The sequence below is a fragment of the Phoxinus phoxinus genome, assembly GCF_949152265.1.
Source record: "Phoxinus phoxinus genome assembly, chromosome: 1".
Lineage (NCBI taxonomy): Eukaryota > Metazoa > Chordata > Actinopteri > Cypriniformes > Leuciscidae > Phoxinus > Phoxinus phoxinus.
The window spans coordinates 21,998,234-22,116,318 of record NC_136876.1 but is presented as its reverse complement, the minus strand read 5'-3'; the positions used below and the strand labels follow the sequence as shown (position 1 = coordinate 22,116,318).

General features: G+C 38.6%; 5 protein-coding genes across 7 annotated transcripts; all 5 read right to left on the bottom strand.

The window, feature by feature from the left end:
- Positions 1-792: 792 nt before the first annotated feature.
- On the bottom strand, positions 793-5,087 carry tcap (titin-cap (telethonin)). Its single transcript, XM_079608457.1, has 2 exons — positions 3,870-5,087; positions 793-2,537 (listed from the first exon to the last, which is right to left on the bottom strand). Exons 1-2 carry the CDS (start codon positions 4,013-4,015, stop codon positions 2,147-2,149), a joined length of 537 nt encoding a protein of 178 aa, XP_079464583.1. The 5' UTR covers positions 4,016-5,087; the 3' UTR covers positions 793-2,146.
- A 772-nt stretch (positions 5,088-5,859) lies between these two features.
- On the bottom strand, positions 5,860-24,842 carry syngr1a (synaptogyrin 1a). Of its 3 annotated transcripts, XR_013800229.1 has the most exons (5): positions 24,446-24,842; positions 13,608-13,845; positions 11,585-11,730; positions 8,363-9,200; positions 5,860-6,491 (listed from the first exon to the last, which is right to left on the bottom strand). XR_013800229.1 is itself a non-coding variant. In XM_079635472.1 (4 exons), exons 1-4 carry the CDS (start codon positions 24,539-24,541, stop codon positions 9,009-9,011), a joined length of 672 nt encoding a protein of 223 aa, XP_079491598.1. In that variant the 5' UTR covers positions 24,542-24,842; the 3' UTR covers positions 5,861-9,008. The 3 variants fall into 3 exon arrangements, 2 of the variants coding, with proteins under 2 accessions (XP_079491598.1, XP_079491599.1); XM_079635472.1 differs by having other exon boundaries at positions 5,861-9,200; XM_079635473.1 differs by lacking the exons at positions 5,860-6,491; positions 8,363-9,200 and adding an exon at positions 9,559-10,671 and having other exon boundaries at positions 24,446-24,766.
- Positions 24,843-25,663: 821 nt separating this feature from the next.
- Positions 25,664-62,304, bottom strand: fam171a2a (family with sequence similarity 171 member A2a). Its single transcript, XM_079635441.1, has 8 exons — positions 61,986-62,304; positions 49,656-49,883; positions 43,152-43,244; positions 36,013-36,171; positions 35,595-35,774; positions 31,758-31,871; positions 29,553-29,679; positions 25,664-28,408 (listed from the first exon to the last, which is right to left on the bottom strand). The coding sequence occupies exons 1-8, from the start codon at positions 62,083-62,085 to the stop codon at positions 26,881-26,883; spliced, it is 2,529 nt and encodes an 842-aa protein (XP_079491567.1). The 5' UTR covers positions 62,086-62,304; the 3' UTR covers positions 25,664-26,880.
- A 620-nt stretch (positions 62,305-62,924) lies between these two features.
- Positions 62,925-97,910, bottom strand: itga2b (integrin, alpha 2b). The gene is made up of 30 exons (XM_079635440.1): positions 97,626-97,910; positions 96,920-97,050; positions 96,466-96,563; positions 96,012-96,171; positions 95,823-95,872; positions 95,662-95,707; positions 95,349-95,471; positions 95,063-95,107; positions 94,860-94,903; positions 94,679-94,741; positions 93,979-94,031; positions 93,666-93,877; positions 71,466-71,651; positions 70,520-70,565; positions 70,051-70,158; positions 69,679-69,734; positions 69,209-69,360; positions 68,771-68,875; positions 68,620-68,687; positions 68,393-68,540; positions 66,940-67,032; positions 66,756-66,835; positions 66,503-66,583; positions 66,260-66,365; positions 66,012-66,164; positions 65,233-65,346; positions 64,327-64,443; positions 64,126-64,227; positions 63,927-64,049; positions 62,925-63,780 (listed from the first exon to the last, which is right to left on the bottom strand). The coding sequence occupies exons 1-30, from the start codon at positions 97,799-97,801 to the stop codon at positions 63,679-63,681; spliced, it is 3,141 nt and encodes a 1,046-aa protein (XP_079491566.1). The 5' UTR covers positions 97,802-97,910; the 3' UTR covers positions 62,925-63,678.
- A 1,485-nt stretch (positions 97,911-99,395) lies between these two features.
- On the bottom strand, positions 99,396-104,308 carry LOC307010021 (aquaporin-5-like; the record flags this gene model as incomplete). The annotated part of the gene is made up of 5 exons (XM_079634345.1): positions 99,396-99,584; positions 99,731-99,811; positions 102,507-102,668; positions 103,488-103,559; positions 103,862-104,308. 5 exons carry the CDS (start codon positions 104,306-104,308, stop codon positions 99,396-99,398), a joined length of 951 nt encoding a protein of 316 aa, XP_079490471.1.
- Positions 104,309-118,085: the final 13,777 nt, after the last annotated feature.

The following is a 118,085-nucleotide window of genomic DNA, read 5'->3' as shown; positions in this document are numbered from 1 at the left end:
ATTCTCTTTTTTTGTTTTGTTTTTCTAAAACAGAAAATACCTTTTAAAACACACCAGGATTTGAAAATGTAACGATTTCACTGTGAAATAAATGAAGACTATGTCATTTTCCGTCATGACATGTAAAAACAAAAACAAGCAGATTTATGATGCTGGAATACCTGTAGCCTAACCCGTAGCTGACCCTTGCCTCTTGCCTGACTGCACTCTTTACATTCCATTCCATCCCTCTTTGCATTTCCCATCCCACAACACGTCCTAGTGAGAACTGCTAATATTAATAATAATTTCAAAGCATATATGATTATAAACAGGCACGTGCACAGATAGGCCTACACTCACACGCGCTACACACAGCCTATGACGTAACTACATACGGCGGGAGTTCGACGCAGAAGAATAAATTTGGCTTTAGTTTGTTGTCATGGTTTTTAATTGATTTGTCATTTAGTTCAGCTTTTTACACATCGTTATCACTAGCATTTAAGTTCTCTCTGTTTCTTTTTAGTTTGTCATCATTCACTACCCTACTCATTCATTTCTTAAAGTTAGACATCAACCTTCTTAGTATTCCTCGATCAATTCTTTATAAACAATAACAAGAATAAAATAATAAAATGATAAAAGACTGCCTGTTTTCCCATTAATTTTTTGTAAACATAAGTATACTAAATAAGTGCAATTCACCTTTATTCCAAAAGGTGGCAATGTCTGATACATAATGATGACGTGACGTTTCACTCTTAATTACAGCAGGCAGAAAACAAAAGAATATCATCAGATAAACATGAAATGGCTCAGAGATTTACTGCAGAACTACTGAAAGCAATCACATATTATCGTTATTGTCCCTTGATGGTGGATCTGGCGAGGAAGCTGTCAGTGATCAATATATTGATTTTGAAGATGTTGAAAATTATAGTTTTGAGAATTGAGATCGTGAATATGAGCCAGATGCTAAATGTACTGGGAAATGAGCTCCGACGAGGACTGTAGCCGCGTTTCCATTACCCTTCAAATTGCGCAAATTGAAATTGCAAATTGAAAATATGCTCAATGGAAACACGTCAATTTCGCAAAAAACTCCCATTTATCGCAAAAAAGTTTTTACGCTCGCATGAGGTGGTTTTTCAGGCAATTCGAAAAAGAAATATTTCGCAAACCTACAATGGAAATTGTTTTTGCTGATTTACAGGTCACATGACGTAGATGACGCGGTGTGTTCGGACAGAATACGAGACAGAGTTGTTTATTAAATTCATAAAAGACAAAAGAATATTACAGGAATACTGGATTCTAAACCTCAAAGAAACGCCACAATCAAGAACTCGAAGCAGAAATGAGTGAGAAACACCCAGAAACTCCTCATATGTGCCGCTCACAGTATAAGGGTCTTTCCTTGCCATTAATGATTGGATAACACCCCTACGTCTCCTTCCTTAATAATAATGTCTAGTGCGGTGGCTGTGATATATAAACCTACCAACGTCCGTTGCCATGATTTTTTAAATGACTTATCGCGAGAGGAAAAAAATAAGTTTTAGTCGCATAACATCGGTTAATGGAAACGCCGTCATTTAGCAATAGTTTTGTATCGATATTTAGAAATAATCGCGAAAGTTTTGCGCAAATCTGTAATGGAAACTTTGTATTTATAAATAAAACTTTGTATTTTATCCCAATACAATTTTATTGAAGTGATAATCAATAATTACCACAAATACCATCTGTCAATAAAGTGCAATTCTTTTTTATCAAATAACTGAGTTTTAACAAAAATAAAATAAAATTATCTTTTACTAAACATTACATTTTTGCATGACTAACCCTGACGGCATGCAGCAAACATCATCAACATGAGCTCAAAAATGAACCTGTGTCCATTTAATTAACGGCAACCCAAAAAAGCTGTTTTGATTGTATTCTTAATACAAAACAAGCAAATACTATTTACAACTCAAATGTCCATACGAAACCATTAGGCTTCATTTTTCTTTATCCCATCCTGAACATCATTTCATCATTTGAGGTTTCACTCACTCAACATTCTGTTTGACTATCCCTAAAAACATGCTCAATCCTTCTGTCTCATCCTGCATTTAATAAAGTCCATAAAGTCTTCGACTCCTATTTATCTTTCTGCTTTTCAGCCCCTCTGGGCCTCCTGGGACATGGATCGGCCCAGGGTTCTGGGGGCTTTGGCAAACTCCATTCGCATGGGTTTGACGGGCGGCAGGTCCCTGGTGATCTGTTCCACTGGTCTCTTGTCTGGACAGGCTCCGTCGGGAACCCGGGCAGGAGGGAGATCTTCCAGGGTGTGTGGGGCTCCCCGGCTCAGGCGGATGCCCAGTTCTGCAGGCTTGAAGATGGGCAAGGGCAGAGTGTTCCTGTAGGGTAAGAGCTGGTGCTCCCTTACACCTGTGTCCACAGTGCCCACTCTGAGCACACCCGACGGACAGGCTTGATTGAGAGGACGGACCTGCCAATAACGGGACAGAGTCTCCCGGCGAGAGTCGTCCGACATCAGCATTGACTGGCTGTAGAGAGAGAGAAAAATGGAGAATTATGAATGAAAGGGGAGATTTGATTTTTGATGTGTGTTCACAATTATTTTATGAAAGCTGCACTGGAAATAATAGTTTTGTTAATGTGTATTTTCAAAAAATATATATAAAGAGGCATACAATATTAAGGGTTGTTTTTAGAGAATGTTTCTTGATTTGAGTTTATTTATTTTTCTACATATTATAATACGATTTTTGACATGTATGCTTTAAACAGCAAAAACATATTTGCCAAGTCTTAATATTTTATTTGTAATCATAATTTAGCTGCTCACGTAATATCATTATAATATATATATATATATATATATATATATATATATATATATATATATATATATATATATATATTTTTTTTTTACATTTTCCATAGTTTTTAAAGGAAAACAACACTGATAAAATGTATTCTGTGGTTGAAGTAAATACTACAGAAAAACCCCAAAGTAAATTCTATATTAGTACTCAATTTAAGCTTGAAGAAATTAAAGTGTAAATATCAACATTGGGCATGAATAATTTAATAATTGAGGAGGTTGCATTTTTTTCCACTGTTTCCTGTTGTATTTACACTGTTTTATTATTGCTTTTCTTGTTATGTTTAGTAACGTGCTGTTTTGTGACATCTGGAGTTCATTTTCTACTCAAAATGACACATTCATACACAAAACATTATCCAACGAATGTTACCGTTATTATGTATTGAGCACAAATTATTGAGGTCTCATTATTTCTGTTATGAAGATGTTGCCTACACAATATTTTCTATATTTTCTTAGATGTTCTAAGTAAATCATACACTTTAAAAAGTATGGGTTAATTCAGTGTTACATTATTTGAGTAAAATGTACTTGAAACAGATTGCAAAGTAAACTTCAAAGTAGAAATGAGTCAACAAACTTTAACTTTAACTTTATTTGTTAATTACTTACTATTTACTTAACTTAAGTCAATTTGACTTAATTCCCATATGTGAACTGTACTTAAAAAAATCTGCATGCAAAAACTTACGAAGGAAAAATTAAGTCAATTTTACTTATTGTCTTTTTTCATTGAAGATAAAATAGGCTAGGCCTACTAATTAAGAAAATACATATTTTTTAAGCATACGGAATGATTTGATGGAAATCTTTGACTTTCACTATCAGAAAAAAGAGACAAATGCTGTCACTGTTGCGGAACCTTTTCAAAACGTACCTTATTTACCCCTAAATTGTGCATATTAGTTACTAAATGGTACAGATTGTTCAAGAAAAAAAAAAGAAAAAACTGCCATCTTGCTGCAGATATGAATATTCACTCACTCACCGATCCTCGGGTTGTGTCTTCATATTGATGCTGCGCCAGTCAGCAGTGTAACTCTCTCTCTTATTCTGATTTTCCTCCTTCACACTGCAACTGAGCTCGGCTCCAACCACACAGCCTCCTTTCTTCTCCAGGACTGTGCACAGCATCTTCAGCTTCTGTTTGTAAGTGGCTTGAAAACTTAAACTATAGTCAGTGATCTGTTTTGCAGTGAGATGGTTTAGTCAATACTGCTTTGAAGATTTACAGTTTTCTTTTTCTCTCTCTTTTCTTGTCCTGGTTGAGTTTGAGGGATGACTATCTGTGTATCTGTCTCTATCGGCTTGGTCGTCTGTCTGCTGGAGTGTGTGTCAGACTTTTATACAGCTCTGCTGCTATTTCTGTCCGATGGAGTCACTCTGCACTTTGTCCACACGGACATCTGACACACACACACACACACAGACACAGACAGAGACACACACACACACACACACCACACACACACGCACGCATTTCAAAACATTCACACACAAAGTACAGCGCTGGAACATGAAGACTTATGAAATCCCCAGCAACTCACATTTCCATGACACATCTATCTATCTATCTATCTATCTATCTATCTATCTATCTATCTATCTATCTATCTATCTATCTATCTATCTATCTATCTATCTATCTATCTATCTATCTATCTATCTATCTATCTATCTATCTATCCATCCATCTATATATCTATCTATCTATCTATCTATCTATCTATCTATCTATCTATCTATCTATCTATCCATCCATCTATATATCTATCTATCTATCTATCTATCTATCTATCTATCTATCTATCCATCCATCTATATATCTATCTATCCATCCATCTATCTATCTGTTGTTCAGTCTATCCATCCATATCTATCTATCTATCTATCTATCTATCTATCTATCTATCTATCTATCTATCTATCTATCTATCTATCTATCTATCTATCTATCTATCTATCTGTCGTTCAGTCTATCCATCCATCCATCTCTAAATCTATCTATCTATCTATCTATCTATCTCCATCCATCCATCCATCCATCCATCCATCCATCTCTAAATGTTGTAAAGTAATCAAAGTCAAAGTATAATCAAATTAGTCTTATCTAATATAAAAATGTCCAGTTATTATCTGAATGGATTCTTTTGCGGATGCTCATATGCTTGATCATGTTGTATCAGCATGACAGTTGTTCCTCCATGATCCTATTAACAGACATGGAAAGTCTCTCAATGGAAACTAAACAGTGTTCTGGATCTGGAACCAGACAGGAGATTATAAACATGTTGCAGCAACTGTTCTTTACGGGTAATCTTCTTTTGCACACATAATCTCTTTCAAAAGAAAACATTTTTTAAATATGAATTATCACAGCAAGACTACTATGCTGCTATATTTATTTTTAGGAGATGAAACATATCACATTTAGCTGGAAGGTTTTGGAAAACTACCAGTGGTTACAGATCAATATTTAAAAATATTTCATTCACTTTTTCACCCAAACAACCAAAATATGGTTAATATGGAAAAGTGTGGTCATAGCATGTGTTCAGTGAGTGCAAGCGCTGTATTCACTCATCAGATGAATATAGTGCTCTGTGGATAGAGTTTGGGACAGTTGTATTCTCATGTTACACACATTCTGTCCCCTGTCTGTCATTGACTGCTCTCTCAGTGACGCAGTGGGCGATTACAGGAACTGATCTCACTTTTGTGATGCCCCTCTCCTGCAATGTGGCTACTCAGCACACTATGGTATATGGATATGTAATGCCAGTCATGAGAACCAGGAAATGTCACATCAGACCAGCAATGAAGCTGCTACTGTTTATGATATACACACTAAATGAGTTTCCCGTCCTGCATGTTCAGACCTAAATATGAATGAATGTCATTGCTGCAAGCATGATTTAAGTGTGTAGGGACTCAATACATTTAAAGTACAAAAGTATTCAAAAGAATTGGCAACTATTTCCATCAGTCAATGTCTTTTATTGTCATCTATATCAGACATTTTACCAGACAAGCAACATACAAGACAGGACAAAATACACCGAGCCATTTTAACCTAGTGATTCAGTAAATGGACAGTCACCACATCAAATTAATTTACACTATTTTGTATCCCAGCTCCATAACTGCACATATACATTATATACTAACACATCTGATACATCACCTATAACTGATTGTATTGTAGCGTTCCTTTTTAAGATGTTAAAATAAACAAGAAATAAAATTAAAAGTTTGCTGATTTAGAAAACAACGTCACTAGAGAAAGGATAAGCATTATTCTATGACAACGTTAAATGCGAAATACATACTGTTATTATTTTTGATAATTATTTTGGTAATAAATTTATAAAGATATGTTTGTGTACTGGATTATATTACATCTTTGTCATTAAATAAAAAATATGCTGGTTTTATATATTCAGGTACATAATTATGAACATTGTTTCAGAACTCAATTTAAAATAAAATAAAAATATTTATCTGTAATGCATGACCTGCTGCTCTAGTGCAAAAGTTATTACAGTAACTATGATCAAAAATACAAGTATTAAAAGATGGCCAGATAACACCATGTTAAAGGAACACTCCACTGTTTTTTTAAATAGGGCTTATTCAGTCTTTTCTACATTTAGATAGGTAAGCAAATGCATTTTGGTCTCAGTGCATGCATTGTTTTAGTTTGGCAGGGCCGTCGCTAGCTTAGCTTAATGAATGGAATCCTTTGTTGCCAGCTAGCATGTCCTGAGTAAACCGTGTCAGGCTCAACGTGTCAGATCAAGATGAGCGTGTCCGCAGTTGTGTCACAGCTACTGAGGATTTCTCGGCGTTGATTCATCCTGCAGTCCTCGACTTTTTTTTCCGGTGCGTTAAACTGGAAAAAACTCCCCACGCCGAATGGACCAAATGGACAGCTGTCCACAGAGTAAGTGATTATTTTCAATTACCATGTTTGCTGTAACTTCTCAAAATAAACATAATCCAAAAGCAAAGATACTCGGTGCAGGTCACGCCGGTATGTTGACGGATTTCAGGTGTTGCATGATATCTCAGCGCCCAAGTAGCAGTACTTCGCCTGTGCTTCACCCTAATATAGTCCCAAGTCAATATCTGCCTAGGAAATCGCCTAGTCTTAATCTGCATCGCTATTTGTACTCGTTGTGAATACGCAGGCCACAAGAAGTAATTGGGTGTTTTTTTAACACTTTTACTCAGGACATGCTAGCTGGCAACAAAGGATTCCATTCATTATGCTAAGCTAAGCTAGCAGCGACCCTGCCAAACTAAAACAATGCATGCACTGAGACAAAAATGCATTTGCCCACCTATCTAAATGTAGGAAAGACGATGAATAAGCCCTATTTCAAAAAACGGTGGAGTGTTCCTTTAAGGGTGCCACAAAGAAACTTGTTAGCATACACAATGATGAATAATATTTTTCACAAGTGTCAGACCATTATAATGACATGAACATTCGCCCTAAAGATTTATACTAGTCTATTCATCTGTTCTTCCTTTAGCTTCACTGTGAGGTATTGGCTGGATTTGTGTTATTAGTCATTAGCACAAATGTTTCATGCTTAGGGGCTCTACATCTTTTTGTTCACATTTTTGAGTGAAGCATACTTTAAATTCATTGCTTTTGAAGCTGAGCTCTAGTCTGGCCATTTCCTCACTCAAAAATGTGTTTCAAAGTCTCATGAATTTTAGTGTTGCACCACATGTTTACATTCGCGATTAAAAGACATCAATAACATCAAAAGTCATCAAGTCTAAATCACAGTCATAAAAATGTAAACGTGCACCATGTAGACAATGACATGTACAGCGGCCCTAAACATATGTGTACTCTTAAATCACACTTTTTTTTGTGCATGAAAATGCATGAACTGACCCCACTGTGATTTGTAGTGGTATTTTCACCTCAAGTTTGCACGGGTATCCTAGAAGAGTAACCACAGGTGTTCGTCAGATGTTCGGCGCTTTTCAGTGGGCGAAATCCAGTCATTTCAATAGGAATTCGCATCTGAAATTTTGTGAGAGGGGGCGAAAGTTTTACCCCTTAGATTTCGCATCAGATTCTAAGTTGGTCACGCTAATGTGCCTTGTTACCTAAAAAGAAAGCTGCTTATTTTGAAAGTGCCTCCAGTGTAAGGTGTGCTTCATCCATCGCTACACTGTTGACAATGTTATATTTACTGGACCTTTTTTTGCCCGCAAAATGTGACCACACCTTAGAGTAGCCTATATTTAAAAATGTAATTAAAAATTACAAATTAAAAATGTTTTTGTGCAATGTGACAGCCATATATTTAAGTGTTGCTTAAGTGTCCAAACACTGTTTAGGGCCACTGTGCACATGGAAAGAAACATAGGCTACCTTAAATAATGTAATCACAGCCGTTTGCAGTTCAGCAGGTTTCATAGAATTCACTTGCCATATATTCACTCTTTTACCGTCACTCTCTGTATTACATCATATACTATTCTTTTTTCCTCTTCTTTATACGTTCTATGTGAACAATGCAGAGAATGTTTTATTCCTAGACCTGATATTGTTAAAAAAAAAGATCATTTAAGACCACGTTGACAAAATGGCAGCAGAGAGCTATCAATGGAGAATGTGTTCTAGTGACAGGTTAAGGGTTAATGTAATGTCCTATTGTATCACCTACACTTTACCAACAAAAAGACACTGTGGTCTTTAGAAACATTTTGTATGGTCAGATTTTGTCACATGACCAAAACTAGTTAGCTTCTTTGCCTATTAGAGACAAACGTCTATAAGTTTAGTTTAGATTTGTTATAATGGACACTTTGTAGAGTTTGCTCAGGAGGACACTGTTGACCAATCAATTGACCCCAAACCCATAACCCCAAAGGCAAAATGTCCTGTTAAAAACAAAAACATTTAGAAAGATCTTGTGCCACAGTCCCCAATCGGCAAAATATCATATTTTATTATATATTCCTATCAGATCTGCTTTTGTCCCCATATTCTACCCCAAGTGCCCAAAGTTCATGTTTGTCCTTTTCACCCCATATTTTGTTTCCCCAACCCCACCAGCCTAGCTTGTTAGGGCTGTTGTGTACATCCTTATACTTGACCTTAGTAGTCTTGGTTCTGGTATCCACCAGAGCCGTCATAATTAGCCTCCATGTCGGGGGTGTATCCAGTGTACTCCGTGCCAGCAGTGGGCGCTCCTGCGGGATCCTGGCTGGGATCAGTGTAGTCCTGAGAGAAGAGAGATGAGCTTGCACCTAATTTGTACTTCTGGAATCCAAGGAAAGCTTGACCAGCCTTTAGGAAAATGAAGATGCCGGAAGGAGAGGGTTAGAGGGTGGGATCAGAGGGATTACCAATGGAAATGACAGGATTATGGCAGCAGGAATGGAGCATTTTTTTTTTCCAGTTTGGATGGTGAATAGTCAATGAGATGGCATCAGTAAAGGAAGCCATGTAAGGTTTGAAGAATTACAGGATAGGACAGAGAGGGAGAGGGGGGGAAAGAGAAAGAAAAGCAACATTAGTTTGATTAAGATACAAGATTAAGATGGTTAGTCAGCTTGAAGCTTAATAGAGTCAAGAATAAATTTAGGAAATGCTCAAGTGAGTGGCTAACATAGAACACACACGTCCAAAACAAAATGTAGGACTTGAGTCAAACGTAATAGAGTTTAATCGAACAGCATCTGTCAGTACATTATACGATCTATCACAAAGGATAAATATACATCATAGATAGCAACAACAGCAGCTCAATTGTAAACAAAAATAAGATCATGAAATGCAATGGCAACAAATAGTGTATTTCAGACAATGTATCAGAATGCGATATCTTGTAGACAATCATACACAACGTTACAAAACAATGCTGTAAAGAGCTCAGCTGAACGTTTCATGTGGAACTGCCGCCCCCTAGTCAATTAAAAGTGTAACCACAATTTAAAAAACAATCAAATAATATTTTTTTGGAGAAAACAGATTATCTACCCTTCAAAAGTTTGGGGTCGGTAAAATTAATCATTGTTTTTGAAAGAAGTCTCTTATGCTCACTAAGGCTTCAACTATTTACTCAAAAATACAGCAGAAAGAGTAATATTGTGAAATATTATTGCAATTTTCTATTTTAATTTATTTTAAAATGTAATTCATTCCTGTGATGGCATAGCTGAATTTTCAGTATCATTATTCAGTGTCACATGATCCTTCAGATATAGTTCTAATATGATGATTTGATGCTCATGAAACATTTATTATTATTATCAATGTTGAAAACAGTTGTGATGCTTAACAGTTTTGTGGAAAACATGATACATTTTTACGTGATAAAAAGTATTTTTCTAAAAAAAAATAATAATAATAATAATCTCACTGACCCCAAACCTCTGAACGGAAGTGTACCTTTAACCCCAAGAGATAATCAGCATTTAAGGACAAGGTTTTTAGTATAATTAAAAAATAGATGTATGTTTTTCATAACTTCATAATTCCAGGCAGATATGTTTTGAAATGTTATTTGAAGCTCTTCCCAGTTCATACAAGGGATGATCAACAGATAACATGTAATATCTTCATTGGTATTCATTGGTGACTGTAGGATTTGAAGGGTGATTTTGTAGTTGATGTCTATGGCATAGTAAACAAATAAGTATGTGTGTGGTAAATGTTAGACAAATGGAGGTGGCGTATGAGGGGTGAACAGTTTGTCGTATTCCTCTTCAAAAGAGACTTTCTTTAGGCGCTCCAGGGCCAGCAGTGTAAGAACTCCCTAGAGAAAAACAGAGCGGCCAGAGCCAGCGATCAACAGAAAGAATGACTGGAAAAACATTTCAACAACACTGGGTTAATCTTATGGATGCAGCTGGGTGGTTTCTGTAAGAGAAGTGCTTTGAGAGATTAGAGGTTAAAAGGATATATGCAAACAGTGAAGCAAAGATTACTGGGGTAAATAATTCTCTGGAAAAGTACAGAAAGTAGATTAGAGAATGAAGCTGTGTTGATGTTCACAGGTCATTCATTGAGTAGAAAGACAGGCATGCAATCTAACACATTTTCAGCTGAAAGAGAAAATATGCTGAAAAGCTTTGCTGAAAACATGAACAGAAATTAGACTGGATGACACAAATAAATCATTTTCAAAGGAAATGTTGTCTCTGGATATTTAGATGGAAAGAGATAGCATTTTCAGTTGATGAGAATGTATTTGAGAAATATTTTTACCTTTATTGGAAGTTATTCAAGGAAGTTAGTGTAATCACTTTAAAACAAATATATGTATGTTTTAAATATCTAATATAATTTGAATGAATGAATGAGGCATTTATATAGCGCTTTTCATATGTACTACTGTACCCCCAAAGCGCTTTACAGTCATGTCGGGGTCTCTCCTCAACCACCACCAGTGGTAGTATACACTTTATAATATATTAAAAGTATACAATTAGCATTTTGGTCAAGTGAGTCCTGAATGCTTTTGGTTTTGGTGTGTCACAGTGTTGTTATTGTTAACTAAAATGATAAAAATATATATTTTCAGTGATTGAAATAAAAGTTTTAAAGAAATAATTTGATTTATTGAAATTATTAGATTAAATTATTTTTTTTTAGATGAAAATACTCAAACTTAAAAACTTACTGAAAGAAATGAGCAAAACTAAAATGGAAATATTCTCAGTACAGACCCATGTAAATATGGAGAAGAAGGCGAAGGTGATGGCTGCTCTGGCTGCGTCTCCACCCTCTTTGAGGGGGTTGTCCTCTGGTTTAGCCACCTGCCACTGATTGGCCAGGAAACAGAATCCCACAAACCACACGAAAGACCAGAAGGCTGAGAGAAAAAAGGTTCAGAATTTCAGATCAATAAACAGCAAGATAAATGCCTTTGATTGAAAAAACAAACAAGAAAACCACAAACAAACCTAAAACAGAGTGAGAGCCTATATAGTATTCACAATTTAAAGAAGGTCTGATCAAAACAGTCAATTTATATTTACAGGCATAGATGGAGCCATTGCACCACAAATCCAGCATAGCACTGCAGCAAGGTTAGAAGCAGTTACATTTTACCAACAGAGGGCAGTGTCTTAAAGTAATGCTGCGGTACAGGAAGTTCGGATCACTGCTGCATCCGAAAGCTAGAGGTAGAAGGCAACAAGATACCTTCATCTGATTGATTTTTGAAGGCAGCATGGATGTATCCTTCGCTGCCTATGAAATCCCACAATCCTGTGCTTTTGATTCTGTGACAGTTGAGCTAAAAAATAAAGATGGCATCTGAAAGTTGCGGTTAGTTTTTGTGTATATGTACGTTTTTGATCACAATTCCATATTTGATGTAATTTCTGGTGTGAGATTACTATTGTAGTAATTCAATTTGCTTTGTTATCACCAAAGCTCCCACTACTTTGTTGTAGATCCTTAAACCATTATGCTGCATCAGAAGTCTGTCCTATATCAGTTTTGTGAGGGAACTTCGTGCGCAAACACTGCCTGCTAAGTCATTGCTGACAAGGCAGCAACGCAACAAGTCAGCTTCCTAAGCTTTAGGGACGCATCCTTAGACTCTAAGGGCCCTATCTTGCACCCAGCGCAATTGACTTTGAACACCGACGCATGTATCATTCCTATTTTGCACCCGCGCACAGCGGACTTTTCCCTCCACAGACGCACGTCGGTAAATTAGGGAATGAACTTGCGCTCGCGGGGGCGGTTCAGCGCAAAGAGAAGGCGTGTTCCGGCGCAAAACTTCAATGGTGCTATTTTCCAGTTTTAGAAAGCAATTGCGCCATTGACCAAGAAAAAAACAGTCTAAAGACAGTGGCGCGTTGCGCGTTAGTGATGTGGTATTTTAAGGGCGCGTGCTTGGCCATAATGTTAACGCGCATCCACTTTGATTCTCTAATATAAACAGATGCAGCAGTTTTCATTTTTGCAAATCATACATTATTACAAGGAAAAATATTAACACACGAGGGAAATCATTGGTATGTCCGTGAAGATGTGAAAAAGATCTATCTAGATAAAAAAAATAAAAAAATCTAGATTAGGCTACACATTTATTACCCAAATTATACGCCTGTTTAACCTAATTTGTGTGGGTTTCTCCCATCATCCCCAATGTCACTTCTCTGTGTTTTACGGCCCTGACGAGAACGTCGGTTTCCTCGGCTGTGAACCGCTCCTGCGTGCGCAGGCAAATCCGCCGTTATAATAGCGATCCGCCATGGAACAAGCGCGCCTGCTCTTAAAGGGAATGTGAGAGGACGCTCTGATTGGTTTATTTCACGTTACGCCCAAACCACACCTATGAATAATGAAGCTACTTCAGACCAACCCCTTTTAGATTTGCGTCGGGCGCAAGAGTCATTTATCCCGCCGGGAAAATAGCAACAGCGCCGGGATCCGCCCACAAAGTTACTTGCGCTTTGCACTTTGACACTTGCGTTTCAGATCGTTAAAATAGGGCCCTAAGTGTGTTTTTGAGCCAAGAAGACCTTAGAAACAAATGTATATGGGAAACATTATTAAAACCTTCCTAGAGCCACATAAAATAATTTATAAGTGTTCAAATGAATAAAATATAATGTGTGGTTTGTAAAAAAAAGAAAAAGTGAGGCAGATTAAGCAGGAGCCTTGCAGTAAATGTATCTTATTAGTGATATAAAATATTGATATGCAATACTTCCATTCATATCAGCAGTTTACCTGAAACTCCAATATCAGCTAACACAGCCTTCTTGCGGTCTTTGACGCTGCTTATCTGAGGAAAGTAGATGTCCAGTGCCATAAATGCAGCACAGCAGAGGAAGGCCAGGGATCCCATCCCGACGGCATAGTTACAGGCGTTCTGGTTGCGGTTAAAGATGCAAAATTCCTGTACCTCATTTGGACGGTTCACATAGCCCTCGTTAGCAATGCATCCAAAGATCACGATGGAAAAGATCTGAGGAGGAGAATTAAAAGAAGGAGACCATGAAGGGAAAATGTGGACAGAAAATATGAGAATTTGGACTTCACACATGCATTTAGCCAAGTTTAAAGTCTAAGCTAGATTAGTACACAGGCTAGAGAAGATGTGAAATGCAATGTACCAGTTTAATACAAGAAGCGGTTTTGAGGAGGAACAAATGACTGGATATATGAGGATAATATGAGGGCACAATAATTTTAAATCAATAGCGATGTGCATGGATCAGACAATTATAGTAAATACGGCTATAGTCCATAAAAAAATAAGTATTGTCAATTTTGCCCAATTGGCACTTAGAAGAAAGTAAACTAGACACCCACAAACAGACCTTTATAATTTGCTTTGTTTTCTGAGTTGTGTTATGCTAAAATAATCAGTGATTTAATAATTATAATAAAAAACGTTGGGGCAGATTTGATATACTATTGTACACTGCAAAGGCATTTTTACCCTACTCTGTAGCCGGGGTTCATAACTTATGTCTTAGTCCAGCGTTAAAAAGAAACATTGACCCAGAGTGAAACTCAGTGTCAAAAGACCTAGAGCCAATTAAAGTTGTTGAAATGTTATTTATGTTCACTGTAGTTCTGATTTCAGCTTTTCTAGTATACACACAGGAAATTAAACTGTTTCTTGCAGCCAACCACAACTTCTGGCTGAAAACATTGTGTGGAGATGCCATCTATCACCACAAACATCACTGATTGATTCATGTGTACATCTGTTTTTAATCTCAATTTGTCTCTACTGGGTTTGTTTTCTACAGGGAAGCTAGGGTATATTTGGCACTTCTAATAAGTGCCTATTTAGATTCCGATGAGCCTATGTTCTCATTTTGGCTCCAGGAATAGTCAACTATCTTCAAAAGGATGAAGGCAAGTTTTGACACAGGCCAGGGTTTTAACAGCTGGCCTGCGCATCTGTACTATATGTCTGAATGTGTGAGAGAGGCACTTCATTACTCCACTCATGCAATTAAGTTTAAATGCTCTTGGCTGACAGCAAACTCTCCCATAGTTGTTCCATAATTATCAGCTACAAACCCATGATTTAACTCCGAGAATCAGCTTTATCATTAAACTAATGTTAAGGGGTTTGGCAACATCAAATCAAATAAACCCTGAATCTGCTAAGATAAAGGTTCAATGGCTCATTCAAACCTTAATCTTTATCAAGCACATATAATCAAGAAGATTAAAACATCATCAGCATGAGCTAATGAGCAAGTAGTAAACAAAGAGCAAGATGAATCACACTTTGGCAACTAGTTTTTATGTGCACTGAGGAGGAAGCGGAAGAGGAGAATATGGACGTGGTCATGGCTAGAGAAAAAGATGGCATACCAATTTTGCAAATGGAACTTGAGGTAAGTAGTTTTAAGTTTTAGCTCAATGTTGTGTTGATCAATTTGCATTTCATGTTGCATTTTTATTGGCTAGTCAGTTTACGTAGGTCGTAGCAACAAAACACAATGTGAGACCTTTCGTCTGGGACAGCCCAAAATGGTAGAATGTGTACCGGGCATAAAGGTGAGTTCAGACTGCAAAATATCAGCCCGATTTTGGAATGACCCGCTTGATATTGGGTGTCGTGGTGATTCATAAACGACAATGGTCGTTGGGACGCAAGAAACGATCGTTTCATCACGTATAGTGTGTCATAGTTGACGACAACCGACGCCGCATCTATGATAATGATATTGGCACTGCTAGGTGGAATTATGTAATAGAGAAAAGTTTCATGGAGCTATGTCAACAATACTCCTACCTTTATGATGTTTCCTCAAGGGACTACCACAACAGTGTGAAATAAAGAAAATGTTTGGCGAATGATAGTAGAGGCTCTTCAGCAAACCGGTAAGTACTGGAATCAGCATTAAAATGCCCGTATTATAGTTTTTCAAATATTCCCTTTCATGCTATGTGTAATACAGCTATTTGTGAATGTAAACGTTCTGCAAAGTTGTAAAGCCGAAACTGCACGATGAATAGTTATTGCCTCCCAAAAGAAAGAATCAACTCTGAACTGCCTATACGAGTCGTTTGTATTTTAAATCCTACTGAGTGACGGTTCTACGTCACTCGAAAATACATTCACATATTGCCCGCCTATGTTGTATGTTGTCCAGCCCTCAAATCTCTCAAAAACACGGGATTCACATAACGCTTGCTCTTGAAAAATGGGTCAGTACCCAGTTTATTTGGACCAGCTTTCTCCTCAGAATCACAACCTGTAAGTATAAATAATTATTGATGCATTATTTTCTACCGTGTGTTCAAAATACGTAGTTTTGTGTTTATATTGACTAAACTAGACTAAAGACGCATCTCTTTAGCCAAGCATTCACATAATGCATCGTACCTTTTATACTATAGTTAAATCAGATCAAATGCATTCATATTATGAACAGCAGCTACGCTAATTATTTCCCATCTGCCTTTTTTGTTAACTCAAATAGAGTTCGTCAGCTCCAGTTATGTATCCAGCCTCTCATGGAGACTTCAGATGCCCCAACGCCTGTGATGAGACGACTCGACGCCTGTGAAGAGACGACCCAACGCCGGCGATATGTTATGCCCTAAATTTATGATTAACTAACTGTATTTTTGTTTGTACATTTTTGAAATGCATTTTCTGTAAAGCTGCTTTGAAACAATATGTATTGTGAAAAGCGCTATACAAATAAACTTGAATTGAATATTGTGTACGTTTTCGCTTATTGATGGTGAGGAATAACTCACGTTATTACTGTCTTACTGAAATACTTCTAAGCAGCTGTGGGCCACTATTACCTAAACTGTGTCTATTAATGCAGATTGTCTGTCGTTCTTACTACTTTGAGTAAAAATAAAGAGTTGTTTTAAAATGTTTTGTTACATCCGTCATTCACGTTAGTGCTAGGTGAACATATGCATCGTTATTGATACAGTTCCCGCATGTGCACCACAATGAATTATAAATATACACATCGGTTTGTTGATGGACATCCACTTGTTAATGCTGATGGTGAGGAATTACAGTTGCACCATCTCATAATGTAACTCAAACTAAGTAGAGTATCGCTGAGAAGCGTCCTGCTCAAGTCGTCCTTACGATGGAGGTTTGGGTTAAATAGCTAGTTCTTGCAATGTTTCATCTTCGGACTCGCGTTCAGATAGATATGGTAATCGACCTCGACCTCATCGTTAATGTCTTTACAGTGTGTACAATCGCTGAGCTTTAGGAAGCATCAGGACAGACCTTAAGTTCAGTTATGGTAATGGACGTTTAGCTTCCGAAACACACGCTGTAAGAGGTAGACCAATCAGAACAGACTGGGCTATCCGGCCAATAAGAGAAGAACAGGCTCAGGGAAAGGAGGGATTTAGAGAGACTGATTCATCCTTCGAGTTGTTTGAGAATCGTTGAAAAATGTGGTGATGTGCAATGTATCTTATGAGAAAATTAGTTTTTTTTTTACTTTTGATGCATGTAAGCCTGTTGTATGAGACCTCCAAAACAAAATTAGGAACCTTTCAAATAGCATAATAGGGGCACTTTAAGCTAGTACAATCAACGCTTGTTTCGGGAAGTCAGTTGCTATTTCCGGTTTCTGACATTACGCACATCGTTAAAGACGGCAAGCGATGATTGGTCGGTAAGCAACGTGTAGTCTGACATGTTAGTTATGCACGACACAGCAAGATTTTAGAAGTCGAAATCACATAATCTGACACAGTGACTATTGTAAAATATTGTGTAGTCTGTGTACCCGGCATAACAGTCCTGCATCGCATTTTAGAAAGTGAGCGTCTTTAGAACACAAGACATTTCTGGAGTTGTGAAAGTAGATTTGCAGTCTGTGAATCACAACCATACAGCACGACCACGTTCGCGACAAGATCGTGAACATGGATGTGATTGTAAGGTCATGACAAAGCTGACTGATTGTCCATATGACAACGTGTTATTCTTGTAGACAAGTTTTTTAAAAATAATACATTTCTCTCTCTGAGTCTGTGACTTTAAGGAGCTACTGGTCAAGTATTTTGGATGCTTTTAATTAGCTGTCTGGATCACAAGGCTCCAATGAGTGCATGAAAGCAAGCATTGTAACAGGCAGCACACGGGATCCTGATCTTGTGATCATCAGGAGCAGAGCTTTGCATGTTCTCTTTTTCAACCTGATTGGAATGTTTTAGGCACATGTGTGAATGCGAAACAAGCCATTTGAATGTTTACATTTTTTAAGAAGTGAAATTTGTAAACTTATTACTTTTTGTTGTTGTTGAAAAACATGTTTTGTTTCTAGTCTTAGTTGTCTTTTTGTTTATATTGTGACAATGAGGTTGTCTCTTTAAATAAAAGCATAAGCTGTCCATATTCTATACATATACATTATTTTCACAAGCTTGCATATTGATATTAAAATAATATATTAAGCATTTTAGAATACATTTAATTTATATTCTGTTTTTGTTTTGAATTATATCATTGTTTTGTATTGTTATTTGCTATTTTGTGCAGTAATGCCTCAATTTCCTACAGTGGATTAAGAAAGTGCTACCCTAAATATTATATACATGTCACATTTTGTAGAGTTTAGCACCTCCCACAAGTTTAGTGTGTCATATTTTATTGGTTTTCATTGGTCCTCAATGTAATTTATGGTTCTTCAATCATCCAGACATATCAGCTGGGGCTGGTTTGTGCTCGCACCATTTTAGAGCCAGCAACCATGGCTCATCCACCAATAAATCAATCAACACTTTGAGAGGAGGAGAAATACAGTCAAATAGAGCTGTCTAGTTATTCATCAGGGCTCTTTATACAAAGCACAGTGGTGTTCCTGTAGCCGGTTGTGTAATGTTAGATAGTGGCCAAGACAATGACAGGTTATAGGAAACCTACAATAAAGTAAAACTAATCTACAGCTCATCAGTGATGCTCTAACATCAATTAAAACTGACTAGGAAAAATTACAATTCTGTTATGAACAATTTAAATTTTTTTAATGAATCATTTTACCCAGTTCAGTCTGAATCATTGAATTCAGACTAATCAAATTCAAAATATAAGTCCAATAGGCTTATATTTTTGTATTTTTATTACACAAGCTTCAGACTACCTTAGCAAACTTGCAAAAGTCATATAGACCACTTTTATGATGGTTTTATAGTGCATTTGCATTCATTTTGAAGCTTGCTTCCATTTATTGTAATTAATTGCATGAAAAAGAGCAACCATTCTGTGTTTGATGGTCTGGATGGTGTGAGGATGTCTTCATGACCACTAAAAAAGATTTTTAGAGAGAGAATTTTCTCTCTTTTTCTTAGTCTGTTACATACCTGCCGAGCTTTGCCTCTCACGCTCCCCTCCCCCTCCAATCCCTCGCTTTTAATCTCCCTGACCTTGTGTTCACTATGCGGGGAAAGAGAGATCACGAGAGAGACTGAGTCATAAGACTACAGATGAAGACCACCTATACATCTATAGCGCTTCCCCACACAATCAACCTGACCATCGCTTCACAGTATTCAGAAATCATGCGTCCATGCAGCAACAGTGACCGAAAAAACAAGATTAGGATATTTATAAACATCAGTCATATGCAGTAGAGCAATAGGTCTGCAGTGCTATAAACAGGAAAATTAAATCATACTGCATTGGAAAATGCTCTGGTACATTTGCAAAATAGCTTACTTCATGTTAAAGATATTGTAATTAGTGCTTCTGATAAAAACTACAATAGCAAACATGCTGATGTATATTATATATTATATCAACTTTGATCAGGGGCGCCCCCCTGTTACGGCGCCCCTGAATCTGACATATTCTTAAAAGAGTTATAAGATGTTTCTAAAAAGAACATTATTCTTATTCCCCACCTCTCTGAAACGCGTTGATTTGTACAAAACTGATCGTTCTGAAAATCACGGTGTGCTCTGATTGGCCAGCGATCCAGTGCATTGTGATCGGCCCAAAAACCTAAAGCATGTGACGGAAATGTCTTTAACCATATGGAACATCAGCTCCCAAAGCAATACTGACAGGTGATCATTTCGGTACCTTATCAATTCGAGCCGAATCTGAAATGGAAAAATGCAGATGACCAAGCTGATCGATCAACTTTGCCAGCGCGACTGGACCAGATTTTATCCCGGATTGTTAAGGGTGTATTTCATTGGGGACATAATTACTGATTATAATGACTTTTACTGTCTTTTTACGCGTGCGTAAAACGTCATTGCATGCGTAAAACATAATTTTACGCATGCAATCTATGGGTGTGAGAACACTATGTAAACATAAAACTATGTCATTTGTGATCGTAGAAACGACAAGCAAGCGACTCTATACTGCTCAAAACTTGCGTTTGAATAGTTAGTAGCAAATTCTTAAAATATGTACAGTATACATAATCCTTATGAAAATACCCAAGATGGCGTGAAGAACACAAGTGGACTATGGATGTCTTTGTCCATATTAAGGTTTTCCCGGAATGTCATAGGGTTTATTCCTCTTATGAATCTCACTTGTGGACATTCTGCACGAGGGCACCGCCCGGCGTAGAGTATGAATGAAACAAACACTTACATGTGAGAGTTTAGCACTCCATAATGCTCACATCACCCTATTTTGGGTAAAAAATATAAAATAAATAAATACTGCTCTCTAAAGATATTTGAAGTAAACATATAATAATTTATACACTTCTATCTGAATGACCACACTTTTAATAGTAAACTTTTTTACACTTTTTAGTAAATATAATAAAACACAGAAAGGTGTCAGCAGTTAATAGGTTAATGTGACATTTTCCGTTTCAGGACTACCAAAGTAATTGCAACAATCTGTACAGTGGCCAAATCTGAAATTTTTCACAATCATGACATTCACAATCAAAGTCAATCATTTTTTAAATATCACGATTATTGTCAATACCAGTATATGGTGACACTCCTACTGTATATCCAGTATTTCTATGTATTTTTAATATTATATTGGTGCATGTCAATTAAAATTATTCTTTTTTTCCCTTGTGTTCCTGTTTCTCTTTGTTATTAATTAAACACATAGCTACTTAGCTTTTTTTGTTTTAAATACTGACTTGAATCCAGAATAAGAGTGCAAGATTGTATAAATGTGGATTAGATATGAGATAATGCATGAGTTAATAGTAATCCATAGCCAGAATATCACAACAACCAGACAAGAAAAAATCCGGCCAGGAAATAAATGAATCACAAACTAGGATAATAATGTTAGAGGGATAAAAAGGCTCTGTAAACTATATTTTCCCCATTGACGTAACTGTGCAGGAAAAAAGGTGGACATATGGAGAGAAATGGAGAGTGTGTCACCCTGCAGCAGTATTCAACTGTGCCATTAGTCCCATAACGGACAACAGTAAAATGACTGTGCTATATTTAAAACATCACATGCGCACTGTAAAGGACTGGGCAGGCAGGAAGGGTTTTGCTTATAATATATATCCTTAAAAAAAAGAGCATTTGCAACAGACGAGCTGGACAATTATGTGTTAATTCTGTTTCACAGAAACACACGCTGGTTGAATGCAGTGTGGCAGCTTGGGAAAATAAATGAATGAACTGCTGCTTATTCTTGCCAAGAGGTTTTTCATCACCCATGTTTTCAAACTCTTTCTGTGAAACATTTGTCAGTGGAGTTTTCTGTGTGAAAGAGACTGCTCACATAAGTCAAAGATCCAAAAGATCATCAATTTTAAAGCGAGACTGTTTACAAACAAGCAATGAGGAAAGACTCCGAGTCCAAGCCTGTCCATCATCATATTTTCTGCAGGATCTGAATCATGACTACTGCATGCTATGTTACCGTTTACAGAAGGAGTGAAAGTGGAAAGAGACACTGTTATCAGACATAGGATAAATGAAAGGTTTCTAATAAATATTCTAGAGGCAATCCAATTAATGCAATACTGTTCATCTATTTTCATTTTCCTCATAGCGAGCCAGTTAGTATCCAGCCTGAGGTCTCTCTGATTGTTGTCATGCCAACGCAGCAGCATTCACTCAGCCAATCAGAGAATGAATCAGACGAATACATCTCCAGCCATCCTGAAGATTCCATACAGCACTGCACACACACACACACACACACACACACACACACACACACACACACACACACACACACACACACACACACACACACACACACACACACACACACACACACACACACACACACACACACACACACACACACACACACACACACATCCACACATCCACGCCACTTAAAGGTGAAGGGTGTAATTTCTGTGCATACATGTATGCAGGTTGCCCGAACACTCTCTCTATCCTCCATTGGTTGGAAAAACAGGAAATCCCGACTCACAGTAGTTGATATCATCTTGGGATACTCAAACAAACAGAGGAACAATAACTAAAGCAACTTAAGTAATTCTTACCTATACAAGAACATTCAGGATACATAAAAAGCTCCAACATAGTCACACTGATCAACAATATAGCACACAGATGTATCCAAAACAGACAAAACCTTCCCACTTTTTTTTATCAATACATTTGCTATCACCAGACCAAGCCAAATCTTTTAAGATTGAACATTAGCCTGGGGAGTCTGCTCTGTATTTTCTACAGCACAAGAGGCGTGATCAACGGGAATAGTTCAAATGACTGTACGCAATTGAATAGTCCTTCAACCAATCAGATCAACGATCCAGGTGACATACTTTGCAGCGAAAACTCCAGGCAGGAAACGTGTCAACAAACGTGTTGGTTCGGAGCATTGATCAGCGGTTTGCAGAAGCAGCAATGGCATCGAGCGATTTCTGCAGGTTGTGCAAAAAACAACAACATGAAAGTGAGTGGTATTTACATCCACTTGAGCGATTTGTTTGCTAAACTAAAGAAGCCACTGAGCATCATCGAGAGGTTAAAAGGAATTGGATTGGATTAAACCCACCAATAGCGCGCCAGGTGGATAAGCCAGTTTGTGATTGGTACCCGCAAATTTGTAACGGAAACAGGATAGAAGAATGTAGCCTACATGTTTCCAGCCTGAGCAGATCGGGCAAGGTTTACCCAGTATACACATTTCCATTGACTTTTCTAGACATTCATGATTGCTGAAAAAACATACATCTCAAAGTTTCTCAGGGGAACGCAAGACCATTGACGAATAATTTTTCCTCCCATCTCATATTTTTTTACTTCACCATGTGCCTTTAGGGGTTTCTTACTATTTATGTGTTGTTATCATTAACTAAAAATAAACATTATTTTAGTTAATTGAATTAAAGGTGCTTTTTTTATATTAGATAAAAAAAACCGTAAACGTTAAAATTAAAAAGTTAAAAAGTTGCCATGGCAACGAACTGAAATATGAGTTAGAATTACTAATAAATTGAGTAACTAAAATAACTAAAACCGAAATAAAACAACGAATTAAAGCTAAAAACAAATATTTTTTAATTAACAAAAGTAATTAAAAATACAAAAGCACATAACAAAATCACTAAAACTAAAATGGAAAATAATTGTTTTTATTAAACTAAAAATATTAAGAGACTACACCAGTATAAAACACTAATACTAAAATATTAAAAATAAAATAAACTACAATAATTTTTATTTATTTAAATAAATTACAACAATTTATTTGTCAGATTCAGATAACTATTCTCATTTGCGTAAAAAAAAAAAAGGCCTAAGATTTGAATGTGGCTCAGTGGAGCTTTCTAAGCCATGTAGAATATAACCACTGGATTGTTTTATGGACATTACTATTATTATTATTATTATTTTTTGTATTTTTATAAATGAGCAATGAATGAGTCATATTACAAACTCCTTATAAAGGCAAATGTATCGATTCTCACAGGTAAATATTTTCAAATCTTGTATAGGCCTACCACCTATAGTTGTGGCTTAATAATCACCACTTCAGACACCAGGCCACCCCTCCCCCAAATCAGACACCCTCTTATAATCTCCCACCACCCCCCTCACCATGTGTCTCTCTCTCTCCACAAAACGTTTTTATCAGCATGCAAACAGTGCACACATGCTCATTCATGCAAGAGCCACCTGATTGCGTTCAAATATGATTAAGGAAATAAATGATAAAATAAGCAGTGTTAAAATTGTTTAGTTAGGTAACATGGCAGTAAGAAATCTCTCTTGTAAAGGTAAGCAGGCGTTAGGTAGAGTAATCCACTTTTCCTTTTGAATACTGAGCTTCTTGAGCTAGTGTCAGACTGTTATTCTCTACAGTTGAGGTCTGAGTCATGATCAAACTCTCTTTTTACAAATAAATTCATAAAATTGAGCTACAGTGCCTAAGTATAGTTAGGTACAAGATGATCTGGTCCATTGGTTATGTGTTGCCCTAAACAAAGCTCGTTTACAGCAATATTTATATTTATAATTGTGTAGAGCTGTGTAATTAAAATAATAATTTGCGAGCGCGTAGATTAGCGCGCGATATGTGCATTTAGGCGGCAAAGCTTTACAAGCCGTTAAAGCGTCATCACATGACACTCGGGTTCGCGCTTAAATTATGCAATTAGTAGAATCACTCTCACCCATGACACTATTCGAAGAATAGTCTGCGGTTGCTGAAAGAACGTAATTGGATCGAAGGTGCCGCCAGCCTTGCCAGCCCCGTATGCCTGCTCCATCCTCAGAGGTTCGTGATTTCTCCGTGTCGGAAGTTTTTGTTATAGAGAGATAATTGACCTTGATTTCGAATCAATTTATCCTCGCGCTACACCTTGAATCTTCGAGCTTCACCCTCGTCTATCGTGCGGTCTCGATCTCGGCTGCCTGTACGTGGAGGTTTTCTTGTAAAACGATGTCTCTTCCACTCCGTACCTCTCTCATTTCAAGGGTGGAGAGAGGAGACTGAGTAAACACGCATCCGGGGGAACGCGAGAGCGCGCATTATGCTGTCAAGCTTGATCGAGGATACTTAGGCGCGCCGCCGACCTCGTGCCCCTCAGACGCGTAATACCTATCTCTGTTTATGTGACATAAATATATTTGAATCAGATTACTTTATAAAAACGTAAAATGTGTAAATATTAATATTCCCCAAAATGATGAGAACCCAAGACCATTATGGCATTTTATAATTACAAATCCTTGTAACATTGTGCCACCTAGTGACTGTCCATAGCCCACACACAGAGGACAAATGCTTAGTCATATGTAGACACTATTTAATTAAACATATTTATTTAGTTTATGTTAAGTAAAAACAAAAACAAGTATAGGGGTGCACCGCAAACTGCTCCAAATTCAGTTGCCAATGCTTTTATGTGAAAATCTTTACAGGTGATGTACAGATCCAAATGATAAGATTATAATGCAAAATGTATTTAACCATTAATATATCATTTTTTATATAATATAATGTAATAAATTCTTAACATCACTTCTGTAATGATGTAGGAACATCTCTAAAACAATCTATACACTTTCCAGGAAGTTGAGGGCACTTGTGAAAATTCAGCAGTTCATTTGAAGAAGAATGGTGAGCGACTTCTGTCGGTACATGGTAGGTTCTCGTTGAGTACAATAATGTACGGTATTCAATGGTAATTGGCTAATGCTTCACATGTTATGAGGGCAAGGCTTAAAGTCAGTATTACAATAAAATGTCAACTACTTAATGAAAATAACAGGTACAAGTGTGATATGAATAGTTTGGCCAGGCCGAAGGTGATTGGTAATAATCAGACAAACATAAAATGCATAAAACAAAAGTGAGGGTGTACATTTCAAAGTTATTTACAAATAAGTGGTTCACAGAGTTTAATAAGAGCGCTTAAGCAATACTTGTTTAAAAAAAATAATTGACAATTGTTTTGTGTAAATTCATCCATGCACATCCATATAGCACAATCTTTATCTTCAGTCACACACAAAAAAAATCCATTAAAAAGGTTAATTTTTTTAACTTCCACAGTTGCAGTGGTTCTGATTTATGGCAAAAAGTCTGATGCACTGCAGCAAAGATTAGTCTGAAAACATTTTCACAGGTGTCCAAGGTAAGTCCCTCAAAACACAATTCCTATTGCTGCACCGATCCAACAGGAAGGCTTATTCAGAGTACAAAAGTTCAGTGTTCTATATAAGCAGAACCTTTTATTTTTATCTAAAAGTAGTTTCCAACCCAAAACCGTCTCCTTAAATAAAAAAAAAAAAAAATGGCAACACTGGTTTTAGATGAGTACAAAAGGGGAACTTTTACCAACAGTACAAAATACAGTGTCAACCAGTAGGATTCAATAAGTCACATAGGAGTAAACACAAATTTATTTAGCAACCATTTCACCTGTTTGTGAAATGTACTATTTCCACACATCTTAATGGTTCAGGTCTACATAGTCATAAACAAATTAAATGTTTAAGTAAACCACTACAATAAAATAAATCTAAACTGATAAAATCCCTCAATTCTTACAACAGCCCATATTTTCATCAATATCAAATTCATATAAATTTCCATTCATATTTCTTTTGAAAAGGAAAAAGCTTTTTAAGGCTTATGGATTGCTTCCCAAAGTCAGTTTTAAAATGGCTCATGGTAATTCTTACAAAGAATGGGCATCACTTAAGGAAAGCGAGACAACATATTGAGTGCAGATTCAAAGTTACGAATCCTTCTGGCCTCATGAGCAAGACAATATCTTGAGTACAGATTCAAAGTTACGAACCCCTCTGGCCTGATGAACTGCTGCTAGAACAACATCAGATGTCTATCTAAAGGACATCTAAGAGAGCGTGAGAACTTCAAACGCTTCTTTACAAGCGATATTCAGTGCTAATTCTTGGTACCTAGTCTAGATGGTTGGAACGGATACCTCACTCAGGTAAGTGCCATGTCTCCTATTGTGCTTTTCATCCAACTCTTTTCTCCAGCTCTTCATCTTTACACCTCATCACTACTGAGCATCTATGTAAAAGAAGGGTATAGCCAAGACAGTGCCATAATCAGTCCTGGACAGCATGTGAGTTACTTGACATTGAACACTATGAGGGGCCTCTCTTCACGCTTTTGCCAGGGGCTCTTCTTATTCTCACCGTCGTCATCTTTGTCATCGGCTTCGTTGTCATCATCAGGACTGGTGACAGAGTCTCTGTGGACTTCGCTGGCACTACTGCGGGTGCTGTTGTCACGACTGCGGCCCTTACGAGGAAACGTCCCACCTCTGGACTCCGAGGTCTCGTCAAGCAGTGGTGCTGTGGAGTTCTCCTCAGGTGAGTACATGGCTGAATGGCCCTCACTGCTCGAGTCTGGCGTTTCGATAACGGGAAGCTTGGAATAAATCTTTCCATGAGCTTTTCTTTCACCTCCCTCCTTCACCTTGGCCTCCTCTTTTGTTTTTCGGTGAGTAGATTTTCCTGAACTTATGGGGATTCTTTTAGTACGGTGGTCCTGGGCTAGATTGCTGGGGCCCACGGGTGTACGCAAGGCTTCATTGCTCAGCTCAATGTAGGAGTGTCTAACAAGAGAGTTTGAACGGCCATCAAGGGAAACAAACCAGGCACGGGGGTGCGGCTTTACCCCAAGCTCCAGCAGCTTCTTCTCTGTCATTGCTTGCAACTCTCCATTCATTTGTGCAATAGTAGAGTCATTGAAAAGGACAGGAATACGGACGGGGGCAGTGGATTGTTCAGATCCCCAGTTCTCCTCTGAAGGTCCCTCTGCTTGCTGGCTAGACTCTTCCACTTCCTTTTCTTGCCTGGCCTGCTGCTGCTGTTGCTGTTGACTTTGTTGCCGTGGCAGTGTCATGCTAACCTGGATGCCCTCCATATCATGCTGCAGCTGTTGCTGCCTTTCCATGGCCTGCTCCACAGCTGACAGGTCAGAGGACAGATGCATGTAATGTGCAGGGATGACCAGTGTGGGCACCATGCTGTGGTACATGCTCTCCTTCATCTGCTCCATTGAGTGACAGAAGATCAGCTGGCCAGGCTGGGTGTTGACAGAACTGGGCCGAGTGAGGTGATCCCCTGCTGATGCATAATACTCAGGAGGTTTGCTGTCCTGACTGTGATCCTGATAGTGACCAGCAAACGGTGGCAAAAGTGGAGGTGGAGACGGTGGGTCTGAAGAATAGCCCTGGTTGTCTTTAGCATTATGGTGATGGTATCTGCGCTCATCGGATTCCTCAGCAGAGCTGTAACCTTTGCTATAGTCGTCCTGTAGAAGCGGATTTCGAGTTCCTGAGTTTGAAGAGTGAGTGGCCTTCAATGGGATGCTCTCTCCTCGCTTTGTGTCAGCATTCATCCTGGAGTTGCGCTGCCTCTGGGTGGGGCCATGCCTGAAGAAGTCCTCTCGAGAGCTGTGGAGATCACGGTTGGAGGAAAGTTCAGATTTAATGCCGTCATGGTCACCGGCCGAGGAGGCTGTCTCCACTTGTCCACCACTGATGAGATTGAGGTGGGAAGTGGATGTGCCCTGGTCTCTCTTTGAACTCTCCAGAGTGGATGAGGGGTGCATTTTCCGACTATGGTGCCGAGGTTTCAGACATCGCCTCCTGGAAAAATAATAACAATATCTGTAAGCTATTATAGCACCAAGTACTGTGTGTGTGTGTGTATATATATATATATATATATATATATATATATATATATATACACATATATATTTAATACTTTTTTTTAAAACATGACTGCCTACTACAGTTTTGCCAAAAGACAAATGAAGTTTAGTGTCTTGCCCAATTTGCTCATGGAACTGATCTTACCATGACATATTATATGGCTGCCCCCGACTAAAGATTTTTCAAGTCAACAAGTAGTCGTTCTTTTAAGCCATTAGTCGACTGATCGCATGTTTATTTTTAATTAAATATATACTGAGGAGAATACTAAACCATAAAAAGCGTTTAATATATAGGCATAATAAAGCCTATTCTGCACTAAAGCGGACACACAAAGATTGTTGCAAAGCAATTAATGTGTCGGGAAAAATGTCAAGGAGACATTTTATTTATTTATTAATAAACTATTGTTTTCTGAGTCTGTCGGCAGCAAAGATGAAGTTCACAATGCTGATTTGCCATATAGCATAGTGGATGCACCTATAGAGAGAAATGTATCTTTCATACGGATTACATAAGCAGAAAGTATTTATTTTCATTTTGAATAGATTCGTTTTACAGTAGACATTTGAAGCTTTCTATAGATATATTTCTCATGTCTGTCAGGCAAGTAGCCTATACGCTGAGTTCATTTTTGTTAAGCGCTTCAGTTCACGGAGACTGAGACGGCAGAAAACGCATCCTGTTTGTTTTCTTTATTTTATAAAAGCACAACGTTTTCTTGTTATTGTGAGTTTACACAAATAAAAGTAGACCCTTTACATTTTTCAGAAAAAATGCAAGTAATCACGCCGGTGCCACTATGTTATGCAGTAAGTGTGCTATACTTAAGTTTCCAAACTCCGCCCAAACACTTGAATATGCACCTAATAATAGCATACATTTATCTAGGTTAACATTAGAGTGAGCAGCCATGTAAAGTTGGTACTTGCATGTTTCAAATGAAAAGCTATATTTAAGGTTTGGATTTCTTCTCTGACATAATGTAATTATCACAAAGAACAATCTGCCTACAAGGATGAGCTATTAATCACTTTTTGGGAACACAACAAACATGCACACAGAGAGCCAATACCTGCAGTAGTACAGTAGTAAACACAGCAGAATAAGCACTATCAGGGCCATGGCTCCCAGAATCGCTAGCAGGAAAATGGTGTGGTAGGTAGTGATATCTCTCAGACCAGAGGTGTTCAGTCCCGTTCCTTCAACACAAAAATAAGTATTTTTATTTTTCCATTTAAAAAAAATAATTAAACCAACCATTAAAAGCATAAAAAAATTAAACCAACCATGTTTAGAAATGAATGTTATAAAAAGATGAAAATTGATATTTAAACAAAATTCTAATCTAAATTTATTTCATTTTTAAAGTCATTGTGTAATTTAATGTTTACTGATCCAGAAAAATCCGAAACTGAAGCATATTAAGTACAGTGGGGAGAACAAGTATTTGATACACTGTCGATTTTGCTGGTTTTCCCACTTACAAAGCATGTAGAAGTCTGTATTTGGCCCACTCCTCCATACAGACCTTCTCCAGATCCTTCAGGTTTCGGGGCTGTCGCTGGGCTATATGGACTTTCAGCTCCCTCCAAATATTTTCTATTGGGTTCAGGACTGGAGACTGGCTAGGCCACTCCAGGACCTTGAGATGCTTCTTACGGAGCCACTCCTTAGTTGCCCTGGCTGTGTGTTTCGGGTCAGTGTCATGCTGGAAGACCCAGCCACGACCCATCTTCAATGCTCTTACTGAGGGAAGGAGGTTGTTGGCCAAGATCTGGCGATACATGGCCCAATCCATCCTCCCCTCAATACGGTGCAGTCGTCCTGTCCCCTTTGCAGATAAGCATCCCCAAAGAATGATGTTTCCACCTCCATGCCCCACGTTGGGATGGTCTTTTTGGGGTTGTACTCTTCTTCCTCCAAACCCGGCGAGTGGAGTTTAGACCAAAAAGCTCTATTTTTGTCTCATCAGACCACATGACCTTCTCCCATTTCTCCTCTGGATCATCCAGATGGTCATTGGCAAACTTCAGACGGGCCTAGACATGCGCTGGCTTGAACAGGTGGACCTTGCGTGCGCTGCAGGATTTTAATCCATGACGGCGTAGTGTGTTACTAATGATTTTCTTTGAGACTGTGGTCCCAGCTCTCTTCAGGTCATTGACCAGGTCCTGCCGTGTAGTTCTGGCTGATCCCTCACCTTCCTCATGATCATTGATGCCCCACGAGGTGAAATCTTGCATGGTGCCTCAGACCAAGGGAGATTGACCATCATCTTGAACTTCTTCCATTTTCTGATAATTGCGCCAACAGTTGTTGCCTTCTCACCAAGCTGCTTGCCTATTGTCCTGTAGCCCATCCCAGCCTTGTGCAGGTCTACAAAGGTCCTTACACAGCTCTCTGGTCTTGGCCATTGTTGAGAGGTTGGAGTCTGTTTGATTGAGTGTGTGGACGGGTGTCTTTTATACAGGTAATGAGTGGAGAACAGGAGCGCTTCCTAAAGAAAAACGAACCGGTCTGTGAGCCGGAATTCTTACTGGTTGGTAGGTGATTGTGGCGTGGTTCAGCGCGGTCTGTAACGGGAGAGAGAGAAAGGAGGCGAGCGGTACGTAAGTAGGTCAAGTGCAAATGACGAACACCTGTGTCTTGTTGCAGTAATTGGCGTGGAGAGACCGGTTATAAGCCGCTATCGACTGAGAGTCGGGAAAGAGAGGGGGACTGAGGACTCGTACCCAGCACAGGTTCACCTGAAGCGGAAAGAGTGTTGATCTGAAGTGGAAAGAGTGTGTACCTTCAGCGGAAAGAGTGTGCACCTGAAGTGGAAAGAGTTTGAGAGCTGATCCAGCGGAAAGAGTGATCCTGTGCATCTTTTGTTATTGCTGTAGCGAGGCTACGGTGAAAGCGCTGTGTGCCTTTTGTTTATATTTTTGTTATAATAAAGTATGAGTCCCAGTTTGCCGACTCCGTCTTCTTCCTTCCAAAAACATTGAACCTCATCACAGTGATCAAATACTTATGTCATGCAATAAAAAGCAAATTAATTATTTAAAAATCATACAATGTAATTTTCATACAATGTAATTAATTAAATTCCGTCTGTGACAGTTGAAGTGTATCTATGATAAAAATGACAGATCTCATATGCTTTGTAAGTAGGAAAACCTGCAAAATCAAATACTATACTGTATCAAATACTTGTTATCCCCACTGTATATCCTCAAAATGTCTGTTATTTGTCAATCAATATAACATGCCATGTAACTGCTGCTGTCCTCACCTGAGGCTGAGGGAAATGCTGCAAGCCAGTATCCTAAATTTGGAGCCACAAAACTCCATGTCATCTGAGTGCCCTCTTTTTTTATGTATCCAGCACCGCTTCTGATCCATAGACCTGCAGGAAACCAGGACTTTATTACAAAATGAGCAGACATGGATAAATGCAATGAAATCTTGCTTCAGTGTACAGGAAAAGCTCAATCTAATGTGAATGAGCAGTGTGCCAGGGACAGATTAGACCCAAACCGTGCCAAATTACACATCCAATAGCTTTTCTTCATTAAAAAGTCATTTTAGGATCAGTCTAGGTTACCATTCAATATTCAAAATCACACAGATAATGGAATACGGTGCACCAAAGCAGGGCAGTGAGGGGCACACATTTTGCAACAAGCCCTAAGGCCAGACAAATGAACACAGAGTTAATATGTTCTGACAGGGTGAATCCTGACAAATACGATTTCAAATGTCTCCCTCCACTAAAGACGAAATCTCTCCCTGTGCTAGACTGGAGCGTACAAATTGGACCTGTTACTATATAGTAGCACAACAACAACAACATAATAAAATGATTAGACACTGATACTTTTTATTGTCTATTAAATATTACTCATTATTAGACACTGATGCTTTTTATTGTCTATTAAATATTACTCATTTATAATTTCAGATGTAACAGCTTTGTGCAGTTTCAGCTCTACAGCAGAATCCTAAGTACCAAACCCTGACACAAGCACAAAAACAGACCCAGGCAGCTGCATGCAATGTGTAATCATGCACACTAGAAGGTGCTATATGTTCAGCTCAGCAGGGGCTTTCCCAGTATAGTAAGCTCTTCGAAGTACCATGTGCATGTATGCTTATAAGCATTCCCTGTCTCTGTATGGGCTACTTCCTCTGTGATCGGTCTCCAAAACAAACAGGGCCTTAGTAGTCACATGGCAAATTTCAGCAACACAATGAATGTTTTCATAATCTGAACACATTGGGGCATTCAGGCCCCACCCTTTTTAGATAAAGCAGAGGGCTGGGACTCGGTAGTCGGTGACAATCATGTAAATTTGTGCTGTGTTAGTATATGAGACTGAGGGCTTTGGGTTGTGCTTTGAGAATGGAACTGCCTTCTCATTTATATTCCCAACATCCACGTTTCTACAGTCTACAGAGCAGTTTTAGACAATACAGGCTTTTGTAGTTTACAGCCACACGCGTCCATCACATGGTCAAAGACACTTACGGAAAGATTATATCTGCCCACACTCAAGAATACAGGATCATCTTCTGCAGAACTGACTCTTCTCTGGAACGCAATTCTCTGACCACCCCCACACACTAAATATTCAGCATCCTTGTAACAGTTGGCACCATTTAAGAAGCTCCTATGTACTAAGCTACGATGTGCTTTAAAATAGTTCTTTCCTTGGCTCTAAATCAAGTGCTCTTCGACCTTATCACTCATGTCTGAAAAATATCTAGACAAGACTAAATTATAGTTTAACTATTTTTTTTTTTTCATGTTTGAAGGAATCACAATATATGATTGTGGCAAGCAGGACGAGGCCGAGGGCCGTGAGAGAGCGGCGCGAGGCAGGTGCCGGGATTACTGATGAGCGACACCGGTTTTGTATCTCTCATGGAGGAGCGGAAGCATAAAAGGAGAAGCGACGACAGTGGAGATCGAGAGAGGGATGGTGTCGCTCATTAGTAATCACGCCACCGGCCTCACGCCACTCTCTCGCGGCACTCGGGCTCGTCCTGCTTGCCACAATGATATATACATGAATACACGATTCATACACTACCATTCAAAACTTTGAGGTCGGTACGATTTTATAATGTTTTTGAAAAATGTCTCATGCTCACCAAGGCTGCATTTAAAAATATATATATTTTTACATTACATTAATTTATTATTACAATTTAAAATAACTGAATTAGTATTATTAATGAATTATCGCCAATAATAGTTTAACTAGTATATTAGAATGATAATATATATATATATATATATATTTCATATTAATATACAAAAATTCAGCTTTACCAACACAGGAATAAATTACATTTGAAAATATATTCAAATAGAAAACAGTTCATTTAAATTCAAATAATATAACACAATATTTTCTGTGTGAATATATTATATAATGTAATTTATTCGTGTTATGGTAAAGCTGAATTTTCAGCATCATTACTCAAGTCTTCAGTGTCACATGATCCTTCAGAAATCAGTATAATATTATTATATTTTATCTTATGTATACATATATTTTTATATTATATTTTAAAATATATTCAAATAGAAAAGTTAATTTAAAATATGACACAATATTACTGTTTTTACTGTATTTATGAATAAATAAATGCAGTCTTCGTGAGCATAAGAGACTTATTTAAAAAACTTAAAAAATCTTACCGACACCAAATTTTTGAATGGTATACGTGCATAAAAATAATTACATTATTTGTGCATTGTTAATTAATGCTTAATCTGTATAAATATCCATCCAATATTAACAAAAAGTATTGTACTGTAGGGGGTAATACTCAGACAACAGAATATCCTTTCAACAGACTTATCTGTCAGGGCAAGGGTCAAAGGAGGCTTTTCCAGGCCAACTGACTCTCCTATTGCATCGTGAATGGAATGGGGACCTCTTATTGAATCTCTTAAATGCACTGTGGGACATCTTTAATTACTGTACTTATATTACCCACCAAGACCAGTTCAGGAAAACAAGCTGAAAATGACATGCATGCAATCACACATGGCAAAGGGACCAAGACGTTGTGGCACTGCATACTGAAATGGGTGGGTATAAGGGGGAGCTGGGATTAGGTTGCCATAGACTAAGCTGCTTAGTTTAAAATCGTTTGAGATTTATCTGTGGAGCTAAGAGGCGCTAAATTAATCTTTTACCACACTTTAGGAGAGATCATAATAAGCAGTCCAGACATTAGGGAGAAAAACTGAAAACAAATTTAACACAAAAATAATGGATAAGCTGGAATGACATGTGAAACTATATCAACAGCAATCTAAGAGAAATTAAGACCTAAATGTACAGCCAGAAAGTGGGCCGATACCCTCTCTTAGTTGTATTGATTTTTCCACCAGAGCTTTTTTCTTTATTAAGCGGGCACCAGTGAAGGATCTAGGAAATTTTGCAGAGCTTGCCAGGTACTAAATCACATCCTGTTTTGGGAGCTGTGTCATGACAGGGTCAATGTCTGGAGATGATTTCTGCTTTATGAATTGGCAGGCTATTATCTCTCCGATGTGAGAAGACTGAACAGCTTTCATTAATTTTTACTGCACACTCACTTCACCTGCTCTCACTTTATCTGAACCTGCTTTAATAACTCAACTAAATTTGGAAAGTTAAACAGACTTTCTCCATCTCCCCCTTTCCATATTTTCTTACCTTTTCTCTGCTTCTTGTACACTTATTAACAATTTACGACCCCCTCTTCCAAATGCTGCCTTAAGCCCTTGAGGTCTCCCTGGAGGCTTAATTTTGCATTTACTATGACAAGGGTTTCTAATCCTGCCATAGAAAAGTCAATATCATACCGAGTTTAGCACCAAGCTGCCCCAACACACTTGTCTAGAAGTTTCTAGTAATCCTGAAAACATTGTTCAGCTGGTAAATGTGTTTAATTATGACTAGAGATAAACTAGACCATTATAGAATCTGGATCAGCAAAAAGGGGTGCATCAGGATCACCCTCCTAATTACATTCGTAACAAAGTTGCTAGTTTGATTAATATAACTTGGATACAATTGTCCATATACCATTGTCCAAATTTACCCAAATTTTGTTAAATGTGGTTTACCTGTTCTGTCCTCGAACCTCCAGACTGGGACACTGGTGGCAGTTTTGAGAGGAGAGTCAGAAGGAAGAGGGATAGAGATGTGAATGGCTTCTGACACCTGGACCTCAGTGCCGTTGGGTCCAGTGAGCTGAGCACACATTGCAGCTAGTGCAGTTAGCTCCACCCAGCTACTGTTGGTTCCTAATTCCGAAGTAGTAGCAGAAAATGGATCACACTCCATTAAGCCACAATTGCAAGCCTCTGTTACTACATTATTCTACACAATGATGAATGATTCAAGTGAGTGAGTGAGGGAGAGAGAGAGTGTGTGTGTGTGTGTGTGTGTGTGTGTGTGTGTGTGGGGGGGGGGGGGGGTGATGGCCAGATAGATGGGTAACTCCACAGAAACATATCTCTCTGAAGAGGTGTTTGGACTCACCTGTTGAGTTGTTCTCCAAGGCGAGGGGGTATGGGAAGCCCCCAAGCTCATATTGACTGCGGGAAGAGGTGAGCTTTGCAGAAAGTGTGATTTGGGAGGTGTTTAGTGGTGGTCTGATTGCTCTCCTCTGAATCTGTACCCATGGCTGTCTCCGGGATCCTAGACAACAGAGATAAATACTTTTTCTTTTTAAATGTATAGGTATAGTGAGTAAGAATGGATTAATCGTAAAGAATTTATAGATTCTGTTTATGATAAAGAACCATCATATACGTCAAATCGTCAAATAGTTATAACTATTTCTCACATTATCTCTCACGTTATTGGTTCCCAACCCTAATAATGAGCTGCTTTTGGGATTTGTTGTTTCCTGCATTCCTGAATGCAGTTTTATAGGATTCAGTAACCACTTCCTTTAACCACTGTTGCTGTTATAATGAGCAAGTGATTCAACCTCTCTCTGCTATGGCCAGTCCTCTCTTGCCAGTCAGAAGGAGAAATTGTGGGGCAGGATAATTCCAAGTAATTGCTAAAATACCGCAAGAATATAAAGAAAATGTTTCCCAGAACTATAGTGATCTTCAAAGTTTCCTGATACATTTTACAAGAAGAATCCAGAGTTCAAAATCCACACTGCAGTAAATCCCTTCCCCTCCTCCACTTGGCTTGCTTAGTCTGCGAGAGGCAAATAGAAAGGCCTAAAAATACAAGCGTGTATCTCTCACTATAGGCTGTCTGCTCTGATTAGTGCTGGGTTAGCTGATCACTGATCGGCCCAGACATTCAGGATAGCGTGGCTGCAGTGGCAGTGCTTGGGGACCGTTGAAAGCTGGCAGGCCTCGATATTCCCTCTTTGTTGGTAACTGTTTTGGTCACAGTTATTCATTTACTTACCATATCCATCTCCAAAGGAATCTCTAAAATTAAACCCTATACCAATTCTTTGATCATCTGTCTTTGAGCAACAGAAACAAACACCAGCATTTAAGACAAGTGTGAGATTCAATTAGGGTATAAATGGCAAGGCTAATATGAGCCTACTCACAGTCAAACTTTAGGTTTCTGACTCTAAGCCTAACTGCATAATCGTGGCACTAGTAGCGATTTGCATCTTACATGATGATAAGGAAGGCTGCAACAGTGTCTGGTCAACAACGCTTCTAATTCCTCTATGATTGCACAAGGATTGGGCTGCAGAAGGGTTGATTCCATGTGAACCTGACATTGAAAACTATGATTATGCAGTAAAAGAACGGAACAGTCTATTTGGGACTGATGCATTGCCAATTGGCAAGCCTCCTAAGGAGCTTGGGCATTATGAATTGCTTTGAGAATCCCCTTCATGTGCAGTATCATGTGGTTGGCCTCCTCTGATGGGGCCGTCTACTGTCAGTGATAAACCTCACAAATGTCAGTTGACTTCATGAACAGAATGAACATAACTATATCAAATATATATATATCCCCTTTAAAATGTCTTGTGTCACAGATTTTCACAGTTTCTAGGTTTCCTTTATTCTCTTTTAGTTGGGGAATTGGGCCTACTTCGAAGTGCTACTAACAGGCCAAAACCTTTCTGGTTCAAAGGGGAGTGTTCACTGACACTCATAATTTTTAAGCCGGACAGAGAGCTAGATTGAGAAAAATGAATACCCCTCAGGGAGTGAGCTCACCAAATAGACATACCACTCATGATAAATCACTAAAGTGCACTTCCCTCAACTACACCAACCAATTTATCATAATTTCCATGACAAAGCCATAGATGTTAGTAGCATCAGTTGGCCTTTTGTGCAGCAGGCTGTTTGAATGCTATAGAAGTATAGATTAGTATTGCTGACCTTGGGGTCAAGCTATCTGAGGAAAACAATCACCGTTACCACTAAGTGTCTGTTACCCACTCTGATATAGACCTTTAATTGTGGGAGTGTCCAGGTCAATGAATGTGTACCACCTGCTTACTTTAAATTAATGTAAGTTTGGATAAAAGCATCTGCTAAATGAATAAATGTAACTTTTGTCTTTAAGAAGATTAAAAGGTTCATAACCCATCAGCTGGATTTTTGTCATGAGTATCAGAGATGATTGTTACACAATATTACATTTTACCTGAGGAAAGTAAACCATTATTATAGCTCATTGCTAGAAAAATAAACTGATGAACATATCATCACATAATTTAAATTATAATAATTTAAACTCATAACTTTGAGGAATGTCCCGATCAAGTTTTTTGTGCCCACTGATCCGATTTGAGTAATTGAATATTGAGTATCTGCCGATGTCCGATACTTGTATTAACCTAGTGCTGGGGGCACACAAGTACATTACAGTTATTAAAATCAATCAAATGTCTACAGGGATGGGCAGAGTTTCTCAGGGGCTCAAATGTAAAAAAGGGGTATCTATCACTACAGAGTAACTCTTAATAAAACAATTACTAAAGTAATTATATTTATAGGCCTGCCCTATATTATTATATTTAAAAAATAATATTAATAATGAGATTGCAACAAAAAGAAAAAAAAAGTGGATTTAAGGTTACAAAGCATGAAGCTCGACAACTGAATATGAATTACTTAAAACTACTTTTCTCGTGTAGTGGCTGAAATCCACTTCTGCTGAATGGGGATAGGACAGCATTGTTAACATTGAAATAAACGTTTGCCCCTCATTTCGCTTTGTAATTCACTACTGGGTTTGTGTCTATAATATTTTATGCGGCTGTTGATCTTCATTGCTAGAGTGTATTTTATATTTTATTCAGGTAATTTTTTCAGCCTATTAATTTGTTCTGACTTTAATATACTGCAATCAAATATGCTGAAATGTAAAGATTAACCAGTGTGACGATCCGGTATGAGACGCCCCGTTCAGTCCCTGAGTGGTTCCACTTGGATGCCCTAATCAGTCTGTCCTTCAAAAGGAGCCTTTACTTGCTTTTGGAGCCAGGTCGTAACAACCAGAAAAATAAGCCGAATAATTGCAACAAAAAGAAAAAAAAGTGGATTTAAGGTTAGAAAGCATGAGGAGGCTTGTGGTCCGAAGCAAGACACGACCCATAGTGACGCTTTATGGGAAGTACGTCTCAAATCTGACGGCAGATACAAATAAACAGTAAATAAATGACTTGAGTAATTTGTTACAAAAGTATGCATCAAATATATATGTTAAACACCGTGTGACGTGCTAGAATAGACTATTGGTTTTCGTTAAAAGGAAAAGAAGAAGCTTGAATGTGCATGCACGTTTTCCTTTTAATGGCCGTTGGCAAATCCACTTGAAGGTACATACTGTACTGCAACCTACTGCATGACACCTCCGGGACATCTGATGTAAAATAAAGGATCGGGCTTAGGATAGCCAATTCCGTTTAGTTAAAAAAATGCAAAGTTATCGTCAAGCTCAGTTCAGTTCTCATATAATGGTGTCAATGCAGGCAGATCAATAATATTGTTGAATATTAAATTAAATGTCCCCAACTAAGCAAGCCAAATGCCAAAGGCGAAAAAAGGCAATAATGGCAAGGAACCAAAACTTAATCAGCTGACAGAATGGAGAAAAAAAACCTTGGGAGAAACCGGGCCAGTTCTCCTCTGGCTAATGAACGAACAGTGTGCGTGTAATAACATTAATATAACATTATATACATTTCATGTTAGTTCATTTTCTAAAAATGAAGACATTTTCACATAGTTGTTCAAATATATTTTATATTATATATTTTGTGATATATATAACTACTGTGATGTGATCAACATAAAATGGTATTACAAATACTCATACCATGATTTTGGTCAAACCCACCCACACATGGTAGCAGTCGTATGACTCAATAGCTATCTGTATCCCAATAGGCCCTGTGCCTGGAAGCTATTCATGCAAGCAGGTCTCAGAAGATTTACATTCAACTCACACTCCTGCTTGATTCTCACCAGTTTATTCTCAGAAAAACACACTTCCCTCCTCTTTCACCCTGCCCCACTCTCTAGTCAAGGGAGTCATTTCTCACCCCTCTATTCATTGCACATGTTCTCAGTTACAGATGTGCTTGTGCTCTTTTGGGAGAGAAAAATATAATGCTACTGGCCAGAAAAAAAACGAGATACTAGCTAAAAAAAGGATGTACAACTGATTTACATTTATGCATTTGGCAGACGCTTTTATCCAAAGCGACTTGCATTGCATTTCAAGGTACACATTTAGATTCATAAATGTGTATTTATACATACTAGTAAGGTAGATTTAACTAAATCATGAAATTACGAATATTTTTTTTATGGTTAATTTAATTATGATCAACAATATGTAATATGATTTTAAAGTCCTAAATGTTTGCGGTTATTGCAAACAATCACAATTGTATAAAAATTGCTTTCAGGCGATTCTGTAATCAGGAAAGGACCAAATAGAGTAAAATGGGGTTGCATATTGTTAATGTAATTCATTCCTGTTGTGAAATGCACCTAAAGATATCCAGATACACAAACACAACAATGATATACAGCAATGGCTTTCCAAACATTCAGATTCACCATCGCATGTTTCTAAACAAACCCTCAAGCCCAAATCAATTGAGTGACTTCTTTTCAGGCTGGCATGCTGTGAACACAAAAATCCACCCACGCTACGGCTCAGAGTTGATGCTGTTTCAGTCCGTACATTCGCTTGACTCACTTTTCATGAAAAATGCTCACAGAAAACATAACCCGACTCTGCAAACAAACACACTAGAGGTGCGTGTTTGAGCAAAACAATAAACGCATTATATTGTGCATGAATTTGTTCTCTAGATTCAGGGGGCATTAACAAGCTCTTTAACAGAAATGTAGTGGTCAGACAGCAGCAGAACCTAATTGATAGACTAGCAGATCTCAGATCAGGTTTTACATGACACATTCCTCCCACATAACAGAGACAGATAAGCAACACTTTAATATCCCCTCCTCTTTCCAAAAGCACATTCTACTGGCACTGCCAAAGTTGCCATGGTAATGGGTTTTGAGGCATGAAAAAAAAAAAACACGCCAATGTGAGTCCTGATCTCCCTCTACTTCCCTCAGTAAGCATCATGTTATTAACTGAGGCTGGATGTACTGTAATAGTACATAAATAATACTAAAACAACACTTTTACAGTTGTTTTACATTAAAATATATAGTTGTTTATAGACTGACTGTTAACTGTTGAAATTTCAGTCAAGTTGATTCATCTTCAGCTGTAGGACAACAACTGAGATATGATGCCTGATGGTGGCCTCTTCCCAAGGACAAAGTTGGGGCCAATTGCATTTATTGTAAATTTCATGGCTGCTTAAATAAAATTCAAAAAAGTTTCAATATTAAGGAGTATTATTAAGAGTCCACAACACAACTACAATGATAATGGCACAAAGGAACAATTTTGTTGGAATCCATTTCAAAAAAATTTTTTTCCAGCTGATGAAACATAAAAAGAATCCAATTATTGACAGAATGCAACCATAATACAACTGACTTTAAAGAGCTATAGCATTTAAAGCAGCAGCTGGCAAAACTGTAACAACAGATTTTTATAGTGCACTGGTATTGCCGCTATTATTGCCGCTATTATAGTAATCTTTATATTTATCGCTCTTGGTGTGAAAGTTTACTCAAGTTAGGTACAAAAATAATACTTTGGTACAATAATGAATGATTATTCATGGACTTTACACTCTTCATAAAATGTCTAAATCAGACTGCAAGGCCTTTTCTCTGTGCTGGGCCCAACAAGTTGCCTATTTATCTCTGGAAGAGCTTGGAGACACTGATGGTATTCTAGAGCGAGAGCCTCTCTTACTGAATGTGAAGAGGGAACGAGAGCAAGCTGTTGGCTTGTCAGCAGAAGAGGGAATGGGAGGACACTGCTACATTTGAGTGCATGTAACTATAATCACTGATCACATCAGGGACCCACACACACACACACACACACACAGCTACACAGTCCCTTTATGCACAGAGAGATCGAGCTCATTAAGTTGATAAGGATCAGGCAGAAAGAGCTGTGTCAGGATGCCTACACACACATACACAGAAAAAGAGTGAGGATATGCAGGGCTCTGATAATCAAGTTTGCATGAAGCACATTACATCATACTTGGTAGTCCATTGGGTAAAATCACTTCCCACCCAGAAATCTTTCAACTAAAAGTCACTTTCCCACAACCATAATTGAGCCATTGCACTCCTCATTTAACACCTGACTAGCACTGCAAAACACACAAGCCACCCAGGCAACACAAGCAGCAGTTTCTCTAAATCTCCTTATGTTTCCAGAGGAAACAACCACCTGCCAAAGCAAATGTGTCATTTGATCATGTTTGTAAATCTTAGTGGACGTTTATTGAGCGTGGAACGTGGTGAAATAGCTTGTAGACACTGCGTCCAGTCTCAGTTAAATTGGATATGCTTATTGGCAGCTCTTGAGATACAAGCCTATAGTGTTAGTCTGATTATTTAAACGACCAACTCAGCAGTTCCACACATCTGCACATGTAAACACTGCAGGATGTGTGTGAATCAATGGTGGTGCTTTTGGATCTCAGATTTCAAGCTAACCATGTGGACCAGAGCCTGGCAGAGTCGCAACACAGTATCGGACGGTAACCCCATATCACTGATGGACATAAAGTATCAGTCAAACCTACAGGAAAACTGTGGTGCTCAAGTGGGCATTACAGGTTTAAGTCCAAACTGGGATGCCTTTCTCTCCCTAGTAATTCCGTTTTATAGAACTATAAATAGAAACACTGTGGTGAATTTACTGAATAGAGTTGATTCTTAAAGGCTATGATTAAAGAGTTTACCCCAACATTTTAACTTAATAGTCACCATTTACTTACCCTCATTTCATTCCAAATTTCTTTCTTCTGCTGAACACAGAATATATTGTGCAAAATGTTGAGAACCAATCAACATTGGAGCCATTGACTTCCATTGTAATATTAATAATAAAACAAAACAAAAAACACTGGGATATTTTTAAAATATCTTCTTGTATGTTTCACAGAAGAAATAAATTCATACAGCTTTGGAATGACATAAAGGTGAGCAAACGATGAGAGAATTGCCATTTTTAGGTTAAACTATCCCATTAAGGAAAACAAGAGAACTCACCTGGAGAACCCAACAGTAACTGCACAACATCGTCATACAGCAGGAGAGTGGCCGGTCTCTGGGGAAGTAAATATAGACTTACGGAGGCGTATACTGAAACACAAGTGAGAGAGAGAGAGAAACAGAGGGATAAGTACACTACTGTTGAAAAATGTGGGGCCAGTAAGATGTTTTTTTTTAAAGATATTAATAATTTTGTTCAGCAAGAATGCATTAAATTGTAAAAATAAGTAAAAAGTAAAGACATTTATAATGTCACAAAAGTTTTCTATTTCAAGTAAATGCTGTTCTTTTGAACTTTTCAAAGAATCTTGAAAAAGGTATCAAGTTTTTACCAAATATTAAGCAGCACAACGGTTTCCAACATTGATAATAAGAAATGTTTTTAGAGCATCAAAAGATCATATTAGAAGGATCATGTGACACTGAAGACTGTGAGTGATGATGCTGATAATTCAGCTTTGCCATCACAGGAATAAGTGACATAAAAATATATATATAAAACACATTTTAAATGGTAAGGATATTTCACAATATTACTGTTATTACTGTATTTTTTATCTAATAAATCAGTATGCCTACATACATATGCAATTAAAAAAGACAATATATAATAACAGTAAGCTTTACATTCATAAATACTGTGCATTCCACTCTATTCTATATATGCACACAATGTTTATCATTTATATACTGTACATAACAATAAATGAATCATACGGTAGATGTATTCACGTATAGATGTAATTAATAGACCTTAGATGGTCCATATGCATGTCTCAAGAGAAACTTCATTCTACTTCATGCTACATTAGCTTAGCATGACAAATATCTGAATTTTACTTAGCCTTATTTGTATGCTATTTGTCCATCCACATGACATGTCCATACAAATCAGTTAATCTTCCACTGTCTCATTTTCAGGAATCATTTACCCTAGAGAGCACAAGGATGTTGTTTTCCCTGTAACATACAGTAGTTCACCAGATGTAGCTGCTTACTCACAGGTGTGAGACATGACTCAGCACAGTCAGTTTATTGCAACACAGCAGGACACCGCGTTCTCGCTTCAAACAAGCCTTTGATGACAGACACCATGTAAAACCTGACAAAATTTGAGATAGCCCTGCAGCTATTTGTCTTCCCGTCAAACACTACCAGACCATCAGCTCTGTTACTGTTCAGTGGATCTTTGTTTTGGATCCATCCATCAATATTTTGTCCAGAGGACAGACAAAGAGCCTTTGACATATATTGTGAAGTATATGAAGCATCAAATAAATGTTACCCGTTGGCATGCCAACATTAAATATTTCTTTATTTAAAGGGGTGGTAAAGTATGATTTCACTTTTCTAACTTTAGTTAGTGTGAAATGTTGCTGTTTGAGCATAAACAACATCTGCAAAGTTACAACGCTCAAAGTTCAAAGCAAAGGAAGATATTTGCTTTTAAAGAAAAGGACTACAACAAACGGCTGGTAGGGACTACACGACATTCCTCCTGGGTTAGTGACATCAGCAACCCTAAAATGTACATAAACCCCGCCCCCGGGAACACGCAGTCCATGTTGAGAAGAGAAAGAGTTGTTGTAAGAGTAAGGTATATTTGTGAGTCAGCTCAAACTTTAGCATCCATCTTTTTCACATGCAATAGAAAGTCACTCTGTGTGCATCTCACAACAGTTCCTATACGAGCGATTTATAGATTATCATGACAGAATATCCTAATTGAAGATAGTTAACGCCACATCAGCAACATCAATTCATCAACTAACCATTCAGAGACGTCATGTTGCATTCTACATGTTGTCACTTCTTCTTGAGTCTCTCCATCTTTGTATGTTGAGATTTTAACATTAAAGGCAGAACAGTTTCTGTCATTTTAGTGTGTTTGCGTGAGGTAATCGCAGCTGCTAACACACACGAGCTCTGCAGCAGCTCATTTGCATTTAAAGGGCCAGGCACAAAACAGTGCGTTTTTGCAAACCCTCAAAAAGTGACAACTTTAACATGCTATATAAAAATATCTGTGGGGTATTTTGTGCTAAAACTTCACACACACACACTCTCTGGGGACATCAGAGATGTATTTTACATCTTGTGAAAATGGCATTTTACCACCCCTTTAAAAGTCTTTTTTAGTCATCTATCTTTGTCACCTAATCTGAAATGTACCTCACCCTTGAGTGCTCCTCTACGGGCAGGAGGACATATGCTGGCAGTACTCCAGAAGACTGCTGCATGCTGGGAGCAGAAATCCTCTGTGTCTCTTTCCCATCTGCTGTGGCACATTGTAATGTCCCCCTGACTACCCTGAGCTCAACGTTTTCCAGTGTTTATTTCATAAGAACATGATTTTATTCAAGCTCTTCAATGTAATGAATGCTCTCAGGATTATTAGCAAAAACATGTAAAAGTTTGATTAGTTTATATCTATATGGATTATATATGCTGTGTATTTAAGAATTTAGCAGGCCACCAAAAGACATTAGGACCCAAATGCACATTAGAATGCATTCATATTTCCCTGAGATCAAGAAAGCTTGTCACTTGCAGGAACAGACTGTAGGAAACATGACACGGGCGATTCATGCACATTTACACCCATGCAGTTATGCATACATGAACGCACACACAGTACAGATGCCCTGGACAGAAGGAGCTCTGCTCTCTTTAATATTCTGCTTGGTAGGTATGCGAACAAAATAAAGGGAACGCAAACAATACTGCCCACACTGCATTAGCTAGAAGCTCAAAGAAAAGTGTGTATGAAGAGAGGGAGGGTAAAGCATTGGCATTGTGTGGTTTCATTTTACATCATTTGTAACCATAGTTACCTTCTGAAGCATTGTGACGACACATTTATACACCCTGGCTTTGATAATACAGAATTCACTCAGAATAATGTATAGAGATGCACAATATATTAGTAAAATATCTGTTATCGGCCACGAGAGAGTCATCTACCGTTCACTTTATCTTTTATCTCAATTTATCTTTAAAATCACTTATTAACACTGTTCAATTTTATTTTTGACAGATCTCAAAATAAATTTCCATTTTTTATAATGTATATAATAATGTTGTGGTGTCTAAATCGACTTGGAGCATTTAAAAGGTTTAAATTTTACTTCAAATATATTTAAAGACAAAATAATATGGAATTTTAATATCATGCATTTATTTTTTTTATAATTATAAGATGACTTTAATTGGTTTCAGTGTGAACACTTGTTTAATAGATCATTTAATAGTGAACTGTTCCTTTAAATGCTTCGGGGTTACTGCAGATGGCCCCAAGCTAATATAAGCATGAATTGAAAGACACAAAACCGAATTGTGATATCATGGGCTCTTTAAAACCAGTAAAATAGAATTATTCAGTTAAACCATAACGGACTAAGAGAGATAGGCCAATGGAGGAAAGAACAAGTGTCCCCGACTTCAATTGATTTAATCTGAGCCGCAAGCAACTGCCTCATCACTCCATGAGAATGACTCACTCTCTCTCCCAAGTTTGCGTGACTCACACAGATTATCAAAGTGCTGCAGGCCAGGGACAGTTAAAACTCCACGACACTGAAGTTTCTTTTAGAAACCCTTTTTCAGCATGGCTAAGAGACGAAATGGAGGAGGAATAAGGGGGCAGATGTTTTGGTAACAAACAGATTGGAGATGGGGTACAGACCAATGCATTATATTATCATTCAAATGACTGGCATTTTCACACCGCTGCTAGTCATGTAATTCATCTGCCCTGCATTAAAACAAGCATCCAGATTAAAACATGATTCGGCCAATTAAAGGGATTTTATCAACTATTAGTCTGATTATAACCATCACAGGAATGTGCTGTTAGCAAGCCACATGCAGATGTAACTGAACAGGGACTGAATGATGTTATAAAGTTTTTATATTTGATATTAACTTATTATATACTATAATATACAGTCTATTAATGATATAATTATTATTTCTTTAAAAAATATATTATGCAGACTTGTATAATCGGACTTGTGATGCAGCCGGAAATTAAACCACACCATGTTCATTCGTCTGACCAGAAGAGAACTGGCCCGCTCCGCTTTTGTCACAGATGGAGCATGGGTTCCTTGTAACTGTCGCCTTTTGGCTTGCTTAGTTGGGGACACTTAATATTCTGTAATATTATTAATTGACTGCACTAACACTACTGGATAAGAACCGACCTGAGCTGGATGATGAAATCACTGTTTTCTTCAGAGTTGCTTTATAGATATTATTGCATAACTGATGAACTTCCACAGTTTTTGAACTGAACTGAATCAACATTTAAATAATTTAACTGAATAATGATTGTTTAATATTATCTAATTCTGTTTGCATCATTGGATCGTTATTTTACTGTAAAGCTGCTTTGAAAAAAATCTGTATTGTATAAATAAAGGCGACTTGACTGACAAATTGGCGGGAAACGAGTTCTCCTTCTGGCCTGCATGGAAAAACAAACACACAAGCAGGCCTAGAGTAGTTGAACGATAATAACGAAATATCCCAAATAAATCTAATTTCTAAATTTTGAATTAATCGAGAGCTTGTGGGAAAATTTCTATCAATACCCTTACTCTACTTACCAACTCTATTTGACTTTTTATTTTTATTTTGGACAGTTGATTGGTCTTGCCGTCAATACAATGAATATATCTTACATTTCTAATATCACTTGGACTTTTGGCATAGTATCTTAATCTCTTAATTGATTCCTGTAAATTGATCTGTATTGTATAAACTTTGTCTAATGGCAAAGGGACTGTGTCCTCACAATCCAATTAATTCAATAACTTCCTTTCTTCCGCAACTTCATTTCATATACACCAGGGGTGACCAAACCTGCTCCTGAAGGGCCACTGTCCTGCAGAGTTTAGCTCCAACTTGCCTCAACACACCTGTCTGGAAGTGTCTATTGTAAGACCATTTTTAGCATGTTCAGGTGTGTTTGATTGGGGTTGGAGCTAAACTCTGCAGGACAGTGACCCTCCAGGACCATTGGACTGGACACCCCTGATCTACACAATATGTCATCCACATTTTTGACAGCATCTCCTAATTTGGTGTGACTCAATGGGAATGTGTGCAATGCCCCCCCAAGAGGCTAATGCCATACTAAATATGCCTTCATTCACCAGCCAGGAAGGTCTGGCACGACATGGAGCCACATTTGCACATATCTGTAACCCCTCTGGCTAAGTGGCTTCCAGCTGCTCGTACAGACAGCTTTATGCTGAAATACATGATTTCACTGCCTCCCCTCCCCAGAGGTCTGACCGCATACCTGGGTGGGGTTTGGGTGGAGAGAGGGGTGGAGGAGAGCATGCTGTTGTGCAAACAGAATTAAGCCAATCTTAGAGCGAGAGTCAAAAGAGGACATGGTCATCTGGGGCCCGACTCCGAGCAGCTGCTAGGTATCGCAACGCGGGCCGGCACGCTCCACACCCCAGTGAGTGTTGTTTAACATTCCTGTCCATTTGTGTGCAAAGCTCCATCTGGATTACAGATCTAGATGGTTCATCTAAATAATAGGACGAAGCCAACAGATCGCAAATCACTCGTCAGATTCGGAAAGTTCACTGAGGCCATGAGCAAAAATATCACCATGTTAACAGTTGCACTCGAAACGGCAATGTAATGGCTAATAAACTAGTAATTTGTTTAACTAAAATGCACTTTAAGATGTTTTGAATAAAAGTAAATATGGAAAATAAACCAGAGTGGGGTTGATTTATACACATTTTTGTGTTTTGTGTTTCTTTCCAATGTCACTCAGGGTGACAGAAACCTAGTTGAATTGTACAATTTGGGCATTTAGATTAGGGGTGGGAATCTCTAGGCACCTCACGATTAGATTCGATTACGATTCAGAGGGTTCAGCACAATGGTAAAACTATTATCGATTTATCTTTTTCATCTACAATTGTATGTTAAGAATTTTTCAGCTAACTAGGCTATATAGGGTATACTATAGCTTCAAAACATACAATCTAATCGGTCGCATTCACACTAATGTACAGCTCTATTTTAAAATATCAGATGTTTGTCTTGTCTGTCTTAAGACATAAATGACTGTTTACATTAATTTCGAGTCATGAAAGCAATTTGAGATGCAAGTGCATTCTGCGGTTAAATGAAACTTGATAATCGATTCAGAATTGTTGAAAAGAGAATCCTAAATGCATCTGAGAATCGATTTTTTTCTCTCACCCTTAATCTAGATAGAAGCAGGGAACCTTTTAATCTACAGTCAAATGCTTCAACTATATCCCTCATTTTTAATAAGGGATTAACATGATTCCAGAGAAGCCCATAAACACAAACTGGTCTTGCTGTAACAGTTTTGACAGGAAGTCCAGTTAATGCGCGTGCATTTCAGAATGAAACTGAAGACTCGGTTTCTAATAATAATCTGCAGGCTTCCCCCAACACAATGTAGAAAAAGTTCAGTCTTCCAATAGTACAGGAAGTACTCACGCGGGATGCGGCTGGCATGCCAGGGTGCTGAGTTTGTGACAAATCCATGCTTTGATGCTGTGACGATGACCCACGTTCCTGGCCGGTACAGGAATGTAAGTGTGACAATCCCATCTCCTCCAGCAAGACTGGATGCTAAGATGCTCTGGTTTCCACACACCTGAACTGTGGATTCCTTTAGGGGTGACAGGTCGCTGTTATCGAAGACCTGGACTTTAATCAGCACCTCTGTGAAAACAAGAAATAAAGGCTTAGTATGTCTTTTTTATATTTCCAACTTTCTTTAGTGTGTAATGTTGCTGTTTGAGCATAAAAAGGTCTTTGCTAAGTTACAAAAGCACAAAGTCCCTCCAAAGGGAGTTATTCTCTGTTTTGAACTCCCTGTAACACCTTGATTGCAGTCTTGAGTTTCACAATATTTCTCATTTAAAATAAAAATTAAAAGGGGGACGAGGCCTGGTTGAGTTTTGTTAGTGTGCTGAAACTCGCGGTTATGATAAGGGGTGTGGCAATTCCGAAACACTCAAAGCAGTTGACCAATCACAACACACTAGTCCAGCCTACCAATCAGAGCACATTGAGCTTTTCAGAAGGAGGGGCTTCATATATACCGTAACAAAACAGTGTTTACTGAGAGAATGGGAAGATAGGTGCTGCAACAATGTAAAATATGTGAAAAAAATATGTTTTTTTTTAAACATTCAAGCATCAAAATCAAGACTTAAAGCAAATATTTATCTTCATGAAATAAAGTACGTTCTCAATATACAGAGCTGACATGTACAAATCAGGGTTATTATAATGTACTAAAACAAACCGTAAACACATTTTCATTAATTGAAATAAAATAAACATTAAGTCAAATAAAATACAATTTAAACAACTTGAACCAAATGAAAACGAGAAATATTGCCTTTGCAACTAGCTGACTTTAAATGTTTAAGTTCTAAAATAAACTATGGTAAACATTGAACTATATCATTTTTATTGTATTTATATGAAAAACAGTAGCAGATTCATTTAGTATAAATGCACAAATGCTATAGCTTAAATCACAAAAATTACTGTAATTATATTCCACATTTAATACATGTCTACATTAATAATATCCCACATTTCTGGGAAATGTTTTGTAGATTGAAAAGGCTTCTGACTGTATCATTGCGCACAGTGTTTCTCCTGTTTGTCAGCGCTGTTTCATCTGGCTTTAAGTTTAAATCGCATTGAATCTTTAAATTTGTGTTCTTCGCTGAATTTAAGCGCTTCTAAGTTCTCACTGGATCTCACAGCGCTGTTTAGTGGTTGTGTGACTGAGACCAGCGAGTAAATGCATCAGCTATAGTAAGCTTTGCTACCATTTGAACTTTTTAGCCGAGTAGCAACATTCAATCGAAAATGTATCGAACTCTTGTTATCGTTTTGTCAAGGAAAAATATATTAATAATTATCTTTATCGTTCTATTACCCAGCTAGGTGCAATCTGTTCCAAATCTACCTGTCCCTCAATCTACGATTGCCAGTTTTACATATTAGTCAGACCATCTTTTCCTTTCTAACTGATTGATAAGTAAACTGGACCACAAACAAAAGCTACAAGACTATATCTGTGTATGGTACAAAAATTTTGTCAAGTCTTGACTTATTGACCTACACATTCACTAAGAGTTTATCTTAGAACCTCTAGAGACCCAGTGACCTACACTGAACAAATGACATGACCATGTTTAGAAGTGTCTGTCCTGATCTGACACGTGAAGTACTCTGGTTTGTTTACAGAAGACCAGAAAGCACGGAGTGCAGTTGAGTCTCTACTCAGTGAGCCAGATTGTCTGCCACCATGTTCGATTGACACTGGGCAAATGCAGCAATGCTGTCTGGTTTAGTTCCGGGACATGTGCTTACTGTTCGAAACGGATGACCTGGTTCATCACCCCCCAGAATTTTTAAAAGCCATTTAGAGACATGTAAACATGCCAGGGAGATAGCAAGTCTTTGCCCTGTTTTTTGGAGATCTGGGTACACGTCTGGATTCATGAAGTTAAAAATATTGTAAATACATTAAAATATAGTTTTTAAGTTTGAAGCAAATATATTTTTATTAATTAATCTTTTTACTTTAAAAGTCACGTTTTCCAACCGGAACCGCATACCGATGTTTACTTTGCTTTCTGTTCACGCTTGCATGCTGCAGGGTCCTTCAGAACGTCTCATTCTTTTGATTCTAAATGGGTCAATTGATGCATGTTACCATGGATACTAGGAGATGTCAGCAGGCTAACTGTGGGAAAAAATGGGTCCCTGCATTTCCTGGTGAGGGGATACAAGTTCGGTTCAGAAAATAAGATCCTTTGAGTTAGTGATGGGCTGTAGATCTAATTCCACACCACAGATTAGGGGTGGGAGATATGACCAAAATCTTATATCACGATACAAGTCATTTTATTTTACGATAACAATGTATATCACAATATAGTTATTTGTGCTTTAAATAAGGTTGATATAAAAAAAACGTATACCATTGAAATTGTCTAATTCTCATCACCAATTTCAATATCACAAAAATAGGCTAATACAAGCCTAACTAAATAAAAAAACAAGCTTCCTGGAGAAAAGTAAACAGTCAGTTATAAAATAAGATCAAAGAAACAAAGTAAAAGCCATAGAACAAAAACTATAGAATGAAGACAAATGAAAAAGACTTAGCTGATAAACTTCAAGCACTAGAAATCAGAAACACTATAAATTGTATAAAGTAATAAAAAAAGGTAAAAAAACACTGCATAGTAGTCTTCACTGTGTAAATTAAAAATACATTTATTAATATATAAAGTTACAAAAGTGATTCAGTCAAGAGCAGTGAGAGATTTTCTCTTTGTCTTTTGTTCTTTGATTAACATTAATGACAGACGGCTAGAGGTTTATTAGGCTGCTGTCACTTTAAGAGTGAAAGCACGGATCAAATATACTGTTACACATGCGTTTTTTTTTTTAAAGGTCTACCTTCATTTAAGACATAAACATCTGTGCTTAGAAGGATACTTGCAAAGACAGGCATTTTGACACATACATGTGTGTATTTGACCATTCAAGCCCCCTAAAGGCTGATTTATACTTCTGCGTTGTTGTCCGCGTTGACGCGCAATTACACATGCAGAGGGAGCGTGTGAAACCCGAGCGCTTGCGTCCGCGTAGAATTGACGCGTTGTTACATTTTTGGAGAGGTGCACGTCAGGGTACGCGCGCTACACACAGCCTACGGCGTAGCTACAGCGTTAGTTCGACGCAGAAGTATAAATCAGCCTTAAGGCACCACAAATAACTCACATGCTGAAATGCTGAATACACACACTCACTCAAAGAATATAACACACACACACACACACACACACACACACACACACACACACACACACACACACACACACACACACACACACACACACACACACACACACACACACACACACACACACACACACACACACACACACACACACACACACACACACACACACAAACACACACACACACACATTTTTAAATAAAACCATGAATTAAAACCTTTATATACCCTTTAACTGTATATAAAGGTTTAACTATATATATATACACTATATATACAAAATATATATATTTTTTTTTATTTTTTATATGGTTTCCATATATTATTATTATATTGTATTACACATTCATGATTCCTCAGAGGAACGTTAACAGAGCTGAAAAGGCTTTTAAAAACAAAATTTAAAGAATCTTCACTTCCACTCAGCCACAAGGATTTCCTGCACACAATTCCATTTCCTGTCTATTGTTTGAGTCGAAGTGCAAGGCGCAAATAATCCAGGAAACATTTCTGCGACATAAAAGTTCTCAGCCTCAGCGGAAACCTGAACTCACAGAAAAACTTAATTTTACCTCAACTAAATGTTTATTGAAAACTAAAACTCAAACTTTGAGTGGAAAGTGAAAACGAACCCTACATTTTTCTACTCTTTCCATGTTTAGTCCTGTCCTCTGTGATAGTCTCTTTAAAACAAACAGCACTTCATTATTTGCTTGTATTAGGGAGCGAAATCTCTTCCACTCACTCACAGTGGCCGTCAGCGTTTCCCTGCCGGCTGTGTCTCTGTTATAGGCAGCTGATGAGACTGCATGGAGACACAGCACTCGGACTGAAGCACTAATGGGCATTTGCCAGCAGTTTGCAAAGTCTCACTTTTGGATAATAAACATTTTCAACATTTCTACCCCGTTGAATTGTCTTCTAGTACCACTTAACAGACCATACACATCTCAAATGGCACAATTATCAATATAAACCATTAAGTTATGCTTTTTAAACTTTTTTTATGCAAATCTCTATACATCTTTATCTCTGGTTTTGTATTGTAAAGCCTGATTGTTCGGGCAAGTGTTACGGCAGAATTGAAAATGGGAAAAGATGGTCAAGTTAGGAAGTCCTACAAAACACATTTCTCCAGAAACACAGGTTACACCCATGTGAAAAAAGGTGGTATTAACTGGTTGAGAGGTGGTCCTGGTGTCACCAATGGCTCCAGACCACCCTGTTGTTTTTTCAGGCAGGCAGATGATGTGTTAATAGGCAAGCAGGAATGTCTGCCTGTCAGGAGCCCTGTTTGCCAAAACCACTGGGTTTCACTGCTCAGACATAAAGCCGTATCCTTACTGTGAGGGCTGAATAAACAGCACATTTCAGTGCTAAAACACAGACAGTGATGTAGGCTACTTATGGTAGCAGGGTCCAAAATGAATATTCAATCAGCACCAAAAGCATAAAGATGTGGCCAGAACATAATACATACTATGATTTGTAAATTAAATATTTTACTGTTGCTAAAGTGATGTGCACAAGTGTCCACATAATAAGCAGCCAAAACAAAAATATACGAAATATCTTATGATTATGTGAATGATGGCGTGGTCAGTGACGCAATGTTCTGTATTATAAGAGAAGGAAACCGCAAAATAGTTACATTTACACAAGAATGCAAATATATAAAGTAATATAAACTTTTTTTTATGTAATTAATTATAAACTAACTCATAAATTAATGAATTGTATTTTAATTTTCAGCCACACTTTAGATTGGGGTCCAATTCTCAGTATTAACTATTAAGTACAACTTTTGCCTTTCTATATAAACTTCTTAGTGCTGCTTATTAAAAGTTAGTAAGGTAGGTATTGGGTAGGAATAGGATTGTCGAATATGGTATTTGCAGAATAAGGCATTCATATGTGCTTTATATGTACTAATAAACAGCCAACTAATAAATAAGCAACTAGTTAATAGTGAGTGAGAATTGGACCCTAAACTAAAATGTTACCTTATTTTCAAAATAAATAAAGATATAAAAACAATAAAATAATTTTAAAATGACAAAAATTATATATAGAATTACCGGTAGTAAGGAAAATAATTCAAAACACAGTGGCCATTAAGCAATATTTAAAGGAACACTCCGACTTTTTGGGACTTTAGCATATTCACCTTATCCCCCAGAGTTAGATAAGTCCATACATACCTTTTTCATCTCCGTGCGTGCTATAAGTCTGTTTGACGCACCCACCGCTAGCCTAGCTTAGCACAAAGACTGGATGTAAATGGTTGCAGCTAGCATACTAATCCAAATAAGTGACAAAATAACGCAAACATTTTCCTATTTACATGTTGTGCTTTGTATAGTCACAGAGTGTACAAAAAACAAAGTCACATGAGACACAGACATATTTTAACCGTATAAATACTGGGAACTATATTCTCTGAAGGCGAAGCACTGCTACTTGGGCGGAGTGATAACCGCAGCACCTGAGACGCGCTCTGAACGAACTCTCTGCTCCTCACCACGGCGCGTCTCAGGTGCTGCGGTTATCACTCCGCCCAAGTAGCAGTGCTTCGCCTTCAGAGAATATAGTTCCCAGTATTCATACGGTTAAAATATGTCTGTGTCTCATGTGACTTTGTTTTTTGGGGGTCTGGCAAAACGTTTGTGTGTGTGTTATTAAGAGCAAACTCTAACCTCTGACAGACATATGGATGAAGGATGGACACGACAGACAGACAGACAGACAGACAGATAGATAGATAGATAGATACGGTCTCCAAACCCATATAAGACGGTTTGGAGAGTCCTGAGTACATCTCATAAATCATTTCCAAAAAGCCTCACCCTTTCCCTAAGCACCAGCTGGATGATGTCCTTTGTTCAGGAAAACAGTAACTCAGGTCCTGCTCAGCAGGACAAAACGTTATGCAATAGTTAGACAAAAAAAACAACAACAACACAAAAACCACCCATCTAACAGAAAACACACTCCTATTTGTTCTATGCTAATATTAGAGCACACCCACTCTTCATGTGATAACACTTTGAGATGCACGTGGTCCTAGTCTCCTCATGAGATGCTTATAAACCAGGAGCTTTTGCAGATATTTTCTACATGTTGGTTGTTATGTGAGGAAAAAAACACTGCTAGGATCCCAAAAAAAAAAAGCAATATAAGATCAAAAAGCTCAAGGTCTGACTTGTGACTTGGTACACATTTAGCTTGTACGCTCTGGCATCTTTACAGATTTAAAGGGCTGCAAAAATAAACCAGTCATCCAGAGTGCCAGATTTTGCTGGAAGTGAAAAAATATCTTCTAAGGTCTCTGAAGGTGTTGATACAACCCCGGAGAGGAAAAGCACAGCAGAAATGTGTTGACTCAGCTCTAATGAACCCATTGTTGCTCAGGGAATTTATATAGACTTCTGCTCAAGGAAATGTTTGAAATGTCGAGCCTGAAATTCACAAGACTGCTTGCTTCATCTGTCAATGGTAGGCACTTAAAAAAAGAAAAAGATTTAGACAATTTACCAAGAATAAAAAAGCTTCAGCAGAAACATATCCTGAATAAAAACAAAAACATGGCTTAACATTTAGAGAGCCAAGTACGAGATTTAAAATGACTTTTAACAGATAGTTAACTACAACATGAATATTTATATGTTGAGCATCAACTATAACATGATTGAACCGTTCCTCTTTTCATTACTACATTTTATTTATTTCCACTGAACGAGCTGCCAAACAGTAACTGTAACAGTCTGCTAAGAATACTGCATGACGAAAAAGGATTACAAGCAAAATTAGAAACCCTTTTTAAAGCCTAATCCAGATTACTGTTTCAAAACATCACTAAACTCATATTAGACACAATACTGAGCAAAAACACAGATTTAACATAATAAACAAGCTGCTGTGCTAGAAGATGTCTGGCTGTAGTGTGTTTCATGGGCAAAGGGCCGTCTTGGGTTTAATGTAGATGATGTAATCTCCAATTTTTCAGGCATTTTCCCTAAGCTTTTCACGCCCACCAATCAAAACATCCAGACACGTTGTGATGATGTGAAGCAGGATCTCCTCAGAGGTCAGGTTTACAGGGGCTCTGCTGCTGATAAATCTGCCGTTTCCTCTAAGCGCGAGGGTGTCTGGTGTCAACAAAGAAATTCCTACCTTTGAACAGCTGCCTGGGGAGTTCATGGTGGGCTGATGGCCAGACGCACACTCCTTAAAGATGTGACGGCCCGTGTAACCAGAAAATCCTGCCAAGCTATTCAGTACCCTTCCGCCCACAAACAGTCCCAGCTATAAAGAGCCTTAAATAAAAGATCTGCTGTCAAAGCACATGACGTCATCACCTCAGAAAGACCTTTCTATGACCTGCCAAAGCAGGTGCTTTAAATTGGCAAAATCACTCAATTCACTTCATATCACTCTCTAATAGTGGTTAATGGAACCATTCCAACACAAGTTAAACTCTAAACAGCATTGCATATGGGCATGTAAAATAATGCGATTATCAAACATTAAACAGCATATGAATCAAAACTGCCTAACGTTACCGAATGAAATGTCGACCTATAGCGGTTAGGACTGTGCAGCTTTAGGGGTGTTGATGGACTATATCTACTCCATTTGTTAGTAGATGGAGTCTTTGACAAAAATGTGATTTTCTCAGCTTTCTGTAAAAAGGAGCCTTTTTAAAGAAAATTACCCACATTCAAGTTTTGATTTAAAAAAAATAATGCACGAAGCTAGAATAAAATGTTCTTTGTTTGTTTGTTTAAAAGCAGAGGCTCTGTTATTTCTTATTTCTTCTGTTATATTGCATGTTCAAATATTCATACAACAAAATATTCTGGGGGCCATGACATTTTTATGAAAATGATCAACAATGCTGCCGCTGGCTGGCGGGCGGGCAGATAAAGAGTTAAACTCCTTGCTCAGATAACTCTTTCCCCACCACTGATGGAATTGATCATTTATGAGACGATGCTTCCCTGCCTTTGATGGATTTTCTGGATTTTTCGCTGTTATATGGTAGAGGGCGCTATTACACATAATCTTATAGAATAGATTACAGAATCTCCTGATCAAAAGACATGCGAAGAAGAAGCAGAAACAAGTGAAAGCATAAGCATATGCATATGTAAAATAACGCAATCATCAACACTAAACAGCATATAAATCAAACCTGCCCAATGTTCCTGAATGAAATGTCAAATGTCATGAAATGCTATAGGACTGTGCAAGCATTAGTGGTGTTAATGGACTCGATCAACTCAATCTATATTTTTTGGATTATCGGTCTGATTCCGATCTGGATGTAGTCTTTGACAAAAACGCAATTTTCTCAGCTTTTGGCTCAAAATGTAGCTTTCTTTATGAAACTTACCCACATTCAAGTTGATAAAAAAAGAATGCATTAACCCTAGAATAAAACTTTTTTTTGTTTAAAAGCAGATGCTCTGTTCTTTCTTTTGAAATATTGCATGTTCAGATATTTACACTATAAAATATTCATGGGGCCTTCGCGAAAATTATCAAAAACGCTGGCTGGCTAAAACGCTGGCAGGAAAAGAGTTAATGAACACCTTTAGTCATCAACAGTTTTTGGCTTGTTACAATTGTCTGATCATGGCGATTTCTTTGAAGAATTATGGGGAATGTAATTTTTTACTAGGAATTTCGATGATAAAAACGTGTTGAAATAATGCCAGCTGATATACCATCATTTAACAACCTCGTTGCCCACAGTAGACATGTCTTTATAAGTTATCATTACAAATGTATGGGATATATTATATGTATGGTCAATTATAAAACGATCTGTAATTGAAATCATGGCTGATTTGATTTCACTGGAGCTGCATAAAGTCATACAAGTTTCGATGACATCTATAAAAGCATCATGCAGAACAATGCAGCGATTGTGTCCCAAATAAAAGCATAGAGTGGCAAGCCGGGGCAGCACTCAAACAAGTGCTGTCATGGCAACACTCGACTTTGCATGAGAGGAGGATGTAAAACCCCCTTAAGGGGAATCTCATGAAATCTACTGGAAGTTGACAATGCAATGACTTACTATGTGGCGACTGGACGGTACACAATCATGAACACAAGACAAAACGGAAGAGCAAAACAACTTTTTTCAAACGTTTCAATGAAACCACCCCAATTCTTATTTGAATATAAACCAAAAACTATTATAAGAGGAACAATACAGCTGTTTTTAAAACTGCAAAATGGTCAGGGTCAACACCTGCCTAAAGGCAAAGATGGGTGCTCTAAAATCTCCAGCATGCCAGTTTGCATTAGTGTCTAGGCTGGCCTTCCCTCGCCAGGCCTTTGTCCCGAATCAGAGGTGGCGGCTCTAGGTGTCAGCTTGATTAGGACAGGGATGTGCGTGCCTTGCCACTGCATAAACCCATCAGGATAACATTATTTCACGCTCTGGTAGATGCTTTAGAGTGTGTCAGTAACAAACATCTGATGCCTCAATACGATTCACACAACCAAAACTCAACCCTTTCCCTCATGTTCACAAAAAAAAAAACACAAAAAAAATCCTATATGTACACAAGGACGTAAGTGAAAATCAGTGTCAAATTTCCTGAATGTCATGATGAAACTAGAGAAGTGCCAGGAAGCTGCCCTGCCATCCTGCTATTGTGTTTAAAGAGTGAGTTGACAACTTATTTTATGCAGTGCTGAGAAAATAATCAGATTCATTTCAACAATATCGCACTTTAAAAAGTACAAACTTTAGAGGAATTAAGAAGAAGTCTTTGAATCCTATAAGCCAAGTCTATGTTAGACAAACTATAATGCTGCATGACAAAGCCTGAAAAATCTGAAAACAGATGAATGACAGACAGGTAGATAGGCGGGCGGGGGACAGATGACAGATAGATAGACAGAGACAGACAGACAGACAGACAGACAGACAGACAGATGGACAGATAGATATATAGATAGATAGATAGATAGATAGATAGATAGATAGATGGACAGAGACAGACAGAAGATAAATGGACAGAGACAGTCAGACAGATAGATAGATGAACAGGCAGACAGATAGATGGACGGACGGACGGACGAATAATAGATAGATAGATAGATAGATAGATAGATAGATAGATAGATAGATAGATAGATAGATAGATGGAAGGATGAACAGATGACAGACAGGCAGATGGATAGATAGATGAGGAATAACATTATCTCTTACTGGGTTTTCAGAACAAATTAATTTTCAAAAACAACTCTTTAATATGTATGACATGCTTATGTGCATAAAAAGATCCTGGACAATTTTTGAAAAAATTAACCATGGAAGGATATGATAATGCACTCTTGTTTCAATGTGTGCCTTGATCCATTTTTTAAATCTTTACTTTTTCATATGTCAAAAGACTTTGCGAAAACATCACGTTTTTGACGGACTCTGATTTAAATGTTTCCCATCAGCACAACAAGGAGAGCTTAGTCAGCGGAGCCCTTTCCAGCAGACTGCTTTACAATAAAACACGAATAAAAAGGATCCAGGGCTTTTTAAAACGTCTTCCCAGGTTTCTCTCAGCTCTAGAACAGGGAACTCACACATGGTTTTATTATGTGGCTTCACCTTTAGGTCTCTCTTCAAAGGGTCCCAGTAAAGGCAGACTAGCGGTAAATTAACTTCTGATGCAGCTAAAAAAACTCTGATGACTTTTCAGAATACAGATTACAAACCGGAAAAAAATGACAAATGCTGACAGTCAAAGTTTAAAGTATTTAGGCTTACTTTACATGTATGTATTTAAATGACTCAGAGATACAGGAGAACTAGTAGGCCAAAGATATCTGTGCCTGAGTTTGTGAGCTGCTCAGTGCACATGAGAGAAAAGACGCTTCAAGCCCACATTAATATTCATCGGAAGTCGCTGAGGAAAAAAGGAGGTTCACAAAAGAGTTTGAACAAACAGCTCTTAAAGATCTGCTTGGTGCTATGTTGACAAACTGGCAAGTACATTTAAGTAGAACTGTCTTAAAAATGATTTGCTAATATTTTTTTTAATGTTAATTTTAAGATAAAATACATTTATTTAAACTAACATTAATGACAAACAAATCTGATTCAAATATGAGTGCATGCATTGTACGTAGCCCTATATTTGCTGAATAGAAGTGTTTTTTTCTCTGTCTTAAATTTAAATATTTGTTGGCCAAAACAATGATTTGGTATTTCTTCTATGTGTTACATTTTACATTTGGATTAATGCATTTTCATAATAATAATAGCCTACTCTTTAAATTAACCTGACAAGTCCACAATATGCTGTGACATGTTTTCACTGGGGCAAGTTGTCACAAAGACCAACATGTGTTCAATGAACTTTTTTCCTCTGGTGGAGCTGGGGAAACAGAGATTTTTACAAAAAGGATTTGTACCTCAACAAACTTTGACTTTCAAAAACAGAAATATTTTCTGGAATAAAAAGTGTGACAACTAGCCCAGGTCTCCCCTATATACACTTTTAACGTAAATACATATATATTAATTCAAATTATTAAGAACTACCGAAGTTAGAGAGACCGATAGGTAACAATGTTGCCGCTCAGCTAACTTTCTTTTTCATGAAATGGGTGGGCTTGAAAAAGCGAAACGATTAGTTACCAGATACTGTGCACTTTTTTAGATTAAGATAAGAATGCCTAAAACTGTGTTTCTGAAGCTCAAGGCGTGTTTAACGAACTTCTTCCCTTTACATATGCACGGAGGGGTCATTTGAGGGGCCGAACAGTTTGAAATCCTTTGTTTCCCAACTGTAACTCCCATAAGGCTCTAAAGTAAATGTGCGCAAAAACAACGGCGCGTGATAAATTGCTGTGAGCCCAAATGCGGCAGTTACATAATAAAGCAGCGAAACGATGTTCTGTCCTACACGCTCTACACAAATATATCCCGCTTAAAGACGGATGCTACAATCTCAAATCAAACTCACCAACTGGTCCTGGGGTCGGCAGTGATTTCGCCAGCGTCCTCCAAGAACTACAGAGGAAAAGAAAAAGAAAAAAGGAACGGGAGGTGTGCGGTGGACGCATTCTTACAGCGGCATCGTCAGATCCTCCTTAAGTAACAGTTCATCCATGTTTGTTTGCGGGATGGCAGAAGACGGACTGCTCTAAAGTGCGGTTGCCACTGATGCCCACTCCCTTCCCGAGTCCGGCTGCTCCGCTTCTTTCAGTCCTGTTGTCCCAGATGGAGGGAGGGCGAGATCCTGAAGTGCAGGGCTCCCGTGCGCCCTCTGTCGACCGAGGCTCGTACAACGCTTGAAATTTGAATAATTTGAAGGCCGTTTCCAGTCCTTCGTTGACTGAGCCTGGAATTTCTCCCAAGGTTTTCTTTTCCTTCTCCATTCTGTCACCTGATGGAGTTTGGGTTCCCTTGCCACTGTCGCCTCTGGCTTGGTTAGTTGGGGACACTTAATATTCAACAATATTATTGATCTGAATGTACTGACGCTGCTGTTAACTGAACTGGACGATGACATAGATTTTGCAGAACTGCTTTATGTATTAAATTAACTAATTTAATAATTGATGAACTTTACAATGCAACTGAATCAACACTGAACTGACTTCGGATGAACAACAGTCAGCCGAGATGCATCTTTTTTCTAAAACTGCTCTGAAACAATCTGTATTGTATAAAGCATAAAGGTGACTTGACCTTTTCTTTGATAATTGAAAAAGTTTTACACATACATAAATTAACAGAGCATTTGATAAATATGATTAAAATCACTCGCAAAGTAAAGATGGCAGACAAGTATTGTCTTTAGCTAAACTAGTGCACTTTTAAGAGGTGTTTTTTCCCTTCATATTACTTATACTCAATATTTCACCTCACTGGCCATGCAAATGTACTCACACCCTGAAACTTTGCACGCAATAAAACATGTTTAATTAACCCAAATCATTGTAGTTACATGCACGTCCTGAGTTACGCGTTCCTTAAAAAAAAAAAAAGTATTTTGTTAATCCTGGAACAACATTCCTGTCCGAAAATGTAATAACCATATCCCTAAAGTTATCCCTAAAATCAGAGGGAAATGACAGGTGAATAACACTGATGTAGAAGCACCAAAACCTGTTTGTAAGCCTAAACTTGACATAAACTGTAAACATGTCCATTAAATCTGATTTGTTGATTGGAACGTTGTTCCAGGATATACAAAGATGTTGATCCAGGAACATGTTGTATATGGTGAAATCAAGTGCAGTGCAGACAAGACATTTTAATGACTGAAAATGAAAAAACAACAAAAAACACAGACCCAAAATACAATGATTGGTGAAAGTCAACAAGCATTATTTATGAAGTATATGCATAATTAATTTCTGTGCAAATAGTTTATGAATGAGATTAAATTAATGTGACGATTGCATTTCATGGTTTTATTAAAAAGGCTCAATTTTCATAGCCAGTTCCACAGCTCAGTGATCTCTACTGATAATCATCACCTGCTTGAAATACTAGGAATGTTTAAAGGGCAATGGGTTGGAGACAATGCAAATACCCCCCCCCCCCCCCACCCCCCCCACACACACACACACACTATGATACATGTTTAATACACTGCAGAAAGAATATAAATACAATAGAGCAAACCAACTTTAAAAGCATTATAAGTCTCAAGATTTGCAGTCTGACATCTCGTTCTGTTCACCACTCAGTTGCTGCGTGTCATCATCATCACCGTCACATGGAGGACGGTTACGCTTGAAAAATCCCACCTTAAAACAACGTCGTATGTTAACATGGATGGAGATTTATGTGCTATCACATTTGTGTTTGTTTTACATTGATAAGCTTTGTTTGTTGTTGGCCCGGAGGCCTATATGAGACAAAGCACCCTCTGCTGTTCAACATATAGAAGTACCTTCCAGAAGATGGTGCTCAGGCCAGCCAGTAGCAGGAGTCCAGCGATGACTGACACTACTATCCACCACACAGGAACCTCCTCTTGTCCATCTGGCCGTCTCCATACTATATTTGTATGTGTCTAGATAGAGTTTATGAGGGGGTTTAAGATGAGTTGCATATATTATGTGATACAACCTAAAGAACTGATGTCTCACCTGTGCTTTTCCTCTGGGCAGGACAACTGGCTGGATTTTTGAGGGCACATCTGTCACCTCATAGTGAGCCGTGGAGTGAAGAATGTAATTTACATATGGTCTCTGAGCAGAGAATGGAGATACAAATAGGGAGAGAAAGGGGTGTGATTATTAGACAACTTCTTTAAATGTTTAGAGTTTGATCTTTAAAGTTTGGCCCACCTTTAAGAAGGTTTGTACCCACAGCCTGCTCATCACTCTTACGATGGCTCTCTCATCTCTCTGCAGTCCCGCGGCCTCACACTCAAACAGAAGACATTGGTCACCACTAGAGCAGTTCTGCACAGTGAGAGATAAAGCAATATTTAACATTAAATTCATTACTATTTTAAAATATAATTTTATGAGTCCTGAAAGATGGAGGCATCTGCACATGCTAAGTGCCTAACATTAGAAATGTCAAAATCTGAATGAATAAGCAGCTTCTGTTTACAAGAACGGTCTGTGATATCACTCTCTATTGGTCAAGAAGAATCACAACATTACTGTAAAATAAAATAAAAATAAAATAAAATATTGTTTAAAAGTTTGGGTTCTTTTTCTAAGTTGGGTTCGTTTAACAAAAAAAACACTTTATTCAGTTAGGATGCATTCAATTAGTCAAAAGTGACTGTAACACTTTTTTTGTTACATTGCTACAAAAATAATTTTCAATTGAATTAAATGCTGTTCTTGTAAACTTTCTATTCATCAAAGAATCCTGAAAAAAAGTACCATAGATTCTACAAAAATATGAAGCAGCACAACTGTTTTTTTCAACATTGTTTATAATAATAAATGTTTCTTGAGCACCAAATCAGCAAATTAGAATCATTTCTGAAGGATCACGTGACACTAAAGAATGGAAAATACTTAATATATTACAACATAAAACAGTTATTTTAAAATTGTAATAATATATCACAATATGAATGTTTTTACCGTATATTTGATCATATAAATGCAGCCTTGGAGAGCATAAAAAACATCTACAACCCCAAACTTTTGAACGGTGTTTATACTATATATATATATATAATATATATATATATTTTTATATAAACAATGATGTAATAGAAGGTTCTGTACCACATGAACTGCATGTTGCCACTGCTGCTCATATTCAGTTTTTTGCGACAGGTCGCGTCTGTTGAAATGATGAACCTGGCCTACGGTGACGTTGGAGGACACCAGCTTCACCAACTGTGATAAATAGGTAGTGTAATGTTTATTGCCATTGAATAAATAAATGGTATCACAAAAATATATCATGATACTTTGTACATGGTACCATGGTTATACCACAGTACCTTTTTTTTTTTTTTTTTGCCAAGTAAGACATGTTCCTGAGTCAAAATATTTTGTTAATCCTGGAACGACATTTCATGTCTGAAAATGTAGTCCTAACCTCATCCCTATCTCTAAACCTAACCCTATCCATAAGTTATCCCTAAAGGATAAGGGAAATGATAGGTGAAATGAATTTCAGAGGGAAATGATAGGTGAATAACACTGATGTAGAAGCACCAAAGCCTAAACTTGACATTAACTGAAAAACTTGTACCTCAAATCTGATTGGTTGATTGGAATGTTGTTCCAGGATCAACAAATATGTTTTTATTACATCTTGTACATACCAAACATGTTTACATACCAATGTAAATGATTATGGTAATCATCAGTTATTAAATGTTATGCACATGTTAACACTGTACCATAGTACCACCACTGTACATCAGTGTTTACAGATATTGCCGTGCTTTTTCAATAGAGTAATAAAGTATACTAGTATAATAAAGTATATAACAACAAATGACTTATTCAGGGGGTTTAGTTTCAAAATCATCGTCAGTAGGGGGCACTCTTACCCCACGTGGGTCGATGTTGGAGTAGTCTGTTTGACAGGAGATGAGCTCTTGGGAGGCATTAGCAAATACATATAGCAGATAGGACTCGTTTTGTGAAACAGGAAACTCCAGTGTAAGCTTTGCATTCACTGGACTGGGGCCCATATTTCTTAGCTGAGACAGGAAATTAGAAACTTGTGCATAAGTATGGTAAAACAGCTTAAGTGAAGGTGTTAACAATAATCCTAGACCAAGACTGAGAATATTACCTCATATACATGCTCTACGAGTGGGCCTACTTCATTCAAGTCTTCTGGATAATCCTTTGGCTCCCATTTAGCAATAGGCAGAACACAGTCAACAGGAGAAGAGATTCTGTAATGAAGAAATTAAATGGTCATTCAAACATGAACCAAACCAGTTTTACTTTCAGAAGAGTGAGAAAGAATATTCAAAAAGAAAATTTTACTTTTTAAAATGATACATTATGAGAAAATGACAGTAGAACTAACCCACGTATTTCCAGGGAAGCTGCAGCAGTAACATTAACCTGCAATTGGACCAGGTTACTGTCTGGTTTCTGGCTGTTCTTACTGAAAACAATGAGAGAGACCAAGAAACAGAAGATAATAATCATTGTCATCATGGGCAAAACGTACCAGAAAGCGTTTGTTATGGAGCAGACACATTTTTTTCCCCTGTTTTGTTTTGCTAACAGCACAGATGTTTGTGTGTGTGTGTGTGTGTGTGTGTGTGTGTTCACACCTTCGTATTTGCATTTGGAATGTGATGTGGTTCTCCACTTGTTCCAGACCACCCATGCTGAAGTAAAGACCCGCTTTCAGCTAAATGAGAGAAAACAACCGAGAGCAAAATGTTTTACAACAGGCTTATCATGAATGGTCAAATGATTTGAGGTGGGTTATTATGTTGATTATGTCACCCTGACCTGATGTTCACCCTCCATGGGGTTTCCCAGATCACAAACCACAATGACTGAGCCATTCTCCTTCTTCTGACCGCACACCAAGTGACTGAAGTCCTGCAAAACACATTTTACACCTTATGTGACACAACTCGGCAATAATGCTACTTCACATGAACATAAAATAAGTGTGCTGACAGAAAGGGGACAGTCAGATATCATTTGTTAGGCTTGATCTAGTTGTCTGGCCAGTGGAAGACAGTTTCTTAAAAATATGATCTGTTTGGAGATCTTGTTTTCGTGAAGAATATATACCACCATCTGTACCATTTGAGTTTAGACAAACCTTGTACCAGTGTTGTTATTGTTAAATAAAACAATGAGTCTCCTATAGTATCTCCTTCATTGTGCGCTTGATTACAGCCACCTAATCGGTGACAACTAAATGACAGCACATGTTGCACTTTACTTTTTTCTTTTTTTGAAGTGATTCCAATCATATTTCAAGCATTTCAAAACCCTTATGGTGAACAGTGTGCATCTAAAGTTTCTAAGCTGAAGGAAATAATCCCATGTTAAAAATTAGCCCATGATTTACTCACCCTGAAGCCAACCTACAGTAGGTGTATATGACATTCTTTTTTCAGACGAATACATTCGGAGTTGTATTAAAAATTAACTTTTATCATGAATAGATGGAATAGAGGACTTCCAAAATCAGACACCCATTCACTCCATTTATAAAGCTTGGAAGAGCCAGGACATTTTTTAATATAACTCCGACTGTATTCATCTGAAAGAAGAATGTCATATACACCTAGGATGACTTCAGGGTGTGTAAATCATGGGCTATTTTTTTTTTTTCATTTTTGGGAGAACAATCCCTTTAATATATTGGCCAATTTTTCTTATCGGGCCGATAACAATAACATTAAAAATGAACATATATTGGCTGATACTGATATGGTGACCGATATATTGTGCATCCCTATAAATAAGTTTACGTTGAAATAATAGCATTACTAAATTTAAAACTGAAAAACTAAAATAAAGCTAAATAGAAATGAAAGCTAAATAGAAATAAAATGACAAAAGCACATCAAATTGCAAAAACTTAACTGAAAAATATAATCATGAGCTAATTCGCAATAATACAATTAAAATATGATTAGTATAATATGATTATAAATAAAGCAAGAAATAAATATCACTGTGTTATCAACCCCGGTTAAGTCCCCAATGACTTACATATGGAAAAAAAATACTATGCAAGTCAATGGCCACCGTCAACTGTTTGGTTAACGACATTCTTCAAAATATCTTCTTTTGTGTTCAGCAGAAGGAAGAAACTCATACAGGTTTGGAACAACTTGAGGGTGAGTAAATGATGACAGAATTTTCATTTTTGGGTGAACTATCCCTTTAATGTTCTGTAGCTATCAACAACAAACAACAAGAAAAATGACTAAACCCTCACCTCCCGGTTGCTCACAACACCCTGATAGTGTGTGTGCGCTGGCGGGCTGATATATAGCTCAGTCTCGTAAGCTCCCTCTCCCTGATTTTTGGCCTCGATAATAATCAGTGCTGGATTCTCATCGCCGATCAGGATTGGTTCTGTTGACCTGTTTTAGATAAAGGTTTGCTTAAGATAAATGTCTGTAACCATTTCATATCTATACTGTAGCTAACAAATGATCTTACGCCACTGCTTTCAGCTTCAAGTCTGGAATACAGATGTTATCATGACCACAGTTTAGTATTATCCTTGCCTAGACGCAACAAAAAATTTCAACAGGTTAATGTTAATAAATATGTCATTGTAACAACAAAAACGTTATGTTCCAGCCTTCACCTGTCCAAAAGCGACACTTTGTCCATGCAGCACTGCATCTTGGGAGTCAGCCAGACTGTAGTTCATCGAGAAGAAGATTGGACTTAGCTTGTCCTTAAACTCAGGCTTAAAAGGAAAGGATTGAGATGAATGATAACTCACGAAACACACTGCAACATTAACATCTTGCATTTTACATGACAAAAAAAAGGATCATTCAGAGAATTTGATTGCAGAGAGGTCACATGAATGACCCGTTGTGCAGCTGGGAGCACAAAAGCATTCTTGTTTTCATTTTTTATTGGTGCTCTGAGCAAACTAGATCTAATTTATGTGTGTATAGTGTTTGTATTCTCAAAAGCACTTAGAACATTCAGTGTCATGCAACATGGTCACAGGACTTGTGCCTCTTATCCACAGGTCACATTTCCAGCGCATCAACATTTTGATGAAACACACCAGTAGGTAGGCCGTGAAGTTCATACAGACATCTCCTGAGTTTCTTTCCACCGAGAGTTGGAAGTTGGCGTATGGCTGGTTGGTGTCCAGTAGGAGTGTTCGTCTGGCCATGCTCTGCTTCATCCTGTCCAGCTGAAGCTCTGTGTTGAGAACTAGAGGAAATGTTTAGCAAAAAGCTGAAACACCTGCAAATCTTTGATAACACCTTTAATGCACCCTAAATATTTTCTTTTCAGACCATTTATGTGTACAATAAGCTGAATTCAAAACTCTAATAAAGGCTTGTTCACACCAAGGACGATAACTATAACAATAGAGATATAGTTTTAAATGTAAAATGAATAGCAGAGTTCAAACCAGAACTATTTAACGGCAATGAGAAACGATAGTTGGAATCACTTTTAGAACAATGTTTTCCTGCCGATGAAACGCTCTGTTTAATACTCAATTATTTCATATGGATTACATACCAATCTCCTCAGGAATTCTGTGTCCAGATACACTGATGCATGCCATAATTATAAAGCTAAGGAAAAAGAGAAAAGAAGTGGAGATGATAGATATTCGATAGAAGTACCACAACCATGTGGGTTGAAATTCAAAGCATGCAGAAAATATGGATTACTGATCAATGGAAGTCCTTGATGTATTGAGATTACTCCTACTGTAAGTAAAAAGGATGTGGGTGTATCAATAGCTCACTGTACCATTCCTCACACGAACTCTTCTAATCCTTGAGAAGCTTTTTTATAGCTGACTATAGTCAAGCATTTTGAATGCCAGCCTCTTGAATCATGATGACACAGTAAAGCTGTCTATTGCACTAAGTTCAGAAACATTACCAAGTAATGAAGGTGCTGCTCTGGTGGACTCGACACAATTTGTCTTCAGGGTTCAAAAGTTCAGGGAAGAATAAGAGTCGAGCCTGTGTCCTCACAACAGCCTGTGCTCTAATAAAGTCAAACACATTATTGATCCAACACACAGAATCATAGTTCAGATCAGTGGTTCTCAATTGGTTGGTCACGACCCCCAGCAGGGAAAAGCTGCTTAATGCATATCATATATAATTCACAAAATAATATAATAAAGGATTCAAGGATAAAAGGAAATTCTTTGGTTTACTCTCATATGTTTCAGTAATTTTGGCACTGTGTTTTGCAAATGTAAATTCCGGGTCCTGAAGCAAAACCAGTTGAGAACCTCTGCTTTAGACAAATTTACTGAAAAGGATGAAGCGTATATGGCCATTTGATTACAATAAAGAATTTAAGGGTATTTGCAGTAATTCAGATGATTTTAAATTAGCACCTGTAGCTTGCCACTTTGCTCGCACCCCAAGCACCAATGATGAGATCTAAAGGGAAGAAAAACAAACAAAGCATATGCCTTGAAATTTAGAAATCTCTCAGAAAACACCACAAAGTGAGTGAAACAGGGATTGACAAGACAGCCATGTTAAATTTTAAATAACTGTGGGGACTACTTTGTCTGTATAAGTGACCTAAGAGGACCAAGAGTCCCTCTTAAGAGATTGAGGTGTTTTGTGTCAAAAAGCATTGCCATGTCCACACTGGACCCCAGTGTCAGAGCCCTTTTCCATTTACATCCGTACTAAGAGTGCTGTGGCTCTGACTAAAGCATTCCTGTCTCATGGAGACTCCCAGACAGCTCTTTACTCCTCCCAAGGGATTGTGGGAAAGGGCTGTTAGTTGAGATTGTTCACAACAGACATTCGAACTTTGAGGACAGTCTCTGAAGCTTTTGTTGGCTCTATCATCCGGTTATTTATGTACTCCAAGCATGACTCATAGATGGCTATAAGGGGTTGCTGAGGAGGTTATGGTATTTTGATGCAGTGACCTAGCTGAAGTTTCCTGGTCAGATTTTAATAGAAGATAATGGGAGGTGAACAGTGATCTCAAGGTTCTGAGCTAGGTGAAAAGAGCTACAATTTGCTGACAAATTATTTGAGGCATTTTTTTTTTAAAATAAATAAAGTAAATGTGAGTATTGAATTAAGTTTACCCCAAAAATTAAACCGGTCCCCATCATGATGTTCCAAACCTGTACCACTCAATGGAAGGATTGAACACAAAAGGAGATCCATAGAATAAAAAAAGTGTTTACCGGTACATTGTGTGGTGCTTTCATTGTATGCATGTCATTGTATTCTTTATTGTTCCTCTTTTTGTGTTCCAGAGAAGGAATAATGCATGAATGCTTTTCAAATATTTTCAAGTAATATATCACATACCTGGATATCCATTATCATCAATATCTATCCCTCCTCTCACGCTGAAGCCAAACATTGGAGGATCTACGAGGGTGTGAAACGGGCTCTCGATGACTTGAACATACTGGGTGGTCAAACCATCACTCTGACCCAGGTAAATAAACACTTGACCTCCTTCACCAGAGCCAGGTGCCCCCACAGCTACATCTGAGAATAAAGGAATATTAAATCACATTTGCAGTTCATTTTTATTTTAAAGGTGCAATAAATACAATCGTCCAGGATCTACAAAAAATGGTTAACTGGGTTAACTGTTACCTTACTATTCTGCAATTTTACTTACTACTACACTGTAAAATGATGCATTGTTGACAGTAAAATTACAAATGACCTTATCAAATCTTTTATTATGTTACAATGTTGTTTATAATGTTGTTCTTTTGAACTTTATATATTCCTTAAAGAAACCTGCAAAATCTATCACTGTAACAGTTCGGTTGTATAACTCTGTTTTATTAGGGCCCAAGCCTTGAAAAGGCGAAGGCCCTATTGTTTTCCTTCGGATTATTAGGGCCCAAGCCTTGAAAAGGCGAAGGCCCTATTGTTTTTCTTAGGATTATTATTTATTCTTCTTCTTCTTCTTCTTCTTCTTCTTTATTAGGGCCCAAGCCCTGAAAGGGCGAAGGCCCTATTGTTTTCCTTCGGATTAATATTATTATTTTTCTTACGACTATTCGGGCACTTTTGGGGGCCTTAACGTGCTCAAAAACTCTTGAAACTTTGCACACTGGTCAGAACCCGCGGCCATTAGAGCCGGACTGAAGCTGGTACCCGGGCGTGGCAGGGGGGCTCGACAGTGCCCCCTGCAACGGGGTCCGAAAACTTGGTCCATAAATCAAACACGCTTGCATGAAATAATATGAAACTCGTTACACTTATAGATCTCATCGGTTCATATATCCTTCATGCTCTGACTTTTTACCCCAGCCCAACAGGAAGTCGGCTATTTGGGGTAGTTAGAAAAACGCATTCAATGGAATTTAAAATACTCCTCCTAGACGATTCAACCACTCGCCACGAAACTCAGTGTGCATGAAGTCAAGACATGGAGGATGATAAATTGCCAGGGGATTTTTGATATCTCGAACGGTTTGGCCGTGGCGAGGAAACGAATTTATGGCGAATATTGGAAACAGGAAGTGTGTTATAACATCCTCATACATTAATTGATCTTGATGAAACTTCAGCAGTGTGTTCGCTGTAAGAGGCCGATCACATGGATGTGACTATTGTGAGTCAAAGTTATAGCGCCACCAACTGGCAGCAGGAAGTGTGTCACTTTCAAAATGCTTTGAATTCACCCTCTTATTTTTACCCGATTTGCTTCAAACTTCATCTGTATAATGTAAACACACGACAGATGTAGACCTGGGAAAGGATTATTGATATCTTTAATACTGTCGCCATGGCAACGCTTTAAACTTTTATATTCTTTTTGGATGCATTTGAGGCTCTTAACATGCTTCAAATTGCATGAAACTCAACATGCATATCACATTTATTGCCTAGTACACTTGTGCGAAGTTTCAGAAACGGGCGTGGTAAGGGGCTCAGTAGCGCCACCTTTAGTCAAAAATGGGGTATTAGTTTTACCTACAGTAACCAAACTCGGTATGTATATTCTTCTCTTCGATCCGGACAACTTTCTAATTTACAGTCATTAGCTCCGACCAACAGGAAGTCAGATATTTTGGTTTGAATGTGTACTTTTCGGAGCATTTTCCCTCTGCCCCTCTGCGTCTCTGTGTGTGTGTGTGAGAGGAGGGGGGCTAGTTTAGTTTAACCCTTTCTCTGCTGTGTGCAAAATCTCTGGCACTTTTGAGGGCCTTAACATGCTCGAAAACTCTTGAAATTTTGCACACAGGTCAGAACCCGCGGCCATCAGGGCCAGGCTGAAGCTGGTACCCGGGCGTGGCAGGGGGGCTCGACAGCGCCCCCTGGAATGGGATTTGAACACTTGTCCGTATATCAAAAACGCTTGCATGTAATAATATGAAACTCGGTACACATTTAGATATCATCGGGCCGAACAACTTTCGTGCTCTAAGTTTTACGCCAGTCCAACAGGAAGTCGGCTATTATGGGTTGTATGAAAACGCATGTCCCTGGAATTTTATATACTCCTCCTAGAAAAAATTATCCTATCGCCACCAAACTCGGTCAGCATGAAGTCAAGACATTGAGGATACTAAATTGTGGACGGATTTTTGATATCTCGAACGGTTTGGCCGTGGCGAGGAAACGAAATTATGGTGAGAAAAGAGAAACACGATGTGTTATAACGTCTTCATACATTAATTGATCTTGATGAAACTTCAGTAGCGTGTTTGTTGTAAGAGGCCGATCACATGGATATAACTAATGTGAGTCAAAGTGATAGCGCCACCAACTGGCAGCAGGAAGTGTGTTACTTTTGACAAAAGTGGGGGGGGTTAGTTTTACCTACAGTAACAAAACTTGGTATTTATATTGTGCACATCGAGCCGGACAACTTTCTAATTTACAGTCATTAGCTCCGACCAACAGGAAGTCAGATATTTTGGTTTGAATGTGGTTTTGTCTCTCTCTGCCAGAGTTCCTCCTGCCATTCTTTGTGTGTGTGTGTGTGTGTGTGTGTGTGTGTGTGTGTGTGTGTGTGTGTGTGTGTGTGTGTGTGTGTCTCTCTCTCTGTGTGGGGAGGGGAGGCAGGGCACACACACAGACAGCTCCCCCTGTCTGTGTGTGTGGGGAGGGGGGCATAAAGACTCTATTAAAAATAGGTATATTGTGCCATCTAGTGTTTTATACTATGTATACATGTGTTTTTTTTTCTTTTAAACAAGTGTTTTAAAGTACAGTAATTTCAATGAATATATATACCACACTTCATAGGAATTTTCGGTGTTGTGTACTTACAATGGCTGCTGATTTCATGTGTCCGTTAAGTCCATGAGACTGTAGGGTGTCTAATTTTTCATTTTAGGTTTCAGAAGGGTGCTCACGCGTACTTTGTGGTTGATATGTGCCACCGATGCACACTTTTGCAGAACCCACACTGATGCAAGCTCTAAAGCAGACTTCTTCTCGACAGTCAAAGCGGAGTTACGTTATTGCCCGTCATGCACAGGAACCCTAAAGGCACCGGGGTGGCGGTTTATATATATATATATATATATATATATATATATATATATATATATATATATATATAAAAATAAATATAGCTGCAAGCAGCGATGGAGGGCCCAAGCCGGTGGCACCGCCACCTCGGTGCCTTTAGTGCAACTAAAGGCACAGGGGTGGCGGTGCCACCGGCTTGGGCCCGTAATCGCTGCTTGCAGCTATATTTATTATTATTATTTTACTACCTTTTGGGCACTTTTGGGGGCCTTATCGTGCTCAAAAACTCTTGAAACTTTACACAAATGTCAGAACCCGCGGCCATTAGAGCCGCGCTGAAGCTGGGACCCGGGCGTGGCAGGGGGGCTCGGCAGCGCCCCCTGGAATGGGATTCAAAAACATGTCCATATCTCAAACACGCTTGCATGTAATAATATGAAACTCGGTACACATATAGATCTCATCGGGCCGAACAACTTTCGTGCTCTAAGTTTTACGCCAGTCCAACAGGAAGTCGGCTATTATGGGCTGTATGGAAACGCATGTTCTGGCATTTGAAACACTTCTCCCAGAGAATTCATCCGATGACCACGAAACTCGGTGTGCATGAAGTCAAGACATGGAGGATGCTAAATTGCGGACGGATTTTTGATATCTCGAACGGTTTGGCCGTGGCGAGGAAACGAATTTATGATTAAAAAAGGATGCATAAAGTGTGTTATAACTTAGTTATAGTTTTACCTACAGTTACAAAACTCAGCGTGTGTATTGATCTTATCAAGCCAAACAACTTTCTAATTTACAGTCATTAGCTCCGACCAACAGAAAGTCAGATATTGTGGTTTCAATGTGAATTGTCTCTCTCTGTCTCTCTGGCATTCTGTGTGTGTGTGTCTGTCTGTGTGGGGTGGGGAGGGGAGGGGGGGATCTGTGTATGTGTGTGTGTGTGAGGAGGGGGGCTAGTTTAGTTTAACCCTGTCTCTGCTGTGTGCAAAATCTCGGGCACTTTAGGGATGCAACGATACCATTTTTTTAGAATCGATCCGATCCGATACCAAACATTCTGAGTATCGACCGATACCGATACCAATCCGATACCAGCACAGTTTTTTATTTTTAATCAAGTAGAATTTCTATAACTCTGTGTGTTGAACTGATAGTCACTATTTTGTGTTAAACACAATCTACTTAATACAGACAACTTCATTATAAAGAAAAACAACAAATAAAAAAAAATATGATCATAATCTGTGACAAAAATGCTATTATAAACTAGATTAGTGGATAATTCAGCAGTAAAATTTAGCCAAAAAAAAAATCACAAGTGCACAATAATTGTATTAAATCTGAACATGAAAAAAACATTTAGTGGGGAACAAATATGAGACAATAAGTGTAACACTAAATTTGGTAAAACGTTACACATTGCTCTTTGTATTGTTGTAAAATACATTCATGAAAAACAAGATAACAAAAATCAAAAAGATTAATTATTTTATATATAGCCTAGGCCTACTATAAAATTGAGACATGTTTTAAATTTATAGCACAGCGGTTTAATGAGGCAGCAACATATGATAGATAGGACAGCACTTGTGCAAAGTTTCAGAAACGGGCGTGGTAAGGGGCTCAGTAGCGCCACCTTTAGTCAAAAATGGGGTATTAGTTTTACCTACAGTAACAAAAATCGGTATTTATATTTATCTCCCCGAGCCGGACAACTTTCAAATTTACAGTCATTAGCTCCGACCAACAGGAAGTCAGATATTTTGGTTTGAATGTGATTTGATGGGAATTTTGCCAGTCTCTCTCAGCTGTGTGTGTGAGAGAGGAGGGGGGGGGGCTTTATTTTAACCCTTTCTCTGCTGTGTGCAAAATCTCGGGCACTTTTGGGGCCCTTAACGTGCTCGAAAACTCTTGAAACTTTGCACACAGGTCAGAACCTGGGCCGGGCTGGGAGCTGGTACCCGGGCGTGGCAGGGGGGCTCAACAGCGCCCCCTTTAACGGGGTCCGAAAACTTGGTCCATATATCAAACTGAATATTGCATGAATTAGTATGAAACTCGGTACACATATAGATCTCATCGGGCCGAACAACTTTCGTGCTCTAAGTTTTACGCCAGCCCTACAGGAAGTCGGCTATTATGGGTTGTATGAAAACGCACGCCCCTGGAATTTTATATACTCCTCCAAGAAATTTAATTTGATCTTCACCAAACTCGGTCAGCATGAAGTCAAGACATTGAGGATGCTAAATTGCGGATGGCTTTTTGATATCTCGAACGGTTTGGCTGTGGCGAGGAAACAAATTTATGGCGAGAAAAGAGAAACACGATGTGTTATAACGTCTTCATACATTAATTGATCTTGATGAAACTTCAGCATTGTGCTCGCTGTAAGAGGCCCATCACATGGATGTAACTAATGTGAGTCAAAGTTATAGCGCCACCAACTGGCAGCAAGAAGTGTGTTACTTTCAAGATGCTTTTGACAAAAGTGGGGGGTTAGTTTTACCTACAGTAACACAACTTGGCATGTATATTGTGCACATCGAGCCGGACAACTTTCTAATTTACAGTCATTAGCTCCGACCAACAGGAAGTCAGATATTTTGGTTTGAATGTGGTTTTGTCTCTCTCTGACAGAGTTCCCCCTGCCATTCTGTGTGTGTGAGTGAGTGTGTGTGTGTGTGTGTGTGGAGAGGGGAGGGCACACACACAGACAGCCCCCCCCCCCATTGTGTGTGTCTGTGTGGTGAGGGGAGGGAGGGCACACACACAGACAGCCCCCCCTGTCTGTGTGTGTGGGGAGGGGGGCAGAAAGACTCTATTAAAAATAGGTATATTGTGCCATCTAGTGTTTTATACTATGTATATGTGTTTTTTTCTTTTAAACAAGTGTTTTAAAGTACAGTAATTTCAATGAATATATATACCACACTTCATAGGAATTTTCGGTGTTGTGTACTTACAATGGCTGCTGATTTCATGTGTCCGTTAAGTCCATGAGACTGTAGGGTGTCTAATTTTTCATTTTAGGTTTCAGAAGGGTGCTCACTCATACTTTGTGGTTGATATGTGCCCTCGATGTGTACTTTTGCAGATCCCACACTGATGCAAGCTCTAAAGCAGACTTCTTCTCGACAGTCAAAGCGGAGTTACGTTATTGCCTGTTGTGCACAGGAACCCTAAAGGCACCGGGGTGGCGGGTTTTTTATATATATATATATATATATATATATATATATATATATATATATATATATATATATATATATATATATATATATATATATATATAAATATAGCTGCAAGCAGCGATGGAGGGCCCAAGCCGGTGGCACCGCCACCTCGGTGCCTTTAGTGCAACTAAAGGCACCGGGGTGGCGGTGCCACCGGCTTGGGCCCGTAATCGCTGCTTGCAGCTATATTTCTTCTTTATTATTAGGGCCCAAGCCTTGAAAAGGCGAAGGCCCTATTGTTTTCCTTCGGATTATTCTTCTTTATTATTTATTATTTATTATTATTATATTACTACCTTTTGGGCACTTTTGGGGGCCTTAACGTGCTCAAAAACTCTTGAAACTTTGCACAAATGTCAGAACCCGCGGCCATTAGAGCCGGACTGAAGCTGGGACCCGGGCGTGGCAGGGGGGCTCGACAGCGCCCCCTGGAACGCGGTCCGAAAACTTGGTCCATAAATCAAACACGCTTGCGTGTAATAATATGAAACTCGGTACACTTATAGATCTCATCGGTTCATATATCCTTCGTGCTCTGACTTTTTACCCCAGCCCAACAGGAAGTCGGCTATTTGGCGTAGTTTAAAAAACACATGCAATGGAATTTAAAATACTCCTCCTAGACGATTCAACCAATCACCACGAAACTCGGTGTGCATGAAGTCAAGACATGGAGGATGAAAAATTGCGAGGGGATTTTTGATATCTCGAACGGTTTGGCCGTGGCGAGGAAACGAATTTATGGCGAATATTGGAAACAGGAAGTGTGTTATAACATCCTCATACATTAATTGATCTTGATGAAACTTCAGCAGTGTGTTCGCTGTAAGAGGCCGATCACATGGATGTGACTATTGTGAGTCAAAGTTATAGCGCCACCAACTGGCAGCAGGAAGTGTGTCACTTTCAAAATGCTTTGAATTCACCCTCTTATTTTTACCCGATTTGCTTCAAACTTTATGTGTATAATGTAAACACACGGCAGATGTAGACCTGTGAAAGAATTATTGATATCTTAAATACTGTTGCCATGGCAACGCTTTAAACTGTTATATTCTTTTTGGGTGCATTTGAGGCTCTTAACATGCTTCAAATTGCATGAAACTCAACATGCATATCAGATTTATTAGGTACTAGGTATGTGTGAAGTTTCAGAAACGGGCGCGGTGGAGGGGCTCAGTAGCGCCACCTTTAGTCAAAAATGGGGTATTAGTTTTACCTACAGTAACAAAAATCGGTATCTATATTTATCTCCCCGAGCCGGACAACTTTCTAATTTACAGTCATTAGCTCCGACCAACAGGAAGTCAGATATTTTGGTTTGAATGTGATTTGATGGGAATTTTGCCAGTCTCTCTCAGTGTCTGTGTGTGTGAGAGAGGAGGGGGGCTTTATTTTAACCCTTTCTCTGCTGTGTGGGACTTCTCGGGCACTTTTGGGGCCCTTAACGTGCTCGAAAACTCTTGAAACTTTGCACACAGGTCAGAACCTGCGGCCATCAGGGCTGGGCTGAAGCTGGTACCCGGGCGTGGCAGGGGAGCTCAACAGCGCCCCCTTGAACGTGGTCCGAAAAACTTGGTCCATATATCAAACACGTTTGCATGTAATAATATGAAACTCGGTACACATATAGATTTAATCGGGCCGAACAACTTTCGTGCTCTAAGTTTTACGCCAGTCCAACAGGAAGTCGGCTATTATGGGCTGTATGAAAATGCATGCCCCTGGAATTTGATATACTCGTCCAAGAAAAATGATCCTATCGCCACCAAACTCGGTCAGCATGAAGTCAAGACATTGAGGACGGTAAATTGCGGACGGATTTTTGATATCTCGAACGGTTTGGCCGTGGCGAGGAAACAAAGTTATGGCGAGAAAAGAAAAACACATTGTGTTATAACGTCTTCATACATTTATTGATCTTGATGAAACTTCAGCAGTGTGTTTGTTGTAAGAGGGCGATCACATGGATGTGACTATTGTGAGTCAAAGTTATAGCGCCACCAACTGGCAGCAGGAAGTGTGTTACTTTCAAGATACTTTTGACTAAAGTGGGTGGGTTATTTTTACCTACAGTCACAAAACTCGGTATGTAAATTGTGCTTATCGATCCGGACAACTTTCTCATTTACAGTCATTAGCTCCGACCAACAGGAAGTCAGATATTTTGGTTTGAATGTGGTTTTGTCTCTCTCTGACAGAGTTCCCCCTGCCATTCTGTGTGTGTGTGTGTGTGTGTGTGTGTGTGTGTGTGGGGAGGGAGGGAGGGCACACACACAGACAGCCCCCCCCCCTTTTCTGTGTGTGTTTGGAGGGGAGCAGAAAGACTCACACTGATGCAAGCTCTAAAGCAGACTTCTTCTCGACAGTCAAAGCGGGGTTACGTTATTGCCCGTCGTGCACAGGAACCCGAAAGGCAACGGGGTGGCGGCTTTTTATATATATATATATATATATATATATATATATATATATATATAAATAAATATAGCTGCAAGCAGCGATGGAGGGCCCAAGCCGGTGGCAGCGCCAGCCCGGTGCCTTTAGTGTAACTAAAGGCACCAGGGTGGCGGTGCCACCGGCTTGGGCCCGTAATCGCTGCTTGCAGCTATATTAATAATTTTTTTTTCAAGGTTTTTGCCACTTTTGGGGGCCTTAACGTGCTCAAAAACTCTTGAAACTTTGCACACTGGTCAGAACCCGCGGCCATTAGAGCCGGACTGAAGCTGGTACCCGGGCGTGGCAGGGGGGCTCGACAGCGCCCCCTGGAACGGGGTCCGAAAACTTGGTCCATAAATCAAACACGCTTGCATGAAATAATATGAAACTCGGTACACTTATAGATCTCATCGGTTCATATATCCTTCATGCTCTGACTTTTTACCCCAGCCCAACAGGAAGTCGGCTATTTGGCGTAGTTTAAAAAACACATGCAATGGAATTTAAAATACTCCTCCTAGACGATTCAAACAATCACCACGAAACTCGGTGTGCATGAAGTCAAGACATTGAGGATGAAAAGTTGCGAGGGGATTTTTGATATCTCGAACGGTTTGGCCGTGGTGAGGAAACGAATTTATGGCGAATATTGGAAACAGGAAGTGTGTTATAACATCCTCATACATTAACTGATCTTGATGAAACTTCAGCAGTGTGTTCGCTGTAAGAGGCCGATCACATGGATGTGACTATTGTGAGTCAAAGTTATAGCGCCACCAACTGGCAGCAGGAAGTGTGTCACTTTCGAAATGCTTTGAAATCACCCTCTTATTTTTACCCGATTTGCTTCAAACTTCATCTGTATAATGTAAACACACGACAGATGTAGACCTGTGAAAGGATTATTGATATCTTTAATACTGTCGCCATGGCAACGCTTTAAACTTTTATATTCTTTTTGGATGCATTTGAGGCTCTTAACATGCTTCAAATTGCATGAAACTCAACATGCATTTGACATTTATTGTGTAATAGACATGTGCGAAGTTTCAGAAACGGGCGTGGTAAGGGGCTCAGTAGCGCCACCTTTAGTCAAAAATGGGGTATTAGTTTTACCTACAGTAACCAAACTCGGTACGTATATTCTTCTCTTCGATCCGGACAACTTTCTAATTTACAGTCATTAGCTCCGACCAACAGGAAGTCAGATATTTTGGTTTGAATGTGTACTGTTTGGAGCATTTTCCCTCTGCCCCTCTGTGTGTGTGTGTGTGTGTGTGTGTGTGTGTGTGTGTGTGTGTGAGGAGGGGGGCTAGTTTAGTTTAACCATTTCTCTGCTGTGTGCAAAATCTCTGCCACTTTTGAGGGCCTTAACATGCTCGAAAACTCTTGAAATTTTGCACACAGGTCAGAACCCGCGGCCATTAGGGCCAGGCTGAAGCTGGTACCCGGGTGTGGCAGGGGGGCTCGACAGCGCCCCCTGGAATGGGATTTGAACACTTGTCCGTATATCAAACACGCTTGCATGAATTAATATGAAACTCTGTACACATATACAGATTTAATCGGGCCGAACAACTTTCCCTGGGTCAAGTTTTACGCCAGCCCAACAGGAAGTCGGCTATTACGGGTTGATTGGAGAACGCTTGCTCTCGCATTTGAAACACTTCTCCTAGAGAATTCATCCGATGACCACGAAACTCGGTCAGCATGAAGTCAAGACATGGAAGATGATAAATTGCCAGGGGATTTTTGATATCTCGAACGGTTTGGCTGTGGCGAGGAAACAAATTTATGATTAAAAAAGGATGCATAAAGTGTGTTATAACTTAGTTATAGTTTTACCTACAGTAACCAAACTCGGTACGTATATTCTTCTCTTCGATCTGGACAACTTTCTAATTTACAGTCATTAGCTCCGACCAACAGGAAGTCAGATATTGTGGTTTGAATGTGTATTTTCTCTCTCTCTGTCTCTCTGCCATTCTGTCTGTGTGGGGAGGGGAGGGGAGGGGGGATATGTGTGTGTGTGTGTGTGTGTGTGTGTGTGTGTGTGTGATTTTGGTTGGGTGACAGTTGTAGGTTACAGTTTGACAAGAGTTTATAGTTTAACAAAAGCACAATGTTGTGTTTCATTGCGAGTGTACACAAATATAGAGAAACACTTTGCATTTTGAATGATGGTCTGTATGAACAAAATGACGGAGTATGTTTTTATGTCTCCATTGTTCGATCGAGCCTCACACACACACACACACACACACACACACACACACACACACACACACACACACACACACACACACACACACACACACACACACACACACACACACACACACACACACAGCATTCCAGCATTGCAATCTTGACATCGCAGAATGTTCATTATAGCCTTAATAAAATATAATAATAAAATAGTCAACCTTACATATAAAAATTACACTGCTCTGTTTAAATAGTCATTTGTACAGTTTGTGCCGTTCATAATAATTTTTTTTAATTTTTCTATATTGGAACGTGAGTGTACAAAGTGTACAAAGTACAAAGCCTATAAAAAGAATAGTTTAGCATCCAAAAATGTTAATAATATATATATTATTATTATATATATAATAATAATATATATGTTAAAAATAGGGGGAAAAAAATAATTTACATATAAATATATATATATATATATATATATATATATATATATATATATATATATTTAGGGCCCAAGCCTTGAAAAGGCGAAGGCCCTATTGTTTTCCTTCGGATTATTCTTCTTTATTATTTATTATTATTTATTATTATTATTATTATTATATTACTACCTTTTGGGCACTTTTGGGGGCCTTAACGTGCTCAAAAACTCTTGAAACTTTGCACACAGGTCAGAACCGGCGGCCATTAGAGCCGGACTGAAGCTGGGACCCGGGCGTGGCAGGGTGGCTCGACAGCGCCCCCTGGAACGCGGTCCGAAAACTTGGTCCATAAATCAAACACGCTTGCGTGGAATAATATGAAACTCGGTACACTTATAGATCTCATCGGTTCATATATCCTTCATGCTCTGACTTTTTACGCCAGCCCAACAGGAAGTCGGCTATTTGGCGTAGTTTAAAAAACACATGCAATGGAATTTAAAATACTCCTCCTAGACGATTCAAACAATCACCACGAAACTCGGTGTGCATGAAGCCAAGACATGGAGGATGATAAATTGCCAGGGGATTTTTGATATCTCGAACGGTTTGGCCGTGGCGAGGAAACAAATTTATGGCGAATATTGGAAACAGGAAGTGTGTTATAACATCCTCATACATTAATTGATCTTGATGAAACTTCAGCAGTGTGTTCGTTGTAAGAGGCCGATCATATGGATGTGACTATTGTGAGTCAAAGTTATAGCGCCACCAACTGGCAGCAGGAAGTGTGTCACTTTCAAAATGCTTTGAATTCACCCTCTTATTTTTACCCGATTTGCTTCAAACTTTATGTGTATAATGTAAACACACGGCAGATGTAGACCTGTGAAAGAATTATTGATATCTTAAATACTGTTGCCATGGCAACGCTTTAAACTTTTATATTCTTTTTGGGTGCATTTGAGGCTCTTAACATGCTTCAAATTGCATGAAACTCAACATGCATATCACATTTATTAGGTACTAGGCATGTGTGAAGTTTCAGAAACGGGCGCGGTGGAGGGGCTCAGTAGCGCCACCTTTAGTCAAAAATGGGGTATTAGTTTTACCTACAGTAACAAAAATCGGTATTTATATTTATCTCCCCGAGCCGGACAACTTTCTAATTTACAGTCATTAGCTCCGACCAACAGGAAGTCAGATATTTTTGTTTGAATGTGATTTGATGGGAATTTTGCCAGTCTCTCTCAGTGTCTGTGTGTGTGAGAGAGGAGGGGGGCTTTATTTTAACCCTTTCTCTGCTGTGTGGGACTTCTCGGGCACTTTTGGGGCCCTTAACGTGCTCGAAAACTCTTGAAACTTTGAACACAGGTCAGAACCTGCGGCCATCAGGGCTGGGCTGAAGCTGGTACCCGGGCGTGGCAGGGGAGCTCAACAGCGCCCCCTTGAACGTGGTCCGAAAAACTTGGTCCATATATCAAACACGTTTGCATGTAATAATATGAAACTCGGTACACATATAGATTTAATCGGGCCGAACAACTTTCGTGCTCTAAGTTTTACGCCAGTCCAACAGGAAGTCGGCTATTATGGGCTGTATGAAAATGCATGCCCCTGGAATTTGATATACTCCTCCAAGAAAAATTATCCTATCGCCACCAAACTCGGTCAGCATGAAGTCAAGACATTGAGGACGCTAAATTGCGGACAGATTTTTGATATCTCGAACGGTTTGGCCGTGGCGAGGAAACGAAGTTATGGCGAGAAAAGAAAAACACAATGTGTTATAACGTCTTCATACATTTATTGATCTTGATGAAACTTCAGCAGTGTGTTTGTTGTAAGAGGGCGATCACATGGATGTGACTATTGTGAGTCAAAGTTATAGCGCCACCAACTGGCAGCAGGAAGTGTGTTACTTTCAAGATACTTTTGACTAAAGTGGGTGGGTTATTTTTACCTACAGTCACAAAACTCGGTCTGTATATTGTGCTTATCGATCCGGACAACTTTCTCATTTACAGTCATTAGCTCCGACCAACAGGAAGTCAGATATTTTGGTTTGAATGTGGTTTTGTCTCTCTCTGACAGAGTTCCCCCTGCCATTCTCTCTGTGTGTGTGTGTGTATGTGTGTGGGGGGGAGGGAGGGAGGGAGGGCACACACACAGACAGCCCCCCCTTTTCTGTGTGTGTTTGGAGGGGAGCAGAAAGACTCACACTGATGCAAGCTCTAAAGCAGACTTCTTCTCGACAGTCAAAGCGGGGTTACATTTTTGCCCGTCGTGCACAGGAACCCCAAAGGCAACGGGGTGGCGGCTTTATATATATATATATATATATATATATATATATATATATATATATATATATATATATATATATAAATAAATATAGCTGCAAGCAGCGATGGAGGGCCCAAGCCGGTGGCAGCGCCAGCCCGGTGCCTTTAGTGTAACTAAAGGCACCAGGGTGGCGGTGCCACCGGCTTGGGCCCGTAATCGCTGCTTGCAGCTATATTTATTATTATTATTATTATTATATTACTACCTTTTGGGCACTTTTGGGGGCCTTAACGTGCTCAAAAACTCTTGAAACTTTGCACAAATGTCAGAACCCGCGGCCATTAGAGCTGGACTGAAGCTGGTACCCGGGCGTGGCAGGAGGGCTCGACAGCGCCCCCTGGAACGCGGTCCGAAAACTTGGTCCATAAATCAAACACGCTTGCGTGGAATAATATGAAACTCGGTACACTTATAGATCTCATCGGTTCATATATCCTTCGTGCTCTGACTTTTTACCCCAGCCCAACAGGAAGTCGGCTATTTGGCGTAGTTTAAAAAACACATGCAATGGAATTTAAAATACTCCTCCTAGACGATTTAACCAATCACCACGAAACTCGGTGTGCATGAAGTCAAGACATGGAGGATGAAAAATTGCCAGGGGATTTTTGATATCTCGAACGGTTTGGCCGTGGCGAGGAAACGAATTTATGGCGAATATTGGAAACAGGAAGTGTGTTATAACATCCTCATACATTAACTGATCTTGATGAAACTTCAGCAGTGTGTTCGCTGTAAGAGGCCGATCATATGGATGTGACTATTGTGAGTCAAAGTTATAGCGCCACCAACTGGCAGCAGGAAGTGTGTCACTTTCAAAATGCTTTGAATTCACCCTCTTATTTTTACCCGATTTGCTTCAAACTTTATGTGTATAATGTACACACACGGCAGATGTAGACCAGTGAAAGAATTATTGATATCTTAAATACTGTTGCCATGGCAACGCTTTAAACTTTTATATTCTTTTTGGGTGCATTTGAGGCTCTTAACATGCTTCAAATTGCATGAAACTCAACATGCATATCAGATTTATTAGGTACTAGGCATGTGTGAAGTTTCAGAAACGGGCGCGGTGGAGGGGCTCAGTAGCGCCACCTTTAGTCAAAAATGGGGTATTAGTTTTACCTACAGTAACAAAAATCGGTATTTATATTTATCTCCCCGAGCCGGACAACTTTCTAATTTACAGTCATTAGCTCCGACCAACAGGAAGTCAGATATTTTGGTTTGAATGTGATTTGATGGGAATTTTGCCAGTCTCTCTCAGTGTCTGTGTGTGTGAGAGAGGAGGGGGGCTTTATTTTAACCCTTTCTCTGCTGTGTGGGACTTCTCGGGCACTTTTGGGGCCCTTAACGTGCTCGAAAACTCTTGAAACTTTGCACACAGGTCAGAACCTGCGGCCATCAGGGCTGGGCTGAAGCTGGTACCCGGGCGTGGCAGGGGAGCTCAACAGCGCCCCCTTGAACGTGGTCCGAAAAACTTGGTCCATATATCAAACACGTTTGCATGTAATAATATGAAACTCGGTACACATATAGATTTAATCGGGCCGAACAACTTTCGTGCTCTAAGTTTTACACCAGTCCAACAGGAAGTCGGCTATTATGGGCTGTATGAAAATGCATGCCCCTGGAATTTGATATACTCCTCCAAGAAAAATTATCCTATCGCCACCAAACTCGGTCAGCATGAAGTCAAGACATTGAGGACGCTAAATTGCGGACGGATTTTTGATATCTCGAACGGTTTGGCCGTGGCGAGGAAACGAAGTTATGGCGAGAAAAGAAAAACACAATGTGTTATAACGTCTTCATACATTAATTGATCTGGATGAAACTTCAGCAGTGTGTTTGTTGTAAGAGGGCGATCACATGGATGTGACTATTGTGAGTCAAAGTTATAGCGCCACCAACTGGCAGCAGGAAGTGTGTTACTTTCAAGATACTTTTGACTAAAGTGGGTGGGTTATTTTTACCTACAGTCACAAAACTCGGTCTGTATATTGTGCTTATCGATCCGGACAACTTTCTCATTTACAGTCATTAGCTCCGACCAACAGGAAGTCAGATATTTTGGTTTGAATGTGGTTTTGTCTCTCTCTGACAGAGTTCCCCCTGCCATTCTCTCTCTGTGTGTGTGTGTGTGTGTGTGTGGAGTGGGGGGGAGGGGAGGGAGAGAGGGCACACACACAGACAGCCCCCCCCCTTTTCTGTGTGTGTTTGGAGGGAAGCAGAAAGACTCACACTGATACAAGCTCTAAAGCAGACTTCTTCTCGACAGTCAAAGCGGGGTTACGTTATTGCCCGTCGTGCACAGGAACCCGAAAGGCAACGGGGTGGCGGCTTTTTATATATATATATATATATATATATATAAATAAATATAGCTGCAAGCAGCGATGGAGGGCCCAAGCCGGTGGCACCGCCACCTCGGTGCCTTTAGTGTAACTAAAGGCACCAGGGTGGCGGTGCCACCGGCTTGGGCCCGTAATCGCTGCTTGCAGCTATATTTATTCTTTTTCTTCTTCTTTATTATTATTATTTTACTACCTTTTGGGCACTTTTGGGGGCCTTAACGTGCTCAAAAACTCTTGAAACTTTGCACAAATGTCAGAACCCGCGGCCATTAGGGCCCGACTGAAGCTGGTACCCGGGCGTGGCAGGGGGGCTCGGCAGCGCCCCCTGGAATGGGATTCAAAAACATGTCCATATATCAAACACGCTTGCATGTAATAATATGAAACTCGGTACACATATAGATCTCATCGGGCCGAACAACTTTCGTGCTCTAAGTTTTACGCCAGTCCAACAGGAAGTCGGCTATTATGGGCTGTATGGAAACGCATGTTCTGGCATTTGAAACACTTCTCCCAGAGAATTCATCCGATGACCACGAAACTCGGTGTGCATGAAGTCAAGACATGGAGGATGCTAAATTGCGGACGGATTTTTGATATCTCGAACGGTTTGGCCGTGGCGAGGAAACTAATTTATGATTAAAAAAGGATGCATAAAGTGTGTTATAACTTAGTTATAGTTTTACCTACAGTTACAAAACTCAGCGTGTATATTGATCTTATCAAGCCGAACAACTTTCTAATTTACAGTCATTAGCTCCGACCAACAGAAAGTCAGATATTGTGGTTTGAATGTGAATTGTGTCTCTCTCTGTCTCTTTGCTATTCTGTGTGTGTGTGTCTGTCTGTGTGGGGTGGGGAGGGGAGGGGGGATCTGTGTATGTGTGTGTGTGAGGAGGGGGGCTAGTTTAGTTTAACCCTTTCTCTGCTGTGTGCAAAATCTCGGGCACTTTTGGGGCCCTTAACGTGCTCGAAAACTCTTGAAATTTTGCACACAGGTTAGAACCCGCGGCCGGGCTGAAGCTGGTACCCGGGCGTGGCAGGGGGGCTCGACAGCGCCCCCTGGAATGGGATTCAAACACTTGTCCGTATATCAAACACGCTTGCATGTAATAATATGAAACTCGTTACACATATAGATCTCATCGGGCCGAACAACTTTCGTGCTCTAAGTTTTACGCCAGCCCAACAGGAAGTCGGCTATTGTGGGTGGTATGAAAACGCATGCCCCTGGAATTTGAAACACTTTTTCTAGAAAATTCATCCAATCGCAACCAAACTCGGTCAGCATTACGTCAAGACATTGAGGATACTAAATTGCTGACGGATTTCTGATATCTCGAACAGTTTGGCCGTGGCGAGGAAACGAAATTATGGCGAGAAAAGAGAAACACGATGTGTTATAACGTCTTCATACATTAATTGATCTTGATGAAACTTCAGTAGCGTGTTTGTTGTAAGAGAGCAATCACATGGATGTAACTAATGTGAGTCAAAGTTATAGCGCCACCAACTGGCAGCAGGAAGTGTGTTACTTTTGACAAAAGTGGGGGGGTTAGTTTTACCTACAGTCACAAAACTTGGTATGTATATTGTGCACATCGAGCCGGACAACTTTCTGATTTACAGTCATTAGCTCCGACCAACAGGAAGTCAGATATTTTGGTTTGAATGTGGTTTTGTCTCTCTCTGACAGAGTTCCCCCAGCCATTCTCTGTGTGTGTGTGTGTGTGTGTGTGTGTGTCTGTGTGTGTGTGTCTGTGTGGGGAGGGGAGGGAGGGCACACACAAACACATAGACAGCCCCCCCTGTCTGTGTGTGTGGGGAGGGGAGCAGAAAGACTATAAACAATTGTGCCATCAAGTGTTTTATACTATGTATAAATCGTTTTTTTATTTTAAACAAGTGTTTTAAACCCGAAAGGCAACGGGGTGGCGGCTTTATATATATATATATATATATATATATATATATATATATAAATAAATATAGCTGCAAGCAGCGATGGAGGGCCCAAGCCGGGGGCACCGCCACCCCGGTGCCTTTAGTGTAACTAAAGGCACCAGGGTGGCGGTGCCACCGGCTTGGGCCCGTAATCGCTGCTTGCAGCTATATTTATTATTTATTATTTATTATTATTATTATTATATTGTTTTCCTTCGGATTATTCTTCTTTATTATTATTATTTATTATTATTATTATATTACTACCTTTTGGGCACTTTTGGGGGCCTTAACGTGCTCAAAAACTCTTGAAACTTTGCACAAATGTCAGAACCCGCGGCCATTAGAGCTGGACTGAAGCTGGTACCCGGGCGTGGCAGGAGGGCTCGACAGCGCCCCCTGGAACGCGGTCCGAAAACTTGGTCCATAAATCAAACACGCTTGCGTGGAATAATATGAAACTCGGTACACTTATAGATCTCATCGGTTCATATATCCTTCGTGCTCTGACTTTTTACCCCAGCCCAACAGGAAGTCGGCTATTTGGCGTAGTTTAAAAAACACATGCAATGGAATTTAAAATACTCCTCCTAGACGATTCAACCAATCACCACGAAACTCGGTGTGCATGAAGTCAAGACATGGAGGATGAAAAATTGCCAGGGGATTTTTGATATCTCGAACGCTTTGGCCGTGGCGAGGAAACAAATTTATGGCGAATATTGGAAACAGGAAGTGTGTTATAACATCCTCATACATTAATTGATCTTGATGAAACTTCAGCAGTGTGTTCGTTGTAAGAGGCCGATCACATGGATGTGACTATTGTGAGTCAAAGTTATAGCGCCACCAACTGGCAGCAGGAAGTGTGTCACTTTCAAAATGCTTTGAATTCACCCTCTTATTTTTACCCGATTTGCTTCAAACTTTATGTGTATAATGTAAACACACGGCAGATGTAGACATGTGAAAGAATTATTGATATCTTAAATACTGTTGCCATGGCAACGCTTTAAACTTTTATATACTTTTTGGGTGCATTTGAGGCTCTTAACATGCTTCAAATTGCATGAAACTCAACATGCATATCAGATTTATTAGGTACTAGGCATGTGTGAAGTTTCAGAAACGGGCGCGGTGGAGGGGCTCAGTAGCGCCACCTTTAGTCAAAAATGGGGTATTAGTTTTACCTACAGTAACAAAAATCGGTAATTATATTTATCTCCCCGAGCCGGACAACTTTCTAATTTACAGTCATTAGCTCTGACCAACAGGAAGTCAGATATTTTGGTTTGAATGTGATTTGATGGGAATTTTGCCAGTCTCTCTCAGTGTCTGTGTGTGTGAGAGAGGAGGGGGGCTTTATTTTAACCCTTTCTCTGCTGTGTGGGACTTCTCGGGCACTTTTTGGGCCCTTAACGTGCTCAAAAACTCTTGAAACTTTGCACAAATGTCAGAACCCGCGGCCATCAGGGCCCGACTGAAGCTGGTACCCGGGCGTGGCAGGGGGGCTCGGCAGCGCCCCCTGGAATGGGATTCAAAAACATGTCCATATATCAAACACGCTTGCATGTAATAATATGAAACTCGGTACACATATAGATCTCATCGGGCCGAACAACTTTCGTGCTCTAAGTTTTACGCCAGTCCAACAGGAAGTCGGCTATTATGGGCTGTATGGAAACGCATGTTCTGGCATTTGAAACACTTCTCCCAGAGAATTCATCCGATGACCACGAAACTCGGTGTGCATGAAGTCAAGACATGGAGGATGCTAAATTGCGGACGGATTTTTGATATCTCGAACGGTTTGGCCGTGGCGAGGAAACGAATTTATGATTAAAAAAGGATGCATAAAGTGTGTTATAACTTAGTTATAGTTTTACCTACAGTTACAAAACTCAGCGTGTATATTGATCTTATCAAGCCGAACAACTTTCTAATTTACAGTCATTAGCTCCGACCAACAGAAAGTCAGATATTGTGGTTTGAATGTGAATTGTGTCTCTCTCTGTCTCTCTGCCATTCTGTGTGTGTGTGTCTGTCTGTGTGGGGTGGGGAGGGGAGGGGGGATCTGTGTATGTGTGTGTGTGTGAGGAGGGGGGCTAGTTTAGTTTAACCCTTTCTCTGCTTTGTGCAAAATCTCGGGCACTTTTAGGGCCCTTAACGTGCTCGAAAACTCTTGAAATTTTGCACACAGGTCAGAACCCGCGGCCATCAGGGCCAGGCTGAAGCTGGTACCCGGGTGTGGCAGGGGGGCTCGACAGCGCCCCCTGGAATGGGATTCAAACACTTGTCCGTATATCAAACACGCTTGCATGTAATAATATGAAACTCGGTACACATTTAGATCTCATCGGGCCGAACAACTTTCGTGCTCTAAGTTTTACGCCAGCCCAAACAGGAAGTCGGCTATTGTGGGTGGTATGAAAACGCATGCCCCTGGAATTTGAAACACTCTTTCTAGAAAATTCATCCAATCGCAACCAAACTCGGTCAGCCTGACGACAAGACATTGAGGATACTAAATTGCTGACGGATTTTTGATATCTCGAACAGTTTGGCCGTGGCGAGGAAACGAAATTATGGCGAGAAAAGAGAAACACGATCTGTTATAACGTCTTCATACATTTATTGATCTTGATGAAACTTCAGTAGCGTGTTTGTTGTAAGAGAGCGATCACATGGATGTAACTAATGTGAGTCCCCCCCCCTTTTCTGTGTGTGTTTGGAGGGGAGCAGAAAGACTCACACTGATACAAGCTCTAAAGCAGACTTCTTCTCGACAGTCAAAGCGGGGTTACGTTATTGCCCGTCGTGCACAGGAACCCGAAAGGCAACGGGGTGGCGGCTTTTTATATATATATATATATATATATATAAATAAATATAGCTGCAAGCAGCGATGGAGGGCCCAAGCCGGTGGCAGCGCAAGCCCGGTGCCTTTAGTGCAACTAAAGGCACCGGGGTGGCGGTGCCACCGGCTTGGGCCCGTAATCGCTGCTTGCAGCTATATTTATTTATATATATATATTTGTCATTGTGTTCTGTTTTCCTCGTTGTGTTTTTTCCCATGATTCATTATTATATTATGAGATAAAGACTTCTGTTACGTTGTGTGTTCATTACAGTGCACCAACACCTGACAATAACAGTTTCCACAAAAATATTAAGCATCACAATCACTTATAATAATAAAAACTGTTTCTTGAGCAGTAAATTTCATCATATTAGAATGATCATGTGAAGGATCATGTGACACCGAAGACTGGATAAATTATGCTGAAAATTCAGCTTCGCCATCACAGGAATAAATTACATTTCAAAAATATATTACAGAAAACAATTATTTTGCTGTAATAATATGTCATAATATTCTTTTTTTCCCAATCACATACACATTCACATGGTAAGCATAAAAAAACAACTTATTTTTTGAAAACATTAAAAATAAACAACCAACCCCAAACTTTTGAATGGTATAGTTCAGGTAAAAAGCTATAAAACTGTAAAATGAGGATACCAGAAGCCTCTGTGTGATGCATCACTTCTGATTATATTTAATAAATACATATGCTTCATTTTTCTTCCCATGATACCTGAAACATTGTCATATACTATGATTAACAATATTTTTTTTACAGTGTAATCTCATGACAAAGCTTTCCTTAAAATAAGCACTGAAAGCTGTGTTATACAGTCACAGCTGACGAACACCTGACCCATTTAGGTCAAATCACTTTCAGGTGCTACTTTCATAACTGAGAAAAATTAGATGGCTTGTGCTCCTGCTGTTATGAAGTAACGAGATTAATTTGATTGTAACTAGCAAAAAGATTGTGATGGTGATGAATGCAATTTTGTATAACAGCAACCACAGTGCCCAATTTAACACATTGCCATCTGTAAAGATCAATGCCTGGGGCAACTGCCAGATTTTCCTTCTGATTCATACTTTGTCTACATTAAACCCATTTGCCTGTTCATTTTCTTCTTGTACTTATACACAGATGGTTTGTGCTCAGAATTATCAATAAAAACATTAAACTGCATGTTATTTTCACAGTAAATACTACTTTGTAATGTCAGAGCAGTCCTCACCATTAAACCCATCATGGTCGATGTCTCCCAAAGGGGCGATGGCGCTGCCAAAACGCCCATAGGCATATGTCCCTGTCAGCATCTGGTTGGGCCTGGAGGAGAAGGAGAAGCCCTCTCTTTGCAGGTAAACATATACTTGTCCCACTTCTCGAAATTTCTGAGTGGACAGTTGCTCCATAAAAAGCGGTGCTCCAATCAGGATATCATCACACCTGATGACCACAGAGGGGATATAATTAATTATTATTATTATTTTTTATAAATTCTCATGAACTACCAGAACAAGAAATTAGTCTCTGCAGGAATAATTTACCCATCTCTGTTGATATCTGTTACTGCAACAGAATGCCCAAAATAAGATGCTATCTACAGAAGACAAGACAAAAAATAAAATGACTGTATTTACTGTAAGTCTTTAGTGTGTGTCCTTACCTTGACAACATACACTACCGTTCAAAAGTCTGGGGCGATTTTTTTTACGTTTTTGAAAGAAGTCTCTTATGCTCACCCAGTCTGCATTTATATGATCAAAAATACAGTAAAAACTGTGAAATATTATTACAATTTAAAATATTAACAATATTATATTTTAATTATCACATGATCCTTCAGAAATCATTCTAATATGATGATTTGATGCTCAAGAAACATTTATTATTATCATCAATGTTGAATTGATAATATGTTTAGGACTGTGATACTTTTTGTTCAGAATTCTTTGTGTAGGCCTATATATATATATCTTTTTTTTTTTTACTGACTCAAAAACTTTGAATAGCGTATAATAATTCTTGTTAATTCTTGTTAAATCTAATACTGTACATTAGTCTTTCTTTACTATCACTTTTGATTAATTTAATACATCCTTGTTATATAAAAGACTTAATTTAAATAATCTGCCCCCAAATATTTGAACCTTAGTGTAGCCTATAATAATATCTATTGAGAACAATTTAAACACAATTGTACTGGTTCATATTCAAAACCAATTTAACCACAGATACAAGTTGAACCTGAGTGCCACTAATCGCCTTCATGATTTGCAGGGGCACTGACGCTCCGTTTATTATTTTGACCTAAAAAAGAAAGAAAAAAAGAACAGTACAACGACTGATTACATTGACTAATTCCATAATCAATTGCGTAACTGTGCAAGAGTTTAATTGGAGTGCATAACAGTGTAAGAGCACTTACAGAGCCTGCAGTGTGCAGATCGTTTGGGACGCCAACAACATAATCTGCAATCATTTTAAAATAAGAAAAGTCGGAAAAAAATTATAGCTGATAAGAGCAAAAATTATAGCTGAAAAGAGCATAAATAATAGCTGATAAGATTGCTGCTGCAGTTTAAATTAAATGTGTAAAAATTAAGATAGCTTGTCAATTATGATTATCACCTGGGACATGGTCTTTATTAAACTGCCCAGCAGCAACAGAGTATCCTATGATGCAGAAAAATGAAGAATCCTCAATGGATGTTTCAGATTCTCATTATCACTTTATCATTATTATTTTTACACTCTTAGAAGAAAAGGTTCTACGGAACCTTAAAGTGTTCTGTCAGGTGCTTCATATAGAACCTTTTAGGGGATCATGGGACCATTTGATGGATGGTCCCCCCTCCCTTCCCAAGAGTGTAGCTTTTTTTGGTCTCTGTTTTGAATGACAGCTGTCACATCTTACCCAGATACAGGTCGTAGTAGTCATGGCTTTGTGGTGTTTTGGTCTCACCGTTCACTGAATGCTTGACAGAGAACGTGCTACCACTGCTCATGATGTTTGCAAGAGATGCAGTGATGATCTGACCTGAAGTAAAGAGAAAAGTTTACATATTCACACTTCACAAAGACATATAGCCTAGGCATAGACTCCCACTGAAAGTGCTCTGTCAATGGACATTCAAAACAAAAACCCTCTTTTCAAATGTTTGAATCACACTATCACTTGAAGACAGCCATTAATCTAATGGACTTCTAGCTTTTCAAACATATTTTACCTTGAAAATAATAACCTCCCGGTGCACCAAGTATCACTCTACCATTCTGTCACAACCAACGCAAGCAGTTTTTACATGCAGAAAAAAAAAAAAAAGAGATGTTAAACTATCTAAATCCATATTGCAAATAACTTCACTGCCAGAAAAGAGAAACAAGGAACCTCTGTGATGTCTGTGGTAAATCCAGCCTCACAGTAACGCCTGTCAGGATCTGTACATGGTCAGAGTGCTCAAAACATTAGGCATTGAAGAGTAATAACAACGTATTCGTATTTAAAATGTATAAACACTGCTGTAAATCTTTAGCAGTTACATTTCTGTATGTGACAGCGGTAAATTCAGTGTCTTACAGCCTCTGGTGTAAATCGCCTCTACATATTCTTCCCTGCAGGGGGCGTAGTTTGCCAACTCTCCTGTTTCCATGTTCAAAAGCTGGCAGTTCCCCACAGGTGTATTCATGGCCTCCTCCTCCTCCAAGAGCACGTTCCAGTGGAACATAGGGGCGCAGGCCTACCTCATGTGAAACATATACAACTCGATTTGAACTCTGAATTAAAACTGGGGAACCCCCCAAAATGTAAATTTTATAATACACTTTATAATACATTTATAGATGACAAAAACGTTGCTGTTTTGTTTATAACATTTTCACTAAAGCTGATGTTAGCTTTAAGTGTTTAAGGCGGAAAAAAATAATTAGAGTTGCTCAAGACAAACCTAAAATTACCTAAAAGATGCTTAAATCAATTATTTTAAATAGCTTCTGTGAGGGCTGTTTGTGAAATGCAAAATGCAGTAACTCACCAATATGTAGTTCTTATAGGTTCGAACTGAAGCGCCCAGCCACTGGTTTGATTTGTGAGCCATTAGGTGCATTTTACCAAATGTAATGTTTTCATCTCCTATGAAACATTCATTGAAAAAAAGAAAGGAAAAAAGGGTGAAATTTATCACGTGCTGATCATGTGAGCGAAGTGTGCACTTCTCTTTGCACAGCACAGTCAGTCTTTTGTGAGTTGATAAGGACACAAAGCCTTCTCACACTTTTAATTTTAGTTTGTTTGACAGCAATGGCAAAAAACACAACATTAAATACCTTTTGTTATTATAAAAAGTTTAAATATATTTTCGGGTCGCCACAGACTAATGAATGGGAAGCACTAAAATCTATTTGGGCTTACACAAATAAATCAATACGGGAAACACTGCATACTGCATACTTAACCTACCTGTACATATAACATGATGCTATACTCACCTTTTTGGTCAAAGTTTAAAGTCTGACACGATTCTCCACCTAATGTCCAGTCACACATGAAGACAGAGCCACCATGCGAGATCCCAGGCTGGCTGGTGTTTGCTCTGGGTGCTCCAACCACCACACTTATACTGCAGGGTGGACACCAGAGCATACATGATTAGACATTTTCACAGAAAACCTTCAGCATTTTTACATAAAAAAAAACACTGTTCGGAAGTTTTTATTCAGCAGGAATGCATTCAATTGATCACAAGGGACAGTAAAGACATGTAGGCTACAACACAACACAAGATTTCTATTTCAATTTTTTTCTATTCTTATTCATAATTTTTTTTATCAAAGTTTACACTAAAATATTAAGCAGCACAACTGTTTTTAACACTGATAATATGATGACATTTTCTTTATCAACAAGCCATAATAATGATTTCTGAAGTAATGACTGCTGAACATTTAGCCTTGTCATCACAGCAATTTTGAAATATATTAAAATACACTGTTACTGTTTTTACTGAATTGTCAAATAATTGCTGCCTTGGTGAGCCTAAGAGACTTGTTTCAAAAACATAAAATCCTTTTGAACGACACTGTACAATTGTAGCATTAGTATAGTATCATATTTGGGTGAAGGGCTTAACAGATTCTGGAGCAGTTAACCAGCTAATCCATATGCAGAACGTTTGTGGAGGTCAGCACCACTCACCTTTTGCTGCTTGACTGATAAAAGTCCACTGAGAAACCAAAGTAGCTGTCTTCAGGGCCAGAGAAGACTGTGTAATTGTTCAGATCCAGGTTAAAGCCACTGATGTGATTTGGATAAATGAGCATGGACAAATATGCAGTAAAAAACACCAGACTGACATTCAGCCTTTTCTCCATCTTCTCTGAGAATTCTGGAGTCGTCCAAACTTGTTCTACACAATTCTCTCTGCCACTAGGAAGAAGCTAATGTTGTTCTGTCCCTTTGGGAGAGGTCGGCACAACTTGTTATTCTACTCTGTGGTTATTGGAGTTCATATGACAATTGTGAGTGTCTGTTTCTGATGTGCTTCCTTCAGATAAGATGAGGTACATGTCATGGGTTTCCTGAATGCAGTTACAGTAGTGTGTTGTGGCATTTATAATGAAAAATGTGCCATTTAAATGAATTTTAAAACATTTTCTGTTTTGAGATTGCAGAACACAATAGACATCAGCTCAAAATAGACAAAAAGAAGGAACATTTTCAGAAGTGATAGCAGAGAAGTGACAGAATTATGTAAGCAGAGATCATGCTCAGGAAGTCTCACCCTCTCATCTAATCGTAGAAACATTATTTTTCAATGTTCTTTTAGATCTGTTGCAGATTTGGGTCTGAGTGCAGCCTGGAGCAATTCATTAACTCTTTAAATATGAAAAATGCACTTGCTGTTCAATATGCCTTCCAATAAATGTATTAATTGTTGTTTATCTGTCCAAGTCTGGTGGCTGAGTCTTTCCTACTCTCTTTATTGCGTTCTTCCCATATAAGGATGTCACATGTCAAAAAAGAATTTCTGTTTTGTGAAGTTTCATTGTTCTTTTTTTATTCACTACATTGGTTTTATTTCACCAAACAAGATGTATGCATATATTGTTTGAATTAACATTAACCATCCACATTGCAATTACATTTAGTTTAAAAAAAGGGATGCACGAATAAGCATGAAATATTTTGCTTAATGTTTGTTTGATGTTGTGCATATTGTGATGTTTACTTCAGCCTAATAACAACAAAATGACATGCTAAATATTTACTAGCTCAGAGGGATTTTCATCTTATTTTCTGGCATTTGCTACATTCTGTATTGCACTGAATTCATTAAAAAAAAACCTACACAAAGATAATAAACCTAAGATGCAGACATATTGAGATAAGAAACAGTCAAGTGCAAGGAAATGACGTTTGCACCTATAGAAGCTGTTAGGGTTATGTTGTCATTCCATATTTCCCTGTGTGTTTCTGTATGTTCCTTTGATTGATTCATCTCACGCACCTGTTGTTCATTAATTAACTCATTATTCCCATTTGTTTGCTCTGTGTAGGCCTAAGCCCTCAGTTTACATTAGTTCTTAGTTCATTTTGTCCAATATTGTTTGTGTTAAGTGTGTAGTTTTGACTCCTATGCTCCAGTCTTCTCCTTAGTGATTAAAAGACTGTTTTTTTGCTTAACAAGTATACCAGTGGAGCGAGAGATTAGATGCTGTTTGGACCGATCCTGATAACATGGTTTTTAAAATGGGGATCTAAGCTCGTAATTACACACCTGCAATCCTTTAATCTCTGTCAGTAATGGATGGTCTGAGGATGTGCTAATTTGCTTTAGTTAGTAAAAAAGTTAGTAAAACAAATTGAACGTTCAGTCAGTGATGCCTTAAACAATATTGCATGAGATACAAGGTTTATTTGAATGACTATATGATTTTGATTAGATTAGATAATTCTGTATTAGATTTATGACAATTCCATATTGTTCCCTTCCATATTGTTTTCAGGACCTCTGGGCTGCTTTGAAAGATCTTTCCGGAGCACCTCCTTACATTCTGTCACCCAGTCGCCGAGGCAGCTCCAACGAGGATGGAGCACCAGATCATGCAGTAACCAGGCAAGGAGAGAACCAGCACAAGGCCCCAGCCAATACACCTGCTCAAGGCCAGGTGAGACATGAGAATGTTACTTCAGTCAGTTTGTTCATGCAAAATAAATCATTTTCCGTTGACTTGTAAAATTATTTAGTTTGTCTGTTTATCTATGATTTGTTTTTCATCACACAAGATTTGTTTACTCACCCAGTGATTGTGGAAGTTCAATGTCAGCACAGCTGGACCAAATGACCTTGCAGGATTCATTCCACAACCTGTGAAGCCGATCTGCAGATCAAAATACAAAATAGGAAAACTATGGGTCTCCTGCCAAATTCAAACTTCTTGCCAAATCTCTCCCTATTTATTTTGGGGCAAACAAGCAGGTCATTTGTGTTTCAGAAAAAAATGAAAATAAAATAATGCAACCAAGTATGTTCAGCTGTTCGACTTGAATTACATGCCATTTCAGTCAGATAAAAATGGACTCAAATGAATTAACATGACATAATAAAAAAAGGAAAACATAGGAGAATCACAGGAAATAAAGCTCAGGAAACAACTATGTGTAACATAAGACAAGACCGAACACAGAACAGAAAGAACTCAGAGCTTAAATACACAGGGAGGGTAATTTGGAGCTTGATGGGACCAGCAGAAACATAGGAAACTTGGAGGTCTGTGGGACCAGCAGAGAATGGAAGAATCAGGGAAATATCTTCTTCCACTTCCTTAAAAAATACAGAAGCCAGCTCATTGTCAGCGGTGGGAGTATGGGCGGGGCTTTCCTCCATGCCCTTGTACTCCACAAGCAGTCCCAAGGCGATGCACAATGTTGCCGGCTCGAGCTCAGGGGCAATGGTTTGCTCAGTCCTCTTGTCTGGCTCTGTGATCGCGGCAGGCTTGGGCTCTCTGTCTGCAGTGGGCTCTGGCGTTAGCTCCATGCTAGGCGTGGGAGGCGGCTGGCAAGGCTCTGGAGCGGGGCTGGTGACGTCCTCCTTTACTGGGCAGATGGTAAATGGGGACCCGCAGTTCTCCAGCACCCACTCCACAAATTCGGCGAAATCTTTCTGAGGACCAACACCAGGCAGGCATTGTTTAAGCTGGTTATGAAAAATACGCACAGTGTATGTTCAGGAAAGTTCGTTAAGCGCGGCAGTTGTAGAAATGTACTGGTGTGGTCATCGAGAGTTTGCAGTTCCTGCTCCATGCAGTGTAGCTGGACGGCCGATAAGTCAATCCTTAAATACTACTCGTTATGAGGGTTTTTGTCTTCTGTCACAGTTTGTTGGCAAAGCGAGCGTGCTAGTGCGTGCCAAGGCCAGTTGTGTTTACCCTGTCACTTCTGGGGCTTCCTCTGGGCCAACGGCCTAGGTTTTTTGGCCTGCCGAATACCTTTGTCCAAAGCGGGGCAATTGGGACTTGACGAATGGTCGTGAACAAAAGCGGAGTTTACTTGAGTCAGGAGAGGTTCAACACTGCTGCTCATTTCCCATGCTATTCTACCAGCTGTCAGTCTACCAGCTAACTTCAACATTTAAGATATTTAGAACAATTTTCAGCTCAACTTGCTTTCAGACACCAGCGAGTGTTTGAAATAACTTCCTTGCGATCTGATGGGCATTCTGATCACCGTATGAGGCAGAAATATATATATGCGATGCTAAAGGCTACTTATGCCAGCCATTGCGATAATAAATACATATGTTTATGGAAAATACCAGAGACTGCTTGAAGAATGTAGACAATTCATACATGATTATAATCACATGTTTATTTGATTTAATGTTTTATCTGTCTCTTCCCTGTGCCGTTGTTAATACCGTACTAATGCATCCGCATACATGCCATACAAAAACATGCACACAGTATGTCATAAAAAAAACATGCACCCCTGTTTTCATAACTTTCATAAGCTCCCTCTGTTTCTTTGGCTGAAAGGATAACAACAGTGAGAGGGGAGAGATCGCTCAAACCTCCTCAGATTACATAATTTCATGGAAAATTTATAGAAATGCTCACTCTTTCTTAAGAAATGTGTAAACATGATATTTTATCATCATTCTTCTAAATGTGTAAGCCTTTGGACTTAAAAGCCTTAGTGGAGGGCATTCCAGTGATCGCAATAAAATGGAAATATAGGTTCAACCTGTGTGTGTTCTCTTTTGATGTGAAATAGTTAATACCAGTTTGATTCAGCATGATTGATGTGCACTCCTGACACATACAACTAATTAACTATCACAGTAAAATGTTTTATTGTAAAGCATTGGTCCAATATCAATGCTGGAATCTTAATTCTTTAAGTAAAGACCAAACGTTTGCTTCTGTCATGCTAATTTTGCGATCTAGCTATTTTCAGTCCACTGGTGAAATGGTGGAGTTATGACATCATTCTATGGAGGCATGTTAAGGGCAGGTTTTAGGGAAGTGCAGCGGAGCTACTGGCCCTACAGTGGAAACGCAACTTGATTTTGGCCTCGATGCTTGAGGTCCAAGGCTATTGGCCCTGCTCGGCACGTTGTTAGCCCTGACTCACACTGGCCCGACAGTGGAAAAGTGGCTATTCACAAAGGAGATCGCACAAAGAGTCCTTTAATAAATTCAACAAGGAACATGTAGGAGAATCACAGGAAATGATGCTCAGGAAACAACCAAGTCTAACATAAACGAGATCGAATCAAGAACAGAAAGAAAACTAAGAAATACACACAACTAAACAGAAACAAGTGTTTTTGGAACTAATTAACAACTAAGGAAACTGAGGTGTTCAAAAACAAAAACAAAACTGAACAGATACGGTTCAAACTAAATATACACAAAATTTAAAGGATATTTTCATCAAAAAACAAGAATTATGACTTAATAATTACCACTGTTTTACTCTTATGCACCAGTGAGCATTCAGTTCACTTGAACGTGAGTTTCAGTTTTATTCAAAACTTTAAATAAAGTCTTAAGTATTCTCATCTGCCATCCTTACCGCCATGAGATGACCAAGGGTGACCGACAGGCCAATGACTGCAGGGGCCACAGAGGAAAAGGCTGATTTGGGATGAGTGGCAGTCTGGACACACAGCACTAGCTGGAATGTAACAGCCATCTCCACTAACACAGCCTGATACAGATATACCCCCGGGGCCACCTGAAGAAGGGTAAGTGGAGTTTTACCTGTTATTGTTGGACACAATCTGTCTTTTCAGACTGACTCTATCTTCTTTCCTCATTCACTCCAATTACTTGAGAAACTATAAACTCTCGCTCTCTGTCCCTCCATCCATTTATACCCATCTTGCTTTTCCTCACTTTCTCTGATACACACATAGACCACTTTCCCCCTTGCTCATTCTTATTTTGATAAATTCTTGGCATTTACTTCTCCTCAGTGATTACCCGGCCTGTCTTTCTATTATGATGCATCTGTATTTGTTTATTATTAGAAACTTTTTGACAGATCTGTATTGTACCAAAAAGAGCACGCATAAGAGTATACAGAATAAAAAGTAGTCTTCCACTTTGATAAGTGCACTGAGATGTAATTTCATGCTGAATAGAAACAATACAGAATATAATATGGTGTCTTACATTTCTACCCTATACTATCACATTTCTACATTATGTATTTTTTTCATTAACAACCATCAACGGTTAATTGAAATTGAAAGCAGAATTAGCTCATTAGAGAATTAAAGTATAACACTTTGCACGTCACAATGAAATTAAGAATTATTTGCAAGAAATCATTCAATTAGATTGTGGAATAAATGAGAATGGTTTAATAGCTTGGCAATTACCCAGAGTTAACATTATTATGGTGAATAAAAGACCTAATTTTATCGAGCAAGCGGATTAACTATAGACGCAGAAATGTTTTAGATAAATCTAAATTATTTTTTTTTTTTTCACAAGTCTCCAATGAAACCAAATGGCAATTCATTAAGCTACATTTAATTTGGATTCTGACAAAGTTGAACACAGAGATGAGAAGGTCCAGATGACAGAAATCAGAGGATCTGAAACACAGATATAAGATGATCTACAGAACAAGGACATCAGAAGATGCAGAACAAAGACATCAGAAAAATATATATACGTCAGACAGTCCAGAAAAGACATCAGAAGATACAGAAAGCAGACGATCCAGAACAAAGACATCAGAAAATACAGAAATCAGACAATTCAGAATGCAGATATCAGAAGTTACAGAAATCAGACGATCCAGAACAACGACATCAGAAGATACAGAAACCAGAAAATCCAGGACACAGAGAATAATATTAGAGAATCTTATAGACCTATAACCTATAGGAGAAACCAGTAGGATCAGAAACCTCTCACCTCAGTAACCCCCAGGTTGCTCCTTAGGGCAATCGGTATGATGCCTAACAGCAAAGCACAGGCGCTGAGGGCACCAAGCAGCTGGGCTCCCACCAACAGGACAGCCCGCCAGGGACTCACCCTTAAGCCTGCGACCAATGCCAGGGTAACCACTGGGTTGAGGTGAACCTCACCGAGGCAGACACGGGCCAGGGCTAGTGATACTCCGAAGGCAAAAGAAACATGCAGTGGGTCGGTCGAGCATGCCAGAGAAGAGTCCAGCGTCGGAAGGGGTTCGTCTGTAATGAAGTCACAGGACAGATGCCCTGCATGCGGCCACAGCACGACAGAAGAGAGGCTGATGAAGAGGAAAAAAACGGTTCCCAAAAACTCACAGAACATGTCACGTAAAAACAAGCCAGTCCATAGATCCCTCAGGATCAAACTGAACGTGGACATGGGTTTCATGGTGCTTCTTCTTTTTCTCGTCTTCTATAACTTCAATCAGTTTGTACTGCCCCTCGTATAAGATCTCCAGTAGCAATTAATTTTGAATTTGCAGTTCTGATTCCAGATCTTGAAGAGATATCAGCATGATGAGAATTGTCTATTTAAATTGCTCAAATTCACACCCACGTCGTTCTTATATTTGGCATTCAGCGCGGGACCCTGTGACGTCTACAGTTGGATCCCTCAGCTTTCACCCTGCCTTCTTTTGTCCACTGGCCTGATCTTTCCTGAACACTGTTATAGAAAAGGCTTTCATCAGGTGCTAAGTGAAGAACCAGGAACTGCTTTTAGACTCTCTCCATTTGCTAAATGTCTCCTTTCCAGACCCAATTGGATTATCTTATCGAAAACCAGCAGTCTTCTCTCTGGGGTTTCTCCTGCCAGAGGGGGTTAAGGTTGAGGGTCTGACTTGAATCAGTCCCTTTATCGAAAAAGCTCTCATGTATTCCTCTGAGGTAGTCATGACCGAAAGGGATTAAGATGTGTCAAATATCCAACATTTTATCCAGCAAGTGTTAAGATGAAGAAAGATTAGATTGTTGTAGGCGTTAAAAATCAGAGAGGAGCCAATATTGTGAAGACTGTAAAGAATGGTGCAAAGCAGACTTTTGTGCTTTCTTTCTGAGCTAGACAACCCTAAATACAAACAAAACTCAATTTCAAATCACAAAATTAAAGTATGAGAGTGCTACTCTAAGGGATGTGGTCCATGACTATTCCTGTTCATGCTTTCAGCGGCAAGCTCTCTCAAAGTGACTGAGAAGAAAGAGTGGAAAGGAAAACTCTTGCGATAACATGGCTGACCACAACAATGGCTGCACAGTTTGAGACTGAGCTTCTATGACATTCTATAGAGGTCACAGTATGAATGTAGGATCAGGATAAGGTAGATATGAGTGAAACATGATTAGGAACTATAAGGTTACCTTTTTAGGGGAAAACAGCTAGCTCTTCTGTACATGACGAGGCTTTTGACGGAAAGACACTTGGAGGACTCAATGTATGGAGAGAGGGAGCAGCTCATAGCCTTCCTTTGTGAAAAAGACATGCAAACGGTTAGTCTGTATAATGCATTTGTTTGAAATCAATGTATCATTAACTAATATATAGTGTAATCACAACAACCTGTAACTGAATGCGCTCAGAACAATAGAGATGATTGTGGAGAAACTTCCCAGCTCTCCCCCCACTCACCATCATGAGCAGCAACAGTGAAGTTATCCAGGTTACTGGGCACTATCACTCAGGACTGGAAATGGAACACTCACATAGGCTCCATTGTGAAAAAGGCCCAGCAGAGGTTGTATTTCCTTCGACGGCGGAGGAAATTCAACCTGCAACAGGAGCTACTGATGCAGTTCTACTCTGCAGTCATAGAGTCTTTCCTCTTCACTTCTGCAACTGTCTGGTTTGGCTCTGCAGCCAATACGGACCTCAGAAGACCCCTTTTCCATACTCATTCAGAGCGAGTAAAAGGGCTGGCAAAATCACACCCAGACCATTTCCTCATTGAACTGTTGTTGTCTGGCCGGCGCTACATAGCACTGAGCACCAGCCAGGCACAAGACAAGTTTCTTTCTACCCCATGAACAGTTAACTCAAATGTATTTAGCATACCATTACCTCTTATTACATTCCCTTGCATTGCATATAACATACCTGTACATACAGATTTGGTCTATTTTGTATTTTGTGCATTTTTATATATTTATTTTATTCACTTATTTTAATTTGATTATCTGTCTTGTCGCTGTCATTCTAATTTGACAATCACACTAAACCATATCGCGATTTTAGTTTTATTTCAAATCATCGTGTAACCCTAATTGTCAATACTGACATTACAAAATCACATTGTTTGTATTTATAGACATTAAGATTCTGTGGGAATGAGATAAAAGCAAAAACCTCTGGGGCAGGGATGATGTATTTTGCCTTTGTGCTTTACAAGAAGATTAGAATGGTTGACCCAAAACTGTAAAGGGTCCAGAAATGTGAAACTCTTGTAGCCTGGGAAAACCCAGACCACTCTCAGTTGTAACTGAGTTAGGGTCTGGCAAAGCTCCATAGACAATTCATTTCCACAGGGGCGTCACCAATGGACGTCGGATAGATCTAAAACCAATCAGAGCGATGAATGACATGACGTATGCAGAGCGACGGAGAAACATCTCGAGACTCTCAGCAATTCTCTGTTTGTGTTAACGAAAATGACAATTTTAAATCGCTTGAAACAGACGCGATAGCTGATTCGAACGAGTGATGTTGTGATGTTCCACGGCGGCATCCATCTTTGTAATGTACAAAATCTGCGTCACCGTCTCTGCTCTGTCGTCATCGTGTAAAGCCCGCCCCAATGTTTCTGATTGGTGCCGCGATTTCGACGGATTGGAAATGGGTTTCAATGGGCTCTTTGCCAGACCCACTTGCAGAGCAAATCTAAATTTGCCGGAAGTGGTCTGGGTTTTCCCAGGCTAAAACTCTTGGCTAATATTTGGAAAACAAGCATTGAGATAAAATCCACAAGTGCAGACAGTAGTGGCGGCTACTGGAAAATATTTCTAGGAAGGGCTGTGCCACATCCAACAATTTTAGCAAACATCCATGATTTAACAGAAGGACAACATATTTAGACTTAAAACATATTTTAAAGGCTTGAAACGTATTTTAAATAAAGATAATTGCTTTCACATGTTCAGGATAAAGATTGATGTTAATTCTCACAAAACTGTATTTTCAAAAAATTTTAATAAAAAATACTTTTTCATTTTCAGAATTCAGAATTTATCTATACAGTGCAACAGCAAAACGTTTTTTTTTTTTTTTTTTTTTTTTTTTTTTTTTATCAATATAAATAAATGGAAACTTTAGTGTAAGTTCTGCCAGGAAGACTCAATTGTTACGTCAAGTATTACTTTCTCATCTAACCAATCGTGTTCTAATACTCATAGTATAAAAGATCGGTACGACTTACACATGTCTGAGTTTGCAGAAGCTGACGCCAACATTCACCTCCATCCTCCCCACCACCACCAGGGTCCCTTCCCATATCTCCCATGGGGACCACCCTTTGTCTTAAGGCAGGAAATGCAAAATCCATTACCCTCGGATTGCGAGTTATGGACAGGGCCTACGCATAAGAACTTTATATCATAATACTTGCATACTGGGCTGTTAATAAATTTATGCTTTGTTACATCTTTTTGCCTTCCGAGTCTTTCTGGTAGAACTATAAGTCAAGCTACAATACCAAACAACAAGACCAGCCGTTTTAACCTTACTGCATACAGCTACAGATCCATTCAGAATGATTGAACACAGAGTCTACCTTCGACATCCCTTCATGTGAAATTTAAAGGGGAGCTATTATGCCCATTTATACAAACTGTAATATACGTCTCAGGTGTCCCCAGAATGCGAATACCCCACAGATAATTTATCATACCATGTTGTATATGCCAATTCATCAAATGCACACTTTAGAATCTCGGCAAAAGTAGTACAGGTAGGTCATCTGGGGACTGTTCTCCTTCTGATTTTCAAATACTATGTATTCAAAGTATACTACTATTTTGGTATGCTGTTTTTCATTCTATATAGTAGGGAAGTATTAGATTTTGGACGCATGAGCCTGTTTCAAATTTATGGGAAAAATAACAAACAGAGTGGATGGATTTTTACCACAATAGGGTGGTTGTGTACACACTGCAGACACATAATTTTGTAAAAAAACTAAATAAAAGTGAATTTCGCATAATAGCAAATATTTGACATTGACCAGAGAAAGGTACACAAATGAGACAACATATTTTTAGCTGATATCCAAGAGAAAAGCCTGTCTAGGTCTTTCTAAGGTCAAAGCGGTATTAAGATTCCAGTTCAATATTCTCGTCTCAGTTGGTTGATGGCGTCTTATCTCACAACCTCAGTCTGCGGTTTTAGCCGGCTCTCAGATTTATGTTCATTTTGTTCAATCTCTCCCCTGGACAGGGTTGGGTTTATATTCATTGTCCATCTTCAACCTGTGGCCATCTGTAAATCGTTTCTGAGCTTCTGCAGAGCCTCAGAACCATGCAGGTACTAAATCTAATCAGGCCACCCCTCCTGCATTTGAAGATTACATTTGGTCACCCCACCAGCACTTTGTTGTTCTAAGAAGTTCAGAAGAGTATCATTTTGGATTGGATTCCACTGGAGGATTTTTGGAATTTATTCAGGCCTCAGGGGCTTCTCACCAGTTTCTGTTCTTTTAGTGAAATTTCTCTGGGAGCAGAAGTCTAAGTCATTGCACTTTTCCGCTGACTTGCATATCAAGCGCTGCTGTTCAACTCACACCAAAGAGCAAATCATACAAAAACGTTTTAATAAAAAAAAGTGTTCTTATTATGAATCACATTGCCAAAGCCCCATAACATTTGTGAGTATAGCAGGAGAATTTGGTGCATGAATAAAAAGGTTTCTAGGCAATTTTATCCTTTGAATATATCTAGCCAAGTTTGTCTTCAAACGACATCTGATATAATTACATGCAACTTCAGCCGTCTGTATGTATTATTAATGAAAAATCTAATAAGACTGAAACTGTCACATTTTTGACGAGGTGAAAAAGTTCATGAAGTTATGTGATTTCAGCCCTAAAGGAGGCATACATTTCATGAAGTCCATTTAGCAAGAGTTTTCTGACTCATTTCTCATCTTTAATGAATGAAGTGGGCGCAGTCAATGGATAACCAGTTCCTATTTAATTTTAGTCCTCTTTTATTCAAAGGATAGTGAAAAAATTGACAGGATGTTAGTGGGGAACCTGTTTGATAACAGTCATTATTGTTTTGCATAGATATAACACATTTTGCCTTTATTATTTGAGCTAAATATACTTAATTGTTAAACTGAATTGCTTAAATCTGTCCACTAAAATTCACAAAAAACTCAGCCTATAGACCTGTCCTTCACTCAAGTGTTTCATTCATCATCCGAGCATCGAAGACCCCACAGAGGTCAGTTAACGCTGGGCAAAGCGCCTCCCCGCACACACCTCTAACTTCCCATAATCGAAGGTGATGACACATCCATTTTCACGCCCCGTCTTCCAGCCTGCTTCTCACCGGCGAGCGTGAAGCTGTGTGTCATGATCATCCAGCTGATAGCTGTGGTCTGTTGACTGCTAGTTGACCTTGAGTCATTGTGACACTCAGTGAAATCCAAACTCCAAACTAGGGCTGTAGTTACCTGTATATATGTAGCAGTCATGATTTTGGACTTTTGGACCTAGTATTACATTTCCTAAAGACTGTCAAAGATTGTGTTTTTCTACAAAGTTCTGTCATGAAACTCATGGCTCAGGCTGATAGGTCTTTAAGTCAATCTGCTTGCAATCACATCATTCTCTATAGGGCACAGCTTGATGTATCAGTAGCCAATGAGTTTGCTGCTCAACTGTACTCAGTCAGCATTAACTGTAGCAGTTGCAGCTTTCAGAAACCCTCCCTCTTCCCCAGCTCCACCTCTAAAGATCTGCTATGGGTTATGTATGCTACTTTGTACAGCAGTTTTAAAGTGGACATTTCAAGCTTTAGCCTACATAGGCTATATTTTGTTTGAGTTCTCGTGCTCCAGTTCACGGAGATCATGAAAGCGAGCCTGATTGTTTTATTTTACTTTGCAAAAGCACAACGTTTTCTTGTTATTGTGAGTTTACACAAATAAAAGTAGTTGCGAATAATGTATTATTATTTTCTGTATGACCAGAAATGATAGAGTATTTTAAGTTGTTTGCACTGTTGATAGGAAAATGCAAGTGTTCGCGTCCGTGCCTCCGTGCCATGCAGTGCGCGCTCCACACTCCTCTCAAACCCTTGGATATGCGTCAAAATCTTGTTTATTTGTGATAATCTTAGCCCTGTATTATTATTGTCTAAACCGTATTATGAATGACATTTGATGAATTGCTTTGTTCATTTTTTTGGATAAAAGCGTCTTCTAAATATGTAGCCTAATAAATGTTAAAATAATGATGATAATTATTATTATTATTTGCGTACACGGACCCCAAAAGTCAGGTGACTGTAAATGTGCTAAAACTGTTTCCATTGCAGTTTTGCGAAATATTCACTTTCTGGCAGGTGAAATACTGCATTATAATGGTTGTATTGACATTCAAACGTTATTTTAAGAGGTAAAAAGTAGACATTTAATAAACTGAGCATATTTAATAAACTGAGACGTAGGCTATTTAATAAACTGAGCGTAGCCGATTCATCTGTCAATATGAAACGCGACTTGGCCATTCTAATTAATGATCGGATGAACACGTATCGACCACCGTTACTGTAAAATATGCACGTATGTCCATTTAAACTCGATTTTGGTCAAATGTGGATTATATCATTACACTGGCAATAATATGGTTACATTTAAAAATGCCGTACCAAGTATGACAACGCTACGTTCAACTGCTTTTGAAATTACGGTGTTTTTTTCACTGACTGAAAAGTAACCGTTTTGGACATACGTGAGTTTCATCATCGGGCAGTGACGATATATGTGAAATTAATATGTTTGTTCAGATTTCTATTTCACTGTGTTTTTTTTAAAGTTTCTATTTATCAAAGAATCCTAAAAAAATATATTGTTGTATTTCACAAAATTATTGCTGTCATTACTGTATTTGTGGTCAAGTAAATGCAGCTCTGGTTGAGCATAAGAGATTTTAAAAATCGTACCAAACCAACTCTCTACTCTTTAAGGCTTTTAAGCCATTTCAATGCAAAACCATAAATATTGTCAAAAGCCTGAGAAATAGATTTTTTTTTTAGCTCTTCCAAAGGCACTGCTGTTGAAACATGCCATTTGTCCTTGATAGTCACAGATGCAGAACTTTGCTTGAGTGTAGAGATTTATTCAATAATAAAATGACAGCCAGTGATGTAGGACTCAAGGGCACACAGAAATATTACCTTTCAGTAGTTATAAAAGACAAAAGAAGTAAAGTTATTTATTTGAAAGTTTTACTGCAAAAGTCAGATATTAAACGTCAAAAGCATTCTTGATTATGAGCATCATCCTCTTTTAAACCATGTTCAACATGCTCCACTGCTTTTTTAACATTCTCTCACTAGATGGCAACATTACCATGTAACACTTTCTCTCTACAGCAATTAGACAGTAGTTCCAAATCATTTACCCAGTAATGCTAGCATGTCAGATTTGTGTAAAGATGTATTAAATATATTTTAAACCTCCAGTGATATCATTCTTGAATTGCATGCACATGATATTAATGGCAAGGCAGAGGAGTAATGTGGGCAGGCCACTCTGTGACACTTGTCAGTTATTTTACGTACTCTCATTTATCTGTTTATCTGACTGTGAATGACATTGCACACAGAGTCTCCTCCTCCGCCAGCACATTTGAAAGAGCATATTTCCATGTGTCGGGAAGCTGATATTTCAAATACCATGGCGACATTTGTGTCATTTTGTGTTGAGCCTAATGAATATCAGTGTGACACTAATCTGATAAACCAGGGGGATACAAAATATTTGCTAGCAGTCTTATCAGGGTTCATTACATGATAACTCATTTATATATTTCTTTGTGTCTTACAAGTAAGGCAGTGTAAGGAAGTAAACAAAAACACAAAAGGTGTTTGGTCGGACATTGTGAGATATTCTGTTTGTTCCATACAACAGATTCACTGCACTGGCAAATAAAAAATCAAGTTCTGTCCGCTTGTCGTTCGACAACCCCTAATGTTTACTGCGTGTCAACTGCTTGAAAGAACTGAGATCTGAGAGTACTGCCAGCTCTGCTCTCAGAAACCTGTAACCCATTCCATAACTATGTAACACTTCTGACCATAAGATAAAAGGCTTCAAATTTTAAGCTTCTAAAATCTCATTGCAAACGAGAAAAAAAAAAAGTAAAAAATTAATTCTGTAGCAATAGTGTCACCAAAAAACCCCTGCAAAAATAGTGACTGTTTTGAAACAGGTTTCTCAAACCCTCATGTAAGAATAATGGCACACCTTGGCTTTCTGGGAAATCAACAAACAAATAGCTTTGACTTTCTGTATAAAAATGTACATTTTGGCTTATGTAGTGCAGTTAGTTGGACCTTTGAAAAAGCTTTCCTACTAAGAAACTCAAGTATGTTCATCCCAAATAAGCAGCCTTCACACTGTATGCATTTTGCATACAGTTGACAAAAGTTGACAATTTGGTTGTGACAAATCTCAATATATCAAAGAAAACCATGAAAAACACTGACAAAATGCACATTTCTGCAACATTCCAAAATGCATTTCTGCATTATTCTGAAGATTATATTAAAACATTTTTTAAAATAATTTTATAATATTTACATGATTAAAAATACATTATAAAAATATATATATATTTTTTTTTTATTGGGAGCATTGACATTTCCTATTCACTAAACATGCTGAGAAATGTGAAAACAGGTCAAATCCTTATAAGACTGCTACTTACATTTGATCTAAAAAAGTTAGCAATGGTGTCAATAGGCAGTATGTTGTGTGACTTTGGCATGCTGGGAAGTTCACATTTTATATAGTTTTCTGCCAAACCTGTTGCTATAACATTTCAGAGTGGTTTTGCGGATATTTAGTGAAGTAGGTATTATTTAGAGCAATTGTAGCAATTTTGCTACAGTGGTTCTTTGAGGGTTACGTTGGCAATTGCAGTATTTTGCAAGAAAAAAATACACACTTTACCTTTAAAGACAAGTGGAACTGGGTTGCCCATTAACTCAAATATCATGTAATCACTGTTTTACAAATCTCCAATAAACCCACAAACTAAACAAATACAGCTATATAGTTGAAAAAACAAACAAACATGGAGACAGTTTGTTTAAGAAGCAACATTTCAGTACAAAGCAAGTCATGCACTGGTAATCCGCATAGTCTAGCACGCACATCCAGGCACTTCTTTCAAGTCAAGTGTTTTCCAGTGGCCGAGTAGATAGTGTACCAGGCAGGACTATCTGCCAGAATAGAACAAAAATTACCCTTGCTGTCAAAACAAAACCTTATGGTCAGTCTTTTCCTCTGCTTTTGTGACAATTTCATGGTGATTGCACAAAACAAATGCTTTCAAATAATGACACAGCATTCCGTGGTATTTTTATCAAGCATCACTACATGCTGTATTCAAGTCCTCCAGGCCAGTTCCTACTTTTAGGACATCAGAAAATGTAATTAAGACATACTTTACGTTAAACATATTTTGTTCTGAATCAAATAGATTCACTGGACAATTTTATATTTCTCTTGCTCTCCCATTTCAGTTCCCAACAAAGACAGGAATGTCTTTTATAACTAACTAAACAGTATAATATATATATATATATATATATATATATATATATATATATATATATATATATATATATATATATATATACACACACACACACATACATACAATTCTTTCTTTTCTTTTATTGTCACTATTACAGCATTTACAAATAGATTAGGTGCATGTCAGGACTGACCATTTATACAAATAAGTTTACATACACAACACATCGCAATATTATGTAGTGCAGTCTGCTTTGGCTGTATTGTACAGTATCAGTTGCTGTTCAGAAACATTGTCCCAAGCAGATTTCACAATGGGTTCGAGTTGGTCACGCACATCCGGCTCATTGACAAACAGAAACATGCTTGGTTTAATAGTGACTTCTGTCTATTGTACAGCATTGGCAATCGACAATAGAGCTTTTTTAATCGAAATTTCTCTAACGTGACCGCACCCTTAGAGTCTGTTTGGCGTTGCATATGTAATTAGTGAATTTTATTGATTTGTTTTGGGTTTAATCACAGCATTTTTGCTGCATAATTCCAAAGATATGATGCTTTTGGGGCAATCTTGTATTGTAATAGTAAGATTTGTTGCTTAACTAAGTTTACCTTATGCCCATTGGACGTGTTCAGGTAGGCCAGGTAGGTACTGTGTAACTCTTGGAATGTTTCTTTATTTTTGAAAATATTTCTATGTACAAGATATTAATTACATTACATTTTGAAATTACTTGGATAAAAAAATATGTCTTACATAATGTGTTGTATAGCATATTCTATGTAAAGTTGTTGGTTTTTCTTTTGTGAAAGTCTCCCATTTCTCAGTTAGTAATGCACTGATGCGCTCTCATCGTTCTTCAGCTGGTGGTTCACAGTGATGAATAAGTGTTCAGCATCAGCTGATTAGGGAGGTTTTGGCATTGATATTGTTTTGGGGAGTTTAATTGTGACTCTATCAGCTCCGTCCAGGCTTATGGGGCGCTTTGCCTAGAACAGAACCACAGTTCATACGCACATACTAATTGACAATCTGAAGCAAATCTGTTCATTTGATGTAAGTGGCCTTGGCTGATTTAAGAAGGTTTTTTTACAGTGTGGTCAAATGCAACAATTTACATAGATTATCAATTTACACAGAAGAGTGTCCATGAATTTTCTTGGCGATCATTTTTCCAGGATAGCTCGCCAGGCCTTTCCCGAACCCTCCCCATTACATGGCTTGGGATTCACACACACTACGGACATTTTACGGACAAGTGTCTCCAATTCTCCTATACTGCATGTTTTTGGATTGTGGGGGAAACCGGAGCACGCGGAGGAAACCAGACACAGGGAGAACATGCAAACTCCACATAAAGGTCTCCTGGCTCAGCTGGGACTCAAACCAGGGACATCCTTGCTTGTGAGGTGACAGTGTTACCCACTGAGTCACTGTGCTCCCCCAAATGGCATACAGTATGTGGCATTAAAATAATCCCTACACTCTAAAACATGCTGGCTTGTTTCAACCCAAATTTGGGTCAAATATGGACAAACCCAGCCGTTGGGTTACATTTTTTTAATTAAAAATGTTAACCCAACGGTTGGGTTCGTCCATATTTGACCCAGGTTTGGGTTAAAACAACCCAGCATTTTTTAGAGTGTATAGTGTCTGTTATTTTCTTCTGCTGAAGTTGAACTTTGCAACCCTAAACACAAGATACAATTACTTATTGAGCTGAGAGTTTTAGCTGAGAGCACAAAAATAGCTGGCTTACAAGAACACAAGGTTCATCAACCTTTCGATGCAATAGTTAAACAAAAAAGCCACACACAGATGCCTGGACGTCTGTAGCGCCGATACAGTCTCGACTTGTTTTGTACTATCACCATATGTGTGCCATCACTGTAGACAATTTCAGTTCAAATAAATAAATAAAATGTAAATGAATACTTACTTTTTTTAGTCTACACTTCCAAATGAAGATAGCAAGTCAACAGAGGATTTACAACTCTGGATGTTAAGTTAATATGCCTGTGTCATATTAAAAATGGCTTACAATCATAATAATAAAGTTAAATGCCTTGGATGGTGTCTTGAATGTGGTATATTTATCTTTACTATATACATTTATGACTAATTTGAAGCAATTCCACAGGGTGTTTCTGAATGACTTCAATCAAAAGGTCATTTAGAATCATAGTGAATTATGTATTAAAAGTTGCTAATAGTACTACTTTTTTTTTTACCCAGCATTGGCTTTGTATTTGAGTGGTACTTCTAAGACGGAGTAATTATAAATAACTTATTATGGAATTAAATACATGCTGTGCATTAAAGAGGCCAGAAAATTCACACGTATCACAAGAAACATGAAGTGCATGCAGAATGTTTTTTCAAGAATACCTTTTTTTAACAGCAACATTATTATTATTTTAAAGTTATGTGAACTATGTGTGAAGAAGCCATGGTATGCTCTATCGTACAAATTTATGTGCATTTATATTAGTAATCCTCCACATATTTTTGGTTATCAAACCAGCACAAAATTCTGCAGAATCTTCAATCGCTCAACATTAAGGGGTCCGTGTTGGTCCTGGAGAGAGGATTGTTGTTTTTGTGTGCAGTGCACTGCTAGTGAGTTTATCTTGGAAGTTCATCCCATGAGATCCTCCAGATCAGTCATACAGGAGGTCCTTCAGTGTTTTTCAACCAATCCAAAAAAGGCACAAATGAAAAGGCAAGTGAGGCACTGTGGGAAAGAGGAAACTGAACAGAGATGTGAATCAGAGTCAGACTTTGGGCAAACGCTCAATTGTTCGAGCACCAGCTTTCCACTCTTAAAACTGCTAGATATTATAAGCTTTTATTTTAGCTAGGGTTTTAAATCTATTCCATATATGTGTGTGCGAATGAAAATGCACTTTAAAAGATCTAAAATGTCAGACAAGCCTTAACCCTAGTCCCAGACTAAAATGCATGTTTAAGATCACTGAAAGCAACTTGAACTGACAGATCAGTGGCATTGTTTTGTCTTAAGATGCACAAGTTTTTTAAAATAAATAAATGTAATCTTAATTTAACCAAAGACTAATCCTGACTTAATCTAAACCCTGTCTGTGAAATCAGGTCTTTGTATTAGAAGAGTGTAGCAGTTGGCAACTAAATATGCTACATGTTTTGGCACTTAAAGGAGGAAGTTGCAACTGATTTTCTTTTTTAAATGAATACTTCTAAATAAATACACATTATGATCTCATTCTGATGGGAAACATGCCGTGTCCATGGATTAATTCAGAACAAACTTTATCTTACTGTGTCTTCAACGCTTAGAACTTAGTTTCCAAAAGACTGAAATGGATTTTATAGGAATTCTGGGGAGAATAGAACAGTTCTGAATACATGTTGAGTTAATTATCCATAATGTAATGCACATGCAAACACTCTAATGCATCAAGCAAAAGCTCAGAGCTTTCCTTCAGAGAAAACATTTATCCATCATAACCAGATGCTACAGATCTTTACAGATATTTGGATTTAGGTTTGAAGCCCCCCACATGGAAGAAGGTAATGCTATGAGTGTATTTTTGGTCTTTTATAACAGATTAATTTTAAACAGCAAATTTAGTTATGGTCTTATTATTTTAATTAGTTTTTAATTTTATTTATTTATTTTTGCTAATGTGAAGATAAATCAAAAGCACAGATACCGTGGGGTCCAAAAGTTAGAGAAAACAATTGAAAATAGTGCAATTGTTTTGTTTAGGGTCAGTTTATATCATTTTAATCAGCAAGGATGCATTAACCCTCTGGCACTGTTCATTTGATGCTCACACTAGGCAGGTTCGCTGGTCATAAACCAAATACCATGAAATTATATTAAATAAATAAATATTTTTCTTCAATAATAGTTTTTATTAATATTTTGTATTTTCAGGGTATTTTATGGTACTAAACAATATTTATCACTTTATTTTGACCCGTTTATTACACAAAAACGGTATATATATATATATATATATATATATATATATATATATATATATATATATATATATATATATATATATATATATCCATCATAACTAATAACCTAATGTAGTATGTAGGCTACATTAATACAATATTACTATTTCATCGTATTTTAATAATAATATAATAATAATAAACTTTATTTATATAGCACCCGTCACAGAAAGAATCACAGAGTGCTTTACAAGTAGCAAGTATACCATTTAAAAAACATCATACTAACATAAAACATAAAACATAAAAGCACAATCAATTAAAAGCTTGTCTAAATAGTAGTGTCTTCAGCTGCTTTTTAAAAGAAACAATAGAATCGGCCACACGCAACGACAAGGGCAGGGCATTCCACAATTTTGGAGCAGTCGCCTGGAAAGAACGATCTCCCCTAGTTTTAAGGCG

Bases quoted from the DNA above. Each gene is read 5' to 3' on its own strand.
- tcap (XM_079608457.1), bottom strand. From the start codon at position 4,015: ATGCTGTGCACAGTCCTGGAGAAGAAAGGAGGCTGTGTGGTTGGAGCC. The intron at 2,538-3,869 runs GTGAGTGAGTGA...CTCTCTCTACAG, and splicing joins AAGACACAACCCGAGGATCG to CCAGTCAATGCTGATGTCGG.
- syngr1a (XM_079635472.1), bottom strand. From the start codon at position 24,541: ATGGAGCAGGCATACGGGGCTGGCAAGGCTGGCGGCACCTTCGATCCA. The intron at 11,731-13,607 runs GTAAACTGCTGA...TTTTTCTCTCAG, and splicing joins AGCTGATATTGGAGTTTCAG to CCTTCTGGTCTTTCGTGTGG. The intron at 9,201-11,584 runs GTCTGTACTGAG...ATTTTCCTAAAG, and splicing joins TCTTCTCCATATTTACATGG to GCTGGTCAAGCTTTCCTTGG.
- fam171a2a (XM_079635441.1), bottom strand. From the start codon at position 62,085: ATGCGTCCACCGCACACCTCCCGTTCCTTTTTTCTTTTTCTTTTCCTC. The intron at 35,775-36,012 runs GTGAGTCCAAAC...CTTCGGAATTAG, and splicing joins CTTGGAGAACAACTCAACAG to GAACCAACAGTAGCTGGGTG. The intron at 28,409-29,552 runs GTATTGGCTCTC...TTATTTTTCCAG, and splicing joins TTACTACTGTACTACTGCAG to GAGGCGATGTCTGAAACCTC.
- itga2b (XM_079635440.1), bottom strand. From the start codon at position 97,801: ATGGAGAAAAGGCTGAATGTCAGTCTGGTGTTTTTTACTGCATATTTG. The intron at 70,566-71,465 runs GTATGTGATATA...TCTTCCCTTTAG, and splicing joins TGATGATAATGGATATCCAG to ATCTCATCATTGGTGCTTGG. The intron at 64,050-64,125 runs GTGAGACATCAG...AACTCTATCTAG, and splicing joins TGCCCAGAGGAAAAGCACAG to ACACATACAAATATAGTATG.